Source organism: Stegostoma tigrinum, chromosome 46 (genome assembly GCF_030684315.1).
Source record: "Stegostoma tigrinum isolate sSteTig4 chromosome 46, sSteTig4.hap1, whole genome shotgun sequence".
NCBI classification, from domain to species: Eukaryota; Metazoa; Chordata; class Chondrichthyes; order Orectolobiformes; family Stegostomatidae; genus Stegostoma; species Stegostoma tigrinum.
Window position 1 is genome coordinate 6,392,434 of NC_081399.1, and position 144,179 is coordinate 6,536,612.

The 144,179-nt window shown below is 45.5% G+C and overlaps 1 protein-coding gene across 3 annotated transcripts; it reads right to left on the minus strand.

Annotated features, from left to right (window-relative positions):
• Positions 1–61,256: 61,256 nt before the first annotated feature.
• On the minus strand, positions 61,257–106,750 carry LOC125449621 (uncharacterized). 3 transcript variants are annotated; one of them, XM_048525467.2, is made up of 10 exons: positions 106,533–106,750; positions 104,890–105,023; positions 99,005–99,247; positions 96,703–96,859; positions 95,171–95,223; positions 86,440–86,553; positions 83,629–83,685; positions 80,266–80,367; positions 74,949–75,089; positions 61,257–61,558 (listed from the first exon to the last, which is right to left on the minus strand). In XM_048525467.2, the coding sequence occupies exons 2-9, from the start codon at positions 104,977–104,979 to the stop codon at positions 74,973–74,975; spliced, it is 933 nt and encodes a 310-aa protein (XP_048381424.1). In that variant the 5' UTR covers positions 104,980–105,023; positions 106,533–106,750; the 3' UTR covers positions 61,257–61,558; positions 74,949–74,972. The 3 variants fall into 3 exon arrangements, with proteins under 3 accessions (XP_048381424.1, XP_048381425.1, XP_048381423.1); XM_048525468.2 differs by lacking the exon at positions 61,257–61,558 and having other exon boundaries at positions 73,863–75,089; positions 99,005–99,244; XM_048525466.2 differs by lacking the exon at positions 61,257–61,558 and having other exon boundaries at positions 73,863–75,089.
• Positions 106,751–144,179: the final 37,429 nt, after the last annotated feature.

The following is a 144,179-nucleotide window of genomic DNA, read 5'->3' on the forward strand; positions in this document are numbered from 1 at the left end:
TCCCAGGCTCCAAGATGACTTTCCACATTAAGCAGAGGTTCACCTGCACATCTGCCAATGTGGTATACTGCATCCACTGTACCCGGTGTGGCTCCCTCTACATTGGGGAAACAAAGCGGAGGCTTGGGGACCGCTTTGCAGAACACCTCTGCTCGGTTTGCAATAAACAACTGCACCTCCCAGTCGCAAACCATTTCCACTCCCCCTCTCATTCTTCAGATGACGTCCATCATGGGTCTCCTGAAGTGCCACAATGACGCCACCCGAAGGCTGCAGGAACAGCAACTCATATTCCGCTTGGGAACCCTGCAGCCCAATGGTATCAATGTGGACTTCACCAGTTTCAAAATCTCCCCTTCCCCCACTGCATCCCAAAACCAGCCCAGTTCGTCCCCTCCCCCCACTGCACCACACAAACAGCCCAGCTCTTCTCCTCCACCCACTGCATCCCAAAACCAGTCCAACCTGTCTCTGCCTCCCTAACCTGTTCTTCCTCTCACCCATCCCTTCCTCCCACCCCAAGCTGCACCTCCATCTCCTACCTACCAACCTCATCCCACCTCCTTGACCTGTCCGTCTTCCCTGGACTGACCTATCCCCTCCCTACCTATACTCTCCTCTCCACCTATCTTCTTTTCTCTCCATCTTCGGTCCGCCTCCCCCTCTCTCCCTATTTATTCCAGAACCCTCACCCCATCCCCCTCTCTGATGAAGGGTCTAGGCCCAAAACATCAGCTTTTATGCTCCTGAGATGCCGCTGGGCCTGCTGTATTCATCCAGCCTCACATTTCATTATCTTGGATTCTCCAGCATCTGCAGTTCCCATTATCACAGAGACAGAGATGTTGGCCAGGGATAACAAAGTGTGGAGCTGGATGAACACAGCAGGCGCAGCAGCATCTCAGGAGCACAAAAGTTGACATTTCGGGCCTCCACCAGGAAGGGTTTACGCCCAAAACGTCAGCTTTTGTGCTCCTAAGATGCTGCTTGGCCTGCTGTGTTCATCCAGCTCCACACTTTGCTTTCTCGGATTCTCCAGCATCTGCAGTTCCCATTATCTCTGATACAGTATTGGCCAGAGAAACCTTTTATCCCTACTCCCATACTTGGATCCTCTCCTTAAGAAGGCCAATGTTTTATTTGTCATCTTCCATGCCTGCTGCACCTCTAATGCTTATTTTCAGCAAATGGTGTAGAGGTAGATCTCATTGTCACTTCCCCTTTCCTAATCTATCACAATTTGGATGATAATCTATCTGCCTGTTTTTGCTACCAAAGTGGATAACCTTACATTTATCCACAATACACCGCTGCTGCATTCTACACGTGCTCACTCTCTCAGCGTAATCCAAGTCTCATGATATCACTATTGTGACACCGTCATGGAGAGTAATTCCAGATTGTGAGATAACAAAAGTGTAGAGCTGAATGAACACATCTTTCCTAAGATGCTGCTTGGCCTGCTGTGTTCATCCAGCTCTACACTTTGTCATCTCGGATTCTCCAGCATCCGCAGTTCCCATTATCTCGGATACAATTCCAGATTGTATTTGAAATTGTCTCCCGGAGTATTACCCCGGACCTCTCGATTGATGTTGTCAAACGTGAGAGGATGTAATGAATACTTACGAGGAAGTTGCCAGGTCTGGAGGGATGAGTTACGGGGAGGAGAAGTTGAATAGGTGGGGGCTATTTTCCCTGGAGGCTGAGGGGTGACTTTTAAAAGGGTTTATGAATCATGAGGTATATGTTAGGGTAAATAGGCAAGGCATTTCTCCTAGAGTAGGGGAGTCCAAAAATAGGTTTAAGGTCAGAGGGGAACAATTTAAAAGCTCCCTGAGGCACAACTTTTTCATGCAGAGTTGCGCATGTATGGAAAATGTCACCAAGGAAGTGGAGGGAGTGGGTACAATCACAACATTTAAAAGGCATCTTAGGTGCATGCAGAGAAATAGTTTAGAGGGATATGGGCCAAATGTTGGCAAATGCAACTAACTCAGAGATAATGGGAACTGCAGATGCTGGAGATTCCAAGATAACAAAGTGTGGAGCTGGATGAACACAGCAGGCCCAGCAGCATCTCAGGAGCACAAAAGCTGACGTTTCGGGCCTAGACCCTTCATCAGAGAGCAGGTCAGGATATCTGGTAGGCACAGATGATTTGGACCGAAGGGTTTGTTTCCATGTATTAATCTATGACAGTGATGGGCTGAGTGGTCTCCTGTTGTAGAGTATGGAATCTCTTGAGTATATCTGTATAGGAGGGACAGGGAGGGGGAGAGATTTAATCCCCCTCCAATAGGCGTAAATGGGGAAGGGTGGGAGGGTAAATTCCCCCTCCGATAGGGGAACAGACTGCCTGGGGTGTGTAAATGGGGGAGGTCAGTGGGTGGGAGAGTAAATCCCCCTCCGATAGGGGAACAGACTGCCTGGGGTGTGTAAATGGGGGAGGTCAGTGGGTGGGAGAGTAAATCCCCCTCCGATAGGGGAACAGACTGCCTGGGGTGTGTAAATGGGGGAGGTCAGTGGGTGGGAGAGTAAATCCCCCTCCGATAGGGGAACAGACTGCCTGGGGTGTGTAAATGGGGGTGGTCAGTGGGTGGGAGAGTAAATCCCCCTCCGATAGGGGAACAGACTGCCTGGGGTGTGTAAATGGGGGAGGTCAGTGGGTGGGAGAGTAAATCCCCCTCCGATAGGGGAACAGACTGCCTGGGGTGTGTAAATGGGGGAGGTCAGTGGGTGGGAGAGTAAATCCCCCTCCGATAGGGGAACAGACTGCCTGGGGTGTGTAAATGGGGGAGGTCAGTGGGTGGGAGGGTAAATCCCCCTCCGATAGGGGAACAGACTGCCTGGGGTGTGTAAATGGGGGAGGTCAGTGGGTGGGAGAGTAAATCCCCCTCCGATAGGGGAACAGACTGCCTGGGGTGTGTAAATGGGGGAGGTCAGTGGGTGGGAGAGTAAATCCCCCTCCGATAGGGGAACAGACTGCCTGGGGTGTGTAAATGGGGGAGGTCAGTGGGTGGGAGAGTAAATCCCCCTCCGATAGACAGACTGCCTGGGGTGTGTAAATGGGGGAGGTCAGTGGGTGGGAGAGTAAATCCCCCTCCGATAGACAGACTGCCTGGGGTGTGTAAATGGGGGAGGTCAGTGGGTGGGAGAGTAAATCCCCCTCCGATAGGGGAACAGACTGCCTGGGGTGTGTAAATGGGGGAGGTCAGTGGGTGGGAGAGTAAATCCCCCTCCGATAGGGGAACAGACTGCCTGGGGTGTGTAAATGGGGGAGGTCAGTGGGTGGGAGGGTAAATCCCCCTCCGATAGGGGAACAGACTGCCTGGGGTGTGTAAATGGGGGAGGTCAGTGGGTGGGAGAGTAAATCCCCCTCCGATAGGGGAACAGACTGCCTGGGGTGTGTAAATGGGGGAGGTCAGTGGGTGGGAGGGTAAATCCCCCTCCGATAGGGGAACAGACTGCCTGGTGTGTGTAAATGGGGGAGGTCAGTGGGTGGGAGAGTAAATCCCCCTCCGATAGACAGACTGCCTGGTGTGTGTAAATGGCGAAGGGGCTCAGTGAAAGAGTTAATCCCCCTCCGATAGGGGCCTGGTGTGTGTGTGTGTAGATGGGGAAGGGGCCTGGTGAGGAGATTCACACACCCCATGCTGGGGGAATACACCTGGCCAGTGTTTGCTGGCTATCAGACGATATGGGGAGAGATAATGGGAACTGCAGATGCTGGAGATTCCAAGATAATAAAATGTGAGGCTGGATGAACACAGCAGGCCAAGCAGCATCTCAGGAGCACAAAAGCTGACGTTTCGGGCCTGGACCCTTCATCAGAGAGGGGGATGGGGGGAGGGAACTGGAATAAATAGGGAGAGAGGGGGAGGCGGACCGAAGATGGAGAGTAAAGAAGATAGGTGGAGAGGGTGTAGGTGGGGAGGTAGGGAGGGGATAGGTCAGTCCAGGGAAGACGGACAGGTCAAGGAGGTGGGATGAGGTTAGTAGGTAGCTGGGGGTGCGGCTTGGGGTGGGAGGAAGGGATGGGTGAGAGGAAGAACCGGTTAGGGAGGCAGAGACAGGTTGGACTGGTTTTGGGATGCAGTGGGTGGGGGGGAAGAGCTGGGCTGGTTGTGTGGTGCAGTGGGGGGAGGGGATGAACTGGGCTGGTTTAGGGATGCAGTGGGGGAAGGGGAGATTTTGAAACTGGTGAAGTCCACATTGAAGATGTGGACTTCACCAACAGCAACTCATATTCCGCCTGGGAACCCTGCAGCCATATGGTATCAATGTGGACTTCACCAGTTTCAAAATCTCCCCTTCCCCCACTGCATCCCTAAACCAGCCCAGTTCATCCCCTCCCCCCACTGCACCACACAACCAGCCCAGCTCTTCCCCCCCACCCACTGCATCCCAAAACCAGTCCAACCTGTCTCTGCCTCCCTAACCGGTTCTTCCTCTCACCCATCCCTTCCTCCCACCCCAAGCCGCACCCCCAGCTACCTACTAACCTCATCCCACCTCCTTGACCTGTCCGTCTTCCCTGGACTGACCTATCCCCTCCCTACCTCCCCACCTACACCCTCTCCACCTATCTTCTTTACTCTCCATCTTCGGTCCGCCTCCCCCTCTCTCCCTATTTATTCCAGTTCCCTCCCCCCATCCCCCTCTCTGATGAAGGGTCCAGGCCCGAAACGTCAGCTTTTGTGCTCCTGAGATGCTGCTTGGCCTGCTGTGTTCATCCAGCCTCACATTTTATTATCTTAGACGATATGGGGAGATGGCTCTTCAATGGACCTGTCATGTGACTGAGATTTTTTTTCTGGGGTTCAACATTGTACTTCCCTCTGACGTTCGCCAGCCACGAAGTAAATATCCTGATCGCTGTGAAACAGCACAGTATGGTTGTGATAACGAAGTATGGAGCTGGATGAAACGGTGTGACTGTATCCTGTCTGTGGGCTTCGCTCTGCAGGAGTTGGAGATGTGCTGTCCGTGAGAATCATGACCATAGTCCAAGACAGTATTGCAAGGTGAGTGAGCCAGCTTTGATTGGGTGTTCGAACAGCAAGAAAACAGAGAGGCAGGGAGGCCGTAGGAACTGCTGGGACAGAATGAAAGCGAAACTGACAATAAGGAAGTGGAACACAGCATTTAGTTTCAGCCTGTTTGTTCGCTACCTCTAATATCCCCTTCAATTGAGTGCCCTGCTCTGCTACTTCAGAGAGCAGTAAAGACCGACATCGCTGTTTGAAACCAACTGTGTATCTGTGTGAGGAACAGGAGGAACTGCAGATGCTGGAGAATGTGAGATAACAAGGTGTGGAGCTGGATGATCACAGCAGGCCCAGCAGCATCAGAGGAGCAGAGGGGTAACAGGAACTGCAGATGCTGGAGAATGTGAGATAACAAGGTGTGGGGCTGGATGAACACAGCAGGCCAAGCAGCATCAGAGGAGCAGAGGGGTAACAGGAGCTGCAGATGCTGGAGAATGTGAGATAACAAGGTGTGGGGCTGGATGAACACAGCAGGCCAAGCAGCATCAGAGGAGCAGAGGGGTAACAGGAACTGCAGATGCTGGAGAATGTGAGATAACACGGTGTGGGGCTGGATGAACACAGCAGGCCAAGCAGCATCAGAGGAGCAGAGGGGTAACAGGAGCTGCAGATGCTGGAGAATGTGAGATAACATGGTGTGAGGCTGGATGAACACAGCAGGCCCAGCAGCATCAGAGGAGCAGAGGGGTAACAGGAACTGCAGATGCTGGAGAATGTGAGATAACACGGTGTGGGGCTGGATGAACACAGCAGGCCAAGCAGCATCAGAGGAGCAGAGGGGCAACAGGAGCTGCAGATGCTGGAGAATGTGAGATAACAAGGTGTGGGGCTGGATGAACACAGCAGGCCCAGCAGCATCAGAGGAGCAGAGGGGTAACAGGAGCTGCAGATGCTGGAGAATGTGAGATAACACGGTGTGGGGCTGGATGAACACAGCAGGACAAGCAGCATCAGAGGAGCAGAGGGGTAACAGGAACTGCAGATGCTGGACAATGTGAGATAACAAGGTGTGGGGCTGGATGAACACAGCAGGCCAAGCAGCATCAGAGGAGCAGAGGGGTAACAGGAGCTGCAGATGCTGGAGAATGTGAGATAACATGGTGTGAGGCTGGATGAACACAGCAGGCCCAGCAGCATCAGAGGAGCAGAGGGGTAACAGGAACTGCAGATGCTGGAGAATGTGAGATAACACGGTGTGGGGCTGGATGAACACAGCAGGCCAAGCAGCATCAGAGGAGCAGAGGGGTAACAGGAACTGCAGATGCTGGAGAATGTGAGATAACAAGGTGTGGAGCTGGATGAACACAGCAGGACAAGCAGCATCAGAGGAGCAGAGGGGTAACAGGAACTGCAGATGCTGGAGAATGTGAGATAACAAGGTGTGGGGCTGGATGAACACATCAGGCCAAGCAGCATCAGAGGAGCAGAGGGGTAACAGGAGCTGCAGATGCTGGAGAATGTGAGATAACAAGGTGTGGGGCTGGATGAACACAGCAGGCCCAGCAGCATCAGAGGAGCAGAGGGGTAACAGGAACTGCAGATGCTGGAGAATGTGAGATAACATGGTGTGGGGCTGGATGAACACAGCAGGCCCAGCAGCATCAGAGGAGCAGAGGGGTAACAGGAACTGCAGATGCTGGAGAATGTGAGATAACATGGTGTGGAGCTGGATGAACACAGCAGGACAAGCAGCATCAGAGAGCAGAGGGGTAACAGGAGCTGCAGATGCTGGAGAATGTGAGATAACAAGGTGTGGAGCTGGATGAACACAGCAGGCCCAGCAGCATCAGAGGGGCAGAGGGGTAACAGGAGCTGCAGATGCTGGAGAATGTGAGATAACAAGGTGTGGGGCTGGATGAACACAGCAGGCCCAGCAGCATCAGAGGGGCAGAGGGGTAACAGGAGCTGCAGATGCTGGAGAATGTGAGATAACATGGTGTGGAGCTGGATGAACACAGCAGGCCAAGCAGCATCAGAGAGCAGAGGGGTAACAGGAACTGCAGATGCTGGAGAATGTGAGATAACATGGTGTGGGGCTGGATGAACACAGCAGGCCAAGCAGCATCAGAGGGGTAACAGGAACTGCAGATGCTGGAGAATGTGAGATCACAAGGTGTGGGGCTGGATGAACACAGCAGGCCCAGCAGCATCAGAGGGGCAGGAAAGCTGATGTTTCGGGTCTGGACCCTTCATCAGAAAAGAGGGATGGGGAGACGATTCTGAAATAAATAAGGAGAGAGGGGGAGGCGGATCGAAGATGGATGGAGGAGAGTATAGGTGGGGAGGTGCGGAGGGGATAGGTCAGCCCAGGGAAGACGGACAGGTCAAGGGGGCGGGATGAGGTTAGTAGGTAGGAAATGGAGGTGCGGCTTAAGGTGGGAGGAGGGGATGGGTGAGAGGAAGAACAGGTTAGGGAGGCAGAGACAGGCTGGGCTGGTTTTGGGATGCGGTGGGGGGAGGGGATGAGCTGGGCTGGTTTTGGGATGCAGTGGGGGAACGGGAGATTTTGAAGCCTGTGAAATCCACATTGATACCATTGCCTTCTTCAGAAATGGAATAGGGGAAGGGGATTCTGAAATAAATAGGGAGAGAGGGGGAGGCGGATAGAAGATGGATAGAGGACAGAGGTGGGGAGGAGACAGGCAGGTCAAAGAGGCAGGGATGGAGCCAGTAAAGGTGTTTAGCTGGGGAGGTAGGGAGGGGAAAGGTCAGCCCAGGGAGGACAGACAGGTCAAGGAGGCAGGATGAGGCTAGGAGGTAGGAAGTGGGGGGGTGGGGGTTGAGGTGGGAGGAGGGGATAGGCTGGAGAAGGTACGGTGATAATCGGAACTGCAGATGCTGGAGAATCCAAGATAATAAAATGTGAGGCTGGATGAACACAGCAGGCCCAGCAGCATCTCAGGAGCACAAAAGCTGACGTTTCAGGCCTAGACCCTTCGTCAGAGAGCGGGGTGGGGTGAGGGTTCTGGAATAAATAGGGAGAGAGGGGGAGGTGGACCGAAGATGGAGAAAAAAGAAGATAGGTGGAGAGAGTATAGGTGGGGAGGTAGGGAGGGGATAGGTCAGTCCAGGGAAGACAGACAGGTCAAGGAGGTGGGATGAGGTTAGTAGGTAGGAGATGGAGGTGTGGCTTGTGGTGGGAGGAAGGGATGGGTGAGAGGAAGAACTGGTGAGGGAGGCAGAGACAGGTTGGTCTGGTTTTGGAATGCAGTGGGTGGAGGGGAAGAGCTGGGCTGGTTGTGTGGTGCCGTGGGGGGAGGGGACGAACTGGGCTGGATTTGGGATGCAGTGGGGGAAGGGGAGATTTTGAAGCTGGTGAAGTCCACATTGATACCATTGGGCAGCAGGGTTCCCAAGCGGAATATGAGTTGCTGTTCCTGCAGCCTTCGGGTGGCATCATTGTGGCACTGTAGGAGGCCCATGATGGACATGTCATCTAAAGAATGGGAGGGGGAGTGGAAATGGTTTGCGACTGGGAGGTGCAGTTGTTTATTGCGAACTGAGCGGAGGTGTTCTGCAAAGCGGTCCCCAAGCCTCTGCTTGGTTTCCCCAATGTAGAGGAAACCACGCCGGGTACAGTGGATGCAGTATACCACATTGGCAGATGTGCAGGTGAACCTCTGCTTAATGTGGAAAGTCATCTTGGGGCCTGGGATAGGGGTGAGGGAGGAGGTGTGGGGGCAAGTGTAGCATTTCCTGCGGTTGCAGGGGAAGGTGCCGGGTGTGGTGGGGTTGGAGGGGAGTGTGGAGCGAACAAGGGAGTCACGGAGAGAGTGGTCTCTCCGGAAAGCAGACAAGGGTGGGGATGGAAAAATGTTTTGGGTGGTGGGGTCGGATTGTAGATGGCGGAAGTGTCGGAGGATGATGCGTTGTATCCGGAGGTTGGTGGGGTGGTGTGTGAGAACGAGGGGAATCCTCTTTGGGCGGTTGTGGCAGGGGCGGGGTGTGAGGGGTGTGTTGCGGGAAATGCGGGAGACGCGGTCAAGGGCGTTCTCGACCACTGTGGGGGGAAAGTTGCGGTCCTTGAAGAACTTGGACATCTGGGATGTGCGGGAGTGGAATGCCTCATCGTGGGAGCAGATGCGGCGGTGGTGGAGGAATTGGGAATAGGGGATGGAATTTTTGCTTTATGGGTGGGAGGACTTGTATTCTAGGTAGCTGTGGGAGTCGGTGGGCTTAGGGAGGCGGGGACGAGGTGGACTGGTTTTGGGATGCAGTGGATGGAGGGGAAGAGCTGGTCTGGTTGTGTGATGCAGTGGGGGCAGGGGACGAGCTGGACTGGTTTTGGGATGCAGTGGGGGGGAGGGGAAGAGCTGGGCTGGTTGTGTGATGCAGTGGGGGTGAGGGGAGATATTGAAGCTTGTGGAGTCCACATTGATACTATTGGGCTGCAGGGTTCCCAAGTGGAATATGGGGCTCTGAAACCTGTAACCTTCAGGTGGCATCGTAGTGGCACTGCAGACGGCCCAGGATGGACACGTTGTCCGAGGAGTGGGAGGGGGAGTTGAATTGGTTCGCAACTGGGAGGTGCTGTTGTTTGTTGCGAACCGATTGTAGGTGGAGCCGGGGACATATCTCAGATTCTCCAAACATCGGCAGTTCCTACTATCTCTTCAAAGGACCTCTCCTGTTTTTCATTCTTTGCAGGATCCACAAGCTGAACTCATAATTCTACTCGGCTTTATTGGACACTAAAAACGGTAAGTATACTAAACTTACTGGTGCCTGCCACCCAACACAGGCCTCTTCCAACCCCCAAATCCCCACCCCTACCCAAGACTGTCCCCACAATGTGCCCGCTGCCATTGGCCATGTGGCCACTGTTGGACCACCCACAGATGATGTCACATCCTCTGCCGCCCGGTACCGCCGTTGCCGGCACAGCAGACGCCAACAACACCGCAGCTGATGCCGCCACCCCCGTTTCCAAGGCCGACACCAAGGACTGCCTACAACGCTCTGCCCGCTGCTGACATCACTCTGCCCACTGCTGACATCACTCCGCCCACTGCTGACGTTGCTCTGCCCATTGCCAACAACTACGTCACTCCGCCCACTGCCAAAACACTCCGCCCACTGCCAAAACACTCCGCCCAATGCCTCCACAGCCAGCAGCTCCAGAGGAGACTGTAACACCCAGCCCTGCTGAGTCTTCACCATCCCCCCAGACCTCCCCCTTCTCACCTTGGTCCCCCTCCACTCGAACATCAATAAATACTGCTCATGCTTGGACCTTGGAACAGTTTTTCTGCCGCCTCCACACTTACTTCTTTAACCGTTAGCCTAACCCTCCCTCTACTGACCCTTTCTCCCACCTCCGACACACACTCTCCTCCTGGACACCACCCCAAGGCTTCCTACCCTCCCTCAACCTCTTCATCTCCAACTGCCATCACGACATCGATCGCCTCAACTGCTTCACCCCTCTCACCCACTCCAACCCCTCTCACCCACTCCAACCTCTCCCCCGAGAAACGTACAGCCCTCCGCTCCAAACCCAACCTCACCATAAAACCCGTGGACAAGGGAGGTGCAGTTGTGGTATGGCACACTGACCTCGACATCGCCGAGACCAGGCGCCAACTCTCCGACACCTCCTCCTGCCGCCCGTTCAATCATGACCCCACCCCCGAGCACCAAACCATCATCTCCTAAGCCATCCACAACCTCATCACTTCAGGTGGCCTCCCACCCACAGCCTCCAATCTCATCATTCCCCAACCCCGCACGGCCCGTTTCTATCTCCTTCCCAAAATCCACAAACCTGCCTGCCTTGGTCGACCCATTCTCTCCGCCTGCTCCCACCCCAGGGAACTCATCTCCACTTATCTTGACTCCATCTTCTCCCCCTTGGTCCAAGAACTCCAAACTACATCCGTGACACCACCCACGCTTTCCACCTCCTCCAAAACTTCCGATTCCCTGGTCCCCAACACCTCATCTTTACCATGGGCGTCCAGTCCCTATACACCTGTATTCTCATGCAGATGGCTCCAAGGTCCTCCGCTTCTTCCTGTCACGCAGGCTCGACCAGTCCCCCTCCACTGACACCCTCATCCGCTTAGCTGAACTCATCCTCATCTTTAACAACTTCTCCTTCAAATCCTCCCACTTCCTACAGACAAAGTGGGTGGCCATGGGTACCCTCATGGGCCCAAGCTATGCCTGCCTCTTTGTAGGTTAGGTGAAACAATCTCTCTTCTATAGTTACATTAGCCCTAAACCCCACCTTTTCCTCCGTTACATTGATGACTGTATCGGCGCCGCCTTGTGCTCCCACGAGGAGTTTGAACAGTTCACCCACTTCACCAACACCTTCCACCCCAACCTTAAGCTCACCTGGACCATCTCCAACACATCCCTCACCTTCCTGGACCTTTCTGTCGCCATCTCAGGCAACTACCTTGAAACCGATATCCGTTTCATGCCCAACAACTCCCACAGCTACCTAGAATACACGTCCTCCCACCCACCTTCCTACAATAAGGCCATCCCCGATTCCCAATTCCTTCACCTCCTCTGCATCTGCTCCCGAGATGAGGCATTCCACTCTCAGACATCCCAGATGTCATCGTTTTTCAAGAACCGTAACTTCCCGTCCATAGTGGTCGAAAACACCCTTTACCGTATCTCTCGCATTTCCTCCAATTCATCCCTCACACCTCCTCCATGCAATAACAACCAAAACAGAATCCCCCTCGTCCTCATGTACCAGCTCATCAACCTCCGGATCCAATGCATCATCCTCCGACACTTCCGCCATCTGCAATCTGACCCCAGTACCAGAGACATTTTTCCCTCCCCACCCTTATCTGCTTTCCGGAAGGACCACTCTCTCTGTGACTCGCTTGTCCGCCCCACATTCCTCACCACCCCCGGTACTTTTCCCTGCAATAGCAGGGAGTGCCAGAGCCTGCCCCTACACCTCCCCCTCACCCCCATCCCAGATCCTAAGAAGACCTTCCACATCCAACAGATGTTCATCTGCACATCTGCTAATGTGGTAGACTGTATCCACTGTTCCCGTTGTGGCTGCCTCTACGTTAGGGAACCAAGCGGAGGCTTGGGGACTACTTTGTGGAACACCTATGCTCGGTTCGCAACAAACAACTGCACCTCCCAGTCACAAACTATTTCACCTCCCCCTCCCACTCCTTGGACGATAAGTCCATCCTGGGCCTCCTGTAGTGCCACAACGATGCCACGTGAAGGCTGCAGGAACAGCATCTCAAGTTTCGCTTGGGAACCCTGGAGCCCAACGGCATCAATGTGGACTTCACAAGCTTCAAAGTCTCCCCTCCCTGACTACATTCCAAACCAGCCCAGCTCGTACCTGCCACCCTAACCTGTCCTCCCACGTATCCTCTCCTCCCATCTCAAGCCCCACCCCCATCTCCTACCTACTAGCCTAATCCTGTCTCCTTGACCTGTCCGTCCTCTCTGGACCAACCTATCCCCTCCCTAACCCCTGACTTACACTCACCTTTACTGGCTTCAACCCCGCCTCCTTGACCTGTCTGTCTCGTCTCCACCTATCTTCTCTTTTATCCATCTTCTATCCACCTCCCCCCGCTCTCTATTTATTCCAGAATCCCCTTCCCCTCCCCATTTCTGAAGGAGGGTCTAGACCCAAAACGTCAGCTTTCTTGCTCCTCTGATGCTGCTTGGCCTGCTGTGTTCATCCAGCTCTATACCTTGTTATCTCAGATTCTCCAGCGTCTGTTCCTCCTATCTCTGTAGAAATGTAACCTTTTCCCTTCCAAATTGTTACAGTTGAATGCCTAACTTCCTAATTAGCTCTCACTAAGTGGCATGTACTGCCTTCATTGGTCTGAAGGTGCAAGACTGATCCCTGATTTCGTCCTCAGAGTGTTGCCTGTGAGATACCACAAGCTGCCTTTAATTTGCTTCTTATTCAGAAACCTCTCGGATAAACACGTTCTTAAACAATCATTTAAAATCTATTGCATGTGGCATACAAACTAAGACCCCTCAAGTAAGCAGGTTTAACCTCGCATCTCAAATTGGCTATTCCCATTGGAATTTAGCCATGATTCCCTCTGAAAATTTCTGCCCCTGGACTTGCGCAGTGTTGTTCTCTGGAGTTCTATCGCTGAAGAATCCTGTGGTTGAATTCTTTTATACAATTTTCTTCCTTTCAAATTTATAGTGTGACATTATTGATGGTCTTTTGTATTCTTTCATCCATAATATTGCAAGTCTGCAGCTTGCCACCTTATCAGAAGTAGAGAAAGTGGAGTGGCAGGTCAACAGAATAGTGAAGAAGGCATATGGTATGCCTGGCTTTATCAGTCAGTCAATTGGATGTAGGAGTTGGGAGGGTCATGTTGAGGTTACACAGGACATTGGCTCAGCCACTTTTAGAATACTGCCTTCAATTCTGGTCTCCCTGTTGTAGGAAGGACGTTGTGAAACTAGAAAGTTGAAAAGATTTGCGAAGATGTTTCCAGGGTTAGAGGGTTTGAGCTACAGGGAGAGGCCGAATAGCTTGGGGCTATTTTTTCCTGAAATGTTGGAGGCTGAGGGGTGTCCTTGTCAAGGTTTATAACATCATGAGGGGCATAGGATAGGGTGAGTGGCCAAGGTCTTTTCCCCAGGGTAACAGGGTCCAAAACCACAGGGGCATAGGTTTAGGTGAGAGGGGAAAGATTTAAAAGGGACCTAAGGGGTAACCTTTTCACGCAGAGGATGTTGCATGTATGGAATGAGTGATGGAGACTGGTACAATTATAACATTTAAAAGGCATCTGAATGGGTATATCCATAGGAAGCATTTAGAGGGATATGGGCCAAATACTGGCAAATGGGGCTAGATTAATTTAGGATATCTGGTCGGCATGGATGAGTTGGAACGAAGGATCATGTTGTAGAGCTCTATGACTCTAAAAGCAGCTTCCCTGTTTCTTGTTCCATTCGGTGTGAACAGTCTGTTTGAAGCACAGCTTTCCTGTGATTAACCCCTTAACTTCTTCTGCAGGGCAATGAGTTATCCTTGTAGCATTAAGCAGCCAATTATCAAGTAGTTGTTAAACCAGCAACAGACGTATGACAGCATAATGATCAGGAAATAAATCACCAAACCATAATAAATTAATAAACAATAATAGAATGTGGCATGGTGGCTCTTTGATTAGCACTGTTTCCTCACAGTGCCTGGGACCAGTCCAAAGATGCACAGGTTAGGGTGGATTGACCGTGCTGAGTTACCTGTAGTGTTCAGGGATGTGTAGGTTAGGGTGGGTTATAGGGGATTGGTCTAGGTGGGATGCTCTGAGGGTTGGTGTGGACTTGTTGGGCTGAAGGGCCTGTTTCCACGTTGTAGGGATTCTCTGAATAATTAATTATTTTCCACATATCAGTTTTTATACAAAGTGAATTGCTACACCATGCTCAATTTTAAAATTACACCATTTATTACATGGCACAGATATACAGGCAAACTAAAACATTCTCCCACATATCTGTGTGGCTTTCCCCCAGGTTGTCTGGTTTCCTCCCAGAGCCCAAAGATGTGCATTGCCTTTAGTGTGCAGGCAAGGTGGATTAGCCATGGGAAATGCAGGGTTACAGGGATAAGGTAGTTGGGATGCCCTTTGGAAGATCCAAGTGCACTTGATGGGTTGAATGGCCTGCTTCCACGTTGCAGGGATTCCATGATTTCACAGCTTTTCTACCGAATAAGGTAGAACATCCTCGACTCTTGTCCAGAACATGTTACTGATCACTCTAGTATCTGGAACCCATTTACCTTTATATATTAGGTCATCAAAAATTATTCTTGTGTTAATATCATTATGAATAATTTGAATATCTATCGCTTGTCCCATAAAAATCATTTCCTGACCATTATTAGAATAGGTGTATCCAGCTTGATGCATTCCAACCAGAATCCCATCGGAGGTAATCACTGGGGAACCAGATGATCCTGGACCAAATTTTGTGCAATATGTGATTATGTTATGGGAAAACAAGCTTTGGAAACTTTCTTCCGTGAATCGGTGCATGCAAGTTAATTCATTCTCAACTCCCTGCTCTCCACACCTCATCTGATCACAAACCAGGCTACTACGAGCATATTGCAGAAAAGATTTCACTTCTTCATAACGTTGCTCCAATGGGATTATTAGACACTTATCAAATTTCTTATCTTCAGCTTCTAGATAGCCAATAATGTAAACATGTCCATCATTAGGCTTTCTGCCACTCAACCAATAAAGTCTTACGGGCAATTGAGTTGGGTGACAATAGACGTCAAATAAAATATAGTCAAGTTCCTTTGAGCACTTGATGATTGATTTAAATCTGAAATAGATGTTTGTCAGATTCTCAAAACTGACCCATACCCTTTCGAGAGACATACTGTCATCGATAATGTGGAGACAGGTCAGAAATTGGTTGCTGCGATATAGAAAACAGGACGCTCTCCTGACAAATCCCATCTCACCTTCATAACATATAATCCCCACAGAGTAGGAGATTTGCTGCAAATAATGGGAACTGTTAGTGGGAAAGGTAGTGGCATCTTCCATTTCCACATCCTGGACCTGTGGAGAAAAGGAACAAGTGTGAAAGAAATAGCAGCAAACTCTGAGGTACAAAGGGATCTGGATGTTCTGGGGCATTAATCACACAAAGTCTGTCTGCTGTGATTAGGAAGCCAGATGAAATATACTGTATATACTCGAGTAAAAGTCGATCTCATGTATAAGTTGACCCCCTATCTTTGGCCAAAACATCTCGAATTTTCCATATATCTCGTGTAAAAGCCAACCCTAGTTCTTTACACGTAACAGATCAACATTTGTGAGTTATCCTATTCATACCAGTAAATGTAACGTTGAGGGATTGATATTTGAGACTGTATAAGAGACAAACTCATACAACAGTAGATGAGAGAAAACAGAGAGAAATGGAAGAATTTTGCTTGAAAGTTATTACCAGTGCCATAATTTATTGTGTTTTTCTTTACTTGTTTAGAGTTTAATTCGTCTTCTGCTAATGATAATGTAATTTGAACTGTGGCATGAATTTCAGTCCTTCAAAAGCAGTATCCACGTAATAGTCAGCCCCATAAATTTAACCTTAAAAACTAGTCTAAAAATTTCAACTTTTACATGAGTATATACAGTAAGTGTTTTCTACAAGAGGAATGGTGTATAGGGAGAACCAGCGAGCCGCAGGCTAAGGAAACGGTGGAGGCCTTTTAGGACTGAGATGAGAAGAATTTTTTTTTCACCCAGACAGTGGAATTCACAACCACAGAAAGCAGTTGAGATCCAAACATTGAAGACTTTCAAGCAAAGGTGTGGCTCAAGTTCTTCAGACTAAAATGATCAAAGAGCATAGGGAGAAAGCAGGAACTGGCTCAAAGGACTGAATGGCCTAATCTTGCTCCTGCATTCTATATTCCGATAATTTTGCCCTCCTATATCAGTAAGGGAGCATTACAACAGGTTTGTGGAAGGTTGACAAGGCCACAGTTGGAATGCTATGTCCAGTTTTGTTCTTTTGACGAAAGGACATGAATTTGCTAGAAACAGTTCAGAGATGTTTTCTTGATTGATTCCAGAGATGAGGAGGTTAACTCATGAGGAAAGGTTCAACAGAGTAGGACCTGATCTAATTGGATGGGCTAAGATCATGAGGGATCCCGACAGGATGAAGGGTATGTTTCTCCTTCTGGGAGCGACAGAAAATAGGGCACACTGTTTGGAAATGAGAGATCTCCCATTTGAGTAGGGGGTTTCCTTATCTCCCAGATGGTCTGCAATACTCTGCCTCAGGCAGAAGTGGAAACAAAGTCAACTGATATTTTTATTTGCAGAGGTAGATTGGCAAGTTGTTCAAACATTGTCGAGGAAGGGAAGAAAGTGGACCTGAGGTCACAATCAGGGAAGCTGCAATTTTATTGATTGGCAGAACGGGTCATAGGAGACAAATGGCCTGTTTCTACACCTGAATCATACCTTTTCATGCTTGTATGAAGAAAATATTCCAATATTCCAACATTTCACTATCAATCCTCACTGCCAATCTCCAGTGTAGATCCTCAACTTTAGACCAGAAGAAAACAAGCTATGGGAGTAGAATTTGGGCATTCAGATCATCTAGTCCACTCTGCTATTGAACCATGGCTGATATGTTTCTCGACTCTATTCTCCTGCCTCCTCCCTTTGATCCTCTAACTAGTCAATAACCTATCTAAACCTGTTTAAACACCCTCAATGACTTGGAGTCCATAGCCCTCTGCGGCATTGAGTTTCACAGATTCACCACCCTCTGGCTGACAAAATTCCTCCTCATCTCAGTTCTAAAGGGCTGCCCTTTCATTCTGAGGCTGTGCCCTCAGATCCTCGTCTCTCCTGCTAGTGGAAATATCTTCTCCACATCCACTTTATCCAGACCCCTCAGTATTCGATAAAGTTTCAATCAGGCCCCCCGCCTTTCTAAATTCCCTCGAGTACAGACCTAGAGTCCTCAACTGTTTCACATACATCAAGCCCTCCACCCCTAGGATCATTCTGGTGAGCCTCCACTAGGCCTCTCCAACACCAGCACAGCCTTTCTTAGATACAAAGAACAATCAGTTTACGCCCATTCCAAATGCCGCCTGACCAGAGCCGTACATAGCCTAACCAGCATCCTGGCTCTTGGTAAATCTGTTTTTGATATTATTATAATGTTGTGGTAGAGAGAGCCACAGACTGCTTTGTTGACCGTGAAAGACATAGATTCCTGAAGCCGATGTTTCGAAAGAGCGATCGCTTACGCCACGCCATTATTGCAAACTTTGGGAAGTGTTTAAACAAGTTCAGAACCCTGTTACTTAATAGTATTGTTAACTTGAGTGTGGGTTTGATTATAAACCAAAACAATTTAATGAGATAAAACCAAGAACTTTAAACTGATGTGATTTACCGTACCTGCTCCGATGCCATATGGCGGAAACATGTAATACCAGACCTTGACGGTAGTGAACTGGTTAGGACAAGTTGAGAAGATTCCTGACAAAAAGCAAGTTGGACCCTAGACTTCATTCATAATGGCAAAGAGACTTTTTTTTTTGCCAAGTCTTTATAAAATGTTGCCCAGACTTCTGATGGAGGGTTATGCCCCTTCTATACATGAAATCTTTTTCCTCTGCAATAAAGAATTCCACAGATTCACTCCTCTCTGCGAGAAGAAAATCTTCCTCATGTCTGCCTTAAATGTGCAACCCCCTATACTGCGATGGTGCCCTCTGGTCCTAAAGTGTCCCACAAGGGGAACAGCCTTTCCACATTTCTCCTGTCAAGTTCTCTAAGAAACGTTGCATGTTTACCAAACCTCCTCATTTTTATATTCGATTCCCTTTGAAATAAAGGCCAACCTTCAATTTGCCTTCCCTATTACCTGGCTGAACTTGGATGCTAACTTCATAGATGAGGACTCTCAAATCTCTCTGTGCTGTAGCATTCTGCAGTGTTTCCTCATTTAAAACAATTCAACTCCTCTATTCTTCTTACCAAAGTGCATAACCTCACGTTTGCCCATATTATATTCCATCAGCCAAATTTTTTGTCAATTCACTTACATGTGTCTATATCCCTTTGTGTCATTACAAAGAAGCACAGACAGCATGGGCCAAATAGCCTCCTTCCATACCATATCGTTCTATCATTCCATTGATGTTGGAGCCTCCCATTGCTACATCAAAAGAGAGATCAGCAGTGAGACCAGTTAATCTCCCTCTCAGTTGATACGGTCATATATCTCTTATTTATAAATGGGGATCAAAGTGGGGGTAGGCCTATTAAATACGTATTTTGAGATAACAAAGTGTGAAGCTGGATGAACACACCAGGATGCCAAGCAGCATCTTAGGAGCACAAAAGCTGACGTTTTGGGCCTAGACCCTTCATCAGATAAAAAAAAGCTTTTTTTTCTGATGAAGAGTCTAGGCCCGAAACGTCAGCTTTTGTGCTCCTGAGATGCTGCTTGGCCTGCTATGTTCATCCAGCTCCACACTTTGTTATCCCGGATTCTCCGGCATCTGCAGTTCCCATTATCTCAAATACGTATTTTGGTCCTTTTTTCACAAAGGGCAACACAAATTATGTCCCAAAAATTGTAGAGCAACACAGGACATAGGAAGAGTGGAGAACTGAAGAAAATCAGTATGAGTAAGGAAATGGTGTTGGAGAAATTAATGTGATTGAAGGCTGATAAATCCCAGGGCCTGATAACTTGCATCCCAGAGATACTTAAGGAAGTGGCCTTAGAAATAGTGGATGTGTTGGTGGTCACGTTCCAAGATTCTGTAGTCTCTGGAACAGTTCCTTAATATTGGAGGGTGGTTAATGTGACCCCACTATTTAAAAAAAAATCGAGAGAAACCAGGGAATTATAGGCCTGTTATCCTAACATCAGTACTGGGGAAAAATGCTAAAATCCCTTATAAAAAGTTAACAGCACCGAGGACCCAAGTTCTGATCCACCCTCAGGAAAATGTCCGTGTAGAGTTTGCACGTTCTCCCCGTGTCTGCATGGGTTTCCACTGGGTGCTCCAGTTTCCTCCCACAGTCCAAAGATGTGATGGATTGGCCACACTAAATCACCCATAGTGCCCAGGGATGTGCAGACTAAGTGGATTAGCCGTGGTTAATGTTGGATTCCGGGGATAAGGTGAGGGACACAGCCTGGTTGGGATGATCTTCGGAGGGGTGGTGAGATTCGATAGGCAGAATGGCCTCTATCTCTACCGGAGTGATTCTATGATGAATGGCAGAGCACTTGGAAAACTATGATAGGATTAGACAGAGTCAGCATGGACTTGTGAAAGGGAAATCACGTTTGACAAATTGACTGGAATCCTTCAAGAACGTAGTAACAGAGTTGATGACGTGGAATGAATAGATTTGATTTATTTGGACTTTCAGAAATATTTCGACACTGTCCCACATAAAAGATTTGTATGTAAAACTAAATTGCATGTGTTTGAGGACAGTGTACTGAGATAGATCGAGAACTAGTTAGCAGACAGGCAGCAAAGAGCGGGAATAAATGGGTCTTTTTCTTACTGGCAGACAATAACCAGTGAGGCACCGTAGGGATTTGTACCAGGACCCCAGCTATTCACAACATAAATTAAAAATTTTCAGAAGGGAACTAAATGTAATATTTCCCCAGTTTATATATATCGTCTGTCTTTCAGTAAGTCTGTTAAGTCCATTCACAATCTTATAACATCGGAGAGGAGGTGGACGAGTGGTCTTATTGCTAGACTGTTAGTCCAGAGATCCAAGTAACATTTGGGGGACCGGGTTCGAATCGGCCATGGCAGATGGTGGAAATTGATTTCAATAAAATATTTAGAATTTGGAGTCTAATGAATTAATTATCGGGGGAAAAATCCCATCTGGTTCACTAATGCCCTTTAGGGAAGGAAACTGCCAACCTTACCTGGTCCAGCCTACATGTGACTCCAGACCCACAGCAAGGTGGTTGACTCTCTGGGCAATTAGCCAGTGACTCCCTCATCCTGTTAATCAATAAAAATGAACATCCATTTCAATAAGATAATGCAGAACTTCCTGATGACCAACAGGGTAATCTATAGCCAATGGAGTATAGGAATCCACCTAAACTGACACAAAGCTGGGTTGGATGGTGAGCTGTGAGGAAAATGCGGAGATGTTTCAGTGCGATTTTGACAGGCCAATTGAATGGACAAAAGCATAGCAGTTGTAGTACCATGTGGATAAATGTGAGATTGGCCATTTTGGAAGCAGGCAGAGGAAGCCAGGTTTCAGAGATGAAGGGAACTGCAGATGCTGGAGAACCCGAGATAACAAAGTGTGGAGCTGGATGAACACAGCAGGCCGAGCAGCATCAGAAAGAAGGGTCTAGGCCCGAAACATCAGTTTTTGTGCTCCTAAGAGGAAGCCAGGCTCTTTTTTTGTTTTGCATGGTTATAAATTGAGAGAGGGGATTATGTAGTGAGACCTGATGTAATTGTGCTCCAGTCATAGAAGGTAAGCATGCAGATGCAGCGGATGGTGAAAAACGGAAATGGTACATTGGCCTTCATAGGGAGAGCATTAAAGTACAGGAGCAGGAGGTCTTACTGCAGGGCCTTGGTTACTCCACACTGGAGTATTGTGTGCAGTTTTGATCTCCTTATCTGAGGAAGGATGGATGGTGTGCAGCAAAAGTTTACAAAGTCTAAGGATAGGGGGTAGGATGTGTAGGACTGAAATGAGGAGAAATGTCTTCACCCAAAGAGTGGGGTGCCTATAGAATTCTCTGCCACAGTAAGTGAATGAGGCCAAAACATTGAATGTTTTCAAGAAGGAGACAAATTTAGTTTTTGGAGCTAAAGGGGAGAAAGAAGAGGACAGTGAGTTGGATGACCAGCCGTGATGGTGGAATGCTTTTATTTTCTATCCATTTAGGTGGATTCCTATACTCTGTTGGCTATAGATTACCCTGTTGGTCATTGGGAAGTTCCACATTATCTTATTGAAATGGATGTTTATTTTTATCGATTAACAGGATGAGGGAGTCACTGGCTAATTGCCCAGAGAGCAGTTGAGAGTCAACCACCTTGCTGTGGGTCTGGAGTCACATGTAGGCTGGACCAGGTAAGGTTGGCAGTTTCCTTCCCTAAAGGGCATTAGTGAACCAGATGGGATTTTTCCCCCGATAATTAATTCATTAGACTCCAAATTCTAAATATTTTGTTGAAATCAATTTCCACCATCTGCCGTGGCCGGATTCGAACCCGGGTCCCCCAAATGTTACTTGGATCTCTGGACTAACAGTCTAGCGATAATACCACTCGTCCACCTCCTCTCTGATATTATGAGATTGTGAATGGACTTAACAGACTTACTGAAAGACAGACGATTTATATAAACTGGGGGGCACAGGTTAACTGTGAGGAGTCTCCCGTTTCGGACTGAGATGAGGAGGAATCTTTTCTGTCAGTGTCACAGCTTCTCCTCGAGACCAATGGATGTTGGTCAATGATTTTGAGCACTCTTCAAGCTGAGGAAGATGGATCCTTGACCAAAAAGGGAAGCTCAAGGTGTCAAGGCTAAGTTGGAATATGCCGTTTATGCCAGAATCAGATCAGCGATGATCTTATTGAATGGCAGAGCAGACCGACTCCCACTCTAAATTCACCCTCCACGGTTGTCTAAAACGAAATGTTTTGACTCCTCTATAGCACACAGCTGCATTCCCCTCTGAACTTACAGTGTGGTTCATTAGTTTATTGGAAACAATGTGTAAGCAACTACAAAGTGTTCTTGCATGAAAGGGAAATGAATTTTATTCCCTCAAGGAGACAGTAATCAAGCCATGACATTAATCACATACACAGGCAGCTGCAGGTACAAAGGTAAATGTGGGGTCATGACCGTTTCAAAAAGATCACAAAATCATGTCGTTGATCTGAAGGTGTAAGGTTTTAACCTGAGATCATGGTTTGTTCACAGAGTCTTGAATAAACAACAGGTGTAAGTATTACAGATATCTTCGAGATAGCAGTGACAAGTCTCCAAATTGATATGTTACCAGATTTTGTCCTTTCTGGGTAAGTGCAGAGAGAGAGAGAGCTTTCATTAGTTCCAATCACAAATCCACCTCTTTAACTTGCCAAGGGAGCTTCTTAAAATCCAATCCATTTGTCATCCGTGTCTGAGTTTGTTGTATCTAAACTGGGTGATGTTGATTTTTTTAAAAAATCTCCAAATATGAACTTTTCATGAAGGTGGAAAACAACAGGAATACTGGTTGCTTTCAGTCTCTTTTCACGTTAATTTCATCCAAGTCTAGTTTTTGTTTGATGCCTTCAATGAAGATTCGCTCGAGTTTTGTTTCGGTTTTCACAGCAGCCTTTTGCAAGCCTGTGTTCTCCCCATTTCAGACCCTGGATGTATTAAAATCAGATGGTAGCTTTTAAAAATCAACGGTCCATATTTCATCACCATTGTGAGAGCATGGCCCACCCAATGAAACTGGGCTTTGGTCATTTTGGTCTCAGATATGAGATACATAGCAGCTTGAGATACCCAGGCTGTTTGGAACCTTTGAAACATGATTGCAGAAACTAGGAGCAGGAGTAGGTTAGATTCAGGGTCCTGTGGAATTCTCTGCCACCGAATGCAGTTAAGGACAAAACGTTAACTGTTTTCAAGGCTTTTAGAACATAGAACATAGAACATTACAGCACAGTACAGGCCCTTTGGCCCTCGATGTTGTGCTGACCTGTCATACCAATGTGAAGCCCATCTAACCTACACTATTCCATGTACATCCATAGAGGTTTATAACATCATGAGGTGAAACTTGAAAGGGTGCAGAAAATATTTTCAAGGATGTTGCTGGGCTGGAGGGTTTGAGCTATAAGGAGAGGCCACATAGGCTGAGGATTTTTTTCCTTGCAGTGTCAGAGGCTGAGGGGTGACCTTATAGAGGTTTATAAGATCATGAGGGGTATGGATAGGGAAATAAACAAGATCTTTTCCCCAGGGTAGTGGAGTCCAAAATGAAAGGGCATATGTTTAAGAGTGGAGAGATTTAAAAGGGACCTATAGGGGCAACTTTATCCCTCAAAGGGTGATGCGTGTATGGAGTGAGCTGCCGGAGGAAGTGATGGAGGCTGGTACAGTTACCAACATTTAAAAGACTCCTGGATGGGTATATCAAAAGGGAATCTTTAGGGGCGTGTGAGCCAAATGTAGCAAATGGGACTAGATTATTTAGGATATCGGCTTAGCATGGACAAGTTGGACCGAAGGGTCTGTTTCCATGCTGTACATCTCTATGTCTGTGACTCTAAGAAGCAGATGGATAGATTTCTTTGGGACAAAAGGATCAAAGGGTATGATCGAAGAAATCAGGAACAGGGGACTGAGTTGGATAATCAGCTATGATCCCATTGAATGGTAGAGCAGGATGGAAGGGTTGAATGGCCTACTCCTGCTCCTGTTTTCTCTGCTTCTGCATCGAGGTGAGCGCTGTGTGGCCGGTGGTCATCACAGGGTCTTGGAGTCTGGAGCCAGGAACAGATTGGTGCCAGATCTTTGTCAACATCACCCTTGCCCACGAAGCCCCCAAGCCATTCTGGCGAGTGGGCAGAGTGGCAAAGAAGATCCTGGGTGCCCCTCAGAGACCGTGTTTCAGGAGCACAGCGAGAGTTCATTGAGCAGCTCCACCACAATCCTTGAATCAGCCACGAGTCTTCGCAGGCCTCTCTGTGGCACCAAAATGGACAGTGCCACGAGACCCTGAGCCCTTTGAGCTCCTCATGAACAGAATTCTCCCTCCATTACAATCAAGGCAGAAGATATTGGGGAAACTCAACGCCTGTAACGAGAGAGAGAGAGGGATAGTTAATGTTTCGAATCTGGTAGGACTCTTCTTCAGAACTGAAGAGACAGGGAGAAAAGTAATGGATTTTATCCTGAAGAAACAGTAGGGTCAGCAAGTCTAAGCAACATGAAGATCAGGGAAAGGCTGGAGGGTGAGGGGTGTTACGGGTCAATGTTGTCATGGTACAAACGACAAAGAGAGTAAGAAGCAGTGAAGAACTGACTGAGCATTGACCCACAGTCGGTGTTAATGGCAGAAAAATGACCAGCTCTGACCATAAGCAAAATCATGACAACAAGATATACATATTGTGGGAGGAAGGGTGTGGTATCAGAATGGAGGACAGAATTTGTGGCCTCTTTGTACAAATCCCAAAATAGAGTTAAACAGCAGAGTTAGCCCACCACTTGTATGCCAAACGTCAAACACCAAACTACACCAAACCTACTTACCTACAGTCAGTTCATAGCCTACCATGCCCTGGCTTTTTTAATGCTGACCTAGATGCTTCTTAAATGTTGCAAGACGTTTTCCATTCAAAACCCTCTCAGACAGTACATTCCACATTTTGACCACCCTTTTGCGTGAAAAAATTCTTTCATTAACTGTTTTCTCCTCACCTCATCCTTGGAAAGACATCAGCCTATCCTTCCACCAGGACAATCCACACCTGAGTCTATTCTGAATGTGAAGCACCTCCCAGTTACGAACCATTTTAACTCCCCCTCCCATTCCTCAGACGACATGTCCATCCTGGGCCTCCTGCAGTCCCACAATGATGCCACCCATAGGTTGCTGGAACAGCAACTCATATTCTGCTTGGGAACCCTGCAGCCCAATGGTGTCAATGTGGATTTCACCAGCTTCAAAATCTCCCCTCCCCCCACCGCAACTCAAAACCAGCCCAGCTCACCCCTGCCTCCCTGACCTGTTCTTCCTCTCACCCATCCCTTCCTCCCACCCCAAGCCGCATCTCCATCTCCTATCTACTAACCTCATCCCACCCCCTTGACCTGTCCGTCTTCCCTGGACTGACCTATCCCCTCCCTACCTCCCCACCTCCCCACCTATACTCTCCTCTCCACCTATCTTCTCCTCTATCCATCTTCATTCCACCTCCCCCTCTCTCCCTATTTATTTCAGAATCATCACCCCATCCCCCTCTCTGATGAAGGATCTAGGCCTGAAGCGTCAGCTTTTGTGCTCCTCGGATGCTGCTTGGCCTGCTGTGTTCATCCAGCTCCACACTTTGTTATCTTTAATCATCATTAATAGACAATAGGTGCTGGAGCAGGCCATTTGGCCCTTCGAGCCAGCACCACCATTCATTATGATCATGGCTGATCATCCACAAACAGTATCCTGTTCAAATGATGAGTGTTAGTAATTCTAGTGTTCAAAAGAAAACACTGAACATGGCAAAACACTGGAAAAATTCAACAGCAACGTGAAAAATTAACCCTGTTTATCCCACTCTACAGATTATTTCATGGCTCGCTAGGTCAGCTCATTGGAATATATTTCAACAGAGGGCTTTCCTCAGGGAATTTGGTGAGCGAGGGAAGAGGAACATTGACATTTTATAGAGTGCAAGTGAGAGTTGATACATTGAGAGAGTGGAAATGTGCAATGAGACTTGGCATTTTTGTACACCAATCACTGAAAGCAGGTGCAGTGATAAAGGTAAATCGTACATTAGTCTTCATAGCGAGAGGACTGGAGTACAGGAGCAGGGACATCTTGCTGCAGCTGTATAGGACATTGGTGAGGCCAAACTGGAGTATTGTCTGCAGTTCAGGAATCCTTATTGGAGGCAGGAGGTTCTGGCAATGGAGGCAGTGCAGCAAAGATTTTCCAGACTGCTTCCTGGGATGGCAGAGCTGACATATGAAGAGAGACTGGATCGGTTAGGATTATATTCATTGGAGTTTAGAAGAATTGGGGGTGAGGGGGGCAGTCTCATAGAAACCTATAAAATTCTAACAGGACTAGACAGGGGTAAACACAGGAAGGATGTTCCCGATGACTGGAGGAGTCCAAAACCAGGGGGTCACAGACTAAGGATAAGGGCATTGGAACTGAGATGAGGAGAAATGTTTTCACCCAGAGAATGCGAGGAGACCGTGGAATTCTCTGCTGCAGAAAGTGTTGATGCTAAAATATTGAAAACTTTTAGGAAAGGGGTGGACATAGTTCTTACAATTAAAGGGGTCAAAAGGGTTTAGGAGAAAATGGGAATGGGGACCGAGTTGGCTGATCATATGGAATGGCAGAGCAGGAACGAATGGCCCACTGCTGGACCTATATTTTATGTTTCTATGTTCCTGTGAGATGGTGTGCAGGGACTTGCAAAATGTGTTCTGACAGAGTCGCACACAGACTTGTGAGCAAAGTTATCTGGCATCATACAAAAGAGACAGTAGCAATGTGGATACAAAACTAGGCCAAGAGACAGGGACAGAGAGGAATAGTCAATGGATACTTTTCAGGCTGGAGGAGGGTTGGTGGAGGAGTTCCACAGGGTTGCAATTCTCAATGCATTGGTGAGGACTTGGATCTTGCTGTGCAGGGAACAATTTTCAAGTTTGCGGATGACACTGAACTTGGAAGAATTGTATACCTTGAGGGGGGCAGTGGGGAGCTGCAGAAAGACATTGAGGAGTTGGCGGAGTGGGCAGGTAGGAGACAGACGGGGTTCGACACTGAGAAGTGGACTTTGATCAGAAGAACGTTGACAGACAATATAAAATAGGGGATACAATTCTAAATGGAGTGCAGGATCAGAGGGAGCTAGATGGACATGTACACAGACCACTGAAGGTGGGAGGACATTTGGAGAGAGCTGTCAGTGAAGCACCCAGTCCCCTCGGCTTTATGAATAGGGGCATAGATCCAAGAGCAAGGAGGTGATATTGAAATTGTACAGATCCTTGTTAGGCCTCAGCTGGAGTACTGCATACAGTTGTGATTGCCACATTATTGGAAAATTGGGAACTCATTGGAGAGAGTGCAGAAGTGATTGAAAGAATAGATCCAGGGACGAGAAACTTGAGTGATGCGGTTAGATTGAAGAAGTGAAGGTGGAGAGGAGATCTGATGGAGGCTTTGAAAATAAACAAGTGGGGTTTGACAGAGTGGACAGGGAGCAGCTGTTCCTGTTCTTAAAAGGAACAAAAATGAGAGGGGCATAGATTTAAAGTGTTGTGCAATGGATGCAAAGAGAGGAGGTGTGCGGCAATGTGAGGACAAAACGTTTTCACCCAGTGAATGGTTCGGGTGCCTGGAAATGGGGCAGATACAGGTTGAATGGAGGCATTCAAGAGTGAATGGTTTTGTGTACACAACTAACATTTGTTTTCGAGATAGTAGGAACTGCAGATGCTGGCGAATCCGCGATAACAAGGTGTAGAGCTGGATGAACACAGCAGGCCAAGCAGCATCTCAGGAGCAGGAAGGCTGACGTTTCGGGCCTAGACCCTTCATCAGAAAAGGGGGATGGAGAGAGGGTTCTGAAATAAATCGGGAGAGAGGCGGAGGCGGACCGAAGATGGATAGAGGAGAAGATAGGTGGAGGGGAGACAGACCGGTCAAAGAGGCAGGGATGGAGCCAGTAAAGGTGAATGTGGGTGGAGAGGTAGGGAGGAGATAGGTCAGTCCAGGGAGGACAGACGGGTCAAGGGGGCAGGATGAGGCTAGTAGGTAGGAGATGGGGGTGGGGGTTGAAATGGGAGGAGAGGATAGGTGGGAGAAAGTACAGGTTTAGGAGGTGGGAACAAGCTGGGCTGGTTTTGGGATGCGGTCGGGGGAGGGGAGATTTTGAAGCTTGTGCATTCCACATTGAGGCTGCAGGGTTCCCAAGCGGAATATGAGTTGCTGTTCCTGCAACCTTCGGGTGGCATCATTGTGGCACTGCAGGAGGCCCAGGATGGACATGTCGTCTGATGCTGGGAGGGGGAGTTGAACTGGTTCACAACTGGCAGTTGCAGTTGTCTGTTGCAAACTGAGCGCAGGTGTTCTGCAAAGCAGTACCCAAGACTCCGTTTGGTTTCCCCGGTGTAGAGGAAGCCACAACAGTAACAGCGGATAAGAGACAACAAGGTGCAGAGTTGGACGAACACAGCAGGCCAAGCAGCATCAGAGGAGCAGGAAGGTTAATGCTTTGGGCCTTGACCCTTCTTCAGAAAAAGAAGGGTCTAGGCCCGAAACATCAGCCTTCCTTCTGTTCTGATGCTGCTTGGCCTGCTGTGTTCATCTGGCTCCGCACCTTGTTGTCTCAGGTTCTCCAGCATCTGCAGTTCCTGCTACCTCGGGAACAGCAGGTAGTTTGTTTTGGCGACACTGCAAGGTAAGTAATGGAACCTCAGTGTTGGTTGGAGTGTTTTGAAATGTGTTTGTTTGAAGCTTAAAGGATATGGATTCATGACAGCTACATCATGCCTGATGAAGCTCGTTGACTTTTTTTGAAAAGGTGATTGAGAGAGTGGACAGGGAATGCTTATAGATCTTGTTGATATGGACTTTCAGAAAGTATTTGATAAAGTCCCATATAAGAGATGGTTAACTACAATGAAAATCCACAGAATTGAGGGTAAATTACTGACATGGCTGGGGAGTTGGTTGATTGGCAGGCAACAGAAAGCAGAGGTGATGGGTAACTGTTCATATTAACATCATGTGGCCAGTGGTGTCTCACTAGGCCTCAATTATTTACATTATTTGTTAATGCCATGGATAATGGCATGGCAAACCATCATTCCAAATATATTGATGACACGACATTAATCGGCATTGTAGACCAGAAGACTATTAGCTGTGGAAACAGGATTAGGCCATTCAGCCCACTGAGTCTGCTCGACCATTTCAATCATGGCTGATATGTTTCTCAACCCCACTCTCCTACATTGTCCCCACAGCTTTTGATCCTTGCCAATCAAAAGCCCATCTATCTCTGTCTTAAAGACACCCAGTGACTAGGCCTCCACAGCATTCTGCAGTATTGAGTTCCATGGATTCACCATCCTCTAGCTGAAGATATTTCTCCTCATCTCAGTTCTAAAGGGTTGTCCCTTCTCTCTGAGGCTCTGCCCTTAGATCCTATTCTCTCCTACTAATGGAAACGTCTTCTCCATGTCCACTCTATCCAGACCTTTCAGTATTCTGTAAGTTTCAATGAGATCCTCCCACTTTGTACTTAATGGAATTTAGAAGGACAATCTCAGAGTCCTCAACCACTCTTCATATGACAACCCTTTGTCTCAGGGATCATTCTTGTAAACCACCTCTGGACCCCGTCCAAGGCCAGCACACCTTTCCTTAGATATGGGACCCAAAACTGCTCACTGTTCAAAATGCGGTCTGACCAGAGCATGATGCAGCCACAGAGGTACATCTCTGCTCTTGTATGCTAGCCCTCCCTATATGAATGTTCACATTACACTTGCTTTCCTAATGCCAATTGAACCTGCATATTAACCTTAAGAGAACCCTGAACTAGGATTCCAAATAACTTTGTGCTTCAGATTTATGTGTCTTACCCCATTTAGAAAATAATCTGTACCTCTATTTTTCCAGTCAAAGTGCATTGCCTCACACTTTTCCACATTATATTCCATCTGCCACTTCTTTGCCCGCTCTCTGGGCCTGTCCAATTCCTTCTGCAGACTCCCTGCCTCCTCCAATCTACCTGCACCTCCACCTCCACCTATCTTTGTCTCGACTGCAAACTTAGCAACTATGCCGTAGGTTTCAGTGTCCAGATTATTAATGAAGTGGAGGTGCCGGTGTTGGACTGGGGTGGACAAGGTCAAAAATCACACGACACCAGGCTATAGTCCAACAGGTTTATTTGAATGCACCAGCTTTCGGAGCCTCACTCCTCCTTCAGATGTTAGTGAGAGAGATGGCACCAGACACAGAATTTATAAGCAAAAGGTCAAGGGGCCATAGAACTGATGCTGTTAAATCTTTAATCAGTTAGATCGGATCAATATGCAAATCCTACAGTTTCTTTAAAGTTGCTGCCCTGACAAAACTAAAGCTTTTATCATTACACCAGAGGTGACATCTCGGGTCAGACAATGCATTTTACGTGTGAAGCCTTGTTTAGAGCCTGGCTATGTATTAACTTGGAGTCAGACTGGTTTTATTCCCCAAGTAGGAACTTATAAAATGCCACATTGATTGTCTACAAATTGTGTGTTTTTTGCTCAAAATAGAATGTATCTGCAATTACAAATACACCCCATAGATTTGTGTGTGTGTGTGTGTGTGTGTGTGTGTGTGTGTGTGTGTGAGAGAGAGAGAGAGAGAGAGAGAGACAGTGTATAGAGGGGTGGGGTCACCTGTAGTACATATGAACTATAGATCCCAGTTGAGGCCATCCTCATGGGGACTGAACTTGGCTATCAGCCTCTGCTTGGCGACTCTGCATTGTTGTGTTTCCCAAAGTCCACCTGGGAGGACATTTACCCGAAGATCTGAGGCTGAATGTCCTTGACTGCTGAAGTTGTCACCGAGCAGAGGCTGATAGCCAAGCTCAGTTCCCATGAGGACGGCCTCACCCGGGATGTTGGGTTCATGTCGCATGACAGGGACCACACCACATTCACACATACATACGCACACATACATAGACATTTTCTCAGACAAAAACACTCACACACTCACACAGACCCTCTCTCAGACATACTCTGTCTCTTACGCAGACACCCTCTCTCTCTTCCTCTCACACACACACACACACACACACACACACACACACACACACACACACACACACTTCTCTCTCACTCACACACACACACACACACACACACACACACACACGACTTCTGTCTCTCTCACTCACACACACACTGTCTCTCTCTATCACCTGTTCTCTCTCTCTCACACACACTCACTCACTCACTCACTCACTCTCTCTCTCTCTCTCTTTCTGTCACACACACACACACACACACACGACTTCTCTCTCTCTCACTCACATACTCTCTCTCTCGTTCTCTCACCTGCTCTCACACACATGTATATAAATCTATGGGCTGAATCTGCGTTTGCAGATATGTTTGGAGACAGTCAATGTGGCATTTTATAAATTCCTTCTTGGGAAATAAAATCAGTCATCCAAATTAATGCTTAGCCAGTTCTATGACCTTTGATTTTTGCTTATAAATTGTGTGCCTGATGCCACCTCACTCACTGACAGAAGGAGTGAGACTCGGAAAGTTTGTTGGATGATAACCTGGTGTCATGTGATTTTTCACCAGATTGTTAATGGATGACTTGAATAGCTGTGGTCCGAACACTGACCCCTGTGGAAGTCCACTAGTCACAAGCTGCTATCCTTAAAAAGATCCCTTTATCCCCACCCCCTGCCTCCTGCCAGTCAGCCAATCCTCCACCTATCCCAGTATCTTGACCCAAACCCCATGGGCTCTTATCTTATTTAGCAGCCTCCTTTGACACAGGCCTCCTGGAAATCCAAATAGATCATGCACACTGGCTCTTCTCACTCATTACCACCTCAAAGAATCCTACAAATTTTTCAGTCATGACTTCCGCTTAACGAAACCGTGCTGTCCATTGTACTATGCACTTCCCCAAGTAGCTCAGAGTGCTGATGCAAACCTTTAGAATGGAGAAGAGGAGGAATTTCAACATTCCTCACATCCACTTTCCTGCCTTTTCCTCGGCTGCCAACAACAAAAGATGTGTTTTCTCGAAACAAAGACAGAAATTGCTGGAGGAATTCAGCAGATGTAAATGTGCGTTGCTTCTTTGACATCTCTCACGAGCTCTTAAACTTGCTATAAGTTAACTGACTGTTTTTGATCAGCATGGATGCAATGGGCTGAAGGACCGTTCTCTGTGCTGTCAATCTCTGTGACCCTATGTCTCAATCCTCACGTAATTAGTGAACACACTTCCTTCGCGCTCACAGACTGTTTTCCCCAGTTAGCTTCTGCTGCGCGGAATCTGAGAAACAGTTTATATTCCTTATGCACCTTAATACTGATAATCAGAGAGGATTTTAATGTCTACAAATTGTTATACAGTCATCATGATCAATCCAATTATAAAGATTACATTTTGTCAGTGACCCTACTATAATCTCTTAATAAAGCTGACAATCTTGGGAATGTAGTGTCTTTTCTTCAATCTTGGAAGATCAAATAAACACAGCCTCTCAGTCTTACAGCTGCAATTACAATTTTAACATTTCGTCTTCTATTTGCTCGCTGTAAGTTAGTCTACAATGGACGTTCAGTTCTCTCATTGGTTATCTGTCCTCGCTGCGTTTAAATTATGAGTGATGAGCGACTCGGTTTCCAAGCTATCTCATGTGTTCTGTTCCATTAAGATTGGAGGAGCTGATGCAAACACTTTTACTCTGATCCCACTGACTTGGTCTTCGATATGATTTCATACACTCTCCCTTTAGTTCATCTGATAACCCACATTCTGCCATTTCATTGGTGTCCCAGTAACTGCTAAACAATTTTCTAATCATATTCCCATTGAAAAAAGGAGAATCCAATCCTTTTCTGTGTTATAAATGTTATGTACAACGTGAGTGGTTTATAAATGAAATTTCCTTGGAACCTTCAGCTTTTATAGCAAAGAACCTTACTTTCCCACTGCTGTCGTAGAACTGTTCTCTCACCTTTTCTGTAACCATTCATTATGATGCTCTACCCAAATTATGGGCATTTTTATTAGTCAATAGTGTGAAACTGGAGGAGCACATCAGGTCAGGCAGCATCAGAGGAGCAGGAAAGTCAACGTTTCGGGTTTATACCCTTCATCACGACCGGGGAGGGAGCCTGGAAATCAGTAGAGGGAGGGGGTGGGGCTGGGGGAAGGTGGTGGTGATAGGTGAATGCAGGTAGGGGATTGTGGAGATAGGTTATGGGAAGGGTGGAGCAGTTAGGTAAGAAGGAAGATGAACAGTTTGTGTCAGGTCAAGAAGGTGGAGATGAGAGGGAGGGTTGGACATGGGATGAGGCCGAGGTTGGGGAGATTTCGAAACTGGTGAATTCTATGTTGAGGCCATTGGACTGCAACCTCTCGAGGCATGGTGTTGAATCTCCAGTTTACGCGTGGCCTCATTGTGATGCTGGAGGAGGGCAAGGATGGACATGTCACTCAGGGAGTTGAGGGGGGGTTAAAATAGTTGGCAACTGAAACGTGTTGTTGATTATCACATACAGAGCGCAGATGCTGCATGAATCAGTCACTGAGTCTGTGCTTGGTCTCTTCGATGTAGAGGACGTCACATTGGGAACAATGGATACAGGAGACCAGGCTGGAGGATGTACAGGTGATTTGGAGAGATTGTTTGGGGCGTTGGATGAAGGGGAGGGAGGAGGCGTAGGAGCAGGTGTAGCACTTCCTGCAGTTGCTGGGAGAGGTGCCGGGTGTGATGGGATTCTTGGGGAGTGTGGAGTGGATGAGGGAATTGTGGATTGAGCGGTGCCTACAGAAGGCAGATAGGGGTGGGGACAGAAATGTCTCTTTGGTGTTGGGGGTCGGATTGTAGGTGGCGGAGGATGATGCGCTGGACATGGAGATTGGTGGCATGCCGTTTAGCTCCTTCCATAATTTGTTCAACATAATCTCTGAACAATATCAACTCAGGTTTCCACTCCTTAACTTGGTCTATTATTCTCAATTTCTCCACCTGAAGATCACTTCACTCAATAAATAACACCATACTTGCACTTAATATTCTCCAGCACTCCTACTATCTATCTGTCTTCAGGATACTTCTAACTAATTTTTTAAAAATTCATTAACAGGATAATGGTGTCGCTGGCCAGGCAGCATTTATTGCCATCCCTAATTGCCCAGAGAACAGTTCTGAATCGATCATATTGCTGTGGGTCTGGAGTCACATGTAGGCCAGACCAGGTAAGGATGGCAGTTTCCTTCCCTAAGGGACATTAGCGAACTAGGTGGGCTTTCCCCCTGACAATTAACAATGGATTCACAGTAATCATTAGATTCATAATTCCACGCATTTTATTGAATTCAAATTCCACCATCTGCCATGGTGGGATTTGAACCCATGCTCCCAGAATATTAACTATGTCTCTGGATTAATAGTCTAGCAATAATACCACTCGGCCCTCACCTAGCTCAAAGCCGTTGCTTGTTCAAATGCAAATTCTCCCCCTTTTTCCAATTTTCCTCACTCTTGCAGAAATCAGTGTGTTTAACTCCAGCCAAATAGATTTAATTAAAACAGAGACTGCTGGAGAAACTCAGCAGCTCTGGCTGCATCTGTAGGGAAACTGCAGAATTCTAAATCACTAGACTTGGAGCAGTGAATCTGCTTTCTCTCTCTCCCCACAGATACTGCCAGACCCGCTGAGTTCCGCCTGCAATTCCCACTTCTGTTTCAAATCTCAGAAAATGATTGGATATCATCTTTTATCAATGGGAATATGATTAGAGACTTGTTTAGCAGTTACACTGATACCAGTGAAGTGGCAGAATGTGAGCTGTACAAAGTAAAGGGAAACAGTAGTGAAAGTCGAGCCATTCGCATCAGAACAGTTTTTTTGTTTGAATCTGACTGTTTTAAGTCAGTTTCTCTGGATTTTTGATGATATTTCTCAGTTACTGATCACGTTTTTTGTCAAATAGATGCATATGACTGAAACTTATGCTTCAGTGCAATTTTTCCCATTCTTTGTACCAGTCTATTTTTGACTGGCATCAGCATATTCTCACACACCAATGCAGTATCCCAATAAAATGTGTAGGTATTTTTGATGTAATGTGGGTTTCATTGATGCAAATAGGCTGTGATGTGATTGGTGGATGCTGTTTGGATAACAGAATAGCAAATTTCTACAGCGATTTCTCTATAACACAATTTTCAATGGCAATTTTCTATAGAGCACTTTTCTACAGGACAATGTCACATAAGAATGTTATAGGAGAAATACCAATTTTGATTCTCATATGGTCTTATCAAAAGATCTGTAAGACTTATCTCTGAATATATGGTCCGAATGCATTGGGTGATGGTCCAACTCTATAACTGTAAAAACTGTGCTCTTAAAAGAAAAGATGAGGACGCAAACATCACCAAGAGAAGATTCTGCTCTTGTCTCCGCCAAATCACAAGTTTACGTTAATTTACATTGGGACGCAGTATTTGATACCTTGTTGGTGCCCAACTTCTCCTGTCACCACCTTCCAAACTCAGTCACTTCCTCTCCTCCAATTCATTAGTTCCCATCCTATTGCCTGAGCCCTGGACAAATATACATCGAACATAGAACAGTACAGCACAGAACAGGCCCTTCACCCCACATACAGTCTGATTATTTCTTCGGCAGCGTGGAGGAACAGCGGGGTCTTGGTGTTCAAGTGCATAGCTCCCTCAAAGTTGCCACCCAGGTGGATAAGGTTGTTGAGAAAGCATATGGTGTTTTGGCTTTCATTAACAAGGGGATTGAGTTTAAGAGCCGCGAGGTTATGCTGCAGCTCTACAAAACCCTGGTGAGACCACACTTGGAATATTGTGTCCAGTTCTGGTCGCTCTATTATAGGAAAGATGTGGAGGTTTTGGAGAGGGTGCAAAGGAGTTTTACCAGGATGCTGCCTGGATTGGAGGGCTTGCCTTACGAGGAGAGGTTGACTGAGCTCGGACTTTTCTCTCTGGAGAGAAGGAGGAAGAGAGGTGACCTGATCGAGGTGTACAAGGTAATGAGAGGCATGGATAGAGTCAATAGCCAGAGACTTTTCCCCAGGGCAGGATTGACTGCCACGAGGGGTCATAGTTTTAAGGTGTTAGGAGGAAGGTATAGAGGAGACGTCAGAGGGATGTTCTTCACCCAGAGAGTTGTGAGCGCCTGGAATAGTTTACCAGTGGTAGTCGTGGAAGCGGAGTCATTAGTGACATTTAAGCCACTGCTGGACATGCACATGGACAGCAGTGAATTGAGGGGAATGTAGGTTAGGTTCTTTTATTTTTGGATTAGGATTAATCCACGGCACAATACCCTGGGCCGAAGGGCCTGTACTGTGCTGTACTTTTCTATGTCTATGTCTGTCTAAAACAGAAATCAAACAATTTTATTTGCTTCTTGTCTGCCTCTCCAATCTTTCTCAATATGTCACGCTAGATATATCTCAAAAAATCTCAAAATTTGTCCAAATTCAAATATTTCCATCACTGCTTCAAAATTACATTTTTTATTCCATTCCGGGACTCCATGTATGCACTCTATTATTCTTCCCAGTATCTCTTAAAATTTCAATTCAATTTCAAATCCCTCTAAATATTTTAGAATACCAGCACGTGTGAGCCTTAATATAAACCTTTATTGTGATTGTTAGTATGTTGAGCATTGAGGTCTAGTGTTTTTGAATGACTGATGTTCAACATATGGAGAGTTTTCATAGCAGGAGTCCTGTTCTCCACCACATTGTAAATAAATGGCTTGGGTGGATTAAGGATGATTCCTTTTTAAAAGAACGGTATTTGCTATCCATTGCCATGTGGTCACTTTGGAATCTGCAGACGGATTCAGCAGTTCTCCATGCTGCCAAAATCAAAATGCATCCATTCTGCTTTAGAAAGAATTGGTTGATCAATCCGAAAAAAAAACCCTGCAAATAAAAAAAAGTATTGAGCATTATATACACTCAAAGCTTGTGCAATCAACTTAAGCCACCACTGTTCTAAAAGGGGCAAGGCAAAAGTTTTTGGAAGCAAGTAGAATTAGAATTAGATTTCATTGTCTCATGTATTGCATTTTGGTCAAACTAACAAGGGCAGGACTTATACAATTAAAGGGCCTTGGATAGTGTTGTAGAATAGAGAAACCTAGGAGCACAATTCTTTGACACTTGCATGACACATAGATAAAGTGGTTAAAAAGACGTTTAGCACACCTGCTTTCATTGCTCAGACCTTTTGCGTATAGGAGCTGGGACTTCATGTCGGGGCTTTATAGGTTAGTGAGGTCTTTTCTGTACCTGCAAATCAACCTTCTGTGACTCGTGCACAAGGACACCCAGGCACCTCTGCATAGCAGCAAGCTGCATTTTTTTTTACCATTCAAGTAATAGTCCCTTCCACTGTTATTCCTACTAAAATAAATGACTTCAAATTTATTAATACTGAATTTCATCTGCTAGACCTTTGCTCTGTCACTTAAACTATGTATCACCCTTTGCAAACTTCCAAAGTCCTCTGCACTCTTTGCTCTACCACTCGTCCTGGTGTCATCTGCAAACTTTGACACACCACACGAGGTCTCCAACTCCAACCCGCCTAAGTAGATTGTAAACAATTGCAGCCCCGACACTGATCCCTGAGGCACACCACTAGTCAGTGTTCGCCAACCAGAAAGGCACTCATTTATCCCCACTCTTTGCTTCCTGTTGGTTAACCAGTCCTCAATCCAAGCTAATATACATTGCCCGTAATGCCACACACCTTTATCTTATGCAGCAGCCTTTTGTGTGTGGCGCCTTGGTGAACGCCTTTTGGAAATCCAGATACACCACATCTCTTGGGCCCCTGTTGCCCACCGTGCTCGTAATGTCTTCGTAGAATTCCACCAAATTAGCTAAGCATGACCTGCTTTTCATGAACTCATGCTGTGTCCGCCCAATGGGACAATTTCCCTCTAGACGCCTTGCTATTTTTCCTTGATGACAGATTCAAGCATGCTCCTCTAAAGAAGTTAAGCTAACTGGCCTATAATTCCCCACATTTTGTCTACCTCCTTTTTTGAGCAATGGTGTCACGTTGGCTGTTTTCCAACCTGCTGGAACTGCCCCAAAGTCCAGTGAATTTTGGAAAATTACCACAAATGCATTTGCTATTACTCCCGTCATCTTTTAGTACCTTGGGATGCATTCCATAACGGCCAGGAGACTTGTCTACTTTTTGCTCCATTAGCTTGCCCAACACGACCTCTCTTGTTATAATGCTCGTGCCTAGGTCCTCACCTACCTTTGGCTCTTTGTCATCAATTATTGGCAAGTTATCTGTGTCCTCCACTGTGAAGACCAGCACAAAATATGTGTTCGATGCCTCAGCTATGTCCTCATTTCCCATTATTAAATCGCCCTTCCCATCCTCTAGTGTACCAATGTTTACCTTAGCCACTCTTTTTCAAATTATATATTTATAGAATCTTTTGCTATCTGTCTTTATATTCTGAGCTGGTTTAGTCTCATAATCTATCTTACTTTACTCTATAGCCTTTTTTGTGATTTTCTGTTGACCTTGAAAGATTTTGCCAGCCTTCTAGTTTTCCACTGGTGTTTGCCACTTTGTATGCCTTATCTTTCAATTCGATAGCCTCCCTTATTTCCTTAGACATCTATGGCTGATTACGCCTTTCTTACAATCCTTCCCTTCCACTGGTACATACTTTTGCTGAGCACTTTGAAGAATTGTCTTCCACACTTTTCCTCAACACCAAAGAAGCTTTGCTTCCAGTCTACTTCAGCCAATTCCTCCCTCATCCCATTGTAGTCTCCTTTGTTTGAGTACAGGCTTCTGGTATTAGATTTATCTTCTCACTTTCTATCTGTATTCTAAATTCAACCATACTGTGACTGCTCCTTCCAAGAGGTTCCCTAACTATGAGATCATTAATCATTAATTAACCTAAATCCCTGTCTCGTCGGTTCCATTACATACAGTTCAACAAAGCCATCATGGATACATTGAATGAACCCCTCCTCAAGGCTGTCTTGACCAACCCGGTTCGACCAATTGACGTGTAGATTAAAATTCCTAGCCCCCAAGATAATTGCTGTACTGTTTTTATAGGCATTAGCTGTTTCGTTGTTTATTGCTCGTCTCAATGTGATGTTATTATTTGGCGGCTTATAGACTATGCCTATCTGTGTCATTTTCTTCTTAGAATTTCTCATTTCCACCTAAAAGGATTCAACCTTATATTCCATAGAACCTGTATCATCTGTCATGACGTCTTCCTTAAATAGCAAAGCAACGCCACCTCCCTTACCTTCCTATCTGTCCTTCTGAATAGTCTGATATCCCTGGATAGTTAACTCCCATTTGTGACCATCCTGCAACCATGTCTCTATAATGGCTGCTAAATCAAACACATTTGTGATAATTTACGTCACTAACTCATCTACTTTGTTTTGAGTGCAATAAGCATTCAGGCAAAGTGCCAGTATGCTAGTTTTTGTACCTGCTTTTTGAATTCTAACATCTCCATTCATAATATCTCCTGAGTTTTCCTCCCTCTTAACTTCCTTCATAGCTCTTGATGTAGTCAAATCCTCCTGCATAAATGTTGACCTGTTTTTTCCTTTTCTACTTGCCACTATGCTTCCTGTCATTTTCACCTTCCCTTCCCCCAGTTCACTAGTTTAAAGTCCGAGAGATCACCCTATTTATCCTTTTCGCTAGAACACTGGTTCCAGATCGGTTCAGGTGGAGAGCATCCCAATGGTACAGATCCCTCCCATTCCAAAACTGATGCCACTGCCCCATTAAATGGAACCCCTCTTTGCCACACCACTCTTTTAGCCACATGTTTACTTCCCTAATTTTCTGATCCCCATCACAATTTGCCCATGGCTCGGGTAGTAATCCGGAGATTATAACCTTTGAGGATCTGTTCCTTAATTTCGTTCTTAGTGCTTGATAATCCCTAAACAGATCCTCCTTCCTAGCCTTGCCTATGCTGTTTGTCCCAATATGGGCCACAACAACTGGATTATTGCCATCCTTTTCCAATATGCTTTCAAGTTGGTCAGAGATGTCCCTCACCCTGGCACGGACAGGTAACACATTTTGCGGGGCCCTGATTCTGCTTACAAAGGATGCTATCAGTCCTCCGAATTATTGATTCCCCCACAATTACCACTTGTCATTTTGCTTCCCCTCTTGAATGGCCTCCAGTACCATGGTGCAGTGGTCAGCTGACTCATCCTCCCTACATACCTCCCTTTCCCTCATCCTCAAAGGGAGAAAGTACCTCATACCCATTGGACACAGTCAAGAGCTGAGGCTGCTCTGTTCTTGAATTCAAGATTCCCCTACCAGCCTCGCTTGAAATCGCACCCTGCTCTTCCTGATCACAGGCTGGATTTGAAGCACTTAATCTCCCGAAACTAAGCATCCAGGTACTTCTCCTCTTTCCAGATGTACCACAGTGTTTGAATCTCAGATTCCAGCTCATCAACTCCGAGCTAAAATTCCTTGAGCAGCCAACACTTGCTGCAGACATGGTGAATGCAACTCACGATGGGATCAGCTAGCTCCCACATCACACAGCTACAGCACATCACCTGACCAGCCATCTCCATTTGATTAATTAGGTTATCAGTTAGTCAAATCCAGCTAGTTCATTTATTTAGTGGTTCCGAGTGTCTTTACTAAATGTAGGGCAGAATACGTACCAGACAATCAGATCATAGCTCACAATACTCACTGCTCTGTGCTCCTCCCTCTGACTCCATTCCCTGGAACCCAGGCCGCGAATCCCCGAGGTAAGTTAAATTGATACTCGCTGCTCTGTGCTCCTCCCTCTGACTCCATTTCCTGGAACCCAGGCCGCGAATCCCCGAGGTAAGTTAAATTGATACTCGCTGCTCTGTGCTCCTCCCTCTGACTCCATTCCCTGGAACCCAGGCCGCGAATCCCCGAGGTAAGTTAAATTGATACTCGCTGCTCTGTGCTCCTCCCACTGACTTCATTCCCTGGAACCCAGGCCGCGAATCCCCGAGGTAAGTTAGATTTATATTGTACGAGGGGCATAGCTGCAAATTGAGGGGTGACAGATTTAAGGCAGATGTCAGAGGCAAGTTCTTTACTCAGAGAGTGGTAAGGGCATGGAATGCCCTGCCTGCCAATGTAGTCAACTCAGCCACATCAGGGGCATTTAAACAGTCCTTGGATAAGCATAAGGATAATGATGGGATAGTGTAGGGGGATGGGCTTTGATTAGTTCACAGGTCGGCGCAATATCGAGAGCCAAAGGGCCTGTTCTACGCTGTATTGTTCTATGTTCTATGTTCTATACTCACAGCTCTGTGCTCCTCCCTCTGACTCCGCTCCTGGAAACAAGGTCGCGAATCCCTGAGCTAAGTTAGATTTTTACTCACTGCTCTGTGCTCCTCCCTCTGAGTCCGCTCCTGGAAACAAGGTACGAGTCCCCGAGGTAAGTTAGGTTTATACTCATCGCTCCGTGCTCCTCCCTCTGACTGTGCTCCCATTCCAGCCTCAGGCGGCTGTCTGTGTGGAGTTTGCACGTTCTCCCCGTGTCTGCGTGAGTTTCCTCCGGGTGCTCTGGTTTCCTCCCACAGTCCAAAGATGTGCAGGTTAGGTGGATTGACCGTGCTAAATTGCCCGTAGTGTTCAGGGGTGTGTGGGTTATAGGGGAATGGGTCTGGGTGGGATGCTTCAAGGGTCAACTCGTTGGGCCAAAAGTCCTGTTTCTACACTATACAAGACCAAGGTGAGAAGAGACTTAAGGTGAGAGGAGAAAGATTTAAAAATGACATGAGGGGCATTTTCTTTTTGCACAAAATTGTTCGTATGTGGAATGAACTTCCAGACGAAGTGGTGGACGTAGGGGCATGGGCCAAGCGCAGACTGGTGGGACTAATTTAGTTTGGGATTATGGTTGGCATGGACTGGCTGGACCAAAGGGTTTGTTCCCATGCTGCATGACTCTATTACTCGAAGTATAGGAATACAGAATAGACTGAAAAATGTACATTGTCACCTTCTTCGAAGCCATCTTTGAGACGAAAACCAGAACTAAAATAAACAAAAGCACAGATAAAAGACACAGAGCCAAAAGACTCTCTTTCCCTTTTGGGCAGAGGTAAAGATCCATGTGTTGTCGGTCTTTATTAGAAGAAAAGAAAAATATAGAAGGGACAGAAGAACAATTAAATGTCACGCTGGCTTCAAGTCTCTGGGCAATACAGATACATCCAAGATAACATTTGCTGACCAAAGAACAAAGATGTATTCAAAACCAGACCAGAAGATTTAAAATTAATTTCAGTTATTCTCCACACTCCAGGGATTCGCATTCACTCAGGAAAGATTTATTACCTCAATGGAATAAAGAAGGAAAGGAAAATGTAAATAGTTCTGAAGAAGGGTCAATGGACTCAAAACGTTAACTCTGTCTTCTCTCCACAGATGCTGCCAGAACTGCTGAGTTTCTCCCGTATTTGCTACTACCATTTGTTTCAGATCTCCAGCATCCACACTCCTTTTATATTAACACCCACAATTCCTGCAATTTCTACTTCTAGTTTTACGATTCTTTGAAATCAGCTTTCTCCAATTTCAGATTATCTTTGGATAATTTAGTTCAAAGCAAATTATCCTTCCAACCATTCCCAGTTCCAGTTTTTCCTTATTTTCTCCAAAAAACCAAATCACACTTGTACACGTTTACTCTGAGAAAATCTTATCACCTGGAATTAAAGATACGCAGGTATTTTGTGCCAGTCTTCACAGTGGAGAAGATGAATAACTTGCCGGTAATTGATGACAAATAGGATTTGGAAATTCACATCCTGGCCAGGACTTGAAACTCCAAACTTGAAACTCAATCATAAGACTCCTAAAGTTAAGCTAAATGCAAAACAAATAGAATGTAAAATAATGCAATAATAGCTCAAGGGATGGAGTTTAAAAATAGGGAGGCTAGTTTGCAGCTGAACGGGGTGCTGTTGAGGCTGTACCTGGAGTACAGTATGCAGTTTTCATCTCTTTACTTGGGAAAGGATGTACCAGCGTTGGATGAGGTGCGGAGGAGGTTCCTAGATTGATCCCGGAGTTGAGACCATTGGCTTGTGAGGAGAGATTGAGCAGTCTGGGATAATAATTATTAGAATTTAGAAGAATGAGGGGCGGGATCTTATAGAAACAAATAAAATTATGAAGGGAATAGATAAGATAGAGGCAGGGAGGCTGTTTCCACTGGTGGGTGAAACTAGAACCGGGGACACAACCTCACAATAAAGGGAGAGCAGATTTAGGACGGAGTTGAGGTGGAAATTCTTCACCCAATGGGTTGTGAATCTGTGGAATTCCCTGCCTAGTGAAGCAGGGAAGGCTACCTCATTGAATGTTTTTAAGGCAAAGATGGATAGATTTTTGAGCATTAAAGGAGTTAAACATTTGTGGTGAGCGGGTACGTAAGTGGAGCTGAGTCCATGAAAGGATCAACCCTGATCACATTGAATGGTGGAGCAGGTTTGATGGGCCAGATGGTCTACTTCTGCTCCTGTTTCTTATGTACTTATGTGCATAATTTTAAGCAAAAGTGGAAACAAATAACATCATTTATCTTGATTCTTCTTTCTTCAGTTGCCTTCATCTGACTGTAATTAAATATAACAGATAAATTTGCACAGGAAAGTCTTTAACAAGCTGATTCCAGCGAAAACGTCATCGCGTTTTCACACCACCACTGATAGCTGATCAAGGGATACAACACTCAGCACACCTTTAAACAGTGTTCCACTGCAACTCTCTTCTCTGTCTGGGAGAGGCACCATAACCTCATAAAATCCAAATGTTTCACCAGTGCAACCTAAGCGTACATGTTTTTAAACTGACACAGGCACACACCATAATCACCTCCACACACTTTGTATCTCCAGGCATACCAGACATATGAACATATGGATGTGAGTTTGCTCACTGAGCTGGAAGGTTAGTTTTCAGATGTTTCGTCACCATTCCAGACGAAGCGCTGGTTCTATGTCCCGCTTTCTATTTCGCTTCGTCGGAGGCTCTCTGATGATGTTACCTAGAATGGTGACAAAACGTCTGAAAACGAACCTTCCAGCTCAGCGAGCAAACTCACATCCAGAACCTCAATATGAACATATTGTATGTATGCCCAGATTTCGGGCACCAGGGGCAGAAGGACAATTAAATGTTACGCTAGTTTAATGCCTGGCTGCAATACAGACACATCTCAGACAACATTTTATGACCAAAGAACAAAGATAGATTCAAAACCAGACCACACGAGTTAACATTGAGTTTAGTTACTCTCCACACTCCAGGGATTCACATTCACACAGGAAAGATTTATTAGTTCGATGGAATAGAGAGACAAGCTTCTCCTTCCTCTTACAACTTCTGAACACTTCCGTCCGATATTAGTCTTAATGCTCACCCTTTCACTTGTCGGGACAGTGAGAGGTCCAATTTGTTTTCCTTTCCAGAAAGACCAATCACGACACAGAAGCTTGCTTCCATCCCATCTCAGCTGCCTACTGTTTGAAACATTGCCTTTTTAATTCCAACAGAACGACCAATTTTGCTTCATTTCATTTTATCCATCAACTCCCTGTTTGCAAGCAAGACGAGCAACATAGTTCCACTCCTCCTCAAGCTGCTGTAAACTTGAGTCTTGCTTTGATTTAACTGTGGGCTGAGGTAAGCAGTCTCCTTTAAGATTCTACATCCAGCATATAATGGAACATTTATCATTGGAAATTGCAACGAGTTTTAACATCGTGTTTCTTTTTCCCTCATCTTTAAACCATCATCCTTGTTTTCAAGTCTCTTTCTACAATATTTAGTATAACAGAAAAAAATAAGAATAATTCTATTGGAAAACTTAACAAAATAATATTCAGGGATTCAGGCTCATGGATCATTGGGAACTCTTCTGGGGCAGAAAAGACCAGGTCAAAAGGATGGGTTTCACCTGAACTGGAAAGGAGACAATAACCTACCAGGAAGATTTGTTAGTTCTATTAAAGGAGACTGCAAATTATTAGAGAGAGGGAGTGGACATCCTAAGTGGAAGAGTAAATAGAAAGCTAAATGAGAATGGTTTTGAATCTGAAAAGAGCAAGTTAGTTAGAAAAGACATGCAACAGAAAGTCAGAGAATGAAGTAACTCTGAAGAATTAGACAGCATTTATTTCAATGCATGGGATCTTATAGGTAAGGCTGGTGAACTCGGGGCATGTTTGGGAAAATAGGATTAGGACACCACAGCTATGAGAGAAACTTCACTGATGAATGGACAGGACTGGCAACTTAATGTTCCAGGTTTCAAATGCTATGGGAAGGACAGGAAGAGAGGCAAAAGAGAAGGGGGAGTGGCATTTCTAATTAAGGAAAATAATACTGCTGTGATGGTCGCCTCATTACAGGAAAGATGTGGAGGCATTGGAAATGGTGCAGAGGAGATTTACCAGCATGTGACCTGGAATGGAGGGAGGGTCTTACAAGGAAAGATTGAGAGAGCTAGGGCTTTTCTCTTTTGAACAACGAAGGATGAGAGGTGACTTGATAGAGGTGTACAAAATGATCAGAGGTATAGCTAGAGTAGACAGCCAGAGATTTTTTCCTGGGGTGGAGGTAGCTACTACGAGGGGACACAGTTTTAAAGTGAGTAGATACAGGGGAGACGTCAGAAGTAGGTTCTTTGCTCAGAGAGGGTAGTGGAGTCGGCCTCTTTAGGGGCATTTAAGTGGCTATTAGATAGGCATATGGATGATAGTATAAGTTAGGGGTGGAGGTTAGATAGACCTAAGGATTAGGGTAGACGTTCGGCACAACATTGTGGGCTGAAGGGTCTGTACTGTGCTGTACTGTTCTATGTTCTATTTACCAGAAGATATTTCTGAAAAATCATGTGAAAATATATTGATTGAAATTAGAGATAGAAAAGGAATGATCACCTTGATAGGATTGTACTGTAGATCCCCAGTAGTCAAAGGGAAATTGAGGGACAAATATGTAGAGAAATCTCGGTTTTATGTGAGAATAATAAGATTTGTAATAGTAGGTGATTTTAATTTTCCAAACATCGACCAAGACTACCATAGTGTTAAAGATTTAGACAGTGAAGAATTTATTAAATGTGTTCAAGAAAATTTTCTTTATCGCCATACAGAAGTTCCCATTAAAGAAGAAGCAAAACTTGATCTTCTGTTTGATAGTAAGCCAGGGCAAGTGACTAAAGTGATAGGGTCTAGTGATCGTAATTCTATTTATTTTTAAGTTGTTATAGAAAAGGATAAGCCTTCCATAAAAATGAAGGTTTCGAAATGGAGTTAGGAAAATTTTAATGGTATGATTCAAGAACTTACAAAAGTTGACTGGAGTAGACTGTTCACAGGTAAAAGGATTCCTGACAAATGGGAGGTGTTCAAGACTGTGATGACAAGAGTTCAGAGGCATTATATTCCTGTAGAGCGAATGGTAAGGCAGGTAAGATTGAGAAACAATGTATGAATAAAGATATTGAGGTTCTCGTCAAGGATAAAAAAATCACATCTTAGATATAAGCATTGAATCTTTTGAACAGTGGAAAGAGTGTAGAGGCATTCTGAAGAGGGAAATCAGAAAGGCAAGGAAAAAATATGAAAGAACCTTAGCAAATAAGGTTAAGGATAATCCGAAGAGATTCTACAAATACATTAAGATCAAGAGAGCAACTGGTGAGAGATTAGGACCCCTTAAAGATCAAACAGGTCATTTTTGTGTTGAACCTCAGGAGATGGGAGAGAGATTAAATGAATATTTGCATCAGTTTTTACAGTGGAGATAGAAATGGAGGCTCAAAAATGCAGAGAATAGAGGGTTTGAGTTATAATGAGAGGCTGGATAGGCTGGGACTTTTTTAACTGGAGCATAGGAGGCTGAGAGGTGATCTTACAGAGGTTTATAAAATAATGACGGGTATAGATAAGGTGAATAGGATGTGTCTTTTCCCTATGGTGAGGGATTTCAGGTCTAGGAGCATAACTTTAAGGTGAGAGGGGAAAATTTTAAAGCAGACATGAGAGGTAATGTTTCTACACAGAGTTGCTTGTGTTTGGAATGAACTTAGAGTCATTGAGATATATAAGAAGGAAACAGATCTCTTGGTCCAACTCATCCATGCTGGCCAGATATCTGAAATAAATTTCATCCCAATTGCCAGAACTTGGCCCATATCCCTCTAAATCCTTACCATTCATATGCCCATCCAGATGACCTTTAAATGTTCTAACTATACCAGTTTCCACCTCTTCCTCTGGCAGTTCATTCCATACATACACCACCCTCTGCGTGATGAAGTTGGCCCTTAAGTCCCTTTTAAATCCTTCCCTTCTCACCTTAAACCTATGCCGTCTAGTTTTGGATTCCCCCACCCTGGGGAAAAGGCCTTGACTATTCACCCTATCCATCCCCCTCATGATTTTACAAACCTCTATAAGGTGATCCCTCAGCCTCTGACACTCCAGGGAAAATAGCCCCAGCCTATTCCACCTCTCCCTGTAGATCAAACCCTCCAACCCTGGCAACATCTTTGGAAATCTTTTCTGAAAACTTCAAAGTTTCACAGCATCATTCCTATAGCAGGAAAACCAGAATTGCACAGAGTACTCCAAAAGTGGCCCTAACCAATGCCCTGTACAGCTGCAACATGATCCTCCCAACTCCTGTACTCAATGCACTGACCAATAAAGACAAGCGTACCGAACACCACTACACTATCCTGTCTACCTGCGAGTCCACCTTCAAGGAACTATGATCCTGTACTCCAAGGTCTCTTTGTTAAGCAACACTCCCAAGGACCTTAAGTGTATAACTCCTGCCCTGATTTACCTTTCCAAAATGCAACACCTCACATTTATCTAAACTCCATCTGCCACTCCTCGGCCTATTGGCCCATTTGATCAAGATTCCATTGTACTCTGAGGTAACCTGTTCACTACACCTCCAATTTTGGTGTCATCTGCAAACGTACTAACCATCCCTCCTGAGTTCACATCCAAACCATTTATATTAATGACAAAAAGCAGTGTACCCAGCACCGATCCTTGTGGTACACCGCTGGTCACAGGCCTCCAGTCTGAAAAGTAACCCTCCACCACCACCCTCTGCCTTCTACCTTTGAGCCAGTTCTGTATCCAAATGACTAATTTTCCCTGTGTTCCATGTGATCTAATTTTGATCACCAGTCGACCATGTCAAACGTCTTACTGAAAGTCCATATCGATCAGATCCACTGCTCTGTCCTCATCAATCCTCTTTATTCCTTCTTCAAAAAACTCAATCAAGTTAGCGAGACATGATTTTCCACATACAAAGCCATGTTGACTGTCCCTAATCAGTCCTTGCCTTTCCAAATACATAAAAATCCTGTCCCTCAAGATCCCCTTCAACAACTTGCCCACCAATGATGTCAGGCTCACCAGTCTATAGTTCCTTGGCTTTTCCTTACCACCTTCCTTAGCTAGTGATACCATATTAACTAACCTCCAGTCTTTCGGCACCTCACTGTGGCTATTGATGATATAAATATCTCAGCAAAGGGCCCAGCAATCATTTCCCTAGCTTCCCACAGAGTTTTCTAGGATACCCATGATCAGGTCTTAGGGATTAATCCACCTTTATGCATTTTATGCTATCCATTACCTCCTCTCTGTGATATGGACATGTTTCAAGCTGTTGCTATTTATTTTCTTACATTCTCTACCTTCCATGTCCTTCTCCACAGTAAAAACTGATGAAAAATACTCATTTAGCATCTCCACCATGTCCGGTGGTTCCACATATAAGCTACCTTGCTGATCTTTAAGGGGCCCTATTCACTCCCTAGTTACCCTTTTGTTCTTAATGTATTTGTGGAATCCTCCTGGATTCTCCTTAACCCTATTTGCCAAAGCTGTCTCATGTACCCTTTTCGCCCCTCCTGATTCTCCTCTTCAGTTCCCTCCTACTGCCTTTATACTCTTCTAAGGATTCACTCAATCTCTGCTGTCTGTACCTCACATATGCTTCCTTCCTATTCTTGAACATAACCTCAATTTCTCTCGTCATTCAGCATTCGTTGCAGCATTCAGCCTTGCCCTTCACCCTAACTGGAACATTGTGTCTTTGGACTCTTGTTATCTCATTTTTGAAGGCTTCCCATTTTCCAGCTGTCCCTTTACCTGCAAACATCTGCTTCCAATCAACTTTTGAAACTTCTTGTCTAATACTGTCAAAATTGGCCTTCCTCCAAATTAGAATTTTAACTTTTGAACCAGATCTATCCTTTTCCATCACTATTTTAAAACACAGAATTATGGTCTCTGACCCCAAAGTGCCCCCCTTTGACTGACACCTCAGTCCTGCCCCACCTTATTTCCCAAGAGTAGGTCAAGTTTTTCTCTACTAGGTACAACTGCACACTGAATCAGAAAATTTTCTTGTACACACTTAACAAATTCCTCTCCATCCAAGTCCTCAAATTAAAATTTTCTACCATAACCACACTATTCTTCTTACAGATAACTGATATCTCCTTAAAAATTTGTTTCTCAATTTCCTGTTGACTATTGTTGGGTCTACAGTACAATCCCAGTAAGGAGATCATCCTTTACTTATTCCTCAGTTCCACCCAAATAACTTCCCTGAACATATTCCCAGGAATATCTTCCCTGTATACTTCTGTAATGTTATACCTAAACAAAAATGCCACTCCCCCTCTTCTGTCCCCCTTCACTGTCACTCTGTTCTCTCCCTCCTCCCTTTTTCTCCCCCTCCCTCACTTTGCCCCCCTCTCCCTCCTCCCTCTCTCTCCTCCCTCTCTCTCTCACTCCCCTCTCTCCCTTCTCTGTTACTGTCTCCTCTCTCTTCCTCCTATGGTCTTCCCCTCTCTCTTCTACCTCTCTCTCCCTCTCCGCCCTCTCTCCCTCCTCCCTGTCTCTCCTCCTACTGCCTTCCCCCTCTCCCTCTGTACCGCCCCATCTCCCTCCATCCTCCCTCTCTCCTACCTCTCCCCCCCTCCACTCTCCCTCTCGTCCTTTCTTTCTGATCTTCTCCCTTCCCCCTCTCCTCCTCCACCTCCCCTTCACTCCTGCTCTCTTTGTACAGAGATAGGTTTCAAAATTACAAGGGTCTGGGCTCAGGATCTCCAGTGACCACAACTCACAGAGTTTAACAGTGCTGACCCTCAGGCAATGACTGTGTCCTCAAATCTTTGTCTAAAACTCCAAACACCAGACGGTTAATGTACCTTCAGAAAGCTCTATCTTCAATGTTTTGCCTGCCTTGCTGCATTTCACTGAAAGGGGAATTATTTGCCCATTAAACCACTAAATATGATGCAAAAACTTCTGGAATAACTCAGCAGCTTGGGCAGCATCTGTGGAGAGGAACCCATGAGATAATTTATTATTCTTTCACGTGATGTAGCCATCACATTGTGGAAGTGATGGCCTAATGGTGTTATTGCTGGACTGTTAATCCAGGATTCCCAAAGAACCTTCTGGAGACCCAGGTTTGAATCCTGCCATAGCAGATGGTGCAATTTTGAATTCAATAAATATCAGGAATTCAGCGTCAATGTGAACCCATTGTTGATTTGGGGGGAAAACCCTTCTGGTTCACTAATACCCTTTAGGGAAGGAAACTGCCATCCTTACCTGGCCTGGGCCTACATGTGACTCCAGACCCACAGCAATGTGGTTGACTCTTAACTGCCCTCTGGGCAATTAGGGATGGGCGATAAATGCTGCCTTGCTGATGCTCTCCTCCCGTGAATGAATAAAAAATAAACTAGAAGCCTGCATTTATTGCCCATCTGTAATTGGGCTGTTGCCCAGAGGACAGTTAAGAGGGAATGACATCGCTGTGGGTCCGGAGTCACCTGGATGCCAGACCAGGCAAATGTTACACACACATGCACCAATGGAATAAAAACCGAAAAAACTGCAAATACTGTAAACCGGGAATAAAAACGGAAGCTGCTGGAAAAGCTCAGCAGGTCTGGCAGCATCTGCGAAGAGAGAGTTAATGTTTCGAGCTTTTCCAGTTTTTGTTCAGACACAGCCTGCTCTCCCCCTGCTGGAGACTATAAATATTACACCTGGACACGTGCAGTCACAGCATGACCTCCCTCTGTGAATGTTATACACACTCACGCACACACAGACAAACACACACACACTCATAAACACACACACATATACACACACTCACTCACATAAACATGCATATACGCACACGTCCACACACGCTCATGCAGACATACATCCACAAACACAGACATACATGATCAGATGTATATACACACACACACACACACACACACACAATCTCACATATGCACACATTCACACACACGCATACGCACACACATTCACATACATACACAAACACGCACATGCGCACACACACACACATGCATACATACATGTACACTGATACACACACACAATCTCACATACGCACACACATTCACACACGCATACACACACACATTCACATACATACACAAACACGCATGTGCGCACACACACACATGCATACATACATATACACTGATACACACACACACAATCTCACATACGCACACACATTCACACACGCATACGCACACACATTCACATACATACACAAACACGCATGTGCGCACACACACACACACATGCATACATACATGTACACTGATATACACACACACAATCTCACATACGCACACACATTCACATACACGCATACGCACACACATTCACATACATACACAAACACGCATGTGCGCACACACACACACATGCATACATACATGTACACTGATACACACACACACACACACACACACACACTCTCCAACTTCTCCCATAGGAACATAGAGCCCCCCTTTCTCTTTGTTCCAACGCCAACCTCATCATTAAACCCGTTGTTAAGGGGTGGGGGAAACTTGGTGGCAGTATGATGCTTTGACTTGTACGTCACTCAGGCCAAATGCCAATGCTCTGACATCTCACCCTCCTGTCCCCTTGATTACGACACCACCCCGATCACCAAGCCATCAACACTCCCAATCATCAATAACCTCATTACTTCGGGAAATCTCCCATCTACAGCCTCCAACCTGATAGTTGCCCGACCCCACACTGCCCATTTCCATCTCCTACCCAAAGCCCATAAACCCAACTGCCCCAGTCGACCCACTGCCGCTGCCTGCTCCTGGCTCCATGCTTTCCCCTTCGGTCCAGGAACTCACCACCTACATTTGGGACACAACCCATGCCCTCTACGCCTCCCGTCTCACCTTCGCCCAAGGCTCCACAACAATCCTTCCAAATTCAGCAGAGATTCACTTGCACCTTACCTACCCTCATCTTCTGTATCTGTTGCTCCCAATGTGGCCTCCTCAGACTGAGGGATGAGTTCACAGAGCACCTATGTCTGCACACACCAACCAAATCGATCTTCCAGTCGCCATCCACTTTCCCTCCTCCTCCCACTCCCCTGGTGACATGTCCATCCTTGTCCTCCTCTACTGTCAGATTGAGGCCAAATGTAAACTGGAGGAATGACGCTGCATATTGTTACAGCCCAATGACCTGAATATTGACTTCACCAACTTCAAAATCTCTCCTGCCCCAACCTACCCATCTTTCTACTCATCTATCCATTCGCCCCTTCCCACAGACCAATCACAATAACCCCCTTTCTGCATCCACCTATTTCTATCCCACCTACCCTCCCAAAGCCCCACTCCCCTCCATCTATTTATTTCTGGGATTCCCTACCCCTCTTCAGTCCTGATGAAGGGTTTCAGCTCAAAACTTTGACTTCCCTTGCTCCTCGGATGTTGTCTGACCTGATGCGCTTTTCCAATCCACATCTATTGAACAACAGAGCTTGATTCCACTCTGCTGGGGACTATAAATGTTTTACACACACACACACACTTTCTCTCTCTCTCTCACACACACACACACACACACACACCATATAGCGTGATCCACCCTCTGCTAGGGACTAAATGTAAGAATCAGCAATACAATTCATAAATTCAATACAGGAATGCACACCTTAAAGACATGTCTCATTGTAGATTTTAAACTGATAAACACAATGAGATTGATAATGGAATGGATTATTGTAAGAACGAGCTTTCAAATGCATTCTGTTACTGGATAATAATGTTCACTAAACAGAAAAAGAAACTTTTGACATGAATACTCATTTGTTTATTGGGAAATATGAACAGTAGACATTTTTAAGAACATGAATACATAACATAAATAACATTCCTACACATCTCCCACCCACTATCCACCCTGCACCGTCCTCACACATCTCCACCCACTATCCACCCTTCGCCTCCCACACAAATCATCCACCCTCCACCTCCCCTAAAAAATCTCACACCTGCTATTCACCCTCTACCTCCCCTACAAATCTCCCATCCGCTATCCACCCTGCACCTTCCCACACATCTCCTATCCACTAACTACCCTCCACATTCCCTACACATCTCCCACCCACTATCCACCCTGCACCTCCCATACACATCTCCCACCCACTATCCACCCTGTACCTCCCCTATACATCTCCCAACCACTATCCACTCTGCACCTTCCCTACATATCTCCCACCCACTGTCCACCTGCACCTCCCCTACACGTCTCCCACCCGCTATCCACCCTCCACCTCCCCTACATACCTCCCACCCGCTATCTACCCTGCACCTCCCCTACACATCTCCCATCCACTATCCAACCTGCACCTCCTCTACACATCTCCCACTCACTATCTACCCTGCACCTCCCTTACACATCTCGCACCCACAATCCACCCTGCACCTCCCCCATATTTCTGCCACCTACTATCCACCCTGCACATCTGCCACCTGCTATCCAAACTCCACCTCCCCTAAACATCTCTCACCAGCTATCCACCCTCCACCTCCCATACACATCTCCCACCCGCTATCCACCGTCCACCTCACCGAAACATCTTCCACCCGCTATCCAAACTCCACCTCCCAAACACATCTCCCACCTGTGTCACAAATCAGACCTGGTGCCGAAATGGTGGGACCATCCGATGAGAAGAGATTGAGAAAACCAGGCCTTGTATTTGTGAGAGTTTTGAGGAATATGAGATTATCTTAAGAGAGATGCAGGTAAGGTGTTTTCCTGCTTGGGAGGTCTGGAGCCAAGGGGCATAATATAAAATGAGGGGAGATGCCATATAAGGTCTGAGATGTGGGGAATCGAATTCCATTCAAAGGGCTGTGAGCCTTTGGAGTTCTCTTCCACAGAGGGCTGTGGAGCCTCAGTGCTTGTGATCATTTCAGGGAGAGATTGATAGATTCGCCAGTGGGTTGCATGGTTATGGGCATGTTGTGAGGGACATGCATTGATTTGTTGGATCATCCATTCTCGCATTGTACAGCCTCAATGGGCTGAATGGCCTAGACCTGTTTCTGTGTTTCCTTAGATGAGGAGATCAGAATTGTCCTTGATACTAAGGTGATCTCTTACTGAGGTTTGACATGAGTGCGTTCAAGTCCCTTTTGAAATGTCAGCCCAATGCAGGTTTCCGCAGTTCTGGAATCCACATGATAGCAGGGATGTGATCACATTGGAGATGGTGCAGAGGAGATTAGCCTGGGCTGGAGAGTTTGCGTTCTGAAGAGAGATTAAACAGATTAGGATTGTACTCCTTCCAACAGAGGAGATAGAGCGAGGACGTGACTGAGATGTAGAAAATGAATAAGGGACATAGATAAGGAAGACAGGAAAAAAAACTTTTCACCTTAATGGAGGGTTCAGGAGGGGTGACATCAGCTTAAGTGAAGGAAATGGAAGCGTTTAGTTGAGGGAGGTGCAGGGCGTCAATAATGAAATGCCTGGTGGGTAAGAGAGATGAAGAAATGTGTGTGTCTGGAATTCACAAATTCAAAGAGTGAGAGAGGTGGGAACACTGAAGACATTTGGGATTCATTTGGATGGTAATTTGTAATGCCACAGTCTACAGATCGATGTCGACAATGAAGCAAGAGGGTGCAACTGGGTCAGGGGTGTGAAATTCACACCTCTCTGTACAATGAGCTGAGACCCACAGTGAAGGGCGATTTGAGGGGGGGAAGCGGGAAAAGGTTATGGTGTGGCAATGAGCAGACACAGGGCAGACAGGGCAGCGTTATATAGACCCCACCGCTCCTCCAAACTCTCCCCAGCAGAGAAACAGATGAACAGCCCAGAGACCCCAAAACAAATGGAGACTGACGACTGGGATAAGGTGAAAGAAGCGGTAGATCCTGACAGCATGAAGCAAACATTCACATTGTGTGTTCCAGCCTGGGGGAATCAGACCCCACTACGGTCAGAGGTCAGCTCTCTATTGCTGAGTGGGAGGTGGGCAAAACAGCGGGGGTAAATTCCAGGGGCACGTGTCAGAGATATTGGAACAAATTGGCCATAGGAGGAAGGGCTAGGGGCAAACTGAGAGGAAAGGAGTGTATAGAATGGCCCAAAGGACTCAAGTTAATGATGATATTCAACAGCTGCATGAGAAGATAGACTGTGCAGGATGGGCCAAAGGGCTAAAATTGTTGATGATACTCGACAAGCTTGGCTCAGTCCTGGGAACACTCCAGTGAGCGGCACAGACAGCATAATTAAAAAGAAAACTTGTTTTCTGTATGATTCTCTATGGTTTTGTCTGTTGCATCTGGTGTTTTTGTTCTAAGGCTGCTGGACTTCACTTCAGACCAGAACGTGAACAATGCCAAGAACGACCCTGAACCTCCAGGCCAGCCATTGATTGAGGGGTCCCTAAAAGACAGAGGAACATGAGATTTGTTGCTTGTTTTATTCTTTTTCTCTTCCATTTGTTATTACCTCTCTAATAATTTATTATTGCCATTATGATCATTTATTACTTAAGAAGCATTCATATTTATGCAAATTGCTGTTGTTCTCTTCATTATGTTATCCGAATCTGAAAAGAAGCACTTGGATACACGCTCTGATCCAACATAAGGGGTCCACACATACATCAGAGAAATAAAGCTGACGCCACAATTCCCCCCTCCCCACCCCACAACGGTGAATGAATGATTGTGGCTGGGAAGAAGCTGTGCTGTTGAGAATGCTGAGTGTAAGGTCAAGCAGGGAACATCAAAGTGCCCCTAGAATGGGGCACCCCCACACCCTGCAGGACACTACCCCCCACCCCCCCCCCCCCCCCCCACCCCCGTTAAAGTGGTGTAGCCAAGTGGGGGACAGAGATAGACAATAGAAGTCGAGAAAGTGACCAGTGAGGTAGTAGGGGCTGGAAATGGGCAACTGACAAGAGTGCATTGTGGCAGGCCAGACGGGTCACCAGGGAAAGGAGGACGGTAGAAGGAGGGATAACTGAGATAGCTCCCCACACCTCCAACCCACACCCCCAACAAAAATGGACATTGGCATCTCCGAACTGGGAGACACCCAGAAGTGAGGAGTGTTGGCGATGTGTGTTGACGTTTTATGAAGGGGCCTAGGCATTGTGTCTAAATAACCTGGTGCTTCAGTTATTTCTTTTCTCATTCACAGGATGTGGATGTTGTGGTTAGGCTGACATTTATCACCCCATCCCTAATTGCCCAGGGGCCAGTTAAGAGTTAACCACTTTTACTGTGGGTCTTGAGTTATGCACAGGCCAGACCAGGTAAGGAGGACAGATTTCCTTTCCTGAAGGTTTCTACAACAATTGAAAATGGCTTCATGGTTATCATTAAGCTCTTAATTCTAGACTTTTGTTAAGTTCAAATTTCACCATGGTGGGATTTGTACCCAGGTCTCCAGAGTATCAGGGATAACATGGTGTGAAGCTGGATGAACACAGCTGGCCAAGCAGCATCAGAGGAGCAGGAAAGTTTGACATTTCTGAAGAAGGGTCTCGATCTGAAACGTCAAACTTTCCAGCTCCTCTGATGCTGCTTGGCCTGCTGAGTTCATCCAGCTTCACACCGTGTTATCTCAGATTCTCCAGCATCGGCAATTCCTACTGTCTCTCCCCAGGGTATCACCTGGGTCCCTGGATTAACAGTTTAGCAATAATTCCATCTGGTTATCGCTTCCCCCAGCCCAACATTGCTCGCTCTACTGAATGGTGAAGAGGCCTGGGTGGAGCGAACAATTGATAAGGACCGACCTGAGTGAGCTACCTTGATAAACAAAGAGAGAGAGAAAGTGGTCACCCAATAGGGAGAGAAAGGGCCCACTGGTTTCTGCAGGACAGGGGTGAGTTCGCCCAGGATGGGAGACAGAGCCAGCCTCACAGAGGTGGAGTGGGACAAGAAGGGGTCTGGTTGACCAGGCTATGCCTTGCATATAGGTACAGTGTGCTTAAAGACTGGACTAATATCTGTCTCACTGCTAGCTCACCGACAACACAGAAAGTATCCGATAAAGTCTGACGCTCAGGAAGTGATTGTCATGATCGTCCAATAGATCACTGAACAGGGGAGGGGAAGGTCCTGTCCCCCCCATCCCATTCAGTACCAACTCCCTGGTATGACCAGTGAAGGGACTGAAATGGTCATGCTGCAGGACCCTCAGGGAAGTTAGCCTCGAAAGACCCCCTCCTCTCCCCGAGTTGTAGCCAGCCCTGCCACAACAGGTGTACAAGGTAATGAGAGGCATGGATAGAGTCGATAGCCAGAGACTTTTCCCCAGGGCAGGATTGACTGCCATGAGGGGTCATAGTTTTAAGGTGTTAGGAGGAAGGTATAGAGGAGACGTCAGAGGGAGGTTCTTCACCCAGAGAGTTGTGAGCACATGGAATAGTTTACCAGTGGTAGTCATGGAAGTGGAGTCATTAGTGACATTTAAGCAACTGCTGGACATGCACATGGACAGCAGTGAATTAAGGGGAATGTAGGTTAGGTTATTTTGTTTTTGGATTAGGATTAATCCACGGCACAACATCGTGGGCCGAAGGGCCTGTACTGTGCTGTACTTTTCTATGTTCTAACAATGGGGGAATTTCATAGAAACCTCTAAAACACAAACAGGACCAGACAAGGTAAATGCAGCATGGATGATCCCGGTGACCGGGGAGGAATCCACAGTCAGGCATTACAGCCTAAGGATAGGGGGTAGGCCATTTATGACAGAGATGAGGAGACATGCCTTCACCCAGAGTGTGGGGAGCCTGTGGAATTCTCTACCACAGGGAGTGGTTGAGAGGAAATCTTTGAATGTTTTCAAGAAAGTGGGAACAGAAGACTGAGTTCGATGATCAGCCCATGATTGGATTGAATGGTGGAGCAGGTTCAGTGGGCTGAATGGTCCTACTTTCTCTGGTTGTGCTGTTAATGGCTCGGCACCCGGATACCCAACATTCACAGTACTGCATAAAGCCGATGGGTTCCTCTCCTCCCAGACGCTGAACAATACCCTTGGAGCCAGATGACACATGGGTTTGGAGCAGCTAAGATCCATCTCAGAGACCCTGGTAACTATCGGGCTTCAGGGTCAACTGCAACAAGGAGTTTGATGTAGATAGAGAGTCATAGAATCATACCATGAGGGAGGGACTGCATTAGCTTCTGTCTGTATACAAAGTGGCCTTTTTTTTAATCACAAGCTACATGTTTTCAAAGCAATGCACTTGATTCCTTTCTGTTGATTGCTCGGCAATTAATGAACTGGCGCTACCTTTGCATTCTGACATACTCCCAGAGTGCAAGGTATACCTGAGAGTTATCATTGTCTTGAAAAGGTAACGTTCTCTCTCAGCTCTCAGAACTCTTCAGGATTTCAATTGGCCTCTGAACACATTCCGGCAGATGTTCAATTTCACTTTCTCCAGGACATCGTTGTGTCTCCTAAGTGCAGTTCCCGCATTCAAACCAAATCCCCGGACTGCAACCGAATCCTCAATATATTCCAGATTCAATGATAAAAAAACTGTACCCAAACTCCCCCATTGATAAAACTGACGTTAACCCTGTTATTTTCCCACAGGCTGTGCAAAATTTCTTAAATGACAGAGGTGTTCAACTCTGTAAGAGGTAGAGAAATGGTTTGGTGTCATTAAATCAGTTATGGAGTCAACGCAGAAAGAAACCGTTCCCTCCAACTCATCCACGCCAGCCAAATATCCTGAATTAATCAGGCCCCAGTTCCTATATTCCTCTAAACCCTTCCTATTCATAATCCCATCCAGATACCGTTTAAATGTTGTAATCGTACCAGTTTCCATCACTTCCTCTGGCAGCTCAATCTATACACACATCACCCACTGTGTGAAAAAGTTGCCCCTCAGGTCCCTTTTAAATCTTTCCCCTCTCATCATAACCTGTGCCTCCTATTTTTGGATGTCTGTACCCTGGAGCAAAGACGTTAGTGATTCTTCAGATCCCTTTTAAATCTTTCCCCTCTGACCTTAAACCTATGCACGTCTGGTTTTTGCGTCCCCTACCCCGGGGAAATGACTTTGTCTATTCACTCTGTCCGTGTTCCTCATGATTTGAAAAACCTCTATAAGGTCACCCCCTCAGCCTAGGACACTCCAGGGAAAATAGCCCCAAGCTATTCAGCCTCTCCCTGTAGCTCAAACCCGCCAAACCCAGGAACATGCGTGCAACTCTTTTCTGAACCTTTTCAAGTTTAACATCATGTTCCCTGCAGCAGGAAGACCAGACTTGAACACAATGTTCAAATATATATTGGATTCCAATCCAGTGAAAGCAAAGTGTTTGCTCGGCCTATTTATCAATGTCAATCTCATATGGACAGTTTCTACACATACCTGGAAATGTGATCTTTCTTTGCAGTAAAATAATTCAGCGCTAATAGCGACGGAACAAGTTTGCTAAAACTTCAGTAGGTCAGCGGAACTGCAGCAATGCCCAGTCACTTTGTATTCAGTGGTTGAAAACATTATGCAAAGTGAGTCACATTCAGAGACCATAAGGTCTCAGACAGCGTGGGAACTAAAATGTCAAATGGTAGCAGTTAGCGTGTGTTCGAGGTATCACTTTTTTGCAGCGAAAACCACATCCTGCTCCTAACTGTTCAGCCCAGACGGCGCGATGCAGCTGTCAGTAATCCACTTGAGTGGGAAGACGTTACACATTTCTCTCTCATTTTTTTTTCTTTCCCTCCCCTTTGTCTGCGTATGCAATGGGGAAAAGAAACATACTCTGCTGTCGATTCGCGTCTTATTCAGGACTGTGTCTGCACAACAAAATGATGATTGATCCACCCTGTAAGTGCTTTGTCAGCCCTGATACCTCAGAATCTTACAGTGTTTGTAGGGAGGCTATCTACTCTGCTGTGACTGGTTCTGGTTCCACTGACTCGCAAGGCAGCTCATCCACTTGCCTGTTTTCTTTCCCGCGGCCTTGTACTTATAGAGTCATTGAGTCGTACAGCATGGGAACAGACCCTTCTGTCCAACTCGTCCAGGCCGACCAGATATCCGAAATAAATCTACTCCCATTTGCCAGCATTTGGCCCATATCCCTCCAAACCCGTCCTATTCATAAACCCTTTTAAATGTAATTGTACCGACCTCTTCCACTTCGTCTGGCAGCTCATTCCAAGATATCAGAGGTAGGTTCTTTACTCAGAGGGCAATAAGGGTGTGGAATGCCCTGGCTGCAACAGTAGTGGGATCGCCAATTTTAAGGGCATTTAAATGGTCATTGGATAAACATTTGGATGATAAAGGAATATTGTGGATTAGATGGGCTTCAGATTAGTTTCACAGGTTGGCGCAACATCGAGGGCCGAAGGGCCTGTACTGTGCTGTAATGTTCTATGATCTATATACGCACCACCCTCTGCGTGAAAAAGTTACCCCTTATGTCCCTATTAAATCTTTCCCCTCTCACCTTAAACCTATACCCCTCTAGTTTTGGACTTCTTTGTTCTCTTCAGATAATAAGATAACTATTTTTCAAACATGACTGAGAGGAAATATAGTACCGGCAATCGGAGGAACTGAAAGGCAAAGAAAACACATACACAGTTATGTTTACTGGCAATTACACAGTAGGTTTTAATAGTTGGAGATGTGGACAGTCAATGATAACATTGTCATAACTTGTGTAAGCATGACAGATTCCATAATCAATGAATGAGATGTAATTTTCTAATGCGCTGTTAAATCCAGGTTTGAATTATGATTGAATTTTAACAATTTAGCCCCGCCCTCAATGATGGTGGAGTCTGGCCTATCGATACATAACACACATGGGTGCACCTTCAACGAGACGTTCTGTGTGGATGATCTAATCTGAGGAATGCAGCAGCCGCCAGGCAATTTGATTCACTGCAACAAGGATAACAAGGAAGTTGCGGGCTAGTCCACAGGCGTTGGATTGCCTGCCAACATTCTGCTGAAAACAGAGAAGATTTAAGCTTGGAGCTAAGCTGTTCAAGTAGAAACTCTGCACTGGCATTTACAGGGCAATGGGGAAACTTTCTCTCGTGTGTACACTCCACGTTCATAAAAATGAGCAGGGTAAGTTCAACCCTAGCGATTATAAAGTCACAGAACCCCAACAGTATGGGGGAAGACTTTTTGACCCATTCGGTCCGCAGCAACGATCTGAGGAGCAGACCAACCAGATCCACCACCCGAACCGGCACATCCCTGGGCACTATGGGACAATTTAGCACGGCCAACCCACCCTAACCAGCACATCCCTGGGCACTATGGGACAATTTAGCACGGCCAACCCACCCTAACCAGCACATCCCTGGGCACTATGGGACAATTTAGCATGGCCAATCCACCCTAACCTGCACATCCCTGGGCACTACGGGACAATTTAGCACGGCCAACCCACCCTAACCTGCACATCCCTGGGCACTACGGGACAATTTAGCACGGCCAACCCACCCTAACCTACACATCCCTGGACACTATGGGACAATTTAGCACGGCCAACCCACCCTAACCTGCACATCCCTGGGCACTATGGGACAATTTAGCACGGCCAACCCACCCTAACCAGCACATCCCTGGGCACTATGGGACAATTTAGCACGGCCAACCCACCCTAACCTGCACATCCCTGGGCACTATGGGACAATTTAGCACGGCCAATCCACCCTAACCTGCACATCCCTGGGCACGACGGGACAATTTAGCACGGCCAATCCACCCTAACCCGCACATCCCTGGACACTATGGGACAATTTAGCACGGCCAATCCACCCTAACCCGCACATCCCTGGGCACTATGGGACAATTTAGCACGGCCAACCCACCCTAACCAGCACATCCCTGGGCACTATGGGACAATTTAGCACGGCCAATCCACCCTATTTCGCACATCCCTGGGACACTATGGGACAATTTAGCACGGCCAATCCACCCTAACCAGCACATCCCTGGGACACTATGGGACAATTTAGCACGGCCAACCCACACTAACCAGCACATCCCTGGGCACTACGGGACAATTTAGCACGGCCAATCCACCCTAACCCGCACATCCCTGGGCACTATGGGACCATTTAGCACGGCCAATCCACCCTAACCCGCACATCCCTGGGCACTATGGGACCATTTAGCACGGCCAACCCACCCTAACCCGCACATCCCTGGGCACTACGGGACAATTTAGCACAGCCAACCCACCCTAACCTGCACATCCCTGGGCACTATGGGACAATTTAGCACAGCCAACCCTCCCTAACCCGCACATCCCTGGGCACTACGGGACAATTTAGCACGGCCAACCCCACCCTAACCCGCACATCCTTGGGCACTACGGGACAATTTAGCACGGCCAACCCACCCTAACCCGCACATCCCTGGGCACTACGGGACAATTTAGCACGGCCAACCCACCCTAACCTACACATCCCTGGGCACTATGGGACAATTTAGCACGGCCAACCGACCCTAACCCGCACATCCCTGGGCACTACGGGACAATTTAGCACGGCTAACCCGCACATCCCTGGGCACTACGGGACAATTTAGCACGGCCAACCCACCCTAACCCGCACATCCCTGGGCACTACGGGACAATTTAGCACGGCCAATCCACCCTAACCTGCACATCCCTGGGCACTACGGGACAATTTAGCACGGCCAATCCACCCTAACCTGCACATCCCTGGGCACTACGGGACAATTTAGCACGGCCTATCCACCCTAATCTGCACATCCCTGGGCACTATGGGACAATTTAGCACGGCCAATCCACCCTAACCTGCACATCCCTGGGCACTATGGGACAATTTAGCACGGCCATCCCACCCTAACCCGCACATCCCTGGACACTACGGGACAATTTAGCACGGCCATCCCACCCTAACCCGCACATCCCTGGACACTACGGGACAATTTAGTACGGCCAATCCACCCTAACCTGCACATCCCTGGACACTATGGGACAATTTAACACGGCCAACCCACCCTAACCCGCACATCCCTGGGCACTACGGGACAATTTAGCACGGCCAACCCACCCTAACCCGCACATCCCTGTGCACTACGGGACAATTTAGCACGGCCAACCCACCCTAACCCGCACATCCCTGGGCACTATGAGACAATTTAGCACGGCCATCCCACCCTAACCCGCACATCCCTGGGCACTACGGGACAATTTAGCACGGCCAATCCACCCTAACCTGCACATCCCTGTGCACTACGGGACAATTTAGCACGGCCAACCCACCCTAACCCGCACATCCCTGTGCACTACGGGACAATTTAGCACGGCCAACCCACCCTAACCCGCACATCCCTGGGCACTATGAGACAATTTAGCACGGCCATCCCACCCTAACCCGCACATCCCTGGGCACTACGGGACAATTTAGCACGGCCAATCCACCCTAACCTGCACATCCCTGGGCACTACGGGACAATTTAGCACGGCCATCCCACCCTAACCCGCACATCCCTGGGCACTACGGGACAATTTAGCACGGCCAACCCACCCTAACCTGCACATCCCTGGGCACTATGGGACAATTTAGCACGGCCAATCCACCCTAACCCACACATCCCTGTGCACTACGGGACAATTTAGCACGGCCAACCCACCCTAACCCGCACATCCCTGGGCACTATGGGACAATTTAGCACGGCCAATCCACCCTAACCCGCACATCCCTGGGCACTACGGGACAATTTAGCACGGCCAATCCACCCTAACCAGCACATCCCTGGGCACTACGGGACAATTTAGCACAGCCAACCCACCCTAACCCGCACATCCCTGGGCACTACGGGACAATTTAGCACGGCCAACCCCACCCTAACCCGCACATCCTTGGGCACTACGGGACAATTTAGCACGGCCAACCCACCCTAACCCGCACATCCCTGGGCACTACGGGACAATTTAGCACGGCCAACCCACCCTAACCTACACATCCCTGGGCACTATGGGACAATTTAGCACGGCCAACCGACCCTAACCCGCACATCCCTGGGCACTACGGGACAATTTAGCACGGCTAACCCGCACATCCCTGGGCACTACGGGACAATTTAGCACGGCCAACCCACCCTAACCCGCACATCCCTGGGCACTACGGGACAATTTAGCACGGCCAATCCACCCTAACCTGCACATCCCTGGGCACTACGGGACAATTTAGCACGGCCAATCCACCCTAACCTGCACATCCCTGGGCACTACGGGACAATTTAGCACGGCCTATCCACCCTAATCTGCACATCCCTGGGCACTATGGGACAATTTAGCACGGCCAATCCACCCTAACCTGCACATCCCTGGGCACTATGGGACAATTTAGCACGGCCATCCCACCCTAACCCGCACATCCCTGGACACTACGGGACAATTTAGCACGGCCATCCCACCCTAACCCGCACATCCCTGGACACTACGGGACAATTTAGTACGGCCAATCCACCCTAACCTGCACATCCCTGGACACTATGGGACAATTTAACACGGCCAACCCACCCTAACCCGCACATCCCTGGGCACTACGGGACAATTTAGCACGGCCAACCCACCCTAACCCGCACATCCCTGTGCACTACGGGACAATTTAGCACGGCCAACCCACCCTAACCCGCACATCCCTGGGCACTATGAGACAATTTAGCACGGCCATCACACCCTAACCCGCACATCCCTGGGCACTACGGGACAATTTAGCACGGCCAATCCACCCTAACCTGCACATCCCTGTGCACTACGGGACAATTTAGCACGGCCAACCCACCCTAACCCGCACATCCCTGTGCACTACGGGACAATTTAGCACGGCCAACCCACCCTAACCCGCACATCCCTGGGCACTATGAGACAATTTAGCACGGCCATCCCACCCTAACCCGCACATCCCTGGGCACTACGGGACAATTTAGCACGGCCAATCCACCCTAACCTGCACATCCCTGGGCACTACGGGACAATTTAGCACGGCCATCCCACCCTAACCCGCACATCCCTGGGCACTACGGGACAATTTAGCACGGCCAACCCACCCTAACCTGCACATCCCTGGGCACTATGGGACAATTTAGCACGGCCAATCCACCCTAACCCACACATCCCTGTGCACTACGGGACAATTTAGCACGGCCAACCCACCCTAACCCGCACATCCCTGGGCACTATGGGACAATTTAGCACGGCCAATCCACCCTAACCCGCACATCCCTGGGCACTACGGGACAATTTAGCACGGCCAATCCACCCTAACCAGCACATCCCTGGGCACTACGGGACAATTTAGCACAGCCAACCCACCCTAACCCGCACATCCCTGGGCACTACGGGACAATTTAGCACAGCCAATCCACCCTAGCCCGCACATCCCTGGGCACTATGGGACAATTTACCACGGCCAATCCACCCTAACCTGCACATCCCTGTGCACTACGGGACAATTTAGCACGGCCAACCCACCCTAACCCGCACATCCCTGTGCACTACGGGACAATTTAGCACGGCCAATCCACCCTAACCTGCACATCCCTGTGCACTACGGGACAATTTAGCACTGTCAATCCACTCTAATCTGCAAACCTTTGGACTGTGGGAGGAAATCATTGCTCCCGAGAAAACCCATACAGACACAGGGAGAATGTGCAAACTCCACACAGAGGGTCAATCGAGAGTGGAATTGAGCCTGTGACCCTTGTGCTGTGAGGCAGCAGGGCTAACCTCTGAGCCACCAAGCTGTTCCAGTTCGCGCCCCAATAGTTTATCTTCATACATCAACAAATTAATGGAACGTGTCATTGTCAGTGCTTATTTGTTTCCTCATAGGATGTGGGTAAGGCCAGAACATGTTACCCAGGGAACAGATGGGTGTCAATGACGTTGCTGTGGGTTTGGAGTCACGTAATTATTGAAAATCTTTCCTGAGCATTGGCTAACACCTCAGCATTCATCCTCAGTCTGGTGCCCAGAATTGAACACTATTCTTAAGCTGAGGCCTAGCCAGTGACTCAGAGCGCAGCAGTACTAGTGGTAGTGCGTTTGCCTCTGAGCTTGGAGAGCCAAGTTCCACCTGCCCCAGAGGCTGTTCGCAACATCTCTGAATCAGTTGATTTTTTAAAAAAATCTGAAACCAGAACCTAGCCCGAACAATGTACAATCATAAAAAATCCTGCCATTAAAATGTACATTAAACATGCACAGCAGGTCCACAGTTTGCAAGGAATTCCTTTAGGAGTACAGTTGCTCAAAGTTAATATAGAAATTGTCACCAAGTCATTAACTCAACTGCTGCTCAATGTTGGTAACACAGGATTGGACAAGCTCCAGCCTTAGTTCCAAAGTGTTTATTACTTTTGAAAACAGTGGCTAAAAGTGTATGATAAAGATGGTTGTTTCAATATTCACAGAAAGGAACTGTTATAAAAGCAAATGACACAAAAATGCTGCCTCAAATTTCACCACTGAATTGCATGCGTTGTTTAAAAGTACAGCAAATGCTAATGACTTTAAAGCCTCAAAAGGTCGTGTACTCTTGTGCTAACAAGCTAGACAATAGAAAGTACATTGTAAATATAAATACCATGAGTATGTGCTTTGAAACCACATCCTTATCCCAGCCACAAATATATACAACCTGTGAAGTCTACTTTAATGTGATGCCGAGGAAAGTGCACTGAGGTGTAGCATGTTGGTCTCCATCAAACTGCCTTTCTTTCTGTGGTATCCACATCAGGAAAGATTGCATATATTTTCAGACATAGCACATTGCTTGCAACGATTGTAACTTTGATTGAGACATTAACAATTTTGACATTGTAGCGGCAACTTATTAAACTTCTCATCTGATTTCCAGTTCAAGAAAAGGCAAGTTTTTAGATTAGATTCCCTACAGTCTGGAAACAGGCCATTCGGCCCAACAAGTCCACACCGCCCCTCAAAGCATCCCACCCAGACCCGTCCCCCTATAACCCACACATCCCTGAACACTATGGGCAATTTAGCATGGCCAATCCACCTAGCCTGCACATCTTTGGACTGTGGGAGGAAACTGGAGCACTCGGAGGAAACCCGCGCAGACACGGGGAGAACGTGGAAACTCCGCACAGACGGTTACCCGAGGCTGGAATTGAACCCGGGTCCCTGGAGCTGAGAGCCTGCAGTGCTAACCACTGAGCCATCGTGCTGCCCTCAAATTATTTCAAATCACTTCTTGTACACTCTTCCAAAATTTGTCACCGCTCCTTACTCCTGGGAAGACAGGGAAAAGGGACGGTGGAGCCAAATATCAGATAAAAGAGTCCATCTAGTCTGGGGAAATATGCAGTCAGTCGAAATTAACACCAAGATTAAATTCGATGAATTTAGGGTTTTCTGCTGCCTGATCACTTGCCTGCGTAAGCAGTGTGCGGGGTGACAGAGTGGATAGCACTCCTGCCTCACAGCACCAGGGTTGAGGCTTCAAGCCCAGCCTCAGGTGACTAATCTGTATGGAGATAGTAGGAACTGCAGATGCTGGAGAATCTGAGATAACATGGTGTGGAGCTGGATGAACACAGCAGGCCAAGCAGCATCAGAGGAGCAGGAAAGTTTGACGTTTCGGGTCAAGACCCTTCCCAACCCGAAACGTCAAATTTTCCTGCTCCTCTGATGCTGCTTGGTCCACTATCTGTATGGAGCTTGGATATTCTCTCTCTCTCTCTGTGGTCCACAGATAGGCAGGTTATGTAGATTGTCTGAGCTTGTAGTGCCCAATGATGTACCAGCTGGGTGGATTAGCTATGGGAAATGCAGAGTTACTGGGCAAGGGTAGTGGATCTGGGTGGGATGTTCTTTAGAGGGTCAGTGTGGACTTGAAAATGGTCTGCTTCCACACTGTAGGGATTCTATGAAAGGAACAGCATTCGTGTTTTTCCTAAATTCCTTCAGCTGTTACTGAACCCCAGCTGTACAAATGCTCACTGTAATTTACTGACTTAGATGGTCAGCATCTCTACTCATGAAGCCCAATACATCATATGCTTTTCCAGGGGCCACATTCTCTGTGTCCTTCCAATTTCCTCTCTCTTTTCATGTGTTTTACAATTGCGCCATCAATTCACATCAAGCCACCCTCCTGCTCAATGCATCAATGCACATTCCCCTTGTCATAAAGTGGAAATTGACAACCACCCCACCCCCGTGAGAGCAAAAATTGAAACACCCAAAGAGGAGGGCCCCACCGTATAAGAAGTGTGAAAAGTGGTGTAACCTGCCTTTCAGCAACTTCCAGTGGTTAAATGAAATAAATCCCTGAAACAATCAACAAATAGCAATTTATTTATCTAACTCTAATAGTGAACAAATTACCGAAACTATTAACAAACAAAATAAACACCTTATGACTACCAACTATTCCTAAATCAAACAAGATTGTACTGGTATGCTGTTCCAATAACTATAAATCCCACTTATATAAAGTAAAATAGTATTTAGTCTCTCAAAATTAGAGCCAGATTACATCATCCAGAATGATTACTGTCGTTTCTTCTGTCAGGAATCTTAGCTAGGAATGTTGTGAATAGATGGTGCTTTCTCTGAGACTTATGGGAGACTGTGAGAGCCAGTGCTTCTCTATTGAGAGCTGAGAGCTGTTAACTCTGGCAGATGGCAGTTAGGTCTCCTGTCTTTCTCCAACTGCCCTCTTCTTTTTATGCCCTTGATGATACATACGTTTCTTACACTGGGATTGGTCCTATGTTGTCAAAACCATCATATTTAAATTTAGTCAAATCTCGTCTTGGTAACAAAACAAAACCGCTGCTTGGCCTGCTAACTGCATAACCTTTTTTTAATTCATTCACAGGATGAAGGCATTACTGGCTAGGCCAGCATTAACTGGCCATCCTTAATTGCCCAGAGGGCACTTATGAGTCAACTGCATTGCTCTGGGTCTGGAGTCGCATGTAGGCCAGACCAGGTAAGGATGGCAGTTTCCTTCCCTAAAGGACATTAGTGAACCAAATGGGTTTTTCATGACAAACAACAATGGATTCACGGTCATAACTGGACTCTTAATTCCAGATATTTGTTGAATTCAAATTCCACCAGCTGCCCTGGAAGGATTCAAACCCAGGTCCCCAATGCATTTCCTGGGTCTTAACACTAATACCCCTAGGCCATTGCCTCCACTGTTTTAATTTGGGTGCTCTCGATGTACTTGAAGCTGCTCACAGACATTTTCCTCAAATCTCTTAAGCACATCATTTTTTAAAGGGACCACACAATGCATCCCCCCTAGCATTTTGCAAATTCCAAGTTCTAACTTCCTGCCTCACAATCCACAAGCACGCCACTCAACATTGTAACACCCTGTATTAAATGCCATCCTTTGTATGTGCCTCACAATTTTTATACTTAGAACAGGAAAATGGAACCATTTGCTCCTGTGTGTTACACCATGTGGGACTTGACTGTTTGTGAATCTGTACAATGCACAGGCAAGTGAAGTGTTATTATTGCAACTATTCTAATTATTTTTACTTATTCATCAGACATGGGTATTGTTAGACTGCCCAGCATATAGTGCCCTGTCCCTAGTTGCCCCCCTCCTTGAGAAGGTGGTGAGTAGTTGCTTTCTTGAACAGCTGTAATCCATGTGCTGTGGGTTGACCCACAATACCCTTAGGATTTTGATCCAGCGACAATGAAGGAACTGCGATATATTTCCAAGTGAGGATGGTGAGTGGCTTGGAGGGGAACTTGCAGGGGGTGGGGGTCCCATGTATCTGCTGCCCTGTCCTTCTGGATGGAAGTGGTCATGGATTTGGAAGGTGCTGCCTGAGGATCTTTGGTGAATTTCTGCAGTGCATCTTGTAGACAGTACACACTGCTGCCACTGAGCGTCGGTGCTGGCAGGAGGAAGAGATTATGGATGTGGTGCCAGTCAAGTGGGATGCTTTGTCCTGGATGGTGTCAAGCTTCTTGAGTATTTATGAAGCTGTACCCATTCAAGCAAGTGGGGAGTATTCATTCACACGCCTGGCTTGTGCCTTGTAGATGGTGGACAGCTTTGGGGAGTTAGCAGGTGGACTATTTGTTGCAGGATACCTAGACTTGAGGACACAGCACCACAATTCAGTAGTGACAACATCACTCAATGTCATGGGGCAGTGGTTACATTGTGTTTTGCTTGTCATTGCCTGGAAGTTGTTTGCTGTGACTATTTCTCGCCAATTGTCATCTCACACCTGGATATTGTCCAGATCTTGTTGCATTTGGACATGGACTGCTTCAGTATCTGAGGAGCCGCGAATGGTGCTGAACATTGTACAATCATCTCCACTTCTGACCTTGTGATGGAGGGATGGTCATTGATAAGCTGGTTAGGCCTGGCATACTACCCTGAGGAACTCCTGCAGAGACGTCTTGGAGCTGAGATGACACTCACCTCCAATAACTACTACCATCTTCCTAATGTCTCGGGTAAGGCTCCAACCAGCAGACAGTTTATCCCCGATTCCCATCAACTGCACTTTTCTTCCAGCTCCTTGATACCATATTCAGTCAAATGGTGTCTAGTTATCAAGGCCTGTCACTCTAACCTCACCTCTGGAATTCTGCTGCTTTCTCCATGTTCATGTTAATTCTACAACAGAGTCAGAGGTTTAGTGGCTCTGGCAGAGTACACACTGAATAAGAGCGAGCAGGCTTCTGCTAATCCAGTCTTGCTACATAACATTTTCCATCACTTTACTGATGATCAAGTAATTGGCCAGGATAACAAAGTGCGGAGCTGGATGAACACAGCAGGCCGAGCAGCATCTCAGGAGCACAAAAGCTGACATTTCGGGCCTAGATTCTTCATCAGAGAGGTGATGAAGGTCTCTCTGATGAAGGGTCTTGGCCCGAAACATCAGCTTTTGTGCTCCTGAGATGCTGCTGGGCCTGCTGTGTTCATCCAGCTTCACACTTTGTTATCTTGGATTCTCCAGCATCTGCAGTTCCCATTATCTCTGATCAGTAATTGGCCGGGTTGGAATTGCCTTGCTTTTTGTGTACGGGACATACCTGGGCAATTTTCCACATTGTCATGGAGATGCCAATGTTGTAGCTGTACTGGGAGTGCCTGGATAGGGGAGCAGCAAGTTCTGGAGCACCTTTTCTGTCTATGCTGTTTGGCACGTCAATCGTAATGTTTTACCACTTTGGCACCTCATTTTCAGGTATGCTTGGTGCTGCTCCTGTCATACCCTTCTGCACTCTCCATTGAGTCAGTGTTGATCCCCTGACTTGAGGGGGGAATGAGGTTCTTGATTTTGCTGCAGTACAATTCTGCTGCTGTTGATGGCCCACAGCGCCTCGTGGATGCACAGTCTTGAGTTGCAAGATCTGTGCAAAGTCTATCCCATTTAGCATGGCGATAGTTATTCTCAATGCGAAGGCGGGACTTCGTCTCCACAAGGACTGTGTAATGGTCACTCTGACCCATACTATCATAGGCAGATGCAACTGCAGCCAGCAGATTGGTGAGGATGAGGTCAGATATGTATTTTCCCCTTTTTTTGGTTCCATCACCACCTGTCATAGACCCAGTCTAGCAGCTATGCCCTTTAGGACCCAACCAGCTCTATTAGTAGTGCTGTTGCTGAGCCACTCTTGGTGGTAGGCATTGGGACCCCTGTCCAGAGAACAGTCTGCACCTTGTCAACCTTCGAGCTCAATCTAAAGGGAAACACACATCTGCAGATGCAGCTACCAGCGACAGTGTGCAAAGCGAAGACCTTGCAATGAAAATGACCTCCAGCATGTCATGTAGCATTCTCACCGTACTAAATGAGATAGACATTGAATGAATCTACCGGTTCAAGACTGGGCATCCATGATGTACTTCGGGCCATCAGTAACGTAACCTCATGGCCTGGCATTGCACCCACTCAATGATTCCCATCACGTCAGAGGATCAACCCAGGTCAATGGAGAGTGCAGGAGGGCATGCCAGGCACAGCACCAGGCACACCTGAAGATGAGGTGCCAACCTGGTGAAACAACCAAACAGGAGAAAGTATGTGCCAAACAGCATAAGCAATAAGTGATAGGCAGGCCGAGGTGATTCGACAACCAATGGATTCAATCTGGTCACATCCATAACAGGTGGACAACTGGGCCACCTGCTAGAGGAGGAGACTCCACAAGTGTCACCGTCCTCAGTTCTTTAGGAGGCCAGCATATCAGCGCAATAGATAAGGCTGAAGCTTTCACAACGAGCTTCAGCCAGAACAGCAAAGCCAATTATTCTCCTTGGATTCCTCCAGAGGACCCCAGCATATCTAATGCCTGTCTTCGGCCAATTCATTTCACTCCACATGGAATAAAGAAAGAATTGGAGGTATCAATTACTCTGACAGTATTGTCTCTGTTTTAAGTCTGCCGCCATTTAAAACTATGACTCCCCACTCCAGACTGGGGACATATCTTCTCTACATCTACTTTGTCAATCCCTTTTAGCTTCTTATATACTTTAATGAGATCTTCTCCCATCTTTCTAAACTATAGGTAATCTAGTCCTAAACTACTCAAAGCTCCTTAAAAGATAAGCTTTCCATTCCTGGAATTAATCTTGTGAACCTCCTCTGAACTGCAGTCACTCTTCTTGTTACTCTCTAGTCTTCAGGAATGCAATGTAATGGCCTCCCACAAATTCATTTTTAATATATGCAATGATTTGGTGTTCAACATTGAATTAAACTTGAATCCTACATGCCATCGATTTGATTTATTTGTTGGATGCGTATGGAATTTATTGTAGAATGGCAAGATAAAAATGCTGCAGGATTAAAAACTGTCTAACCACAATCATCAGCCTAACCTTGCGCGTAATTGGCAGAGAAACATTCTGTGATCATAGACCACCAAATGCAGGTAACTTCTCTGAACTGGGGGCAAAACAGAGTATGATAGTAAAAGATCAAACAGCGATAGATCTGGTGAAATAAGTCACAGCAGAATTACCAACTAAATTTAATGCTGATAACCATTAAAAGAAGCTAAAATATTAGCTGAAAATTGACAAAGAACTGTACACATTCAAGAGCGAAAGCAATCCCTTCGCCTCTCTGAAATTTTGTAACTATCTTGAAAGCGCATTCTCTGGTTTACTGACAATCCTTTCACATTCACTGGAGTCTTTGATATGTCGGAAAGAGCACAGCACAAAGCAATACACAGTGCTCAGTTCAGAATTACCGACAAATTTAATAAAAGTTACATCGCAATGGAGAAATCAAGGAGCCTGCAGAATTCTTCGCCTAAGCTTGTATGGTTGGACCAGGTAATTACAGGTCACGAGAGGTGGTGAAATTCTTGCCTGAAATCTCGGTCTCTGGTGAAGAATCAAGGCGAGACAATGGATGGTGGAAGGGGAGCCTCATAACTCAGGTCACATGCGCGGCACGGTGGCTCAGTGGTCAGCACTGCAGCCTCACAGCGTCAGGGACCCGGGTTCAATTCCAGCCTCGGGCAACTGCCTGTGTGGAGTCTGCACATTCTCCCTGTGTCTGTGTGGGTTTCCTCTGGGTGCTCGGGTTTCCTCCCACAGTCCAAAGATGTGCAGGCTAGGTGGATTGGCCATGCTAAATTGCCCATAGTGTTCAGGGGTGAGTGGGTTATAGGGGGACGGGTCTGCATGGGATTCTTCAAGGGGTGGTGTGGACTTGTTGGACTGAAGGGCCTGTTTCCACACTGTAGGGAATCTAATCTAATTAAAATCTGGGACTGAAACACCGGAGATGTGGAGAAATCATAGAGTGGATGTAGGATTCGTCAAGCCCATCGAGATCAGCAGCAGTGGTAACAGCGAGAAATATGTAAACAAGAATTGATTTCTTAAATCTGATTGATCCCATGACTGGCCAGTATGGGCTTAAGGAGATGCATGAACCAGGCTTTTTAACTGTTAGGATACAGTGACTGAGATTCCAGTGAACTCAACTTTGTGAAAGATCTGGGATCCCACAAGAAAGACAAGGGTATATACAAATTTTAGCATTACACATCTTATTTGGCTAGACATACTGCAAAAATAAAAGACAATCTGTTTTACTAGAGAACCGACTCACCAAACAAGATTATAACCTGGAGTTTGAGAGAAGCAATGCTCCAATGGGTTAGTAGCACACAATTTCAAACCAATGTTTCCGACACTCGAAATCAGGAAGAAAAAATGGCAAGATTTGGAAAATATTCAGCAGGCAACATTTGTAAAGATAGAATCAATGATAACAATTCAGTTGATGGCTTCTCATCAGAACAAAGTAAAGCTTGGAGCACATTCATCGCAAACATATATTGACTGAATCACCTCTGGTCAATGACAGAGAAAACTTCAATTCTCGCAATCCTGATTTAACCAGAAGCTGACGACACCGATGTTCCAGCCAGAGAGGAGCATTTGCAAGACAGCAAAGCAAAGTATTATCCAATGATAACTGGAAATGCAAGTCTATAAGAGAAAAGAAACATTACCATGAACAGTCTATTGTCCAGTGCCAAATCACCCTGAACGCAGGTGAGAGTCAACCACATTGTGAGAGGGTTGTGGGGGATGGGAGTAGGGTGGTGAGATCACTGGTATCATATGTAAGTCAGGCCAGACAGTGAAGGCAAATAAAAACAGAAACTCAGCCGTCTGGCAGCATCTGCGTTGGAAGAAACAGAGTTAACATTTCGCGACCTCGTTCTGATAAAAGGACTCAGAAAGTTTTTTTTTCTCTCTCTCCACAGATGCGGCCAGACTGGCTGAGTTTCTTCTTTCAGTTGTCCACTTCTTCATTTTGTTTCAGGTAAAGACAGCAGTTTCCTTTCTAAAGGGCATGAGTGAACCACTTTGTTCATGACAAGCAGCAAAGTTATTTGGCTCTTCCCCATTCGTCTTAATTCCAGACTTTTATTTCACTCCAATTCTATCATGCAGGATTTGAACACAGATCCCCTGAACTTTACTCAGACCTCTTGGCATTACGGTAGTCCACAAACCCACCAACACACTAAAACAGCAGCTAATGAACTTAAAAGACCCTATACAGACTGCAAAAAAAATGAACATCATCTACAAAATACCTTTCAAGAACTGTGGCAAACACTACATTGGACAAACAGGCAGAAAGCTAGCCACCAGGATACATGAACATCAACCAGCCACAAAACGGCATGACCCACTATCACTCGTATCCTTACATACAGATGAGGAAGGACACCACTTTGATTGGGACAACACATCCATCCTAGGACAAGAAAAAAAGAGACATGCACGAGAATTCCTAGAAGCATGGCATTCCAACCGGAACTCCATCAACAAACACATTGATTTGGAGCCCACCTACCACCCTCTGAGAAAAAGAATAGGAAATGACATCACCAATCCAAGGAAACCTAACCAGCTAAATAGAAAGCGGGACATAACACCAGCGCTTCACCGGAGGCTCACTGATGATGTTATCTAGAATGGTGACGAAATGTCTGAAAACGAACCTTCCAGCTCAGCGAGCAAACTCACATCCAAAAGCTCAACCTAAGCTACAAATCTTCTCAAAACTCGCTAACTTTACTCTGGCTTCTGGATCCATAGTCTAGTGATAATATTGCTAAGCCATCGCCTCCCAGCAAGGGAGGAGCTCAGCTTTGTTGACAGTGCACACTACATGGCATTTGCCTGTCAATCACCTGTACACCACTATTTCAACTCCTGTGTTAAAAAGGAATTCGGGCAGCTATTTTAGGTGGAGGTTTATTTTGCCACAACGGGCATCATCGAAAGCTTTTCAATGTGCTGACCCTATTCACCAACTTGCCTCGTGAACTCATGTTGGGGTTGACTACCTAGGGGCTACTGCACAGAAAAACAGCTCACAATCTGGTCTCCTCACAGTGGGGAGACAGAACGCAGGCTGGGCTTTGCCAAACATCTACATTCTGTTCACGAGAATGACCCTGAGCTTCCAGGTGCCTGGCAGTTCAACGCACCACCATGATCCCTTGATCAATATTTCTGTCTCAGGCTTGCTGCAGTGCTCCAGCGAAGCTCAGTGCATGCTGGAAGAAGAGCAATTTTCCACTTGGGGACCATTCAGCCTTCAGGATTTAATATCGAATTCAATAATTTTAGGGCCTGAACACCTTCCTCCATATCCTTTACCCATCCTCACACCCCTAGTTCCTGTCATGAGAAATAGCAGGAACTGCCAATGCTGGAGTCACAGATAACAAGGCATAGAGTTGGGTGAACACAGCAGGCCAGGCAGCATGGGGGGAGCAGGAAAGCTGATGTTTCTGAAGAAGGGTCCAGACCCGAAACATCAGCTTTACACCTGGTTAAGTAGTTTCTGTCATGTGGCTTTCAGTCAGTCAGCTCACTGCCACTCACTCATAGTCCCTATTATCCTATTACCTCCTCCCTAGCTTTTCTTTTTTCCTGGCTAATATTGACTCATTCCATTTTCTACACCAACCCCCACCATCAACATTAATATCACTCTGTCCTGAGATGCTATCAGCTCTAAAGAAGATTCACTCACTCAAAAATTAACACAGACTCTCTCTCCACTGCTGCTGCCGCCAGATCTGATGAGTTTCCACAAGCGATTTCCGTTTCGACTCCAGATTTCCAGCATCTGCAGTTCTTCGTGTCATTTCAGAGATCGCGTACCACCAGCACAGGGTGGGATTTGACCCTGGATCTCCCGATCTTAAAGTTTGGAATATTACCACTGCACCACAAGAACTCTCCACCAGCGGTGTATAATGTGAGGAATAGTGAGATTAATCGATTTGGCCAGAAAAATCATTGATTTGTCATCATTCACCATCTGTAGGAGGCAGTAGACATCTCTCTATTTTAGAGAGAAGGACTCAGGCTTGATTTTATGCTCATTTTATCACCAACAATGGCAGAGTCAAAAAGATGAAAGGGTGAGCAATGCGATATTTAATGAGGTCCTTCCGTAGCCAACACATCACAGAGTGAGAGGTTGAACCACAATTGTCACAAAAGAATGGAATGTCTACAGTGAGGATGTAGGCCATTCAGCCCATCAGGTCCACACCGACCCTCTGAACAGCATCCCACCCAGATGCATACCCCGACACTATCCCTGTAACCCTGCATACTATGGGTAGTTTAGTATGGCCAATCCAACTAACCTGCACATCTTTGGACTATGTGAGGAAACCGGAACAAGCCTGCACAGACGCAGAGAGAGCATGCAAACTCCACACAGACAGTTGCCCAAGAGTGGAATTGAATTCAGGTCCCTGGCACAGTGAGGCAGCAGTGGTAATAACTGAGCCACCATGCCAATTGTGATTCAAGGATGAGAAAGAAAATAAGACAGCAGGTACAGAATAATGCATCAAACACAAATTTGGGTGATGTCTTTCACAAAAATACAAGGCATCTTTTGACATTAATGGGAATTGTAATGATGGTGTCATTTCATTTCCAGTGCTCTTCTTGTTGTGGACCGAAACGGCTCTTTTAAGACCAACAATCGCGGAAGGACTTTCTGTTTTTTCAAAAAAAAAACTGTACACAATATTTTCATGTTGACACTTTTTTTCAAGTAGTGGAGAAAGCTCTTTAGCAAGTTTCTTAGCAAGAAAAATGGAACATGAATCCAAGGACGTGCATTTACAGTAAGTAAGAGCATCAGCGGGTCTGCACTCACAATAACACATCATGTTTTGGATTCCATGTGTAAGGAAGGACACATGTTTTTGAGGAATGAATGGAGGCATGTTTTGGAGGAACTGCAAAGTCTGATCATTGCCTTCAGGAAGAAAGGAGGAGGGCACCCCCAGCTACATCAATGGAGCTGAAGTAGAGAGGGTCAAGAGCATCAAGTTCCTAGATAACCCAGAAGCTGTCCTAGACTTCCCACGTAGAAGAGATGGTTAAGAAGGCACAACAATGTCTTCTTCCTCAGACAGCTGAGAAAATTCAGCACGTTCATAAGGACACTCACCAACTTCTACAGATACGCTATACTGTCCGGGTGCATAAGGTCTTGGTATGGCAACTGCTCTGCCCAGGACCATAACAAACTACAGGAGGTGATGTGTACAGCCCACACCATCACAGAAGCCAACCTTCCATCCATGGACTCCACTTGCACTTCTCATTGTCACAGAGAGTCCATAAACACCATCAAAGACCCCTACCATCCCCCGTAATACTCTCCTACAACCTCTTCCTTCCAGCAGAAGATACAGAAGTTTGAAAACACACACCAGCGGTTCAGGAACAGCTTCTTCCTGGCCATTATTAGGCTGCTGAATGGATCTCTCTAACTTCAAATAATGTGATCTTACTGATGTTAATCTTGCTTTGCACACCTTCTGTGCAGTGTAACCTGTTTGCCTCGCTCTGTCTGAGCTCCCTACTATCTGTATGTCCTTATTTGCTATGATCTGCCTGTACTGCTCACAAAACACTTTTCACTGTATTTAGGTACATGTGATGACAATAAATCAAAATCAAAATCAAAATCAAACATCAAAGGTCCAAGCAGGTTCAAGCAATACTCCTTTGGTACAAGGCTGATCTCATTGAAAGGCTCAGAAGAAATGTACTGAAACATAATGAGATGGAGAAGACACTTCTATTCTTGGGAGAATCTGGAAGTAGCGGGCACAATCTTAAAATTAACATTTGAGACTGAAGACAAGAGAGTTAAATCTCAGAGAGGGGCATTAATATATGGTATCTTCTACTCCAGAGAGTCAAACTGAGGAAGAGCCAACAGGCTCAAAGCGTTAACTTTGATTTCTCTTCCCAGATGCTGTGAGACCTGCTGAGCTTCCCCGGCAACTTCTGTTTTTGTTTCTGATTTACAGCATCCGCAGTTCTTTCGGCTCTTATGCAATTGTCTAATATGTGTGACAACAAATACCCATCCCTTCCATCTACTTACTTGGCTTGAGTCAAAGCAAAGTGAGCTGAGCTGTAAAGCAGGTTGGAGGCTCACTATCTCCTGATTAGTAGTAAGACCATAAGACCGAGGAGGGGAGGCTTGGTATCAATGATGCTAACTGGCAAGAATCACAGTTAACAGGCATATCACCTCTGCCCAACGAGAATCTCATCTCAATGCCTCCAGCTTAGTTGGAAAATGCTCTAGACCTTAAGACAGGCCTTGCTGGGCCTATCTCACACAAATCTCCCAGATTATTTCCCACAGCCCACATCAATCAGGCCCTTAAAAATACTAGCCTTCGGAAGGGGGAGGCAACTTCAGGGCTTGGATACCTGAAGACCGGGGCAAATTACAGGAGGACCAGAGCCATGGATTGAACGTCACATCAGATTTGGAAAAGTGTTGAAACAGCGAAGTTGTAAGGCAAGATGTAATCACAGAAGTCGGAAGAGAGACATTTGAGGACATTGTTGAGAATTTCACATTCAAACCTTCAATATACCAAAAGTCAATAAAAGTAAGGAAATATATTGAATGAAAAGTTCGAATGTGCCCTGTTAGGGAAGCATTCAGGAAAACATTCTGCTCTTAATATCAATAAACATCAATCAAGAACAGTTTTCAATTGTTTTACATGTTTTAAGAGTACTTCATTTAACAATAAGGTTCACATTTAGGGTAAATGCAATCAATTATGGAAGTTCTCACTTTATTCTCTGCATGCTGGTCAACTCCATTCCAGATTGATAATCCGATTGATGTCAAAGCAATCAGAAAACCTGCGATGTTTGAGATAAGGACAGTACATAACTGGAAAACAAAAGATCAGTCATTGGTCAACATGACTTATAGAGCCAGACAGCTGAGAAACCAACCCTTCAATCCAACCAGTCCATGCCTTCTATAATCCCAAATTAAACTAGTCCCATCTGCCTGCATATTCCCACATTCCACCAAACCTTCCCTATCCATGCACTTATCTAAAAGTCTTCTGAATGTTGTAATTGTATCCATATCTACCACTTCCTCAGGAAGTTCATTTTTTGCAAGAATCAATCTCTCCGTAGAAAGTAAGTTGTCCTCATGTCTTTTTTTAAATCTTTCTCCTCTCACATCAAAAAATGTGCCTCCTGGTCTTGAAATCTCCCATCCTAGGGAAAACACAATTCTTATTAACACTATCTATACCCCTCATTATTTTATAAACATCTATAAGATTTCCTCCCAACCTATCCAGCCTTTCTTTATAACTTAAATCTTCCATACCCACCAACATCCTGTTAAATCTCTCTGGACCCTCTCCAGCTTAACAATACCCTTCCTGTAACTGTGCAACCAGAACTGGACACAATACTCCAGAAGAGGCCTCATCAATGTTCTGTACAACCTTAACATGCCTTCCCAACTCCTATAGTCAAAGGACTGAGCAATGAAGGCCAGCGTGCCAAACGCCTTTTTAACCACCCTAGCTATATGTCACACAAACTTGAAAGGCATTTACTGCATCAATACAGGCCCTTTGGCCCAAATTATCCATGCTGCCCAGTTTCACAACTAATCTAGCTCCATTTGCCTGTGTTTTTACCTATCCCATCCATAAACCCGTCTTAAATGACAAAATTATCCTCACTTCCAACAATATCTCTGGCAGCCTGTTTCAGACACTCACCGGCCTCTTGTACAAAATAATTACCCCTTTGAACCCTTTTGTATCTCTCCCCTTTTTTAAACCTTTTCTTTTAGGCTTCCCTACCCTAGGGAGAAGCTATTGACTCACTACCTTTTGAGATTGTGCAGATATGAGATTTGCAAGCAGGGCTGGGATTGAAGGCTCTCAAACCTATACCAACTTGAACGAAGATTGTGGCTGTTCTAACCATTCAATGTTTCCACCTGGTCATTATTGGCGCTGTTTCCATTAGAGTCCTCGGGTGGAAATTGATCTTGGAAACAGATAACAAATTGGTGAGAATAATATCCCCACTGTTTGCATTTACTCCTGTTGAGTTCAGTGCAGTTCATCATCATAGAATCCGTACAGTGTAGAAGCAGGCCCTTCAGCCCAACCAGTCCACACCAACCCTCAAAGTATCCCACCCAGACCCATACCCTTAATCTATACATCCCTGAACACTACGGGCAATTTAGCATGACCAATCCACCTAGCCTGCACATCTCTGGAGTGCGAGAGGAAACTGGAGCACCCGGAGGAAACCCACACAGACACAGGGAGAATGTGCAAATTCCACACAGACAGTTGTCTGAGGATGGAATTGAACACAAGTCTTCAGCACCATGAGGTATCAGTGCTAACTGCTGAGCCACTGTGCTGTCCCTTCAACAGTTTAACATTCTGTGCAATGTATAACGGATGATTGTAGGATACACGGTATGTTCGATTTCAATCTGCTGTGGATGTTCAAAGCTCAGAAATTTTAGGATGTCAAATAGCACTTCACGAGGGTCACCACATCATTTTCAGGTATGCCAAAGTACTGCTCTTGCCATGATCTTTTGCGCTCCTCATTCAATCAGATTTGATCTCTCACCTTGGCGTTAATGACAGAGTGGAACCATGATGTTCGGGGTTGTGAGCGAAATTATACTGTTAGTGGTGCTTCCCTAAAACGGCTCATGGATGCTGAGTTTTGAGTTGCTGGACCAATTTTTAATCCAACCCCCTTTGCACACAACACAACAACAACACAGTTTGTGCCATACAACACAATGGAGGGGTCTCATGACATCACTGCAATGCTGAGACCTAAATGGACATCATATTTCTGGAGTTAGTTAACATAAGGCATGGTTGTGTATTGGCAGAGGAAGATTTTTTGATCCCCAGAAAATTAGCCAGGATCAGATAAGCATTGCAGAAATCCTTGGCGTCACCCACTAGACCAGGGCCTGGCCTCAAAATGCTGCTGGGTCAGTTTGTGAGTGTTTATGGGGGCTGCCTTGTCTTGGGTGTCAAGTTTCTTTGAGTTTTGTCGGGGCTGCACCCATCCAGGCAAGTGGGAAGTATTCCATCCCACTTGTGCTTCATAGATGGTGGACAGATTTTGAGGAGGCAGGAGATGAGTTATTTCCAGCAGTATTCCTAGCCTCTGAACTGCTGTTGTCACCACCACATTTACATGTCTAGTCCAGTTGAGTTTTGTTCAACAGTAACACCCATCGAATGCCACAGAGTGGTGATCAGATGGTCTCATATTGGAAATGGTTTGAATTTGTGTGGCATGAAGACTACAAGCCACTTTTCAGCCTAAGCCTGGATACTGTCCAGATCTTGTTGCATTTGAACACGGACTAGTTCAGTATCTGAGGAGTTGCGAATGATGCTAAATATCATGCAATCATCAGCAAACATCCCCATTCCTGACCTTACAGAGTAGTAGAGATGTACAACATGGAAAGAGACCTTTCAGCCCAACTTGACCACGCTGACCAGATATCCTAAATTAATGTAGTTCCATCAACCAGCATTTGATCCATATCCCTCTAAATCCTTCCTATTCATTGACTTTTCTGAATGCCTTTGAAATGTTGTAACTGTACCAGCCTCCACCACTTCCTCTGGCAACTCATTCCATACACACACCACCCACTGCATGAAAATGTTGTCCCTTAGGTCCCTATTCAACTGTTCTCCTCTCACCTTAATCCTACACCCCCTACCCTGGGAAAAAGACCTTGGCTATTCACTGCATCTCACCCCTCAGACTCTGACTCTCCAGGGAAAAAAGCCCAAATCTATTCATCCTCTCCCTATAGCTCAAACCCTCCCACTCTGACAACATTCTTGTAAATCTTTTCTGAACAGTATCAAGTTAAAGAACATTTTTCCTATAGCAAGGAGACCAAAATGTATGCAATATTCCAAAAGTGGCCGAACCAATGACCTGCACATCTGCAATATGACATCTCAACTCCTATACTCAATGAACTGACCTATAAAGGCAAGCACTTGAAGAGCTTCATTCACTTACGATGGAGGGAAGTATTTGAAGACAGTTGGGCATTATTTTACATAAAATAAACTCAACCACTTAATCATCAAAGATACAGTACCTTACATTTCTCACTTATCTTGAGAGGTAATAATGGAATGATTCCTATAACACAAAACTGCAACAGAAAAGAGAAAATGTAAACAAATGAGATAAAACCTGCTTTGATTTCTTGTGTATCAGAGATAATGGGAACTGCAGATGCTGGAGAATTCCAAGATAATAAAATGTGAGGCTGGATGAACACAGCAGGCCAAGCAGCATCTCAGGTGCTCCTGAGATGCTGCTTGGCCTGCTGTGTTCATCCAGCCTCACATTTTATTATCTTGATTTCTTGTGTGTCAGATTATAAAACTCTCTCATATAAATTGTTTCGGTTAATACAACTGCAGAGTTTATGATTAATGTTGTTTAAAACAAGACATGCCATTAATCAGAAGGAAATTTGTCCCATCCTGTTTACCCAGTTTGAACTCAGTCACTCATTTGTGAGATGCAGAATTACAGCTCCTCAGACAGCAGCAGCTTATGTTCAAATGCAGTAGAAACTAAACAATAGCCAGGATGAAAAAATGGCAAGTAACGTTCAAGCATCAGACAATGATCAACACTGGATGTTGGCATAAGGCCAAGATCATATTTCAAACTAACTTGGTTAAAATGCCACACCACAATGAGATGCTTGCTCTTCTCAGTTCAACAGTGCAGCAAATTATAGAATTACAGAGGAATGCAGCAACAAACGTAAGCCTAGTCTAGCAGGGCAATCCCAAAATTATGACGTTACCTTGAAGTCTCCCACTGGCATGAACTCATATCAGTCTTATCCACCTCCTTCTCATTAGCCTGGAATCAATCATAGACTGAGCCTATTTTTGGCTTCCTTCCATACTCCTTCATCAATTCCACAAGAACAGTATTGTGTGCAGTTCTGGAATCTACATTGTGGAAGGGATGTGATTGCACAGGAGAGGATGCGGAGGCTATTTGCCAGAATTTTACCTGGGCTAGAGGGTTTCAATTATGAACAGTGATGAGACAGACTTAGAGTAGAGGAAACCGAGAGGGGACATGACAGAGATGTATAAAATTGTGACGGACATAGACACAGTAGACAGGAAGGAACTTTTCCCCCCAGGTGGAAGGATCAAGACAGAGGCATCGATTTAAGGTAAAAGTAGGAGGTTTAGAGATGATGTGTGGAAATTATTTTGCACCAGAGGGTGGTTGGAATCTGGAACTGTAGAAGTGGCAGAGACAAAAACCCTCATAACATTTAAGAAGTATTTACTTGAGTTTTTGCAATACCAAGGCATACAAGGCTAGGAGAATAGTTATAGAGTCGACCAGATATCCTACATTAATCCAGATGAACACAGCAGGCCAGGCAACATCAGAAGAGCAGAAAAGTTGATGTTTCAGGTCGGGACCCTTCGTCAGAAACCTGAAAATTTCTGAAGAAGGGACCTGACCCAAAATGTTAACGTTCCCACTCCTCTTATGCTGCCTGGCCTGCTGTGTTCCTCCACACTGTGTTATCTCCAGCATCGGCAGCTCTTACTATCTCTACATTCATCTAGGCCCATTTTCCAGAATTTGACCCATATCCCTCTAAACCCTTCCTATTCGTATCGCCATCCAGATGCCTTTTAAATGTTGCAACTGTGCCAGACTTGATCACTTCCTCTGGCAGCTCATTCCAAACACACACCACTCTCTATGTGAAAAAGTTGCCCCTTAGGCCTCTTTTTAATATTACCCTTCTCACCTTAAACCTATGCCGTCTATTTTTGGACTCCTCTGCCCTGGGGAAAAGACCTTGGCCAAACGCCCTATCCATGCCCCTCACAATTTACCTCCATAAGTTCACCCCTTAGCTGCTAACAGTCTAGAAAAAAATAAACGCAGCCTATTCAGCCTCTCCCTATAGTTCAAACCCTCCAAATTAGGAGGGAGACCAGAGGTGAACGCAATATTCCAAAAATGGCCTAATGAATGCTCTATACAACCACAACATGACATCCCAACTCCTATAGTCAATTAGGCGCTTGTTTTTGAAAAGCATGGACATGAAGGGATGATGAGCTGATGGATCTTTTTCTCAGTAGTACATTTCCATGACTGTATGACTGGGGCTATGATCATAACACCTCACTTCTAATGACATGGGATGTCCCTGACACAAATAAACCTGCCTTGCTCTTCCCTGTATCTCTGTATCAGTCCTTATCCACTGTCCTGTTTTCTCCTATCAGAAACTTGTAATTTTTTTATTTGTTTTGATTTATTAATGTCACGTGTACCGAGTAATATGAAAATTAATTTTGCCTGCAGTACAGGCAGATCAGCCCATACAAAGTGCATTAGGGTAATAGAATAGGGAAAGGAATACAATGTTATGGTTACAGAGAAGGTGCAGAAAGAGCAAGGTCAACATTATATTTAAAATTTGAGAGTCCACTCAGAAGTCTAATAATAGTGGGGAAGAAGCTGTTCTTGAATCTGTTGGTACATGTGTTTAAGCTTCTGGATCTTCTGCCCAGAGGAAGAGGTGGAGAGACATTATTACCAGGTTGGGAGGGGTCTTTGATGATGTTGGCTGCCTTTTTGAGGCAGAAGGAAGTATAGATGGAGTCAATGGATGGGAGGCAGTCTTGTGGATGGAGAATGTTTTTCCCACTTTTCTCTATAGCTCTGAATCAATTGCAAACCCACTACCAGCAATCTCATAATGGCAGTAACTGAACACAGATTAGTCCCACCACCCCAACTCCTCTCTTTAGTTCTGTATCAATGCAAGTTAAGTTCAATGACAAGGTTCATTCAGTGACCCTGGGCAATCTCAGAATAAGACCAGTTTAAAGAGCCTTACCAAAACACCACACCACCATGGAACACGGGCTTGTAAAAATGGTCTATGGGGTGTTATAATCGCTGAAGCCGTTCCCAAAATGCCGATCATTAAGCCCAGAAATATTTGGCTTATCTGCAGATGAGTGCCAAAAACAAAATAGAAAATCAGCAATAAACAACATAAAAGTTCTGTGATTAGCAGATACTCGATAATGCAATGAGACACTTAGTTTCCTAAATAAGCATCAGAAACATGGCATTTCCAACTAAACAGACATCAAAATCCCTGAACGGAATGGTTATGCTCTGTTATCAGAATAGACATTTAATTAAGCAAGCATTGGGAGGTAATATTCTTGAAGTTTTGTGATTAGACTAACAATGCAGAAGCCCATGCTAATGCTGGAGGCATGAATGCGAATCCCACCAGGCATCTACAATGAAATCATGAAATCATAATCAATTGTTGTAAAAGCCCAGCTAGTTCATATCTGTGTTTAAGGGAATTAAAATCAATCTTCTTTACCTGGAATGAACCACCACAGCATGTAATGACTGCAAAAGCCGCATGTATTAAGGATACTCGGGGGCCATTAAATTAGCAATGCCTTTAGAAAGAAATAGCTTAATAAGGTTTATATTAAGGGTTGCTGTTGAATATACCATTGTGTGACAATACTGTGGCTTTGAGGTGTATTTTGTCCTGTTCATTTATTTTTGAAGAGACATTCTCAGATAGAGGCTCAAAGTTGTCTACCAGACCTGCTAGAGTAAACTGCTTGTGAGGCCTTGGGGTTTTTTTAAGCTGGAACGATAGAAGTAGCCTAAATGGGTCTGATCAAACTCCAACTGAGCCAAAACTTTCAGTTTTAGTTTTCAGCAATTGATGTTCAGGTCTTGAAGTAGAGGCTTTCTTTTCCGTTCTCTCGGTTACAATGAAAGTTGAAGGGTTCTCTTTCTACTACTGGAGTTGCAGTGAGACAATCTGTTTTCTGAATTTGCCTTTTGCCAAGTTATGTTTATGGGTTTTTACTATTTTGGAACAGTTAATTAGCAATTGAGACTGTATCTATTATTCTGTTAAGTTTTCAGAGGAGTTAGTTATTCCAACTCCTTCTTTCTTTTGTTATATTTTGACTATTGTGGATGAATAAACTGCATTTTGTTTAACATTAAATAGTTTGACCAATTGAATTGAACCTGGAGTGTAACATCTTATATTTACATTTAAAATAAGAAAATGTTAGAGTCTATACTATCTTCTGGAAACTTTGAGGGGGGTCTGGTCCAGTCCAAAACACATTGATAATATTATTTAAGGAATGGAGTTTCACTTCTGCAATTGATTATTAAGATTCACTAATAAATAGAATCTTAAATCCATAACAGATTGGACACACTTATAGAATTAAAAGTTGAACTTTTCATTCGACAAGTACAATTTTTTTTCATTACATGGTTATGAAATGCAACAATTGCACATGTATCCTCCCACAGTCCAAACATGTGCAGGGTAGGTGGATTGGCAATGCTAAGTTGCCCATGGTGTTCACGGATGTTTAGGTTAGGTCGATTAGACATGGAGAAATGTAGAAGTAGGGGTCTGGTCTGGGTGGGACACTCTTCAGAGGGGCGGTGTGGACTTGTTGGGCCGAATGGCCTGTTTCCACACTGTATGGATTCTACGAATGTCTATGAATGAATGTATGACAAGTTAATGCAATTTACAATGGATGAAGACAGGCTGTCATGAAATATGGGTTTATAATCAAATTTATCAAATTAAAAGTTTAATCTACAACAGGTTTCTTCCAGAAGCTCCAGTTTCCTCCCATATTCCAAAGATGTACAGGTTAGGTGGGCCAAGCTAAATTACCCATACTGTTCGGGGATCTGGAGGCTAGGTGAGTTAGCCATGGAAAATGCAGGGTTACAGGGATAGGATAGAGGGAGGTTGGGATGGTCTTTGAAGGGTCAGTGTGGGCTCAGTGGGCTGAATGGTCTGTTTCTATACTATAGAATCCATGATTTATTTATGTGTGAAGGGACATTGAAATGTTCAACGTGTCATCAATGTTTGTATTCACTAAAGTCCACAGTGGATTGATTACATTTAGTTAGGAATGGACAGAAACATACAAAGAATTGATAATGTCAATCCAGAAATTTCAGGGATTGGGTGGGGGTCGGGGCAGTGGTGTGAGGTTAGCTTGCTCTGTTGGCTGGACAGCTGGTTTGCAATGCAGTCATGCCAACAGCATGCGTTCAATTCCCACAATCACTGACGTTTCCATAAGGGCTCTCCTTCTGGGAGGCATGTTGACCCTTAGGTTAAACCACCACCTCAACCTCATGAGAGACCAGGCCTATGGTACAATGGGATGATGGCAATTTCAGCTTTACTAACAAAACTGAGGTCTGAAACATACAATAGTTTTATAATATCTAAGTGGGCACAACACAAACATAAAACAGTTGAGGCCTTTATATATACTTATGCTCTGAAATCTAAAATGAATTAATAATATCCAGACTGTAATGGACACTGGAAACAATTGCATTTATACTAGAATAGAATAAACTATGGATTGATGATGCACTGATAATCTTTATGATATTTCTTCATTCATTCACAGGATGTGGGCAGCGTTGGCCAGGACAGTATTTATAGTCTATCACCAATTGCCAAGAGAGCAGTTCAGTGTTAACCACATTCCTGGATTAACCTGTAGGCCAGATTAGATATGGACAGCTATTTCCTTCCCTATAGGACAACAGGGAACCAAATGGGTTCTCCTGATAAATGCTCAACAGGAATCGGTTCTGGGTCCTCTTTTGTTTGTCATTTATGTAGAACATAGAAGAGATGGTTAGTAAGTTTGTGGATGACACCAATTTGGTGGTATTGTAGACAGTGAAGAAGATTTCCTAAAATTACAAAGGGATCTGGATCAAATGGGTCAATGGGATGAAAAATGGCAGATGGAGTTCAATCGAGGTATTGTATTTTGATACAACAAACAAGGACAGGGCTTATACAATTAATGGTAGGGCCCTGGGTAGTGTTGTAGAACAGAGGGACCTCGGGGTGAAGGTACAAAGTTCTTGAAGCTTCAGTCACATATAGACAGAATGGTTAAAAAGGCATTTGGCATGCTTGTTTTAATTGCTTGATCCTTTCAGTATTGGAGTTGGGAAATCATGTTGAGATTATGCAGGACATTGGTGAGGCGTCTTCTGGAGCACTGCATCCAGTTGTGGTCACCCAGTTATAGGAAGGATGTTATTAAGCTGGCGAGGGATCAGAAGAGATTTACCAGGATGTTGCCAGGTATGGAACATTCGAGATATAAAGAAAGGCTGTATAGGCTGCAAGTGTAGGAGGTTGAGGGGCGACCTGATAGAAGTTTATAAAATAATCATGGGTACATATAAGGCTAATGGCGGTTGCGTTTTCCCTTGGATGGAGGATTTCATGATGAGGAGGCACGTTTTTGAGGTGAGAGGAGAGAATTTAAAAAGATGTGAGAGGCAAATGTTTTACACAAAGGGTGGTTCACATGTTGAATGAACTTTCTGAGGAAGTGGTGGATGTGGATACAATACAAGATTTAAATGACATTTGGTTAAGTACATGAAAAGGAAAGGTTTGGAGGGATATTGGCATGGAGGAGGCAGGTCGAATTGTTTATTTTGGGATTATGTTTGGCATGGATTCGTTAGACTGGAGGATCTGGCTCTGTGCTGTATGACTATGACAACACTCTCATGGCTACCATTAAACTCTTATTCCAGCCTGTTTTTTAAATTGAATTGAATTAAAATTCCACCACCTGCTACAGCAGAGCATTATCTGGGTCTCTGGGTAAATCATCACATGATAATAATGCTGACCCATTACTTCACAGAAATCTGCAATTAAATTGATTAGTTTCATATGGAACTGGAAGTGAAATCGATCATATATTATTCGCAATATTGTAGGAATGAAGAAATGAAATGTAGAAGTGTTGATAACTTTCATCCAGGGTTAAACAGTAGAATCTTGAACACCAGACAATATCTTAAACATGGTTATTTACAGCCTGGATTGATAAATTAATCATAATTTATGTGAAAATCTAGGATGGATTGGTAACAATTATCTAGGCATGAATACTGAGAATGAAAATGGATTTAAGGCATTTATACTTGAATAGCAACTTGATTCGTGATGGATTGATAGAATTTAAAAAGATGGAACAATTATTTAAAAATAACATCGTACCATTTATAAGGGAATAACTAATGGTAACTGTGACATGTTGGTGGAGCTTACATGGCAATGGACCACAAAATGTACGATATATTGATAGGCATTAGAGAGGAAAACCACAGTAAACCACAAGGGTGGCATGGTGGCACAGTGGTTAGCACTGCTTCCTCACAGCACAAGGGAATCTGGTTTAATTTCATCTTCAGGAGACTATCTATGTGGAGTTTGTACATTCTCCCCATGTCTGTGTGGGTTCCCTCTGGTTGCTACAGATGTGCTACAGTCCAAAGATGTGCAGGTTAGGGTGGGTTGGCCATGCTAAATTGTCCCATAGTGCCCAGGGATGTGCGGGTTAGGGTGGGTTGGCCATGCTAAATTGTCCCATAGTGCCCAGGGATGTGCAGGTTAGGGTGGGTTGGCCGTGCTAAATTGTCCCGTAGTGCCCAGGGATGTGCGGGTTAGGGTGGATTGGCCGTGTTAAATTGTCCCATAGTGCCCAGGGATGTGCGGGTTAGGGTGGGTTGGCCGTGCTAAATTGTCCCATAGTGCCCAGGGATGTGCGGGTTAGGGTGGGTTGGCCATGCTAAATTGTCCCATAGTGCCCAGGGATGTGCAGGTTAGGGTGGATTGGCCGTGTTAAATTGTCCCATAGTGCCCAGGGATGTGCGGGTTAGGGTGGGTTGGCCATGCTAAATTGTCCCGTAGTGCCCAGGGATGTGCGGGTTAGGGTGGATTGGCCGTGTTAAATTGTCCCATAGTGCCCAGGGATGTGCAGGTTAGGGTGGATTGGCCGTGTTAAATTGTCCCATAGTGCCCAGGGATGTGCGGGTTAGGGTGGGTTGGCCGTGCTAAATTGTCCCATAGTGCCCAGGGATGTGCGGGTTAGGGTGGGTTGGCCGTGCTAAATTGTCCCGTAGTGCCCAGGGATGTGCGGGTTAGGGTGGATTGGCCGTGTTAAATTGTCCCATAGTGCCCAGGGATGTGCGGGTTAGGGTGGGTTGGCCGTGCTAAATTGTCCCGTAGTGCCCAGGGATGTGCGGGTTAGGGTGGGTTGGCCGTGCTAAATTGTCCCGTAGTGCCCAGAGATGTGCGGGTTAGGGTGGATTGGCCGTGCTAAATTGTCGCATAGTGCCCAGGGATGTGCAGGTTAGGGTGGGTTGGCCGTCCTAAATTGTCCCATAGTGTCCAGGGATGTGCAGGTTAGGGTGGATTGGCCGTGTTAAATTGCCCCGTAGTGCCCAGGGATGTGCAGGTTAGGGTGGATTGGCCGTGTTAAATTGTCCCATAGTGCCCAGGGATCTGCAGGTTAGGGTGGAATGGCCGTGCTAAATTGTCCCATAGTGTCCAGGGATGTGCGGGTTAGGGTGGGTTGGCCGTGCTAAATTGTCCCGTAGTGCCCAGGGATGTGCGGGTTAGGGTGTATTGGCCGTGCTAAATTGTCCCATAGTGCCCAGGGATGTGTGGGTTAGGGTGGATTGGCTGTGCTAAATTGTCCCATAGTGTCCAGGGATGTGCTGGTTAGGGTGGATTGGCCGTGCTAAATTGTCCCATAGTGCCCAGGGATGTGCGGGTTAGGGTGGATTGGCCGTGCTAAATTGTCCCATAGTGCCCAGGGATGTGCAGGTTAGGGTGGATTGGCTGTGCTAAATTGTCCCATAGTGTCCAGGGATGTGCAGGTTAGGGTGGATTGGTTGTGCTAAATTGTCCCATAGTGCCCAGGGATGTGCGGGTTAGGGTGGATTGGCTGTGCTAAATTGTCCCGTAGTGCCCAGGGATGTGCAGGTTAGGTGGATTGGTGGTGCTAAATTGTCCCATAGTGTCCAGGGATGTGCAGGTTAGGTGGATTGGCCATGTTAAATTGTCCCATAGTGCCCAGGGATGTGCAGGTTAGGGTGGGTTGGCCGTGCTAAATTGTCCCATAGTGCCCAGGGATGTGCAGGATAGGGTGGATTGGCCATGTTAAATTGTCCCATAGTGCCCAGGGATGTGCAGGTTAGGGTGGATTGGCCGTGCTAAATTGTCCCATAGTGCCCAGGGATGTGCGGGTTAGGGTGGGTTGGCCGTGCTAAATTGTCCCGTAGTGCCCAGGGATGTGCGGGTTAGGGTGGGTTGGCCGTGCTAAATTGTCCCGTAGTGCCCAGGGATGTGCGGGTTAGGGTGGGTTGGCTGTGTTAAATTGTCCCATAGTGCCCAGGGATGTGCAGGTTAGGGTGAGTTGGCCGTGCTAAATTGTCCCATAGTGCCCAGGGATGTGCAGGTTAGGGTGGGTTGGCCGTGCTAAATTGTCCCATCGTGCCCAGGGATGTGCAGGTTAGGGTGGGTTGGCTGTGCTAATTGTCCCATAGTGTCCAGGGATGTGCGGGTTAGGGTGGATTGGTTGTTGTAAATTGTCCCATAGTGCCCAGGGATGTGCAGGATAGGGTGGATTGGCCATGTTAAATTGTCCCATAGTGCCCAGGGATGTGCAGGTTAGGGTGGATTGGCCGTGCTAAATTGTCCCATAGTGCCCAGGGATGTGCGGGTTAGGGTGGATTGGCCGTGCTAAATTGTCCCATAGTGCCCAGGGATGTGCGGGTTAGGGTGGGTTGGCCGTCCTAAATTGTCCCATAGTGCCCAGGGATGTGCAGGTTAGGGTGAGTTGGCCGTGCTAAATTGTCCCATAGTGCCCAGGGATGTGCAGGTTAGGGTGGATTGGCCGTGCTAAATTGTCCCATAGTGCCCAGGGATGTGCAGGTTAGGTGGATTGGTGGTGCTAAATTGTCCCATAGTGCCCAGGGATGTGCAGGTTAGGGTGGGTTGGCCGTGCTAAATTGTCCCATTGTGCCCAGTTATTTGCGGGTTAGGGTGGGTTGGCCGTGTTAAATTGTCCCATAGTGCCCAGGGATGTGCAGGTTAGGGTGAGTTGGCCGTGCTAAATTGTCCCATAGTGCCCAGGGATGTGCGGGTTAGGTGGATTGGTGGTGCTAAATTGTCCCATAGTGCCCAGGGATGTGCAGGTTAGGTGGATTGGTGGTGCTAAATTGTCCCATAGTGCCCAGGGATGTGCAGGTTAGGGTGGGTTGGCCATGCTAAATTGTCCCATAGTGCCCAGGGATGTGTGGGTTAGGGTGGATTGGTGGTGCTAAATTGTCCCATAGTGCCCAGGGATGTGCAGGTTAGGGTGGGTTGGCCATGCTAAATTGTCCCATAGTGCCCAGGGATGTGCAGGTTAGGGTGGATTGCCCGTGCTAAATTGTCCCCTAGTGTCCCAGGGATGTGCGGGTTAGGGTGGATTGGCCGTGCTAAATTGTCCCGTAGTGTCCAGGGATGTGCAGGTTAGGGTGGGTTGGCCGTCCTAAATTGTCCCATAGTGCTCAGGGATGTGCAGGTTAGGTGGATTGACTGTGCTAAATTGTCCCATATTATCCAGGGGTGTGCAGGTTAGGGAGGATTGGCCATGATTAATTTCTGGGTGGGTTTACCATGGGGAATGCAGGATCTGGGTGGGAAGCTGTTCAGGGGGTCATTGTGGCCTCGATGGGCCAAGTAGCCTTCTTCCATGCCGTAGGGATTCTATGAAATAAATTTGTAACACTGAGTTGGAATAATAAGTGAAATCTGTCATATGCTTATTCCATTTTTGTCGCTCAATGTTGAAGTCTATTTTCTCATGCCCAGGGTAATCTAAGATAGACTGACCAAATTTCAGGACTGCACACCAGACATTTCATTCTTCCTTGAGTTTGGATATATACAGTGAGAGGGGTTTTGAGTGAATTAGCTGTTGCCTGGCAGTGTAGCTTTGAATTAATTCAGTATTGATCTCACAAAAAATCAGAAGTTCATTCCTAATGCATGTAGGATAACAGCAAACTGTTTCCCAGTTAACCTCAGCTTGTTTGAGACAGCAGTTGAGAAATCCTTGCAGGTTAACTAACTAATATGCCAAGGAAAGGGATTTCATTTGGACAATCTATTGGGCAAAGTTGACAGTTATAGAGTCATGGAGTCGTACAGCTTGGAAGCAGACCCTTCCAGTCCATGCTGAACATAATCCCAGCCTAAACTAGCCTTTTAAACATGGTAATTGTACTTCCCACCACTTCCTCAGGAAGTTCATTCCACGCGCAAGCCACCCTCTGTAAAACATTTGCCATTCATGTATATTAAAAATCTTTCTCCTGTCACCGTAAAAATGTGCCCCCTAACCTTGAAATACCCCATCCCCAGGAAAAAAAAAAACAACTCTACCTCTCATTATTATATAAACTTCTATCGGGTCGCCTCTCCAGGGAAAAAATTCCACTGGACGGTTGGTTTGGACTTGATGGGCTCAATGACCTGTTGTCACACTCTAGAGATTCTGTGTATTTCAAAACATCTTTCCCGTGCCGTGTCAAATATTCATTCGATCATTTATGTTGCAAATGTTCTGATTTTGTGCCATTGTCTCAACATGTGCTCCCCAAAGTCTGTCATTAAACGCTTAGTAAAATCTATCTTCTGGAATACTCACAGAAGGATTACGTAGCTTTCCATTGCGACCATAGTTTTTGGATTTACTTCCACCTAAGAGAAACCAATGTTTGGAAAATACATCACTTTTCATCCTCAGAAAGTTGGAATGGGTTTCTGATCAGCAATCATGCATGCAAATTTATTCAAAATCTTTGTAGTGTGCAACGGTTCAGTTATTGACACACGTCACTCGATCTTGCTCGAAATCCCGACCTCCCTCCCAGATCAGACAAAAGGTTACATGCAGTCATATGGACTTACAACATAGAAAGAGACCCTTCAGCTTACCGTGTCTATGCCAAGCACCAAACATTCACCCGCCACCTGATCCATAACCTACTGACTCTTTCAGTGCTCAACCAGACACATCTTAAACTTTACAAGAGTATCTGCCTCCATCACCTTCGTAGGCAGCACATTCCATATTCCTACCACCCTCTGGGTGAAAAAAAATGTTTCCTCAGATCACAACTGAACCAGTAACAACCGACCTTAAACATATACCTTCCTAGGCACGTCGGTCATGGCGAGGCAAATCCCATGATCCACACTGTCTACGTTGACTTCCATTCATTCCATTTCAGGAGCTGACTTTTTGATGGAAGCCCCTGCCTCAAAGTTGAGGTACAGCAATCCTCGGAGGGAGCATTTCTGTTGAAAACACTCAGCATTTGTACGGCATTCACTGCCGCATGATGGGAAGCAAACACAGTTCGAAGGAGACAAGGAGATATTAAGAATTGCCGATGCTGAAGTCAGAGATAGCACAGTGTGGAGCTGGAGGAACACAGCAGGCCACTGGAGCAGGGAAGCTGATGTTTTGGGTCAAGACCCTTCTTCAGAATCCTTATCGAAAGAGACAAAGCTTTTTTGAAAGGCGACTGAGTGAAGGTAAGTGTGTAAGTGGTTTGAGAGGGTGTCAGGGGAGCAATTGGGTGAGTGAGAGGGCAGCTTGTCAACTGGGTGAGGGCTCAGAGTGATAATGTATATGGGAGGTCATAGAGTCATAGAGCTGTACAGTGTGGAAACAGACCCTTCAGACCAACTCCTCCATGCCAAGCAAAATTCCTAAATTAATCTAGTCCCATCTACCAGCATTTGCTCGAATTCCCTCTCGGCTCTTCCTATTCATCTACCCATCCAGATGCCTTTTAAATGCTGTAACTGTACCAGCCTCCACCACTTCCTCTGGCAGCTCCTTCCATACACGCACCACCCTCTGTGTGAAAAAGTTACCCCTCAGGTCCCTTTTAAGTTCCCTCTCACCTTAAACCAATGTCGTCCAGCTTTGGATTCCTCTATCCTGGGAAAAAGACCTTGCCTATTCATCTTATCTTATGATTTCATAAACCATGATAAGATCGCCCCTCAGCCTCCCATGCCCCAGGGAAAATAGCCCCAGCCTATTTGTGCTTTTTCCAATCTGCTGGGCATTTATCCAAGGTTTGAAAAGTACTGCCAACATATCTTTTAGTTTATAGCCACTTTGCTCACACCTTGAGATGATGTCCAAAATACTTAAATACTCACTTGAGGTTGGGACATTCACTTTTGCATTCCCCCTATAGATTGGCAGCGCGAACTCTGCATCGTCTCCACGAGCCCTGTTCTTTTCCGATATTGCTTGTTCTTCATTACCGCACAAGTCTGCTGATTGCTTCCTGTTTCCATCATGCTCATCGTCATCCTGCAGAGATATGGACATTCCTGAAGCTCTGTAACAGCATGCTGGGTATAAATCCACAACATGAACTGCAGCAATGAAAGAAAGGAGATCATCTCCACATTCTCCAGACCAATGAAATATGGGCAATAAATGCTGACCCAGCCGGTGGAGAAAAATAAACCCATTTTTGAAAAAAAAGACCTCCCCAAACTGGCAAAGAGTTCTGAAAGGCTCATCTCTGAGATATGGAAGAATAAAAGGTAGTCTGAACAGATTTCATAATGCAAGAGCTTGACTGAGTAATAGGGCTGAATACTTGCGAAGATAAAATGGAGGGTTGACAATGGCAGTGCATTTGATTGTGGATGCTCTAAAGGCTATTGATAAGATACCACTAGGCTTGAAAAGTCACGCCTTATATGGGTATTAATTTCCTGACCGTTCCATCGGTAAGGGATAGAATTAAATGGCATCACAGAAGGAAATCCAAAGCTGCGCAATGAAAGGACATTTCCACATCTTGGTCTTAAACAATTTAATGCTTATCTTACTGTTTCACCTCCGCCACTAATGCAACAACCTTTCCAAAACCAGAGGGGAGAAACCTCTCTGTGTCTCCCCCGTCAAACCCTTTCCAAATTTAACATGTCACGACAGAGTTGATTGTCATTGTCTTCACTTCACCTTGATTTGGCGCCAGCTTTGGCTCTGCTCCAAACTTCCCACCAGGTTTTTGAGCACCACCTAGCTATAAAGGTGGAGTACAGTATCCATTGGAGACCTCTGAAGGAGTACAGTACAACACAGGGAAGGCCAGTCATGCTTTTTCATGGAAGTAGCTATCATAGGTCCAGTTTTAACATTGGCAAATGGGTGTGTGGAGGGATCAGATAATGGTGGTGGCAAAGGTAGTTAGGTCCATTAAGCTGGGGTGACTTTGTAGACTTGAGAGAGTTATCAATCCAATTTTCTCTTGGCTTGCACCCATGTCAAGTTGTCAGAGAACTTCAGTCAGGATCATGACAGAACAGGTTCAGAAAGCAATATGATCTGCTCCTACTCATACTTGTTATGTGCTTTTCATTTGTTTGTTTACATTTTTGGACAGAGACATTTGATTGACAGGGAATGTTAACCGGTTTCAATGAACTGGTTTCTGTCATTAAGGATTTTTGCAAAGTAAGTAATTGAATGCGACCTGTTTCTTAGGTTTAACTGCTTGAATCCCATGAAATTTCAAATGGTTTGACAGTATGAAGATACTAAGGAACACAGACCAAGGGATGCAAGATCGTAAAACTGTATGATATAGGAGTAGAATTAGGCCACTCGGCCCACTGAGGCGGGCTGCTATTTGATCATGGCTGATGTGTTTCTCGGCCCCATTCTCCTTATAACCTTACTATCTAACTCTGCCTTAAAGACACTCAACGAATTCGTCTCCACAGCCTACAACAATGATTTCCACAGATTCACCACCCTCTGGATGTTCCAAATCCTCAGAAAAGTTTCTTAGCCACATGGAACTGAAATACAGAAAACTTTTGCCGCTGAGAAGAATTGAATTATCTCCTCCAATAACCTGGTGGAGATGTTATATTTAAGAGGTAACACAAATGTCTGAAGAGAATGTGAAAAAAATGGAAACCTTACAAAGGATGAGATAGATCACACACCACCCTGGCAATGAAAAACAGGGGGACGCGAAGACTAGAATCCCTACAATGAGGAAGCAGGCCATTTGTTCCATCAAGTTGACACCAACCCTCTGAAACCCATTCCGCTGCCCTGCCCTACGCCACCCCTGTAACCCTGCATTTCCCAATGGACAATCCACCTAGCCTGCACATCCCTGAACACTATGGACAATTTAGCATGGCTAATTAACCTAACCTGCACATCTGTGGATTGTGAGAGGAAACTGAAGCACCCAGAGGAAGCCCACACAGACATGGAAAGAATATGCAAACTCCACATAGACAATTGCCTAAGGCTGGAACTGAACTCAGGTCCCTGACACTGCAAGGTGACATAATACTCTGCCCTATTAACTTTAGCATACACAGTCTACACTTTCAAAGCAAATGCTAGGCTCAAAATACTTACATCTTCTGGCTGCAGGGAAAACACCCATTAAGTTTTTGGAAAAAGGAAAATCAAAATTACCTTTTCTGCTGTCAAAAGAAGCACCAGATCCATTCGTGGAATGGTTTGTAGAATCTGCAAAACCACATCTAAAGCTTCTGTACTGTCCTTGAAGTGTTTCCTCAGCTGGTCCACCACTGCCCAAGCAGCCGCCTTCTCAAGTTTTCCTGCTGGTACTTCATGGTCTGCTAATAATTGCTTGAACTGTTTCAACTCCTCTTCTGTCAGCTCCTCTAGAATTTGGCAAATTTTCTTCATGACCTGCTGAAATAAACGTGGAGATGCACTGTCTTTGCCGAACTGTCTATATGCTGTATGAGATCGTGGTGTGCAACATTCAAAGAGGATAAAAAGTGGGACTGAGATTTGGCTGTATGACAGAAATGCTTGATTCAATGAGACCATATCAAATTTCCCGTGCCTCAGAGCAGATGTCTCACTAACCTCATGTCCCATGAATTACAAATGTTATCAATTTCAGTTTTGAATACTGCAAAGACGACACTCAAGAACATAAGACCCAGGAGCAAGAGTAGGCCATTCAGCCCTTCGAGCCTGCAACGCCATGAATACGATTGTGGCTGATCTCATCTTAGTGTCAACGCTACATTTCTGTCTCTCTCCACACCCTCCAACCTGTTACTCATTAAAAATCTATAGCCACCTTCAAATTACTCAATGTCCCTGCATCCCCCGCACTCCAGGCGAGTAAATTCCACAGATTCATGAGCCAACTAATTTCTCCTCCTCTCTATTCTAAATCTGCTACCTCTTATCCTGAAGGATGACCTCTCGCAGACTGTCCCACATGAGGAAACATCTTTCGTCACATCCCCTTTATAGACCTCAAGCAGATATCTCCTCGTCTTTCAAACTCTAGAGAGTATCGGCCTAAATTGCTCAATCCCACTTCTTAAAACTAACCCCTCACCTCTGTAATCAATCTAGAGAACCTCATCTGAACTGCCTCCGAGAACATTTCATCACTGCTCAAGTCCAAAATGATGTGTAATATTCCAGGTAGTGCCTTGTACAATTGCAGAAGGGCTTCTTGGCTTTTACAATCTATTCTATCAACAAATGTCAAAATTCAAATGGCCAAGTTAATTTTTAGTCACATAGCATGAGCCATGTTGTTCACCAAATTTCATCACAATTCCATAACATGGCAAAGTAGCCAGTCCTTCACTTTGAAGCTTTATTATTGAAAAATCATTCAGAGCCCCTCTGGTTCAGATATTTCACTTTCTGGTAAGTTCACTCTTCTCCCCTGAGACCGAGTTGCAATGAACCCCTGACACTGTCCCCAAGCATCTAATTTCTGGCATATTTTCAGCTTTTATCAAGCTCAGGTCACAGAGCTGCGCCCGATTCTGTTACGCCCCAGTATGTTACAGCTGCATCAAGCAAATTCTGGTCGCAGGTTTCCTTCATCGCCCCCCTTTTCACACTCAATTGCATTCAACTTACAACATCTCTCAGGGACTGGCTTTGTTCGAAGTCCATAGAAGGAGATTTGTATGGCCTGAAGCCTGTTCGTTTGCTTCTGTAATGGCCAACTCCAACTATAGCCAATCTCACCATGCAAACACTTGGATCAAATAAAACCCAAAATTTATTTTCAATTCCATCCATCAGCTTGACAAACTCATCTTTTTTCACATGGCTCAGCACTTAAGAATGACAGTTGAACATTTAATGTTATTTCTATTTTCAACTTAACACTAAAAAGAACTGTGATGTTTAACTTTTAACTTTATTTTTCAACTTTGTCACTAAGATTTTGTACTTTTGAATCAAAGCGCTAGGAGTGGTGACATTGTACACTTTTCACTCCTGTACACATGAAAATAAATTCTAATTCATAGAATCCCTACAGTGTAGAAGCAGACCATTGAGCCCAGCAAGTTTATAACAACCACTCAGAAGAGCATCCCACCCTCTACCCTATCCCTCTAACCTCGCATTTCCCTGGCTAATCCACCTAACTACACACCCCTGGACACTATGGACAATTTAGCATGGCCAGTCTACCCTAAACTGCACATCTTTGGACTGTGGGAGGAAACTGGAGCACCCGGAGGAAACCCACGCAGACACAGGGAGAACAAAGAACAAAGAAAATTACAACACAGGAACAGGCCATTCGGCCCACCAAGCCTGCACCGATCCAGATCCTCTATCTAAACCTGTCACCTATTTTCCAAGGATCTGTATCCCTCTGCTCCAGGCCCTTTCATGTATCTGTCTAGATACATCTTAAATGATGCTATTGTGCCCGCCTCGACCACCTCCGCTGGCAACACCTTCCAGGCACCCACCACCTTCTGTGTAAAGAACTTTCCACGCATATCTCCCTTAAACTTTTCCACTCTCACCTTGAACTCATGACCCCAAGTAATTGAGTCCCCCACCGCGGGTAAAAGCTTCTTGCTATCCACCCTGTCTGTACCTGTCATGGTGTTGTAGACCTCAATCAGGTCCCTCCTCAACCTCCGTCTCTCTAATGTAAATAATCCTAATCTACTCAACCTCTCTTCATAGCTAGCACCCTCCATACCAGGCAACATCCTGGTGAACCTCCTCTGCACCCTCTCCAAATCATCCACATCCTTTTGGTAATGCGGCGACCAGAACTGTACACAGTACTCCAAATGTGGTTGAATCAAAGTCCTATGCAACTGTAACATGACCTGCCAACTCTTGTTCTCAATACCCCGTACAATGAATGAAAGCATGCCATATGCTTTCTTGACCATTCTATCGCCCTGTGTTGCCACCTTCAGGGTACAATGGACTTGAACACCCAGATCTCTCTGTGCATCAATTTTTCCCAGGGCTTTTCCACTTAGTATAGTTCGTTCTTGAATTGGATCTTCCAAAATGCATCACCTTGCATTTTCCTGGATTGAACTCCATCTGCCATTTCTCCACCCAACTCTCCAATTTATCTATACTCTGCTGCATTCTCCGACAGTCCCCTTCACTATCTGCTACTCCACCAATCTTAGTGTCTTCTGCAAACATGCTAATCAGACCAACTATCCCTTCTTCCAGGTCATTTATGCATATCACTACAACAGTGGTCCCAGCACAGACCGCTATGGAACACCACTAGTGTGAATGTGCAAGCTCCACACAGACAGTCACCCGAGGGTGGAATTGAACCCTGGTCCCTGTTGCAGTGAGGCAGCAACGCGAACCATTGAGCTACCATGTCATTTGAGTTCTAATTCAAATCTACCTCACTTGCAATTTCTTCTCCAATTTATTAAAGTCATTGGGATTCCACCGAAGGTTTTTACGATAACTCTAAGCTCCAAACCACATATCTCTCTAGAATAAAATTCTCTGTTGGTAGCGTAGACAGTAGGACTGCAGCAGTTCAGCCGAGCAAACCCACATGCAGATTCATGATCCTAGAATTTTAAGGTGAATGCACTTATAACTTATGTTAATACGAAGATCAAAACAATACAACTGAAGCTGCAATGATGCAAAACATAACCATAGGTATAGATTCCAAGTCTAATAAATGAAAGGAAGAATTAATTGTAGAGAAGGCATCAACACCAGTAGAATATAGTACTGAAAGAGGTGAAGACTTTAAGGGACTCCTCAGTAAAGATATTACGGACACCTTTGCTATGACTCAGTTAGGATAGTCAGACAGTGAGGCTACATGCTGAGAAGATATTTCCCCTCATGGGAGAGTCTAGGACTGGAGGGCAGAGTCTCAGAATAAAGGAGCACCAATTTAAGACTAAGATGAGGAGGGTTGACAGTCTTTGGAATTTCTATTGATCCTATTGAATGGTGAAGCAGGCTCGATGGACCAAATGAGCCTAGTAGGGATGGGGGTCGGGCTTGAGGTGGGAGGAAGTGTGGGAGGAAGGAGAGGTTAGGGAGGCAGGAACAAGCTGGGCTGGCTTTGGGATGCGGTCAGGAGTGGGGAGATTTTGAAGCTTGTGAAGTCCACATTGCTACCATTGGGTTGCAGGGTTCCCAAGCAAAATATCAGTTGCTGTTCCTGCAACCTTTGGGTGGCATCATTGTGGCCCTGCAGGAGGCCCAGGACGGATGTGTCGTTGAAAGGATGTTGCTCCTAAGGCTGTTCCTGTTGTGGCCTCCTCTACATTGGGGAAACCAAGCAGAGGCTTGTGGGCTGCTTTGCAGAACACCTACCCTCGGTTCGCATGAAACAACTGCACCTCCCATTTCAACTCCCACTCCCATTCCTTAGATGACATTTCCATTCTGGGCCTCCTACCTACTAGCCTCATCCCACCCACTTGTCCTCCCTGGACTGACCTATCCTCTCCCTAACTCCCCACCCACACTCACCTTTACTGGCTCCATCCCCACCTCTTTAACCTGTCTGTCTCCTCTTCGCCTATCTTCTCCTCTATCCATCTTCTATCCACGCCCCCCCTCCCAATTTATTTCAGATCCCCTTGCCCTCCCCCAGTTCTGAGTAAGGGTCTAGGCCTGAAATGTGAGCTTTCCTGCTACTCGGCCTGCTGTGTTCATCCAGCTCTATACCTTGTTATCTCACTTCATCTGGAGTGGGCGATTTGTTGACTGTGTTCTGAAGTACTCAGTTTATTTCTGCCGCCTGTTGTTCTCCAATCTACTGCTGTACCACTGGCTTCCTCTCAATGGGAGGTGATAGCCTCGTAGTATTATTGCTGTCCTGTTAATCCAGAGACCTGGTATGGCAATCTGAGGTAATAAAATGTGAGGCTGGATGAACACAGCAGGTCAAGCAGCATCTCAGGAGCACAAAATCTGACGTTTCGGGCCTAGACCCTTCATCAGAGAGAGCTTTGTGCTCCTGAGATGCTGCTTGGCCTGCTGTGTTCATCCAGCCTCACATTTTATTATCTTGGATTCTCCAGCATCTGCAGTTCCCATTATCTATGGTAATCTGAGGACCTGGGTTCAAATCCTGCCACGGCAGATGGTGGAATTTGATTTCAATGCAACATCTGGAATTAGGAATCTAATGATAACTATGAATCGATTGCCAATTGTCAGGATTTAAGGGAATAAAAACACCTGGTTCACCTGGGGAAGGAAACTGCCATCCTTATCTGGTCTGGCGTATATGTGACTCCAGACCCAACCGCAATCTGAGCAATTAGGGATGCGGCAATAAATGCTGCCCTCGCCAGCGATGGCTTCATTCCGTGAATGAATAAAGGATGGGATCTTAGCTCATAGCCATAGCTCCTGAAAATAGCAAAACGGCCGGATGAGGTGGTAAAGGCACACGACATATTTGCCTTCATTGGTCTCAGCATCGAGTATAAAAGTTGGCAAGTCGAATGTGGTTGACTCCTAACCGCCCCCTGGGCAATTAGGGAGGGGCAACAAACGTTGCCTGGCCAGTGACAGCTTCGTCCCGTTGATGGATACAAGAAAATAAAACCTTCTCTAACTCTCAGGTCAAATGCGATGCCTGAGTTCCCTACATCTCTTGTTGTCATCAGAAATCCCCATTTCTGACCACTCGCAGTCAACATCAAGTTTCTACTGACCGTTTTCACGTTTTCTGGTTGCAAACAAAGCTGTTTGCAATCCCGCAACGATTGATGCTCGCTCACTCTGTCACGTTACACTTCCTGTGTGGTTTTTCAACGCCGAGATACACTGCCTGCATTCTGCATGATTTTAGCTGCAATCTCGAGCTGGAAATTTAATGGGATCCCTGTGCGCTTGCAAAGCATCAGTACAAATTGTGAACGCCGCCAACACCGCGAAGGTGAGGGTTTCGATTGTGCAAAAGCAGATAGTGTTAAGATTGAGGATTTTTGCAGCCTGTGCCACTCAATCCCATTGTCAAGACGCAAGTGAAACATTAGTTGTCCAGCGGCCGGTGAAGAAATCAGTTAGATGTTTCCTACCTGTGCCGATCCTTTCAAAAATTTCCTTGGTTTATTTCCACCTCGGCGGCCTATTTGCAGGCGATAGGGCTTCTTGTTTTGCTGCATCATCTCATTTCTGTAAGTAGCCACGAGATCTGCTTCCTCCAGCAACTCTAGAGCACAATCCATGGACAGTCATAGAATAGTGAAGGCTCGGAAGGAGGTTCAGTCATCATGCCTGCAAAACTCCCAGCGCCAATCTCTTGCCTGTTCCCGACATCTTCACGCATTGCTTCTATCCAAATAGCCATCCAATGCCCCCCTCTTGAATGCCTCAGTTGAAGATTCCTCCCCCACATTTCCAGGCAAGATCATTCCACGTCCCAATGACTGACTGCGACGTGATTTTATCACAGTCCTATCTTTGCGCGCTACATTGAATCGATGCGCTCTCGCCTTTTCACCTCATTTTAGCGAGAACTCTCCCTATCTACTCGAACAACGCGCATGGAAAACCTCTAACAGATCTCCTCTGGACATCCTTCTCTCCAAGGAGAGCAGTCTCAACTTCACAAAATAAAAACCGAAAGAACTGCGGATGCTGTAAATCAGGAAGAAAAACAGAAATTGCTGGAAAAAGAAACAAAACTCAGCAGGTCTGGCAGCATCTGTGAAGGAAAAACAAAAAAAAAGTTAACTTTTCGGGTCCAGGTTCTGAGGAAGGGTCACCGGACCCCAAACTCTGATTCTTTTTAACCTTCACAGATGCTGCCAGACCTGCTGAGCTTTTCCAGCAACTTTGTTTTTTTTTTGTAGCCTCAACCTCACACTGTCCTCAGAGCTGAAGTAAAATCGCCAGGAATCACTCCAAACATTCGCGACATCATTTTGAGTTCTCTGAAGTCAATGTTTTCTGATTACAAAGAGTTTGGAAGTTGGTCGCAATCTCTCCTCATTCGCAGCTCAAAGTTCCGAACAATACATCTTTTTTAAAAAGAAATCCAATTAATTATCTAAAGAAACAACTCTAGTTACTCACCATGTGCTTATCTAGATTTAAACATCGTAGCTGCACCCATCTCTTCCTCTGGAATTTCATTCCACTCTGTGTTAAAAAAAGTTCCCCTTTGCGTACTATTAATTATTTAAAGGAACGGCTCTAGCATTTTTTAAATTCTGCTGAAATGAATTGTTCTCATGATTGCTGACATTCTACTAAAACCTCGCCAAAGGTGTTTCTAAATTCCTTATTTCCCTCAGAATTGGAAAAGCCCACCGTGGGTGTTTTTTCAAGAGCCCCTACAGTGTGGAAACAGGCCACTCAGAACAGCAAATCCATTCTGACTCTCTGGAGGGCATCTTGACCACACTTGTCCCCCTCCCATAATGTGCCCATGGTTAATCGACTGACCTAGATGATACGGGTAACTTAGCAAGGGTCAATTCGTCTATCCGTTGACTGTGGGAGAAAACCAGAACACCCAGGTGGAACCCACACAGACACAGGAAGAAGATGCAAATCCCATGCAGATATGTTGCTCCTCGACTGGGATTGAACCCCCGGACGCGGGCAGCCTGAGGCAGGCGTGCTAATCATTGAGCCCCCATGAGCTCTCACCTCCTATTCCCTGAATCAAAATATTCTCAAACCGCGACAACACGAAGGGAAGTTTTCGTTTTACCTCGATCTGCTGAACGAAAAAGCTGTTCAGTCGCCGTGCGGAGCAGAACACAATTTACACTTTTCCCATTGCGACGACCAATCGATCCTAAACGAGGAACGGCGGATGCTGGAGATCTGAAAAAGAGAGAAGTCGCTGGAGAAACTCGACAGGTCTGGCAGTGTCTGTGCACAGGGACGTTATTGAACGCCTCTCGTTCAATGGCCCTTCTTTAGAACAACCCCCACCCTGTTGAGTGACAGCTAGCACAGATAGTGTTTAGAAGCCTTTCGGAACTCAGTTTGTTTTAGCAACTTGCTAACAATGGAGGGTTACAACAGAGAAATCACAGGCGATGCAGAAGACCGTCCCAGAGAAAATAAATTGGCTCTTGGCGAAAATACAGGCTGAATGGTTGAAGGTAAAAGTTACGCTTGGCCATTTGATCAGCTTTAGCTGGCTGGCTGTTGGACAGCGTGGATGTGGGCGGTGTAACTAATGCGGATATGCACACTCAAAACTATTGATCCATCCCAGTTTGTCTGATATGACGTGCTGGTGAATATTTCATTCAGTCTCGAGGCTTGAGACAATGCTGCACTCAATCCAAACAGGACAACAGGGAACTGAAGCTCATCGACGAAAGATTTAGATAACAACTGGGTGCTTTTGAGAAAACCAGCGCACCCAGGTGGAACCCACACGGACACAGGAAGAAGATGTTAGTCCCACGCAGATATGTTGCCCCTCGACTGCGTGCTTCTGAGCGCCCTGTTGTTTCTTCAAATATTTCTTCAAGGAATGCGAGATGGCTTCAGTATTGGAGCACTGTCCTGACGTTAAGTCCCACCGTTGAACGGGCAGTATTGTGTTTCTCCGTCAATTGAGAATCTCAAATGTTTTGCTGGCTGTACTGAGGGAACAGTACTGAGACAGTGATAATGGGAACTGCAGATGCTGGAGAATCTGATATAACAAAGTGTGGAGCTGGATGAACACAGCAGGCCAAGCAGCATCAGAGCAGCAGAGGGGTAACAGGAGCTGCAGATGCTGGAGAATGTGAGATAACAAGGTGTGGGGCTGGATGAACACAGCAGGCCAAGCAGCATCAGCGGAGCAGGAAGGCTGACGTTTTGAGTCTAGACCCTTGTTCAGAAAATCATATTTCATAGCTCATAATCATAAATCATAGTTATATAGTACTGAGACAGTGCCGCATTTCTGAGAGCAAACCTTTCAGATAAGATTTTAAGTGGAATCCCCATCTGCTTTCTCAAAATGATTTAATGCTCCAACTTCAAAGCAGAACAAAGGACACTTCAACTGGTTCCAAATTCAATTTCCAGATCGCAAATAGCACTGTTTAAGGAATCATGATGGGGTGGACAGGGTGGATGGTAAGTGTCTTTTCTCTGGGGTGGCGGATTTCAACACTAGGGGCCGCATCTTTTAAGGTGAGGAGAAGGATTTAATAAAAGACATGAGGGACAGCATTTTCACACAGACGGTGGTTCCTGTGTGGAATGAACTTCCAGAGGAAGTGGTGGATGCTGGTGCAGCTGGAATATTTAAATCTGGATCACTACATGAGTAAGAAATTTTGGAAGGTTATGAGCCAATCGCAGGCAGGTGGGTCTAGTCTCATTTGGAATTATGGTTGACATGGAATTGTTCGACTGAAGGGTCTGTTTCTGTGCTGTATGACTCTATAATAGCAGTAAAAATTCTCCCGTTTCTTCAACTATACTTACATCTCAAACTGCGTCAAGTCCAAAATGATGATCCAACCTGTTATCTTATCATTGCTGGTGGTATTTTACTATATGAAAAATGTTGGCCATGTATCCTCTGACAACTACCATATTACTTCAAAACTTATTGATTGTACGGTGAATGTTACACCTTGAGGAATGTGATTTCTAACTCTCTAACAATGAGCAATGCCACAAATGCAGGGTGGTCAAGCAGCAACAGTTCAGTTCTCCACATGAAAATGTGGGCACTAGATTCATTTTTTTATTCCAAGATGATAGATCCCCTCAACTAAAATAAAAAAGGTATTGCTGGAGAGGGATTTCCAAATCATTAAGTCAGATTTTACAAACACAGACAAAAATATCACAGATGCTGGAGATCTGAATCAAACACAGAAAGAGCAGAAGGAGCTCAGCAGGTCTGGCTGGCCCTGTGTAGAGAGGGATAAAGGGAGCATTTCAAGTCTGGCGTTTTGTCTGTTGGGTTGCAGGATGTGGAGTGCCAATCTACTTTTTCGTCAAGTTCCTGCAATTAATTTATGACTGCCTGCCTCAAAGCGATTTTGAGAGAACTTTGTTACAATGACTGACCAGATTAATTTCCTCAATGAAGTTGTTCCTTCTACTTTTGGCAAACTGGGTGCCAGGTAAGTGCGTCATTGTATTGCCTCTGTCGTAGTTAAATGATTAATGCAATGGTAAAGCTGGACTAAAATAAAAATCTTCATTTGCACGGTTGCCTTTCCAGAACAGCTTCTTCTCTGCTATGATCAGACTTTTAAATGGGCCTCTCATGTATTAAATGTCATTCCCCTCTGCACCTTCTCTGTAGCAATAACGTTCTGCATCCTGTTCCTTTACTTTGATGTACTTTTATTACGTGTGATTTGACTGTATAGTACGTAAAACAAAAATATCACAGATGCCAGCAGTGTGCTATATCTTGCTTTTATCTGTAAATGCAAACTTAGTGATCCAGGAATCCCCTTCCAGCAATACATTTCTTTTTAAACTGAGAAGCTGCATCATCTTGGAATAAAAACACCTTGTGCCCACGTCTTAATGTGGAGAACTGAAAAGTTGCTGCTTAACTTCCTTGTGTTTGTGGCATTGCTCATAGTTAGAGAATTAGAAATCACATTCCTCAAGATTTAGCATTCGCCATGCAATTTGACAATATAAAATCAAATCACTGACGCTGTATTAAAACTGCATTAAAATGCCACACTTTTACTGTCTAGTTTAATGTCATTCCACCCGTAAATTCAGCATTTGACGGTACACTTTTGGGTTCACAGAAGGACACAGTACATAAAAGGGAGACCATTCTCTCCATAAACTGAGTATTGTTCTGAATTATTACCCTTTCCATAGACCCAAGGCCTGTCAGAAAGAAGAAAGCTGACTAGTTGATGCATATCTATAGCTATTTCTAATCAACTTGCTCAGAGATGTTAGTACAAATCTCTGGAGCAAGTGGGATTAGGGTCAGAGATGCTATTACACCACTTTTTTAATTATTCATTAGGCGGATGATCTACAAGGCACAAGTCAGGAATGGATGAGTGCAGCCCCAACAACACTCAAGAAGCCTGACACCATCCAGGACAAAGCAGCCCACTTGATAGGCATCCATTCCCTCCACCAGCACTGTCCAGTAGCAATGATTTGTACCGTCTATAAGATGCACTGCAGAAATTCACCAAAGATCCTCAGGCATGACCACTTTCATCCAGAAGGACAAGGGCAGCAGTTACATGGGAACATTGCTCCCCGCAAGTTCCCTTCCAAGTCTCAGCGTATCGCTGTCCATTCTAATGTTGCTGGGTGAAAATTCCAGAATTCCCTCCCCAGCTGTATTATGGGCCTACCTACAGCATGTGGATTTCAGCAGTTCAAGAAGTCCGCTCACCACCAGCTTCTCAAGATGCAACTTGAGATGGGCAATAAGTATTGACCCAGCCAGTGACATCCATGTACCACGACTGAACAAAACAAAAGAACCTGTGAAATCAAATACTCAGGAAATTCAGGTTTTTAAGGAACCCAATATCCAGCAACACAATTATGTGGAATTGTAAATTTGTCAGATTGTACAGTCTCAGTGGGTGGTAGGTTTTAATCATAATGATGTAAACAGGATGCGAATAATGTAACTACCAGAAAAGTGTTGGGGTAAATTTTACAAGTTAGCAGGAATGCTGTGTACGTCTCTGGGGAATACAATAGAGCCAGTGGATCGAGGCAGAAAAACATTCAGGGACAACAAAAAGCAGCATGATAAATGTTTGGATTATTTGTGCAAAAGGATAAGGTTTAAATGAGAACCAAAAAGGGAAGTTATAGGGTGAGGGCATGTTAAAACTGATGAGGATGAGTCTGGTTCACTTCCATTAGGTTCAAAGGTTTGTGAGCAAACATATACTGAGAGAAGAGGCTATCTTCAAATCCTTTGGATCCTGTCAGATACCTTCCCAAGATGGACAACAGCTAGACAAAGAAAGACAGAGCTCCCAGCTTGATAGAAAAGTAAAAAGGTGTGATGATGAAGAGGAACAGTGGGATAGCTTATGCCACATTGAGGAACTAAGTGATAACATAAGAGTGCAAGAGTAGGCATTTCAGCCCCTGAAACTTGCTCTGCTATTTAATACTGCTCTGCAATTACATCAAGAGGTCACATAGCTATCAGAAGCATCAACAACTATGCAGTTGTAATTTTCTGGTGAGCACCATGCCCTCCTCGTTTTAGAAAGAATCATGCACTTACAAGTAGAACATCTATGATTGAAAGCCTTGAATAATCCATCCCTTTCAAAATAGCCCCATCACCTCTCTGGCAATTGCACCTCTCATGTTAAACAAATGTCGGAAATGGAAATACACAGAATGTGGGGTGCAGTAACGTATCAGCGTTTCACCAATATGGGCCATACTCTGTGTAATTTCTCCCTTACACCCCTCAACTCTCTAAACCTCATTTCTGGAATCAATTGAGTGAAGCTCTTCTGAACTTCATCCAATAAAACAACACCCTCCTCAAATCCAGAGATAAAAATTATGTGCAAGCCTGCAGGTGTGGCCTAACACAGTTGCAGCAAACTGTCCCTGCTTTTATATTCTATTCCTTCTGCAATAAATGCCAACACTCTAACTGCCTTCCCTATTGCGTGTTGTACCTGCATACTAGTTTTGTGCAATTCATGCACAAGGACGCTCAGATCCCTCTGCATTGAAGCACTCTGACATTTCTCTCCTTTGCAATAATAAGGCCAATGGGCAAAGTGGATAGAATATTTTTAAAACCCATCTGGTTCACTGATGTCCTTTAAGGAAGGAAACTGCCATCCTTACCTGGTCTGGCCTACATGAGTCTTCAGACCAACAGCAATATGGTTGACTCCTGAGTGCCCTCTGGGCAATTAGGGATGGGCAGTAAAAGCTGGCCTAGCCAGCAATGTCTTTCTTCCCATGAATGAATAAAGAAAAAAATTATTAAAGAAAAAGAAATTATTATCACAATGGAGAGAAATGGATTGGAGTATAAGAGTAGGGAAGTCTGACTGCAAATGTACAAGGTGCTGGTGAGACCACATCTGGAATACAGTGAGCAGTTCTGGTCCCTTTATTTAAGGAAAGGTGTTATTTAATTGGAGGAAGTTCGGAGAAGGTTCACTCAGATGATCCGTGGCCGGGAGGGATTGTCGTGTGAGCAAGAGCTAAATGAATTGGGACTCTACGCCCTGGGGTTTAGAAGAATGACAGATGATTCTATGAAGTGCAATTAAATTGTTCCTGGTGTTGTAGCCAATATTGAGTCCTCAGCTAATGATCAACTTGTCATTATTATGGTGCTCATAGAATCATATAGCACAGAACATGGCCTTGAGTCTGTACCACCAAAGAAGCACTACAACCTACGCTAATCCTACTTTCTCATGCTTGGCCCATTGTCTTGACTGTTGTGTCACACTCACCCAAATACTTTTTAAAGGTCACATGCTCTCATGCTTCAGTTATTGGTTGGTGTATTTGTTTGCATTCATGTGTGTGTGTGTGTGTGTGTGTGTGTGTGTGTGTGTGTGTGTGTGTGTGTGTGTCTCACCTCAGCCTTGTCCACTAAAGGAAACAGCCCCAGCTCATCAGCATCTCTCTTCAGTGCTGAGTCTCTCCATCCCGGGCAACATCCTGATCAATCTCCTCTTCACCCACTCCAATACAACCCCGTCCCACCTATCACGTGGGGACCAGGACTATACACAGTACTCCAGCTGTGGCTTCGCCAAAGCCCTGTACAGTTGCTACATGACCTCCCGGATCATCTAATCTATGCCACATCCGTTAAAAGCAGGAGTCCCGTGTGCCTTCTAATGTACTCTATTGTCCTGCCACCTTCAGGGATCTGTGGGCAAGTATCCCAAGATCCCTCTGAGCTTCCCAGTGCCCTCCCATTCAATAATTACTCCCTTGCCCTCTTCCTTCTTCCAAAGTTCATTTCCCCCCCCCCCCCCCCAACATTTCTCAGGGTTGCATTCCAGCTGCGTGGCTCAGTGGCTAGCATGCTGCCTCATAGCACCAGAGACCTGTGTTCAATTCCACCCTTGGGCAGCTGCCTCTATGGAGCTTGTACATACTCCCTGTTTCTGCTAGGTTCTCTGGTTTCCTCCCATAATGGGTTAGGTGGATTGGCCATGCTAAGTTGTCCATAGGGTTTTAGAGGTGGCAAGTTTGTTTGGGATACCATGCAGATGGGTTGATTGGTCTGCTTCTACATGTCCTGAGGAAGGGTCACCGGATCTGAAACGTTAACTCTGTCTTCTTATTCGCAGACGCTGCCAGACCCACTGAGCTTTCCCAGCCACTTTCTTTTGGTTGCTGCTTCTATTCTATTTGGATGAGCTGATCGGCCTGCCTCTCCCTTGTAGGGATTCTGTTCCTTTCTTGAGCATTTTGTTTGCAATACTGCCGCACTTCAATAATGTTTCAGTGATGACTTCATTATGAAATGAGCCGTATACAGCAAAATTTACCTTTTCCTTTGTTTAGACATTTCATTGACACTATAAAACATCATCAAAAGCATCTGCCTGTCAGCCCTGTTTAAATTTGACGTGTAAGCTTCAATTTCGTTTGTGTGGTTGACCGATGCACACCAAACATAATTGTCCATATACACTGGTTTCTCAATAGGGACATCTGCAAGCACATCTGCAACAGCTTCCTAAAAACAGTCACAGCTCAGAAAAAAAACAAAACCGAAAGAACTGCAGATGCTGTACATCAGGAACGAAAATAGGGAGGTGGGTGGGGTAAGGAGTAAACGATAGGATAGAGCCCGAAGAGAGAGAAAGACAGTTGGACAGACAAAGGAGTCGCGAACGATCAGGCTGGGAGGGTGAGTAGTTGTATGTGGGGGCTGTTAGTGACTAACAACAGGGAGGTCACATCTCATGCTCAGTTCCACGTTGGTATATTTGAATAAAGTCGATTTTATTTTGCAAAATAGCGGCAACACATTCAGAGAGCTACAAGGGAGAGACGGGGTGGGGAGAGAGAGAGTGAAAAAGATGGGTGAAGACAGAGAGAGAGAGAGAAAGAGAGAGACAGGGGAGGAAAGAGAGTGAGATGGTGATGAGAGAGGGAGGCAGGGGGAGGGAGAGAGTAACGGGGTGGACAGAGAGAGAGAGAGAGAGAAGCAGGGATGAGAGAGAAAGGGAGAGATGGCAGGAGAGAGATAGACTAGGGGAGAAAGAGAGAGAGATGGGGGAAAGACAGAGACAGGGAGTTTAATGAGAGAGAGAGAGAGAGATGGGGACGAGAGAGGGGATAGAGAGAAAGACATGAGAGAGAGAGATAGGTGGGGATGGAGAGGGGAGTGGAGAGACACAGTGGAGATGGGAAGAGAGGGAGTGACAGTTGAGGGAGAGACAGAGGCAGTGGGGGGAGACAGTGAGAGAGACAGTTGGGAGGAGGGACGGAGAGACAGGGAGGAGGGAGGGAGTTGGGGAAAGAAAAAGAAAGAAAGGACAGAGAGAAACAGGGGAGTGAGATGGAGACAGGAGTAGTAAGAGAGAGAGACATGGGGAGAGAAAGAGATGGGATAGAGAGAGGGGGAGAACTGGTGGGGGAGAGATAGGTGGGGAGAGAGAGAGTGAGACAGAGTGCAAGAGAGAGGGAGAAACAAGGGGAGGAAAAAGTGAATGAGAGAGAGTGGCAGGGTGAAAGAGAGAGTAAAACGGAGAAGAGTGAGAGAAAGAGAGAGAGGGAAGGAGACAGAGTGGAGAGACAGAGACAGGAGTATAGTGAGAATGTGGTGTAGAGAGAGAGAGATGGGGAAGAGAGATGGGATAAAGAGGGAGAGACAGAGACAGGCGGTGGGACAGAGAGAGATGCGGATATTGAGCATGAGAACGAGAGAGAGAGACAGGTGGTGAGACAGAGAGACAGGGAGAGAGAGAGAGAGAAAGACAGAGCAGAGAGAGCAAGAGAGACAGAGGGGAGAGACTGAGACGGAGCTGATAGTGAGAGAGAGGCGGGAGAGAGGAGAGAGCGGGATGGGGGAGGAGGAGAAAGAGAGAGAGGGAGAGAGATGCAGGGAGAACTGGGAGAGTTAGAGAAGTGGAGGAAAAGACAGACAGGCTTACAGAGAGGGAGAGAGAGAAAGAAAGAGAAGGAGGGAGAGAGAGAGAAACCAATAAAGAGAACAAGAGAGATAAAGGGGGAGGGAGAGAGGCAGAAAGGGACGGAGAGAGGCAGAAAGGGACGGAGAGAGGTAGACAGGGAGGGAGAAGCAGATAGAGAGACACATGCAGATAGATAGATAGATGAAGAGACAGAGAGAGCGAAGGAGAAAAATGAGACAAAGACAAACTTGAGCGAGGGCATACGTGCAAAGGTTAAACACCATTTACCATTCAGCTGATCCCAGCTCCCTCTCCCAATGTGCTTTTTTCTCTATCTCTCCCTCTCCCATCAGGGACAGAGCCTGGAGAGTTCAGCCCTGCCAGTCTGACAGCTGCTTACATACCACCTCATGCAGATATGGAGAGTGCCCGAAGCGAGATTTACACTGTCACAAACGCTCCAGAGGCAAAATTCCCTGAGGACCTACTCATTATGGCTGGTCACTTCAACCAAGCCACCCTCAAGCAGGTGATGCCAAAGTAACACCAACACCCATCTCCTGCCCTCCACCAGGGAACTGAACATCCTGGACCACTCTTACACCACCATCAAAGATGCCTACTGCTCCATTCCCCCGCCCGCACTTCCGAAAATCCCATCACAGAGCTGCGTTCCTCCTCACAGCTTACCAGCAGAAGCTGAAATGGGAGAATTCTTCGCAACGGGAAGTGCAGTGATGGCCTGAGGCAGTGGGAGATTGTCTCTGGGATTGCTTGGGCTCAGTGGACTGGACCTTGTTCAAGTGTTCAGCTGAAAATCTACATACGGACTTCATTAGCAAATGCGTACCAAAGAAGTTAATCTGAATGTTCCCCAACCATAAACCTTGGGTGAACCAGGAAATCTACTCCTAGTGAAGACTAGATCTGCAGCATTCAAGTTGGGTGACCCAGATCTCTACAGGAAATCTACATATGACCTCTACGAAGCCATCGGGGAGGCCTAGAGGCAGTACCAGGCTGAGTTAGGGGTTCCGAATCTACCAAACAGACTCCCGTCGCCTGTGGCAATGCCTGGACAGCATTACGGGATACAACATGTAGCAGAGCAAGATGGCAGATGTGCTCAGTGCTCAGTGCTTTCTATGCATGGTTTGAGCAGAATGCCCGGCGCACGGTGACACCCTCCCTTACGGACCCGGACACACTTGGGCCCTCAGTCACAGCTGCGGACGTTAAATCGGTCTTCCCGGGAGTCAACCCAAGAAAAGGGATGGACCTGGACGGCATTCCCGGCCGAGCACTCAGATCCTGCGCGGGCCCAACTGATGGACGTATTCACCAACATCCTCAGCGTCTTTGTGCTACAAACTATAGCCCTCACCTGCTTCAAGAAGACCACCATCATCCCTGTACCTAAGAAAGCACATGCAGCGTACCTTAATGACTATGGCCCAGTGGCCCTGACTTCAATAATCATAGAGTGCGTGGTCATGGCTCAAGCCAACTCCAGCCTCCCAACCTGCCTCCATCCCCTACAATTTGCCAACCGATGTAACAGGTCCACAGAGGATGCCGTATCCTTCGCCCTGCACTCATCCCTGAAACATCTGGACAACAAGGACACCTACATCAGATTCCAGCTTGCTAAGTACAGCTCCGCCTGCAACACTATTGTCCCCTCCAGACTGTCTCAAAACTCTGAGACCTTGTTCTCAATTCTGCCCTCTGCAACTGGATCCTCAGCTTTCTGACCCACAGGCCGTTATCAATGAAGACAGGCAATTGCACCCCCTCCTCGATAACACTCAGCACTGATGCCCCCCCAAGGATGTGTCCTCAGCCCCCCTACTGTACTCCCTGTACACCCTACATGCTGCAAAATTCTGAGCGAGCGCCATCTACAAAGTTGCTGACGACACCACCATTGTGAAGCAGATACCTAACAATGACGATTCAAAGTACAGAAGGGAGATAGAGGGCTTGGTGACACGGTGCAAAGGAAACGATCTGTCTCTCGACATAAGCAAAGCTGAAGAACTGACCATTGACTTCAGAAAGGGAGGAGAACACAACCCCAATCTGCGTCAACAGAACAGAGGTTTAGTGGGTGGAGAGCCTCAAGGTCCTTGCAGTGAGGATAACCAACAACTTGGCCTGGACTTCCCACTTGGACATGATGGACAAGAATGCTCTAAAATGCTTCTTCTTCCTCAAGCAGCTCAAGAAATTTGGCATCTCCATAAGGACCCTCACCAACTTCTACAGATGCACCACTGAAAGCCTTCTATCTGGGTGCATAGCGGCCTGGTGCGGCACTGCTCTGCCCAGGGCCGTAAGAAACTACAGAAGGTGGAGTACCCCAGCAATGATCTCTTCTGTCAGGCAGGAGATACAGAAGCCTGAACACTTGCAGGAACAGCTTCTGCCCGGCCATTATCAGACTGACGAATGACCACTCTAGCCTCAAGTAATGATTGATCTCGCTAATGTTGATCTTGCCCAGAGCAAGCACTGCACAATGCAACCTGGAAGCCTCTAAGTGATTTTTGATCTGTGCATCTTTTTACTTACCATGATCTGCCTGTACCACTCGTAAACAAGGCTTTGCAGCGTATTTCGGTGCACATGACAATAAAACAATCAATCTCAGATGCTGACAGAACCTGCATGGCTGCTTTGGGGAGGTTTAAAGGATCAAAACGGGTATTAAGATTCAAGCATAACCCACACTCACACACACAGACAGAGAGATAGCAATGAACAGATATTCACTCTAGTCAGTCCACGTTGCAAGAGGATTATGTCCAACGAAGTGATTTTCAATACCCCCAAGGTCAGTCACTCAAACCCCATCTCCTCTCACATCCCAGATGTGACATTATCCAGTCAGCTCCCAGCTCCCTCCACCTGGAACACACCTCCCCCAGGTATGGAACACATCAACCATCATTTTTGTGGGAATAGAGAGTGATGTGGGAGAAAACAGCGGGTCAGTGGTTTAGCCCAGGTTGACCTTGTCTGTCCCTGTCCTTCCCCCACCCCCACTGGACCCAGTCTTGGAATACACACAGACGCAAGGCTGCAGTTTCAAGCCCCGAGCAGCCAGAACACATGCTTATGACAGAGAAAATTTTTGCACAAATGAGCGCAAGATGTTTTGCACAAATTTAATGAAACTAAAATGAACAACTCGGCAAGATTAATAAGTTTGAGATTTATACAAATGATGATAAATCCTCTATGCAATGAACACACTGTACTTACAACTTGATATTTAACAATTATACAAATAGACACAGGTTTTTCTTCACAAAATTAAATGGAACTGTGTGCAGGAATTGAACATAAGATAATTGAACAAATGCATTTCATTGTTGGGATAGGTCAAAGGATTTTTCAAGGCTGCACCACTTTTTCATTGATAGCTCTTCATTGCCAATGCTGGGAAGTAACTGCTTGACAAAAATTGTGTTCAGGATGTTTACAGTCACGTTGGTGTCATTTACTGCACACACACACTACCAACAGGAATCTCCCTCTGCTGGACCCTTAGAAATATCATTCCCTCACACTCAGACAGTCACAGCCTGATCGCCCTCTGGTGGGGACTTTAAATGTCTCACACACACACACACACACACACACACACACACACACACACACACCATGATCAGCACACGCACACACACACACGCGCACGCACACACACACACAAACACACACACACACGCGCACACACACGCGCGCACGCACACACACACACAAACACACACACACACGCGCACACACACGTACACACACACACACACACACACACACACACACACACACACACACACACACCATGATCAGCACACGCACACACACACACGCGCACGCACACACACACACAAACACACACACACACGCGCACACACACACGCGCACGCACACACACACACAAACACACACACACACGCGCACACACACGTACACACACACACACACACACACACACTACTGGGGTCTGTAAATGTTAAAACTATTTAAACTTAGGACAGTGTCAATTACAGCACACATGCCACCAACAGCAACCTCCCTCTGCTGAACTCAATAAATATCACACCCTCACATTCAGACAGTCACATCTTGTTCCCACTCTGCTGGGGAGTGAAAATGTTGCACGAGCGCACGCTCACATGACACAAGATTGTGAGCAGGTTCTAATGATCTGATTCACATCCAATTTCCAATACGTTGCAAATAATTTAAGGACAACAGTGCAAATTGACAAATAAAGAAATAGCAGGGACTGCAGATGCTGGAGAATCTGAGATAACAAAGCGTAGAACTGGATGAATACAGCAGGCCAAACAGCATCAGAGGAGCAGGAAAGCTGACATTTTGGGCCTAGACCCTTCTCCAGAAAATTGAAGAAGAGTCTAGGCCCGAAACATCAGCTTTCCTGCTCCTCTGCTTGGCCAGCTGTGTTCATCCAGCTCTACACCTTATTATGTCTTAATGGACAAATAAAGCTCATCATAGGAAGAGCAGAGACCAAGGTTATTCCAGCTCTGAAACGCTGCAATGTAACAGAAATCTGATAACTTTACACATATGGGAATAGTTTTACAACACTCCAGGATTAGAGAGCAGTTAGCACTGATTTGCAACATGAGCAATGTATAGACTGGCTGACTGGGAACTCCAGTGGTTACAATGGCCTGCTGTGTTCATCCAGCTCTACACCTTGTTATCTCAGATTGTCCAGTATCTGCAGCTCCTATTATCTCTGATAGCAAACACGTTATATCTGATAGAATCTTGGATGTGCCTATTCTGTAGCCAATGCCAGTTTCTGCTAGAACCGCACACTCCAGCTGTTATACAGAGCTTATCAATCCCAAGTCCTGTTTAATAAAGGATAAGTCTGCATACAGAGTTATTTTTCCTGATCATTCCCGTTAGTTACACATACATGACTAAACAAATTGCATCCAGTCTTTTAATTCTAATATGCCCACCGTACAAATATATAAATTCAATATGTCAAAAGCACAATTAGATTAAATTTGAGAACATTATTGTTGTCTGGCCTCTCTCAACGTATATTAAAGAAGATTCAGAAATTGCACATAGCTGTTCTTATGCCAATCCAGCTTCCTGTTAACATCTTATTGAACAATGGGAATCGCATGCTAAAAAGTTGTTTGAGACATTGCATTGCTGTAGATGGGGTCCTGATGTGTCGGCATTTGTGAGGTGTTTTCCTGATCAGTAGATTTACTCCGAGGCTGACAGAGAAATCAGAACTAACGTCAAAAAACATGAACAAGAAGGTTGCAAAGAAAAGTAATAAATAATTCCCACCAATGTACAATCTCCAGGAACCCGCTATTTCAATGATATGTTGCTGTGAGTTTAGGCACAACCCTATCAGCACAATTCAATGCAATTTGGGGAACTCAAGGTCATTATTCAACATTCAAAACAACAAAAGAGAACGAAAGAGAAGTACAGCACAGGAACAGGCCCTTCAGCCCTTCAAGCCTGTGCTGAGCATCTTACACTGATTAAAGTTCTGTCCTTACCAATCCATATCCATGAATTCCTCCCTATGCAGGTCACCATCCAGATGCATCTTAAATGTTGCCAATGTGCCCACTTCCACCACCTCCTCTGACAGTACATTCCAGGCTCCTACCACTTTCTGCATGAAAAACTTCCCTCGCACATCTCCTTTAAACTTCAGCACTCTCACTTTGAACCTGTGCCCCCTTGCAATTGAAACTTCAACGCTACGAAAAAGCCTCTGACTCTCCACCTTATCTGTGCCTCTCATAGTTTTGTAGAGCCTCTGTCAGGTCTCCTCTCCGCTGATGTGTTTCGAGTGAAACTATTCCTAGTCTTTTTCGCCTTTCCTCGTAGCCAATGTCCTCGAGACTGGGCAAAATCCTTCTCCGCACTCTCTCCAAAGCTTCCACGTCCTTGTGGTGACCAAAACTGCGCACAATACTTCAAATGCAGCCTAACAAGGGTTTTATATCGCTGTGACATGTTTTGCCAAATCTTGTACTCCAATGCCCCAGGTGATGAAGGCAAGCATGCCATATGCCTTCTTAGTCACTTTGGCCACCTGTGTTGCCACTTTTAGGGAACTGTGGACCTGCACACCCCAGATCCGTCTGTATATTAATTCTCCTAAGGGTTCTGCCATTAACAATATAATTCATACCTAAATTTGATCCTCCAAAATGCATCACCTCGCATTTGTTTGGATTAAACTCCATCTGCCATTTTTATGCCCGAGTCACCAATCTATCTCTATCCCGTTGTGCCCTTTCACAATCGTTGGCACTATCAGCAATTCCACCAATCTTCATGTCATTTGCAAAATTACTAATAAGACCACCCACATTTTCCTCCAGATCCTTTATATTTACTACAAACAACAGAGGGTCTAAGATTAATCCCTGTGGAACACTACTAGTTACCAAAAAAAACCTCTCCACTGCCACCCTCTGTTTTCCATGGCCAAGCCAGTTTTGTGCCCATCTAGCCAGCCCATCCTGAATCCCATGTGATTTAGTTTTTTTGTACCAACCTGCCATGTGGGGCTTTATCAAATGCCTTACTGAAGTCCATATAAACTACATCTACAGCCCTTCCCTCATCAATCATCTTTGTCACCGGTTCAAAAAATTCAATAAGGTTGGTGAGACATGACCTTCCCTGTATGAAACCATGCTGCCTGTCACTAACTAGTCCATTTCCTTCCAAATGTGCATATATCCTGTTCCTCAGTATCTTCTCCAAGAGCTTCCCCACCACAAACATCAGGCTCGCCAGCCTATAATTTCCTGGATTACCCCTGCTTCCTTTCTTAAACAAGGGAACAACATTGGCTAAACTTTAATCCTCTGGAGCCTCACCTGTGGTCAGTTCCCCTCACAGCCAAATTCCCCTTAACACCCAAATGAGAAACAATTCATTCACATGGAAGCTCAAGTCTTACAGTGCACAATATGGACCAGCCATCTATGAAACCTCCTCTGTGCAGTGCTGGGTTGGTTAAGACAAAATCAAATATCAATCCCTCTGCAGAATATCTGACCATTCCAAACTTGCCAAGTACCTGTTGTTGGTTGAGCTGCAATTTTGAACATCATAGCAGACAATATCGAGGGGAATCAAGGATTTGTAATGACTAACCCTATTGGCTTGTGTCTTCAATTTGTTCCTTATTATACTGCATCCATAAATTAATATGACAATTGATATGACGAGTTCCAGAAATGCAACAAGGAAGAGGGCAATGATGATACTTAAGCGATATCTCTGTGGGGAAGCAACGAGAATGTGTTTAGGCATTTTGAACCAAGTTGCATTTTTTAAATCAATCAATTGTATGCCCAACAAAATTGGCCCAGACAGTCAAAGTGACATTCATGACACTGAAAGTTTACATTTGATGCAGTGGGACTTAAAAGGATATTATCATCGTTTTGTAAAGCACGTCCTTTGTCAGTAACATAGGAACACACCAATTTCACTGCTATTATATTGAACAAAAAAGGGAATCCAAGTTAGGAAATGGGGAGTTGTAAGGAAGAGTGGAGGAAGCAGTGTGCAATATGAGCGCAGCACAATGGCTTGGTGGTTAGCGCTGGTGCCTCACACTACCCAGGGCCTAGGTGTGAGTCTACCCTTCGGTAATTGTGTGGAGTTTGCACATTCTCCATGTGTCTGCGTGGGTTTCCTCCCACGGTCCAAAAATGTTCAGGCTAAATTGTCCCATAGTGGCCAGGGATGTGCGGGTTAGGGTGGATTGACCGTGCTAAATTGTCCCATAGTGCCCAGGGATGTGCAGGTTAGGGTGGGATGGCCGTGCTAAATTGTCCCATAGTGGCCAGGGATGTGCGGGTTAGGGTGGGTTGGCCGTGCTAAATTGTCCCATAGTGTCCAGGGATGTGCAGGTTAGGGTGGGTTGGCCGTGCTAAATTGTCCCATAGTGCCCAGGGATGTGCAGGTTAGGGTGGATTGGCCGTGCTAAATTGTCCCATAGTGCCCAGGGATGTGCGGGTTAGGGTGGATTGGCCGTGCTAAATTGTCCCGTAGTGCCCAGGGATGTACAGGTTAGGGTGGATTGGCCGTGCTAAATTGTCCCATAGTGCCCAGGGATGTGCGGGTTAGGGTGGGTTGGCCGTGATAAATTGTCCCATAATGCCCAGGGATGTGCAGGTTAGGGTGGGTTGGCCGTGCTAAATTGTCCTGTAGTGCCCAGGGATGTGCGGGTTAGGATGGGTTGGCCGTGCTAAATTGTCCCATAGTGCCCAGGGATGTGCAGGTTAGGGTGGGTTGGCCATGCTAAATTGTCCCGTAGTGTCCCAGGGATGTGCGGGTTAGGGTGGATTGGCCGTGCTAAATTGTCCCGTAGAGTCCAGGGATGTGCGGATTAGGGTGGGTTGGCCTGCTAAACTGTCCCATAGTGCCCAGGGATGTGCGGGTTAGGGTGGATTGGCCATGCTAAAGTGTCCCGTAGTGCCAGGGATGTGCGGGTTAGGGTGGATTGGCTGTGCTAAATTGTCCCGTAGTGCCCAGGGATGTGCAGGTTAGGGTGGGTTGGCCGTGCTAAATTGTCCTGTAGTGCCCAGGGATGTGCGGGTTAGGATGGGTTGGCCGTGCTAAATTGTCCCATAGTGCCCAGGGATGTGCAGGTTAGGATGGGTTGGCCGTGCTAAATTGTCCCGTAGTGCCCAGGAATGAGGGCAGGTTAGGGTGGATTGGCCGTGCTAAATTGTCCCGTAGTGCCCAGGGATGTGCGGGTTAGGGTGGGTTGGCCATGCTAAATTGTCCCGTAGAGTCCAGGGATGTGCAGGTTAGGGTGGGTTGGCCTGCTAAACTGTCCCATAGTGCCCAGGGATGTACGGGTTAGGGTGGATTGGCCGTGCTAAAGTGTCGCGTAGTGCCCAGGGATGTGCGGGTTAGGGTGGGTTGGCCGTGCTAAATTGTCCCATAGTGCCCAGGGATGTACGGGTTAGGGTGGGTTGGCCGTGCTAAATTGTCCCATAGTGCCCAGGGATGTGCGGGTTAGGGTGGGTTGGCCATGCTAAATTGTCCCATAGTGCCCAGGGATGTGCGGTTTAGGGTGGATTGGGCGTGCTAAATTGCCCATAGTGCCCAGGGATGTGCAGGTTAGGGGGGATTGTCAGTGCTAAAATGATTATAGTGCCCAGGGATGTGCAGGTTAGGGTGGATTAGCCATGGGAAATGCAGGTTAGGGTGGATTAGCCATGGGAAATGCAGGGTTGCAAGGATGGGTATGATCAGTTGCAAGGATGGGTATGATCAGTGTGAACTCATTGGGCCAGATGGCCTGCTTCCGGACTGCAGTGATTCTATGATTCTCCGAACATTGGCAGCTCCACCTAAGAAATCCATGTGAATGCCTAAATTACATTTGAAATCAGACCCTCTTCCCTTTTCCTCTCTATATCCCATAAGGTTGAGGTTATCGATGTAATTCAGTCATTAAGCTACCAGCCAGAAAGGTCTTTCAACTCATTGTGTTGCCCTAATGTGATTTTTTTTTAATTTTGACCTTTTCTGGAAAGGGATTGTGGGGATAATCTGTCATGTAGACAGGTTAAAGATGTGAGTCTGAAAAGATATTGTGAGGAAGGTTCAAGTCAGTCGCAAGGAACCAAACGCACAGCAGAAAGATCCCATTGCCATGTCGAGACAACACTTTTGATACCATGAACCATTCAGATTGGCCCATTTTAAATACAAAGGTTGTGTATTTGACATAATAATGAAGAAATAAGTTTTGTACTTACAGCTAAACCAATGGACCAAGAATCACAAATATTTCCCGAATAGCAGAAAATGTCTGTTGTCCAAATGTTCAAGATAATGGAAACCTGAGCAACACTTGCGATACCAAGAATAGCAATGATTGAATTCATTATCAGGCAGGCCACAAACTTGGAAGAACAAGCATTGGTTAAGTCAGAGATCTGTAACTGGTGATAATATCACAATGCTGCAAACATACTCCGCTGAAAACATCCACCGACACAGGGGGAGATGATTCACACGTTATTAAGACATGCTCATGAGATCTGAATGCCAGGCCTGCTATTATAGTCCACCCCTAACTGCTCAGAGGGTAGTTGAGAATCAGCTGTGGGTCTGGGGTCATATGTGGGTCAGATCAGGTAAGGTTGGTGTTTTCTTTTTCAAAAGGATATTGTTGGACTAGATCGGGTTTTACAACAACGGCCAATGGTGGCAGTTTTATTCCAGATTTCTTAAAATTCAAATTTCGCAATGTACCATGATGGGTTTGATTTCATAATCATGGAATATCAGGCTAGGATTCTACATTACCAATCCCAGTGACACTGAAACCAGTGACAGCTCAGCTTAGATTGGTTACATGGATAAACCCTGCTACTAATTTCTAACATTTTAGGGTGCATTCAGCAATCATTATGACTAAACAGTTTCGATAATTCTCATAATTATCTCCTGTTTTAAAAGGAAGCAACTTCAAACACCCCAGAGAGCAGAATGAATTTAAATCTATTAGTGCTGTGGTGACTTTTCTCTATATTCTCTGTTCTGAAATACCTCCTTAAACTATAGTCTGAGAAACTAGATGGAAATAATCGTCACTTCTGTAACTTATATTTGATTCTGACCATGTAATCCTTCCTTTTGAACACACACAAAATAAAAATTGATGGAGAAACTTGGAAGGTCTGGCAGCATCTGTGGAGAGAAAGCAGAGTTAACTTTCTGGGTCTGATTGTAACTGAGAAAAGGTTTGTTATTAATGCTGAGGATGGGGAGGGGGAGCAGGAGGAGTAATCAATTGGTGGAGATAGAGCCCAAAGAGAAAACAGTTGGACTGAAAAAGGAATGGGTTAAGGTCAACGTGGGGCAATGAATGAGGACCATCAGTGGCTGGCAATTAGTTGCTCGTCTTAGCAGCCCTTGTGATGACAAGGTCTAGTGTTGGGACTAGCAAAGTGGCCAGGGCTAATGTCATCATTGCCGGTTTAGGGAGGTGATGGTATTATTGCTGCGCTGTTAATCCAGAGGCCTGGGTTCAAATCTCACCAAAGCAGAAGGTAGAATTTGAATTCAATAAAAATCTGGAATTAAGAGTCTAACAATAACGTGGAAACCATTGTCAATTGTTGGGTTCACTAATGCCCTTTCAGGGAAGGAAACTGTCATCCTTATGTGATCTGGCCCCGAAGTGATTCCATACCCACAATGTATCACGTTGATTCTAACTTCCCTCTGAGATGGCTTCACAATCCATTTGGGTCAAGGACAACTAGAAGGTAATAAATGTCAACTTTGCCAGTGGCATCCCACATCCCAGGCAAGATGTTTTAAAACGTTATTGACAGTTTGATTGATATCATAATACCACACGCCTCTCTGCTCTAACGGTTCCACAAACTGACTTACAAAAGATAAGAACAAAATAGTCCCACTGTCGTGCCTGTAGTGACAAATATTTATGATAATTGAGTAGAAATTAGGAGCGTCTGACTATTCTTCCCCAGCGAGAGGTGTTGGAATCTGCAAAGCAAAGGCTTGAAGGTGGTGAAATCACAAGGAGCAGACTGACTCTATCTTATCCTTTGAAAGGTTCTCTTAACCCCTAAATAGCGAGCAAATAGCCACAGTTTTCTGCTTGATAAAAGGAAAAACGAGTCATTGCTTTGCAAAGAAACACAGAAAGGGCTATTTCAGTCTCATAGATTCTCGATTCAATTGTGTCGAGTAAAAGATAATCTCAAGAGGAAATTGTTTGAGCTCTGTGAAATCACGCTGACCAAAAAAAAAATGATGGTTCAGTATTAAACTCCATGGACACAGATCCATCTTGTTGGTAAGGCTTAATCCAACCTAAGAAGCAATGTCATCAAATGTTTGGACTGACTGCCACCACCACCTTATTGACAGTGGGATGACCTTGTGACAGAAGGTAAAGTAGGTGACTTGTATTGGCCATTTCATTTGGAAGAATGCAGTACATGAAGTGACATAGGCCTTCAGACTCCATCAACAAAGTATTTTGCCAAAGTAGTCTGTGTTAACTGGCATCCTCCTATCTCCTAAAGATCAGCATCATCTTATTTTCATTACATTTTCAAGGGCTTCTCCAGTTATCAGTTAAATGCCTTCATTGAGGAAGTACAGGAGAACTTGTAGCAAAAAAAAGTACAAATTCAATTGAAGTGTAGAGAAAGGGAGTTAAGGAGGTTCCAAACTGTTGGGATCAGATGGAGGCCCGGTGACTCAGGGATTAGCACTGCTGCCTCACAGCGCCAAGGAACTCAGGTTTGATTCTACCTGTGGGTAACCGTCTGTGTGGAGTTTGCACATTCTCCCCGTGTCTGCGTGGTTTTGCTCCGGATGCTCCAGTTTCCTCCCACAGTCCAATGATGTGCAGGTTAGGGTGGATTGGCCGTGCTAAATTGTCCTATAGTGTTGAATGCAGATTAGGTGGGTTATATAGGGACGGGTCCGGATGGGATGCTTTGATGGTCAGTGTAGGGATGATATGGATACGGATACTCCATCAATTCCACCTTACAAATCTGATGGGAAAATAGCCTTTGGTATGCTCTGTCCTGATCATTAGCTCATTGTAAATCTCAAGGCAAGTTTTGATTCACACATGAACCAATTATTATTGGGGATTTGAGGCAAAGCTAGGTCTAAGCAATGTATATCTAGAGTAGGTTTGCAATGGGCTGTTAGATTGGGAGATGGAGACTTCAGCTTTCTCTAACTGTAATGGGGGCAGTGGCAGAAGACCGATCCACCTGGAGACATTTGAGTCTTTTACAAGACCGATGAAGTTCCACTTCTCAAACATTCTGTGGGAAGCTTCGAAATGCAGTCCACCTCCCTTAATTTGGGACGGTGATGACACCCGCTGTATTAGCAACCGGGTGGAAAACCGTGACCCTCTGTCACAATGTCATCTCCTCGGCTTTGGTATCTGCAGCTGATCCTACATTGTCCTCGTAAAACCAGCCCATGGCATTAGGTCCCTGATCACACGAGAGGAGGTTGATTGCTGGCGGATTTAATGGCATAATCACTCCCTATTTTCCCGTGTTCCCGAGATTCAATACCACTGCACATCCACAAGGTCTGCCTGCCCGTGGCGTTTGCCTCGAACAGATCCCCAACTCAGCAGGAACACCATTATCGTCAATTCATAGCACAAGCAAAATATTTCATGAAGTTATTGGACATCCTTGACAAAATCTGGATGAAAAGGTTTCCTACAATTATCCTCAGTCATGGATTCATAATCAATGCTTACTGACTCTCCCCTACATAGAGTCACAGAGTCATAGAGCTGTACAGTCTGGAAGCAGACACTTCAGTCCATCTCGCCCATGCCGACTAGATATCTTAAATTTACCTAGACCCATTTGCCACCATTTAGCCCACATCCTTTTAAACCCTCCCTATTCATGTACCCACCCAGATGCCTTTTAAATGTTGTAATTGTACCAGCCTCCACCACTTACACTGGCAGCTCGTTCCATACACACCTCTCTCTGTGTGAAAAAGGTGCTCCTTCGGTCCCTTTTAGAACTTTCTCCTCTTAAACCTATGTCCTCTAGTTTTTGACTCCTCTGCTCTGAGGAAAAGACCTTGGCTATTCACCCTACCCATGCCCCTCATGATTTTACAAACAACATCACATTTACTTGGCACTCCTCAGATGCAATCAATCTCAACTTTGCTCGGTGTACAGAAACTCTCCATTTCTCTGTCCGTCTCCTGATAGTTAGAACTATTCCACCTGATTGTTAGGCTTGAGAATACTTTTTGGAAGGTTTGTCCACATAAACAAAAGAGAACAATTCCCTGTTGAAAACTTAGCTCCTCTCTGCTTCATGACTTCTGACTGTTAAAAGTCTTGCAGGGTAATATACATCCAGGGATAGAGGCTTTGATGCAATTCCAGTCTAAGTCATTTCACACATTCCGTTGAAGCCCACATTTCTGTCAATGAAGGTAACACAGGCATCAGTGAATATCTTCCCATTGAACAGTTCATCAGTTTTCCCTTTCCACTGGAGTCAGTCGAAATGAAACTTGGTTGGGAGAAAAAGCAGGTGACTACCTGCAAATGACCATTTTGAACAATTGCCAAATGTCAAAATTAACCTCATTGTACATGCCTGAGCTGACCAATAGGTCGTGACTTCATGGCTCTCCGTATAATCTTCATAGTAGCCAGAATTGCAAACTCAATCATCGTTGCGAGCTTTTCAGATGTATTTATTTAAATAGAAAACACACATGGGAGTTACTTACCAGGACTGTCGGTGTCTTTTCTACACCATGCCATATACACCCACAAAGTACAAACTGAAAAATACAATTGGATTTCTTGTAATAATGCCTGTGTCTGACGATAACACCTTGTTGAGTAGTGTTGTCAAACAGAGAGACACAGGGCTTCAGGTGTATAATCGTTTGAAATTTGCATCACTGGTAGTCAGGGTGGTTCAGAAGGTGTTTAGCATGTTTGCCTTCATTGCTCAGACCTTTGAGTATAGGAGTTAGGCTGCCATGTTGAGGTTGTACGGGACATTGGTGAGGTCTGTTCTAGAGTGTTGTGTGTGGTTCTGGCTGCCTTGCTGTATTAAAAATTGGAGAATGTTCAGAAAACATTTACCAGGATGCTCCTGGGCATGGAGGGTTTGAGTTATAAAAATACACAGGGCAGGCTGGGACTTTTTTTGCACTGGAGCATAGGAGGTTGAGGGGTGGCCTTATAGAGATTTATAAAATCATGAGGGGTATAGATAAGGTGAATAGCAAGGGTCTTTTCCCTCGGGTGGCAGAGTTCAAAACTTGGGGGTTTGGTTTTGAGGTGAGAGGAGAAAGTTTTAAAAGGGACATGAGGAGCAATTTCTTTACACAGAGGGTGGAATGAACTTCCAGTTGCAAGTGGTGCAGGTGAGTACAGTTACAACATTTAAAAGACATTTGGGTAACTACATGAATAGCATAGGTTTGGAGGGGGATATGGGTCATATGGAAATAAATGGAACTAGTTTAGTTTGGGAACATGGCCAACATGGACTTGTTGAACCAAAGGTTCTGTTTCCATGGTGTATGACTCTATGACTCTATAAGTATTGAAATAGTAGATCTTGATATGCAAATACTGTGAGGTGGTGATTGGCCGTGAATCTTTGACATCTGCTGTTTGTTCTCAATTTCTTTCTGTTTATTTTTATGTATCAATGAACTTTTATAGAGGAAAAGCAAGCCAATTATGTATATCTGTTGGCATGAAATTAAGATGCTGTCCAAAGATGTCACAAACTAGTAAACCTTTGGCAGTTTTGAATCAACTCGGACTTGAAAAAAGCAGAAAAGAATATTTTGTAAGTGGTGGGATGCTATGCAGAAGGAAGAGTAGAGAGACTTAGGTATCGATGTGGGGAATTACTCATTCATGTATTGATTTAAGTAAATGATTTGCACTTGGAATTGGAAGTGCAAGCAACAGCTTAGAGAATGCAAACCACTTTTTAAGTTATCGTGATGCTGAACAAAACTGAAAGTAGTGCAAAGTGCCTTCAATATACTAGCAGAATGTGAGGTGGAATACCTTGCTGTATTCAATACATTGGAATATTTACCCCTTAGTAGGTGTCATTTGGTGCCATAAACACTTAAATATATTGTTTTTAATAGTGCAGAAAAGCAAAGATACTTCGTTGTAAAAAATAACCAAATATTAGTTTAATAAGGCAACAGCGACCATCAAAGCATATTGATGCCTAGATTTGATTTTAAAAGACTGGGTTAAGCATACATATGTTAAGCAATAGATACATTAGCATTAAATATCAAACAGTATACATGTTATCATGATATATTATTTAATTATACTTTGAGGAATATGTTGCTTTACATTTGTATACTTAACAAAAAACAAACTATAGTAGACCCTGGGGAATATGTACAGCAAGACTCCCAAGATATGAGAGTTTGTTCCTGTTAGAAAACCCAAAAAGATTGAGTCCCTATTTTTAAGACAAAAAAAAATGAAGTGGCCACCAACACAAAGTTGCTGGAGAAGTTCAGCGGGGTCTAGTAGGATTTGTGAAGAAAAAAGTAAGAGTTTCGGATCCTCAGAGCTCGACCCGAAACATTAACCCTGTGTGTTTTATTTGTGCCTACACAGATGCTGCCAGATCCCGCTGAGCTTTTCCAGCAACTTTGTTTTTGTTCCTGATTTACAACGTCCCAGTTCTTTCGGTTTTTGCTAAGTGGCCACCTCTAATTGTCCAAGAAAAGATTCAACAAGTAAAAAATATCAATAACGAGTCTCCACATTTGGAAGGCCAAACAGAAGTAATTATGAATATAAGAATGGTTCTAATGAATCCAAAAGATGTGTAGGGAAGCATACTTTAATCTTAGAATGTCACAAAGGGTGTAATTTTGATAAACACATTTAATTTATCTGATCTGTTGAGCATTTTAAGGTGAGGTTCTGCCTTTTATACATTAACGTCTAGGATTAAGATGGAATAATAATGGTCAGCTTTTCATGCTAAAGATAATTGGGCAAAACACCCGCTTCTATTTGGGGTGGAATGGGCACCTTCCTAAATGACATTTAGTACATCAGATGCATACATACCGAAAGACTGATCCACCATTGGATTCTGTACTTCCCTTCCATTGACACAGGTCGCAGAATTAATGGCGTCCAGCATATTATAAAAGATATTCCCAACACAGCCTGAGCAAACTAAACAGAAGGAACATCAGATTGTACATTACTTGAAATCTGACAAAGTCTCTACTTGTTGGAGAGATGAACAGGTGATGGAAATGACGAAATAATGCAACTGAAGCCACTTTGCAACGCCAACGTGATCATTGGGTTTTATCCATTGCAAGGTAGCCTTCAACCCTGAATACCCTCTACACTGAAAGACCCAGTGCATACTTTTCAAGCATATTGCAGAAATTTGTTGAGGTATTGTCTACCTTTCATCCAGCAGTCAGAAGGAGAAGAGCGACTAATATATCGAAAATACATGACTTCCAGTCCATCTTTGAGTCAAGCAGACTCATTAAATATTATATTTTATCAAGCGATGGATTTATTAACATTAAATATCAGCCAGTAGATATATGATCATTAGATAATATACATCATCAAGCAGGAGATATAGGATCATTATATATTCTCAAATGGTCTATTATTATTATATTATATATTTCAAAACAGTAAGTATATCGGTATTATATATTCTGTATCATCAAGCAGTAGATATATTAACGTTGTATGTTATCAAGCGGTAGATGTATACTGATGCCTAACAGTTGCTGGAAAAATACTTGAACTTTGAGCCTCATGTCATGTTGGAAATCCTCATCAGCACATTGAACGCCTGGTTCAGAAACATGGACCACTTCCAAAGAAAACGAAGTGTGGAGCTGGATGAACACAGCAGGCCAAGCAGCATCTTAGGAGCATAAAAGCTGACGTTTCGGGCCTAGACCCAATCACAATTTTAACCCCACTTCCAAAGAAGCCCGAGGATGGACAATAAACATGGTTTATGCCCGAGGATTCCAATTTCCTCATTGCCTACTCCTGGTATAATTCACACACTTGTGAACTTGGTAACTGTGTTCACATTGCCCGGGATGAGAATTTTGAGACATTTAACGTCAATTGGACAGGATCCCGTGGTGCATTGAAAAAGAATCGTTGACCAAAATGGGTCTGTGTTCCACATCGGCAACTCACAACAACCAGCAAAAAAAAATGTGTCTTCCATGCCCTTCCACGTTCCTTCTTGTCTGCCTTCCAATTGCCTACATCATACTTCTTAACAGTGAACAACCCGAATGAATCTCTTTTATCTCAATTGTCATCAGCCTATGAATAACGCCTGAAATCTGTTTGGTTCAAAGTTTCTTCAAAGGCAGTTGTAAACAGCGAGGAAGAGAAACTGGATATTTGACTGTTTTTAAAGAAAAATGATGTAAACTTACACCCAATGATTTGTGGCGTCCTATGTGAGTCCCCGAGGCGATGATTGCTCTGACGGGGCGATCAATCTGGGAGCTTCCATATCTCTCTGCAGTGTTCCTTGTCCCAGATCCCGGCGGGTGGGGAACATCGACCCTTATGTCACTGCTCAGCGAAGTGCCCATGTCCCTGAGCGAACGAGACAGAGGTGACTCGAGAGTTTGAAGCTTAATGTTTGACGTTGTTGGGAATAGACTGCTTTCATTTCAGTCTGACAGTGACCACGGGCGAAAACAAAATTTAATCTGCCACACCATCTACAACAACGTGAGATAGTAAGAACGGCCGATGCTGGAGTCTGAGATCACACAGTTGTGGAGCTGGAGGAACACAACAGGTCAGGCAGCATCAGAGGAACACGAAGGCTGCTGTGTTCCTCCAGCTCCACAACTATGTTGTACAAAACAACTCTTCTGGAAACCAGTTAGCCTCAAAAGTTTTCATTTAGCAACTAGTTTCACCCAGCTTTGTGATTGCTTCAACTGTACTATTGGGGAGTTTAATTTTTTTGTTGGTCTGAAGTAATATTTGGAGAGAATATTCTCCCCGAGTCTTCAAGTTTAGCCGTCGCCAACAATCCATGTTCTAGCTGGGTTTTTATACCGTCCCCCCACTATAAAAAAACCTCCCACCGCCCTGCTCCTTCTGCTATCTCCCTTGAAATGAGACGTGCCCCCTGGGTTTACCAGGCTCACACAAACCAGCAACTGTTTTGGGAGCAGTTTTAGGCTGAATTTCACAGGGATTGGGACCAGCATCTCCCGATTGAGGTAATCCCTTGCTCAGTTTTCTTTTTGATGCTCTCCACGATCCCAACATTTCTGCTTTTACGGCAAGTCTCGCCTTTCTGTGACTACCCACATGGTTAAAAGAAACAGGGCATTCAGAATTTGTAACTAAACCGGCCCTTTGAATTTTTTTTTGCCAGACTGATACCTCATTCCATCTTTTCAAGTTTCAAGTTACAACCTGGTCTCTTGTCTTTAAATTTTAAAAAAAACTCGCCTCCTGCGCCCAACGATGCAATGAAAAGGATATACAAACAATCACATAAATATTACAGTAAAAATTATCAGGCAAATCGATCTAAAGAGTCAGGAAGTGTTTTGCCAACAGATGAGCAAATGACATTAACGGCAAGTGACAAGGGAATATAGGATGATCAGTAGGACCTTGGGAAGCGCTAAGTTTCAGAGAGACCCTGGTGTACATGTACCTCAGATGAAGTGGCTGAAAGGGCAAACTTACCTTTATTAGTCCATGCATCGAGTTTAAGAACAGGAAGGTTACGCTCGAGCTGAATGAAATGCTGGTTAGACTACAACCAGAGTATGACATGCAGTTCTGGAACCCATATTATAGGAGGGATGAGATCGAGCTGAAGAGGGAGCAGAGGAGATTTACCAGGATGTTGCCTGGTGTGGAGCAGGGGAGATTTACCAGGATGTTGCCTGGTGTGGAGCAGAGGTGATTTACCAGTATGTGGCCTGGCCTGGAGCAGGGGAGATTTACCAGGATGTTGCCTGCTCTGTAACAGAGGAGATTTACCAGGATGTTGCCTGGCCTGAGGCAGGGAAGATTTACCAGGACGTTCCCTGCTCTGAAACAGAGGAGATTTACCAGGATGTTGCCTGGTCTGGAGCAGGGGAGATTTACCAGGATGTTGCCTGCTCTGTAACAGAGGAGATTTACCAGGATGTTGCCTGGCCTGAGGCAGGGAAGATTTACCAGGACGTTCCCTGCTCTGAAACAGAGGAGATTTACCAGGATGTTGCCTGGTCTGGAGCAGGGGAGATTTACCAGGATGTTGCCTGGTCTGGAGCAGGGGAGATTTACCAGGATGGTGCCTGGGCTGGCGAGTTTCAGTCATGAAGTGGGATTGGACTGACTGGGGTTGTTTTCCTTAAGAACACAATGGGGAACATCTCTGAGAAGTATAAAATTATGAAGGACACAGGGTAGACAAGATGAAAACTTTTCCCCTTGATGGGAGAACCACGGACATGATGGGACGAAGGTCATTTTCCTGTGGATTTCTACGACTATGCCACAAAAATAATTCATTTTGATATAAATGTTCTCCTTTAACAGACTGAACCCTACACTCAGTGCCTGTGAATTGTTGTCCTAGTTGGCGAACCGCTTTATAACTCAACCAAGAACAGTCACACCAACACATATTTGGCATTTTGTACAAAGTTGCAATTAACATTTTAGGGTGCAATTCACCGGAACTTCCACATACAATATATTGTGGCAGCAGTAAAATATTCACTCAAGAAAAGTCGTCACGTTATTATATGCTTACAAGTTGGAGTGAATACATTGACTGGATTGCTGTAAACTGCCTTAGTTTAAAATCGCTTTGGTGGGAGTTACATTTGGCGAGGCATTCACTGGAGCTGAATTTTACATTGACAGCCATACAACCCGGCTCAAAGATTACCGTTAAAACCAAAATGCTGGAGAAACACAGCAGGTCTGGCAGCATCTGTGGAGAGAAGTCAGTTAACGTTTCCAGTTAGTTCATTGAATCAGCCCCACAGTATGGAAACAGGCCCTTCAGCCCCACAAGTCCACACTGATCCCCCAGAGCATCCCACCCACACCCATTCCCCCTATAACCCACCCAATCTACACATCCCTGGAAACTATGGGACAATTTAGCATGGCCAATCCACCCTAACCCGCACATCCCTGGGCACTATGGGACAATTTAGCACAGCCAATCCACCCTAACCCGCACACCCCTGGGCACTACGGGACAATTTAGCACGGCCAATCCACCCTAACCCGCACATCCCTGGGCACTACGGGACAATTTAGCACGGCCAACCCACCCTAACCCGCACATCCCTGGGCACTACGGGACAATTTAGCACAGCCAATCCACCCTAACCCGCACATCCCTGGGCACTATGGGACAATTTAGCACGGCCAACCCATCCTAACCTGCATATCCCTGGGCACTATGGGACAATTTAGCACGGCCAATCCACCCTAACCTGCATATCCCTGGGCACTATGGGACAATTTAGCATGGCCAATCCACCCTAACCCGCACATCCCTGGGCACTATGGGACAATTTAGCACAGCCAATCCACCCTAACCCGCACATCCCTGGGCACTACGGGACAATTTAGCACGGCCAACCCACCCTAACCCGCACATCCCTGGGCACTACGGGACAATTTAGCACAGCCAATCCACCCTAACCCGCACATCCCTGGGCACTACGGGACAATTTAGCACAGCCAATCCACCCTAACCCGCACATCCCTGGGCACTATGGGACAATTTAGCACGGCCAACCCATCCTAACCTGCATATCCCTGGGCACTATGCGACAATTTAGCACGGCCAATCCACCCTAACCTGCATATCCCTGGGCACTATGGGACAATTTAGCACGGCCAATCCACCCTAACCTGCACATCCCTGGGCACTATGGGACAATTTAGCATGGCCAATCCACCCTAACCTGCACATCCTTCTCACTGTGGGGGGAAACCGTAGCACCCGGAGGAAACCCACGCAGACACAGGGAGAATGTGCAAACTCCACACAGACCGTTGCCCGAGGGTGGGATCGAACCCGTGTCCCTGGCGCTGTGAGGCAGCAGGGCTAACCCCTGAGTCTCTTGGTGCGCCCTGAGTCTCCCTTCACCAGAACTTGCCCTGAAATGTTAACTCTGCTTTTATATTAATTCAGGCTTTTAGATAAATTATACTATATATTTAATTATAATATATATTATAATAATATATACTACGTAATGTATTATATGTAGTATGTAATATAATTATAATAGATAAATATATATTTGTATTATCTCTAGATGTTCCTGAAGCAAAAAATAGACATCTCCTCGCTGTGAGATTTAAGGACAGTCCCACCTGTGGTGGTTGTTTTTGCAACGAATTGTCTTTTGGCAAGATTCATGACGCTCAGACACGGCTAGGAAACGGATTCTCCGGGATCACAGAACTGGCGATTTGTCCCCCTCTTGGTGCACCCTCAGCTCACGGTCATGAAGCTTTCTAGAGGTGTCTGAGATTGTTCACTTCAGAGAATGAAAGCAGATCGTTAAAACCAGCCGCCTGGGGAGTGAGGGACTGCAGACCTCTCCCAGTCTCGCGCAGCGTGGTATCTGAGGCAGCAATATATCCAAGACCATTCCTACATTCCCGTTTGGTGTGTATTATTCCCCACCTTATGGAGGTCAGTGTGGGTGCTCTTGTGGTGTAGCGGTAGTAACAATACCTCTGATCCACGGAGGTCCTGGTTCGAGTCCCACCTGCTGCAGAAGGATATACTGACATCTCTGAAGCGGTTTTACCAGAAAGAGATCTCTAAGAAATACTAATGGAGGAACAATGTAACCAATGACATGTAAGACTCCCCCAGGCCAGCTCCACCCGCACAGATGAAGTGATTCCACAGTTTGCTATTTGAGTGGAAATTTATAATGAATCAATCTGGTGCTTACGCTGCAAATGAGAACAGGAAAGAGCATTTAGCTGCTCGCATTTACGGTCAAGTCCAACTGTTTAATGTTGGGTTAAAATTTTAAAAAAACTTTAAAAACGTACCCGTTATGAAGAAGGGTTACTGAGTTCGAAATAATCACTGTCTTTTTTTCCTCTCTCTGACACACGGATGCTGCCAGACCTGCTGAGTTTCTCCAGCACTGCCATGTGTGTGTGTGGGTGTGGGTGTGTGTTTAATATGACTATTTTGGTCTTATTTTAACCAAACCTCCCTAGTTAACTCACTTACCTCGTAGGCTTTACAGTAGCCAAAATATGCAGGGGAACTGCATACCTCTGTATTGCTCAGTGATGTACATTGACACCAGGGTCAATATAGATATTGTTGCAAGATAATTTGGTGGCTGATAGAGAGAGAAGGTGGGGTATGGGGGGAACGAGTGATCAACTTGCTTCCTGTTTCCACATGAAGCCCCTGCCTCGAACCGTTCACTGTGGTTTCAGTGGCGATAGACAGCGTGAGCAGAAAACCTTGTGAAAGGCCATGCCTGCCCTCTCAATGCACAGCTCGAGGCTGTGTGCATTGTCGAGGTTTTGCATATTGTTCATCAGCCACATCTCGTGGGTTTCAACATCTGTACTCTCCTAGGCAAGGTGGGAGTCAGTCTGTCTGGTTTGAGTCCACCGTGACCCAATGTCCTTTACAATGGTTATGTCCCGCTGGGAAATCCAATTCCTCATTTAACCCAAAGATAATAGGAACTGCAAATGCTGGAGAATCCGAGATAACAAAGTGTGGAGCTGGAAGAACACAGCAGGCCACGGAGAATCAGAGGAGCACAAAAGTTGATGTTTCAGGCCTATACCCTTCATCAGGAAAAAGTCCAGCACTTGTGCTCCTGAGATGCTACTTGGCCTACTGTGTTCATCCAGCTCCACACACTTTGTTATCTCATTTAACCCAATTTCTTTTTCTCAGGTACCTCTCTCTCTGCTGAACCAAACTGAAGGTTTATAATCGGTGAAGATTTGAAAGTAATGCCATCAGTTGATAATGTGCAGAGGAGAGTGCTTCGTTTGATATTTGGGACATCTCTATTTTGTATTCACTCACATGATGTGGGCTTCATTAACTAGTCTAGCATTTCTTGCCCATCCCTAATTGCCCAGAGTCAACCACATTGCTGTGGGTCTGGAGTCACGTGTAGGCCAGACCAGGTAAGGATGGCAGTTTCCTTCCCTAAAGGATGTTAGTGAAGCTGACTGGTTTTCCCCCTCCCAATAATCAACAATAGTTTCATGGCCATCATTAGACTCTTAATTCCAGGCACTCCTAAAAAAATTATATTAAAAGTCACATGGTGGGATTTGAGCTCAGGTTCCCAGAGCATTTCCTGGGTCTATGGTCCACCGATAATACTATTTGGCCATCACCTCCTTGATTCGCTTTGTGATGAAGGCTGGGTTCCTCGATCGTGAGGTCAGGAGACATTTCTTGATTGAAATGACAGCAGGCAGTTTCTTCCTCAATTGTTATTGGGGGTAATATTCCCACACACTGACACTGAGAATGCTTGGTTTTCTTCCAAATGCATCAATGATGTAAGTGGAGTTAGGGATCAATCGGCCAATATGTTGTTGACCGATTGATGGACACCATCCAAAGGGTTTTTCACATCATTTCTTATTTTATTTTCCAATCCAACATTCTGTTGGCGTGGATCTCGTTATACTACAATCCCGCAGAGACATGCCCAAAGAATGCTTGTATCCCCGAATATTCTGTTGTTTTCTGCGCATTCGGTATATCTGGGTCTGTCCACATTGCTACACTGTCAGGTATTTTTCTGAGTGTTTCAGGACTTTCTCCAGTTAATCCATTTTTAACAAAAACTCTATTATAGAGTCATAGAGTCTAACTGGATTGTATCTAATTTACAGTTTGAATTTTAATGTATTCTGATTTATATTTATTAAATATTTATAGTTCTTACAGGCATCCTGCTCTACCTTTCACTAATAACTCACAATGACCTTTTTTTTAACTGGCAGGGCACATTCAGACAACATTTGAGAATTGTTTTCAATTGGCATACTGTGGGCATGTCAACAAACAAGGCAGAAGTAATACAGATTACAGTTGATGGGTGAAGCTAACAAAGTTTATCATGAGGAAAGACTTCTTGACACATTGAGGAGATAACAATCTGAAATTCTTGACTAACCATGTTAGATCAATAACTTATTAAATGCGGACAACTGGTAGCATACACTTGGAACTTGCAAAGACTTCCAATAATGCAGAATTGACCGAAGGCTAAAGAGAAAGGAAAGTCGGTGTGGATTTTTCCAAAACAAAGTCATGCTGGGGTTTTACAGGACATTGGTAAGGCCCCTTCTGGGGAATTGTGTCCAGTTTTAGTTGGCCACTTATAGGAAGGATATTATTAGGCTAGAGAGGGTTCAGAAGTGATTTACTAGGGTGTTGCCAGCTATGGAAGATTTGAGTTATGAACAAAGGTTTGATAGGCTGGGACTTTTATCACTAGAATGCAGGAGGTTGAGAGGTGACCTTATAGAGATTTATAAAATCTTGAAAAGCATAGATAAAGTTAATGGCTGGTGTCGTTTTCCCTGGGATGGGGGATTTCAAGGCAAAAGGGGCATATTTTTAATGTGAGAGGAGAAAAATTTTAAAAAAGACATGAGGAGCAACTTTTATTTTCGACAGTTAGCGTGTGGAGTGAGCTTCCAAAGGAAGTGATGGACCCTGGCATATTTGCAACATTTGGAAGACACTTAGATAAGTGGGATTATTTTTGCTGGAATGCAGCAGATTGAGGGGTGACCTGATAGAAATTTACAAGATTGTGAACAGCATGGACAGAGTGGAAGGTGTGCGTGTGTATTTCCCCCCAGGGTTGGAGGGCTCAGTTGCGAGGGGACACAGGTTCAAGGTGTGGTGAAGTTTAAAAGAAATGTAGGAGACCGGTGAAGAGCGCCTGGAATGTGCTGCCAGACACAACAAGAAAAATGGCCTTGATAAATACATGAATAGAAGCGAATAGAGGGATTGCAATCCTGTAAGTTAAGACAGTTTTAGTATGGAAGGGTAACATGTGTCATCTCAGGCTTAGAGGGCCAAAGGGCCTATTCCTGTGCTGTATTGTTACATGTTCTACAGGAACATGAAAGATTCTAGGGGATGTGGGCCAGGAGCAAGCAGGTGAGGCTGGTTGAGTTTGGGTTTATGGTCGGCATGGGGTGGTTGGACAGAAAGTTCTGTTCATGTGCTGGATGTACAGCAAGGCGGTCACAACAGGTTCAAAAATACAAGGATTTGGAGGGTGGTGGCATTACATGACAAAGTCTGGAGGATGATCATTGTAGAATCCCTACAGTGCATGGAAACAGGCCGTTCGGCCAAACAAATCCACACCAACTCTCCAAAGAGGATCCCACCCCATCCCTGTAACCCTGCATTTCCCCTGGCTAACCCTCCTAATTTACACATTCCTGGACACTGTGGGCAATTTAGCATGGCCAATCTACCTAATGTGCACGACCTTGGACGGAAACCAGAGCACCGGCAGGAAATCCACACAGACACAGGGAGACTATGGAAATTTCGCACAGACACCCAGGAGTGGAATCAAACCTGGGCCCCTTGGAGCTGTGAGTCAACAGTGAACAACCCAATCCATGAGGATTGGGAGTACGAGGCACTATTTCCCAGAATTGACGTGGATGATTTGCAATCGAAAATGTCAAAATCTCCAGGATTCAGCTGCTGGTAAGGAATGGCACATTTACAAAACAAAAAGTCAAGGAAAGCTTAAGGAATCAGCAAATTGTATTTAATATCGTAAAGTGGAAGGACTTAGATTCTGCCGGGGAAATAGGGTAAATAGATACTGTCCTTCACATTGATAAATTTGAGATTTGCAACAAATTCTGACCATAGCAGAGGGAAGCTAGCACTATTGGGTGGCACGTTGGCTCAATGGTTAGCACTGCAGCGTCACAGCACCAGGGACCCGGGTTCGATTCCTGCCTCGGGCGACTGTGTGGAGTTTGCACATTCTCCCGGTGTCTGCATGGGTTTCGTCCGGGTGCTCTGGTTTCCTCCCACAGTCCAAAGATGTGCAGGCTAGGTGGATCGGCCACGCTAAATTGCCCATAGTGTTCAGGGATGTGTGGGTTATAGGGGGATGGGTCTGGGTGGGATGCTTCAAGGGGCGGTGTGGACTTGTAGCTCTGCTTGTCAGGGTGTAATGGTGAGCACGCTGGTTTCTGAACCATGCGATCTGCGTTCAAGGCTGGCTGCAGCCTGCTTCCTGGTGCGGTTAGTGCTGAGCCTCGGGAGGTCTCGTTTTCGACTGGGCTTGTATACACTTGAGTTTAGAAGGATGAGAGGGGATCTGATTGAGATGTATAAGATTATTAAGGGATTGGACACTCTGGAGGGAGGGAGCATGTTTCCACTGATGGGTGAGTCCAGAACCAGGGGACACAGTTTAAAAATAAAGCGTAGGCCATTTAGAACAGAGTTGAGGAAAAACGTCTTCACCCAGAGAGTGGTGGATAGATGGAATGCTCTGCCCCAGAAGGCAGTGGAGGCCAACTCTCTGGATACTTTCAAGAAAGAGATGGATAGAATTCTTAAAGATAGTAGAATCAAGGTTTATGGGGATAAGGCAGGAACAGGATACTGATTGTGGATAATCAGCCATGATCATAATGAAGGGTGGTGCTGGCTCGAAGGACCTAATGGCCTACTCCAGCACCTATTGTCTATTGTCTATATTCAGGGTGGACGTTGGAATCGCTGACAGGAGCTACACTAGAAGGGGAGCATAAATCCAGAAGAAATATGAAATGCGGAAAGGGACTCCATAAATCACGGGAGATTTATATTTCAAGAAGATCGTACAAATCCATCTGGCAAACCCAGCCTGACGGATGGGTTCATATATTTCATTTGGAGCTTTCTGGGGTTTTTTTTTAGAAATCTACGGTTCCAACTGACCAGGGACGGTAAGATATCATTCAGACAGGATTAATCAACGATACCCGATTTTGAAGTAAAATTCTTCGGGTATTAGTGATCATAGCACGCGGTGCGTGATCATGGCAGTGTTCACATGGTGCAAATTTGTGATTTGTTCTGGCGATGTAGTTGTTTAGTTGTGGAAATTAAATCTCAAACCTGCGTGCGAATAAAATCCCTGCTCATCAGCTGGAGACAGACCACACAACCATCATACAATTCATAGACCAAGTTGTGTTTACTGGATAAGGTCAGTATAAAATGATGTGAGACATAAAATGGCGATGGGTCTTTCTACTGAAATAACTGGAAGTCTGCGGAATTCTAGTCCAGATTTTGATTCGATCCATTTACTCACATTTATTATCATGTGTATCTTGTTACAAAAAAAACGCTGGAAATTGTCTGGTGTCGCCAAACTCCGGCGCCTCCTGCATGCACAGAAAAATAAAACAAAACACAGTTGATATTATTTGTGTGGGTTTCCATAATGAAGGATAACTGTGGAATTAAAATTGTATTTTTAACCAGGGATCAAATGAAATCGTACTGTCACATCGAATGCAAGTGGGTTAGAATTCAGTGAGATGCCTTCTTTCTGAGCTGACCATTTTGCTTTCAATGTTATGTTTGGATACCGCCAGTTTGCTTAATGCCTGGTAAAGCGAGCGAGTCTGTGTCATCTTCCGCAGCTGTACAGCATGGTTCGCGTGTTGCCCATTAAGCCCAGACCCGCACTGGAATGGAGTAAGTGATAATGGGAACTGCAGATGCTGGAGAATCCAAGATGACAAAGTGTGGAGCTGGATGAACACAGCAGGCCAAGCAGCATCTCAGGAGCACAAAAGCTGACAAAGGGTCTAGGCCCGAAACGTCAGCATTTGTGCTCCTGAGATGCTGCTTGGCCTGCTGTGTTCATCCAGCCTCACACTTTATTATCCTGGAACGGAGTAACACTAGATCGCAGGCTCGTGGTGCGAAGAGTTGGAACCTTGTACTCAGGTTGCGTTAAAGCTGTTAAGGGGAACTCGATGAATCGGCCGAAAGTCAAAGTGAGAAAACTCAAAGCGAGTCCCGGTCAAAAGACAATTTTATGGCTGTTTTGAGTTCTGGGTCGTTTGCAGTTTGAAAACATAGCCAAGAGGTGCCTGATATCACTTGACGAAGGTGCAGCGCTCCAAAAGCTTGTGACCAGTTGGACTATAACCCTTCTGTTGTCCGATTTCTGGCCTCCTCTCTGTCTCTCTAAAACACACATCTGACTCCTATAACCCGCACTCGGACCTCTCTCGCTCTGTCACCCCACACTCTAACTGTCTCACCCTTGCCCCCTCACTCTTTTTATGTCTCTCTCTATTTTTTTCTTTGTCGCTCCTTTCCCCTCTGACTCTTGGCTATCTCTCTGTCTTTCTCTCACCATTTGTCTCTTTCTCACCCCCTGTATCTCACACACACTGTCTATGGCAGCCTGTCTGTCTTTCTCTCTCTCTGTCTGTCTCTGTCTCTCTCTCTCGAAGCCTCTCGTAGTGTTTTTCTCTCCCTTGTCTCTTCCTGCCTTTTCAAATTCTTCTTCTCTCCCTTCTCTCTATCACAAATTCCGCTGATAAATAGTCCACATTAATAAATCTCATTCAATGGTCT

Bases quoted from the DNA above. Each gene is read 5' to 3' on its own strand.
- LOC125449621 (XM_048525467.2), bottom strand. From the start codon at position 104,979: ATGATGCAGCAAAACAAGAAGCCCTATCGCCTGCAAATAGGCCGCCGA. The intron at 99,248-104,889 runs GTAGGAAACATC...CGTTTATTTCAG, and splicing joins TTTTGAAAGGATCGGCACAG to CAGGTCATGAAGAAAATTTG. The intron at 75,090-80,265 runs GTGAGAACTTCC...TTTCTCTTATAG, and splicing joins ACCAGCATGCAGAGAATAAA to ACTTGCATTTCCAGTTATCA.